The sequence below is a fragment of the Lolium perenne genome, chromosome 6, assembly GCF_019359855.2.
Source record: "Lolium perenne isolate Kyuss_39 chromosome 6, Kyuss_2.0, whole genome shotgun sequence".
Lineage (NCBI taxonomy): Eukaryota > Viridiplantae > Streptophyta > Magnoliopsida > Poales > Poaceae > Lolium > Lolium perenne.
In genome coordinates, this window is record NC_067249.2 from 113,516,324 (window position 1) to 113,660,502 (window position 144,179).

The following is a 144,179-nucleotide window of genomic DNA, read 5'->3' on the forward strand; positions in this document are numbered from 1 at the left end:
ATGAACACAACGACAAACTTGTCCAAAAAGTTCATGAAGATCTTATTCATGAGATTCATGAAATAAGCGGGGGCATTGGTCAGTCCAAACGACATGACGTTGTACTCATACAACCCATATCTGGTGGTAAAGGAAGTTTTTGGAATGTCGGTGGCTCGGATCTTCAGTTGATGGTATCCAGTTCGAAGATCTATCTTGGAGAAAACTCGGGATCCGGTGAGTTGGTCGAACAAGTCTTCGATCTTGGGTAAGGGGTATTTGTTTTTGATGGTGACATCGTTAAGCTTACGATAGTCCGTGCATAAACGATTTGCACCATCCTTCTTGTCTACAAACAAGACGGGGGATCTCCAGGGGGATGCACTTGGTCTAATCAAACCTTTGGCTAACATGTCATCTATTTGCTTCTTCAGCTCCACAAGCTCGGTTGCATTCATGATGTAGGCTCTCTGGGCTATGGGTCCAGTTCCGGGGATTAACTCGATGATAAACTCGATATCCCGATCCGGGGGCATACCGGGTAGATCATCCGGAAACACATCAGGGTAACGACAAACGACCCTGATTTGATCCAGAGTTGGCTTGGATACACTTTGGTTGCAGGTGAATTTTCTGGGTAGTTTTTCAGAGACGTGCTCAACTACAATACCGGTGCTGCTAGTCATGGTTATGGCTTTCTTGGCGCAGTCTATCAATCCATTGTGCTTGGACATCCAGTCCATTCCTAGGACAACTTCCAAACCTTTGGTTCCAAGTATGATTAGATTTGCAAAGAAATCTACGTCATGGATTTTGATTGGCACATTTTTGCAAAATTTTCTGGCTTTGGTGGTTGATCCGGGGATTTGGAATATCATAACATGCTTCAAACTGAGGGGTTGAATTTTACTGGTTGATGCAAAGTCTTCGGTGACAAAGGAATGAGATGCTCCGGAATCAAACAACACTCTGGCAGGGATGTGATTGATAGAAAACATACCCAGTACAACATCTAGTGCTTCCTGGGCTTCTTCGGCGTTCATGTGGTAGAGGCGGCCGTTGCGGTTGTTGGGGTTGTTGGGGGCGAACTTCTTGCCGGTGGAGACACGGCGTTGCTGCTGGGCAGGTGCAGCGGTGTTGCCGGCGAGCTTGGCAAGACGCTTGGGACACTCGTTGGAGTAGTGCCCCACTACACCACACTCATAACAAGTGATAGTGGTCTTGTCCTGCTTGTTCGCAACGGGGACGGCATTGCTTCCGGTTCTGGGAGCGGTGTTGGTGTTGGTGGTGTTGTTGTTAGGGGCTCGGGGTGGAGCGCGGTTGTAGTTGTTGTTGTTGTAGTAGTTGTTGTAGCCTCCTGGCTTGGAGTTTCCTCCACTCCGGTTCTGATAACCGGGGCGAGAGTTCTGCATCTGGGGTTTGTTGTTTCTCGGAGTGACACCTCCGCTTGAGCTAGGGCGAAACTTCTGGGGGTGGCTTGATCCACTCTGATTGGCCATGCGGCGCTTGCGGTTCTCATTGGCTTGGTTTAACTTGCCCTCCATCTGGATGGCAGAGTCAACAAGGGCTTCGAGGTCGGCGAAGGGGATGTTGACGAGGACAGTCTGCATCTCATCATGCAGTCCGTTCAGGAATCTCTCCTTCCTCTTTTCCACGGTGTCGGTCTCATCAGGGGCATACCTTGACAAAGTAAGAAACTTGTCGCGGTATTCAACCACTGTCATGCGACCTTGTTTCAGCTCACGGAATTCATCCCTCATCTTCTTGATAAGACCCGGGGGTACATGGTACTTGCTGAACTTGAGTTTGAAATCCTCCCAAGTCATGAATTGACCTCCGTTCATGGCACGGGTGCTTGTCCACCAAGCGCGGGCTGGTCCAGCGAGATAGTGAGTGGCGAATAGGACTTTCTCGTTGGCTTCCACTCCAGCTACCTCCAGATTGTTCTCCATAGTCTGGAGCCAATCGTCGGCGTCGAGGGGCTCCTCGGTCTTGCTAAACACCGGAGGTGATGTAGCCCCGGTCACCGACGTCGCTACACCAAGACCATCAAGTGCAGCCCCGCCTATCGTCGACGCTACACCATGGCCAAAGAGTTCCCCAAGTGGACCTTCAACCCTAACCCACACTACACGCGACAAGGTGAACTCCTTCCTCTCGATACTCGACCTCGTAGATACCTTGAATGGAATGCTACCTCATGTCGGCATGTTATTTGTCATTAGGTACAAGAGTCATCGAGGACCGGAGAGGAGGAACACCCATGGTGCAAGGAAGCGAGGGAAGGGAAGAGGAGCCATTCATCATGGTGCAAGGAAGAAGGAAGAAGAAGAAGGAAGAAGAAGAAGAATGAGAGAAGAAGGAAGAGGAAGAAGAGGCTGGAGGAAGAGGCCCAGCCGACCTGGTCCAGGACCCGGTCAGACCGGCCCCACGACCGGACGACCCGGTCCCAGGCCCGGTCAACCGGGCGCCCAACCGGGCGCAGCTCCATCGTACCGGAAGGAAACCGGAATCTTCACAGATTCCCGGTGTGCGCCCGGTCGACCGGACCCATGACCGGACAGCCCGGTCACAGGCCCGGTCAGACCGGACCCAAACCGGATCTGACGGGAATGACCCCCCAAACTGCCTTAACTTATCCATTCGCGTACCTGTTCGCCCTTGCTGGCCATGTGTGCCTATATAAGTAGCTTGGACCCCTCCTTTACCCCTTAGACAAGATGATAGCTTAAACATGAAGATGAGCTTTGTCTCCCTAGGGTTTCATCCCCTTTGTATCAAGGCTACCTATGTTGGATGATTGGATTTGGTGTGTGAGATTCTAGTGTTACCCACTCTCTCTCCCACTCCTAGATTCATCTCCCTCACCAATCTCTCCGCTCGGAATTCTACCGCGTGTCTCTTCCGGGTTGATTCTATTGGCGTGGTCCATCGAGCCACGGGGTAAGTATCGATTGTATCGGGTTGGTGTGCGTGCGTGAGTTCATCGTGTTCTTCGTGTTCATCGTGTTCTTCGCGTTCTCCCTCTCTCCCTCCTTTGGATTTCGGGTCAACCGCAAGATCGGGCCACACACGGGGTCTTAGACCTCATCAGGAGGGTTGGTGTTTTGGAAGTTCTTGAGCTTGGATCCGGGGTGGTCATGATTTCCATGGCCTTGGTTGGCGATGTTCTGCAAGGCGATGAGGTTGGCTTGGCGTTCGGCTCTTTCGGTTTCCCGGTCTGCAAGCATGGTTTGCAGAAGTTGCAGCATCGCGTCGTTGGTGCGATTCGGAGGGGCCATCTGAAGATGTAGAAGATTATGAGATAAGAGGGAACATTCTATGGTTCATTTTGGTTAAGTTTGAAAACAATTTGAAAACTTGTAATCTTTTCATGACGAACATAACATTCATTCATGCAACACATAGTACAAACTACACACATACTCCAATGGTTTTAAGAACCATTCTCCTGCTACGATACAAGGGACGGGATACAACTCACACCTACTATAAGTGAACTAGTGCAACTACTCCTCATCATCGACATCAATCGGGACGTAGTCGTCGGGTCCTGCCTCCAGGAACTCGTAGTCCTCCTCCTCGGTGTTCTCATCCTCCTCAAAGTCGTTGTCGTCGCTCAGGAAGGCGTCTCCTCCCTGAATGTCGATGCCTCCATCGTCATCCTCCAGCTGACGAATCTGATCCTCCTGGGCCTTGACAGTGGCCTCAAGTGACGCGATCCGGGCGCGAAGGCGACGAATCGTAGCGTCCTTCTTGGCACGCTGCTGGCGAAGGCTCCTGCGGTCGTTGTTGAGTAGCTTGATTGCCTCACCCTGCTCGGTGATGTGAGCATGGGTCTGGTTCGCGTAAGCGCGAGTGGCGTCGAGGTCGCTCTGAGTCTGGTAGAGCATGAAGTCCAGGTGCTCAGCATGGTGCCTCAACTCCGGGTGCGGCTGCAGCTCCATGGGCACTCCCGCGGCATCACGCCTCACAAGGTGGGCGTAGCGAGAGGCGAGGATGCTCACTACGTTCTGTCCACAGAGGCGCGCAAGTGCCTCCTGTAGGCCACGGGCGAGTCCGTCGAGCCAGTTGCTCTCGCGGAAGGAGAAGAGGATCCTCTCAGAAGTGGGAGGCTCCATCTTGCCCCTCAAGTCGGCAGTGATCACCCACTGCAACTCTCCTCCGGGCGTGTCGTCCAGCTGAACCCCGTGAAACTCGGGGTGTGGGCGTCCAAGGAAGTCTGAGAGGGCGTTGAGGTCGTGCTCGAAGATCAAGCTTCCTCCGTTCCCAAGCTGGTAAAACTTGGTGTTGATGGGTTCATTCAGCGCCATCTGAAAGAGAATTGGATGAGTAAGTTAGAGAGTGCAAAGTGTGGCAAAGTTTTAAGTTGATTCAAATAAGATAGACATGATTCGTCAAATTTTGGCAAAGTCTCAAAGACAAGAGTGTAGTAAATTTTCACAAATAGTTTCTTTCATTTGATTTCAAAGTTAAGATTTTCAGAACGCCCATTCTAACTAAGGTCTTCTAAGGTCAAACAATGGCTCTGATACCAACTTGTCAACACCCGGATTTTTAAGTCCGAATGCCTATTATGTCATACATCGCAATCCCAGGAATATTGTTGTGGCGAGGCATAATAGTTAAGTATCACAGTCATCATTCATTACAAACCATAAGTCTTACAAATTGGAATCACATGATCCATATTACACGAATAGTTGATCTATCGATCAATGAACAAACACAGGTTCATAGTTCAACATAGCGGACGCGTAAGATACAAGGACTCTCTGGTCCACAGGCCAACGCTTGACGTCGGAAGGTGCTTAGTTGTCGTAGGCATCCTGCTGGTCATCTATTTGGTCGTCTTCATACTCTGGCCATTTGAATAGCCAGGGACAAAGCCGTGAGTACATTGAGTACTCGCAAACTAATACTAATGTAAGTGCTAGACATTCTAGTATGGTTTGCTAAGCTCTAGTTTATTTGCATAAAGCTAGTTTTAGTTCACAAAGTTTGAGAAAAGCTTATTCAAGTGCTAACTAACTCAAGTGGGAACATTAGTGTCATTCCCACCATTCAAGTGGTGATTTCAATTCAATTCACCACAAGTCATTTCACCATCACCCTTTTCAACATCATTTTCAAAGATATGACATCGGAAACTGTATGGCCTTTCCAACCGTCCGTAACCGTGGACGCGGCTATTCGAATAGGTTTACACTGCGGAGGAGGTTGCACACTTGTGCCACAACATTTGATTTCATCCGTCGGGATTACCCGAATCATCGTAACACAGTACGCGGATCATCAACCATAACCTTTCACTTACAAATCCTAGTATGAGCACCTCTCCCCATGAGCTTGGCCTCCCGGTGAAGACCAATCAGCACAGGGAGCGCACAGGGCTTGGCCGTACAATTCACCTCAATTTCACATCATTTCTCAACAACGGAGGCAGCCTCAAGCGTAACCCCTATGACGTGTGTTCAGAGGGAACCCATACTAAGACGCATAAACTTCCAGTTAAGCCCTACCCATAATCAGGTATGGTGGGGGTACTTAAGAATTGGAAAGGTATCGCATTCAAACCAACGTCATTGTTTATCAAAAATCACCATCTTCTCTTATTCATATTCACCTTCAAAAAATCATTCAATGGAATGCATCTTCATTCCAAGGTTTCCAAAATCACTTCAAAATTCACATTGTTCCCATCTAGAGTAGTCAAGTTTTAATTCATTAGCACTAGCTCTATTCATGAGGGGTGCTAACTTGCTTTGCTTGGAGAAGACTAACTCACTACTCTAGTAATCAACTTGTACTTTGACCAAAGTTAACTATAAAAGTACTCATTTAGAAAACAAGTAACAACTTGTAAAGTAAAAACTTGGGATGGGTTCATATAAGAAAAGATAAGAAACATGGTGCCTTGCCCCAAGGGGCTTTGCACTTTGCAAGAATATTAGCTTGCCTTGGTAGTTCTCAAACTGTTCCTCCTCCTCCTCTTGGTAGCAACCTTCTTCTTCGGCGTACTCTCCGGTGCTACCGTCTAAATTTGAATACGAGTATAATTACTCACTAATTCAATGGCTATTCCATACATCACATATAACACACAAACTATTCTATGCACACAAAATAATCTACTTAGGTGCATGGGTTGTGGGGGTTAAATAGAATTCACTTCTTTGTATTTCATATGTAAATGATAGTTTCCGTAGGGTTCTTGAGAAATAATTTCCTCTCATTGAAGTCTTCTTAAGATTTAATTTCCCAAACAATCATGTATGAACTCATATTGACCTAAGTCAAATGTTCATCATCATCATTTGTGAAAAGGATTTAAATGAGGTAGATCACCTCATACTATTTAAATAACCCTACATTTGATTTAAATCTCAAGTAATTCATATAAGAGAGTTTGGGACCAGGGGTCCAAACATCCCATGAATTCATGTGAGACAAGTTTAAAGGAAGTATAAGACTTCACATAATTTGTTTTAATAGTTTTGGACAATATCAACTAGTTAAACTAGTCAAATGATCCATTCATTAAACTATGGCATGATCATACAAGGTGACCACACCATTTTATTGCATAAACAATTAGTGTAAGTCAAATGTGAGCTATTAGAGTTGGAATTAACTTAATATCTATTTTGGTTGATTTTTAAGAATTATTTGAATAGGGAAAAGTCCCTGTCTTGTTATTTTTATCACATTTATTCTACAAAGAATCTGACCATGGGGCCAGTGGCATTGGTTAGATAAAATTTCTCTAGCTTTCCAACCATATCAAGTTCACTAAATTTGGTTTAGACAATTTGAATCTATTGATTTTCAAAGTGGAGGCAGTATTGAAATTCATTTACAATTTATTAAACAGGATTTGAATAAAAAGGCCGGCGGGAAAGCTAGGTGGGCTCAAAGGGTTTAAACACGGCCCAAGGCCAGCCCAGCCACGGTCCAGTGCCGCGCGGGCTGCCTGACAGCGGGTCCCGCATGTCAGCGGCTTTTAAACGCCGAAGCGGTACCGATCAACGGGAGACGTTGGTTTAGAAGGGGATCGGAGGGCCGTGGTTCGTCGTCGTCTCCGACGAGAACCCGACGGTGCGGCGGCGGCAGTAGGGGGTCGGAGGGCTTACGGCGGCTCCAGCAAGGTATGGCAGTGTGCGCGAGGTAGATGTGGACGACGGCGGTTCTCCTGGTACCGGCGACAGCTCCTGGATCGGCTTCAATCGAATGGCGAGCTTTCGCGGCGTCCGGCGGCAGTGAGGTGGCGATTGGGTGGCTACGGCGGCGAATGTCGATGGTGGGGTGGCTCAGGCGGTCGAGTGAGAAGAGGGGAGGGTGCTGGTGTGCTCAAATCGATGAATGGAGCTCTCCTTTTATAGGCGAGTGAGTGACCGTGAGGGCTGCGGCGAGGTCGACATCGACGCGGCGATTCCGGCGAGCGGTTGGGCTAGGCGAGGATGCTGTCGGGTTCTCCTCTTCCAGGCGAAGCTAGGGGTGGCGCTGGCACGGTCGGGCGGCATTGGATGGCGTCGCATTGCGTCTGTGTCGGGCGGCGGCGTTCACGGGATTTTCTTCCTCGTCTCCGGCGGCGGCGGTCCAGGGTCTGGTTGTGAGCATGTCTGGCGTGGCTGAGGTGTCACGGCGGTGCGCTTGGTGAAGAAAGGGGGGCCAGGAGCTGCGCAGGGCGTCGAGGCGGCAGGTGGCCAGAGGGTGCCCGTGGCGCGCTCTCGTGCGACGTCCACGGCATGCTGGCCGATCCTGGGCGCGCGATCTCTGGCGAGGCTAGGGCATCTATGGCGACATGGCCGGTGCTAGGTGGTGTAGGAGTGTGCGGTGGCGACGTTTGGCAAGGTGGCCAGGGCAGAGGGAGAAGGGAGAGAGGGGGAGCTTGTCGGGGTGGCGACATGGCCGGCATGGCCATGTCCTAGCCTTTCCATGCTCTCCCCTTAGGTTTACTATGTGCCATTAATGGTGAGAGGGGGCAGGGGAACCATTTAGAGTAGGTTGGGGTAGATTAGGGTTGAGGTAGATCACTATTTAGAATAGTGTCAAATAGTTCCCTATTTGCAATTCATCAATTTTGTCCAAATTTGATTGAATTCAAATGGTTGACCAATTTGAAAAGGGTGTGTTTGGTTTGGTTCTAAATGACCAGAGGCAAAGAGAGGTGGTGGTGGAATTTAGAAAATCAAAATATTGCAAAGTTCACTAAGTGGGAGATTGTTCCACTTAATTAAAAGTTGCAACTTTGCATGAGCCTAGCACTTGATCCAAGATGAATTTGGCATGGTGATCTTCACCAAATTTGTTCACCTTGATGTTGACTTTGAAATGGTGCAAAGAGTTAGCAAGAATTGGTTTGGGAAAAATGAATGGCAAGGGCTCAAAGTGGTGATCAGACTATAAATTTCAGTTTTGACCATTATCATATGTGAGTGGGATTTGTGTTTGAAATTCATTTGAATTGTGAAACTTTGATTCCAAAAGTTGTAATAAGTGTTTAATAACATTATTCAACTAATGGTGAAGACCAAATAGGTCTAGGGTCAAAATTTATAAAAATGCCATAGGGCATATGTGGGGGTTTTTAGGGTTTTGCATTTTATGGATTTTCTTCCTTTTTGATTTATTTGGTTGGTGATATTCATATGATCACATTAGGGTTTTAGAGCATATCAAATACAAGTAAAAGCAATCATCATGGCATATCACTCAAATGCACAAGTCCTATGCATGGTACTATATGCAAATAGAAAAGTTTTTGTTGGTTTGAAATTTTGCTTTCTGGAATTCTCTAACTTTCTTTTTATTGAAATTTGGGGTGTTACAGACTTGGTCTGACCTTGGATTATAATCGCGCTAACCCCGAGGATATCTTTTTGGAAACACCCGCTAACACACCGTCTAGCAAGCAGAGAGAACAATAGCGTCAAGGCCAAGTTACATCACATGGTACATCCGCTCCTCATCAAGTGAAGCTCCTGAAGATACCTCAAGACTCAAGATTGGGTGTAGTTTACCCTCTCACTTCTTAACTAGTATAAGACAACACCAACCCTCCAGTTCAAGATTGTCTTCGACAACCTTTGTTGTTGCTTCATATGGATACCAACCAAGCGTTTTATCAACTTACTAACTTACCGTGCGACCTATGGTTTAGTAAACACCATGTTTACCTATTGAAGCCATGGTCTACACGTCTCCCTGAAGATTCTTCAACTGAATGCAGAAGATCGATGACTTCTTCAGAAGCCCTAGACAGAACCACAAGGCAAAAGCTCTGAGTTTTTTCAAAAACCCGTTGAAAAATCTTAAGGGTGAAAGTCGTCTTCCACTAAGTTAAGCTAACTCCAACAAGTTTGCAACAACCCTACTAAAGCACGGTTGGGATACACTAACTCTCCTTGAATCATGGACTCCAAACCCTGCTTGGAGTAGCCTACCTCTTCACGAAGCTTGCCCTCGGCAGAAAATCTACCTTGTCTATCAGAAGCTGAAGTTGCGACCCTCTCAACAACGGCACATCTACAGAAGAATGGAGTCTAACTTTCGTTAAACTTTACAACCCCTCTAGTTCTACACTCAGTAATCTTGGGACGAGATTATTTTAAGGGTGGAAGATCTGTAACACCCCAACTTTTGCAACCTTGATTAGTTGTCCTTATTGCAAAAATCAGGGGGAACAAAAACTTTTTCTTAGGACTAATTAGATGAATTGTCTTGATTTGATTGTTGAGTTTTGTCTTGAACTATCTCAAAGAACAACACCTCTAGTGGTAAAATTATCCTTGATTTCAAAACTTGGGATCATCTACCCCTTAGTACATCCTTCTCTCTTACCCTAGTCAAAAAAAAAAACCTAAGGCATCACAAATTTGGCTAAGTCCTAAATCTGTTTCAGGTTCCCTTTTTGGAACCCCTGGATTAAGCTACCCCTTGCCATCTAAGGAAAAGCACTTGGTCTTAGACCTACCTTATAATAAGCACTTCCCAACCATGTCCTTGCCTTGAACCGGATCACTCCTATAGCCCCTTAACCTTGATGGTTTTGAAACCAAAACAATAAGATGTTCTGGCAGACTTAAAATGTGCAAACTTTGGAAAATGATCTCTAAGCACCCACAACTTTTATTGGCAAACTCAATGCATGGATCTCATCTATGTCACACCCTCTACAACTTCCACGTCTTGCATGTCCCATTCTACCTTCACAATTCTTATTTTCACTTGATCTTCTACCCTATCCAGAGTTTTAGCTCTAGATCACTTCCTCCTCTTTTACCTTTTGTTTTTCCTTTTATCTAGTTTAATCTTCACAAAACCAAGTGTGGAGATGATTGATACATTGTCTAATGATCATCTACCCTTGAGATCTTTCCCCAAAATTTTATTCTTACTTTCTTTGAAAAAAAGACATTTCCAAAACCCTATTTAATTTCTCCTCTAGTTTCCCATCACCAATCCACTTCTAGTTTTATCAAACCTTTTCGAGTAAATTTCTCAAATAAAATAGGAAGTGTGAGTGGAATTTTAGACCACCTTGTTTTCCACCCAAAAATAATTATTCTCTTGTTTTATTTTGTTTTCACCCAAAATGCATGTCTTGCACTTTGCTTTACCAAATTCTCCCCCACCTACTTCACCCTCCTCTCTTTTATCTGTCACCATCAACCATGCCACAAACACTTCGTTTAATCAAAACATTTCCATCAAAATCCTTATTGTAGGACATCATCAACACCTCAACCACTTTTTGTTTACCTACTCATCACCATCATCTCCCTGATATAGTCTATGCCATTATGGTTATGGCCAAACAAAGTTTTGATCAAATGCTAGCATGATCCCTTTCCATCACATATATCCACCTCTCAAACTCTTTTCTAAAAACCATCAAAACCCAACCTAGTGTACCATCCTTGCATGGCAAGAAGTGAAGTGGCTGGCCATGCATGCATCTTGGCATGTGGTCAAATCTCTCCAAACTATCAAGATCATAGCCGTGCCACCTTCTCCTTTTGACACCATCACCCTCCCCACCACCTTATTCTTCCCTTATCTTGTGATGACATCTTCACCACCACCCCTCCCTTTTCTTCTTCCTTGTAGCCGGGCCATGGTACCTTTGCACCACCCCTTTCTCCCTTCACATGGACGGGCCATGGTGCACCAGCACAACCCACCCATGTTGCACCCTCCAGACCTCTGGCCCAACTCATGGACCCTACTAGGCTCCCCTCTCTCCCATCCCCAAGCCCAGCCATGAGTAGCCCAACCCTAGCAGCCCAAACTCTGGAATGCTAGCAATCAGAGAGGGAAAACGAACGTGAGCAGACACCAGGGAAGCATCCCGCTCGACCCCCTTCCACCCCGCGCACCCCTCCTCTCCTTCTGACGTCTCCAGCGTGATGTCACCTCGCCCCCACCCTTCTACGTCACCCCTGACGTCCGCCCTCAACAGCCATTGGCCATGAACGCCGCCCATGGCACACACCATTGCTCTGCCTTTGCCTATAAAAGGGCCTCTCCAACCACTCCCTCTCCTCACACCACTCCTCCCCTCCTCCTAGGACCCACCAAAGGGGCGCCGAGGCGCTCCTCTTCTCGGCTGCCCGCCTGGAAGGCCGCTCCGCCTCGATCACCATGGGTGGCCGGAAGGATGACGACGCCGCCGGCCATTCTCTCCCCTCCCTTTCCCTTCCAACTCCTTCCCCACGATCTGCCCGACCTCACCCACCTTTTTTCGCCGCCCAGGTCCGCCGGAGACCGCCGCCCTCGTCGTTTGTCCGGGAGCGCCGGCGGAAGAGAAGCCGACTGGAGGAGCTGCTGCCGGGCTGGGCGTGCCCCTGGACCACGCCGAGCCCTCCCCTGCACAGCCCCAGGGCGCCACCACTCGCCGGAGCCTTGTTGTCAACCAACGCCACCCGCCGGTGAGTCCCCGCCCGTCGCTGTTTCTTCGTCCGCTCGTGTATGCGTGCTCGAGGGGAGGAGGACGTCCCCCGTGTGATGCATGGGCCGACTGTGGCCTGTGCGGCCATGCAAATGGGCCCCGCCTCGGGCCCTCCCTCGCCCCTTTTATTTTTTCCTTTCTTTTTTCCCTCCCTCCACCTGGAAAACCACCTGGGCCGGCCCACTTCGCACCCCCTACGCGGCCCAGGAGTTTCCCGCCCGCTTTTGAAATTTTGAATTTGCTGTTTATTTGTTATTAAACCAGTGGTACTCTTTTGAGAATAAGTAAAGTTTTACTCACCCAAATCGAGTGAAACAAATTGCGTTAGAACCATATTTTCTTTAGCTTTCCAATGCCACCGGTCCCATATTTTTAAGATTTTTATAAGAGTTTTGGCATATGTATCTTTCTCTATGTATGATTCAGATTCAAATTAATTTCTAAATTTGAAAAATTAACCTTTTTGAGTGAATCCAATTTTATTAGCCTCGTTTTAGTACTGACCATATATAATAATTAGTGTTAAACCCTGTTCATAATTTTTGGTTACTATTTGTGCTAAGTGTGTGTCACATGAAATGTTGTACCAAAACTTTTGCTTACTTAAAATCCTTGACTACCTCTTCTTTTTAAAAAAGGTCAACCTATGTTTCCTACTTGCAAAACAAAACCCTCTGACACTTAAACCAAGTTTTAATTGTTTTGCTTAAGATTTCAAATGTTGGGGTATATGGTTTACTTTCTATTTTTGGTGTAGTTGTTTTAAAAATAAAAGAGAGAAATGATTTCTACCTCTTCAAAAATGTTTGAAAATAAAGGATGTATGTTTTTGAGGCCAAAGCATTGCACTATTATTCTTGATAGTGTTATCTACTAGGGGATGTTTAATCCATGCCTTGGTGATAACCATAGAGGCAATTGCTCATTTGTGAAGCTTTCATGCTTTTATCAAGTGAAATAAATGGGTTTTCTTTTGAAAAGTTTTTTGAAATAACTATAAGTCCTTAGTATGATAGCCCTTAGTTGAGTGGTTAGTTTCTGATTGTTGCATGTTTGTTTTATTGGTGCAATGTGTTGATTGTGTTTTTATTCTATTTTCCGGTGATAGATGCGAACAATTCCGGGGAAGAAGAAGAAGTGGTTCAGACGAGGATTTTCTTTATATTGTTGGAATTCTTATTTGATGGAGTGGAAGAAGTCCAGGGACAAATGAGCCAACCAAGGCAAGCCATCTTTTGATCTCTTGCTATTAATCCTTGTTGTTGTGTTCATTGTTCCATTATACTTGGTTCCTTGTATCTTGCTTTATGATTGGTCCTCTACTCTATGCATACTTACTCCCAAGTATGTTGAACCCCTTGTTGACGTTATGCACACTTACTCCCAAGAATGTTGAATCCCTTGTTGATGTTATGCATGCTTAACCTAATCATGTATGTCCCCTTATGTTCATCTTCTTAGTGGTATGATGATTAACATCATGACCCTTGTTGAATCCTCCTACTTTTGTTGTCCCTATACATGCTTACCCTTAAGCATGTATGACCCCCTTTTGACACCACAATCATCATATCCTTAGTGGTGTGATGGTTAGCATCATGCCCTTGTTGATAGCTCAGTTCTCCACAATAAAACCTTAGGTTGGGAAACCCCGATGTTTTATGTTTTGGAAAGACTTTGAAAAACTTTGGGAAGATGTTGACTTGCCCAAGTGTTGTTTCAAGAGAAAGGTCTTGATGTTTCGAAAAGTGATACATGGTTGGTTGTTGAAAAACAAAGGAAGTGTGGGTAAAATGCTTTTAAAAGAGCACTGCGTATAAGTGTTCGCCATACCAACTTTACTACCGCAACCACACTATCCAAAGTGGGCACGGGCTTAGTCCGTAGTTTGTTGAAATTGACTTGAGACACCTTCACAACTCTCTAGGAGGGTCACTATGACCTCTAACACCGGGTTGCGCTCTGAAGGTGGGAATACATTGCATTAACTTGCAGCCGGACGATTACTGAGGGTCTTCTGTCATGGTGCCGGAGATACGCTCAAAAGGAGGTATGCTGCCGGGGTTATCCTACCAAAAAAAAAGATGGAACACGGGTTGCTGAAATTTGCCCATCTGCGCCTAATATCGCCGCCGCGGCTCCGCTCCCGCTGCCGCTGCCATGCCTCGTCTCGCGTCGAGCTCGTGGTACTGCCGCGTCTCGGGCACGGGGTACCGCGGCGTCCGCGCGCGCCCCAAAGGTATGTATTACGCGGAGATACGTGACGGCGGCGAGCAAATCGGCCTCAGCACCTACGAGACCGCGCACGAGGCCGCGCGCGCGTACGACGCCGTGGCGTGGCGGCTCGGGCGCCCGCGATCGTCGATGAATTTCCATGACGTGTGGACGCGCCAGCAGGCCGAGGATCTCGCGCCGCCGCCGTACATCGTTAGACAGGAGGAACAGCGTCGCCGCGAGACGGAGCGCCGTTTGCGCATCGCAGAGCGGGACGAGCGCGCGGCGCGCGAGTGGGCGGCCCGCTTCCCCGAGGACGTTGCCGCCGAGAATGAGCACTTCCGCAGACGGAGGGCGGAGAAGGCGACGAGGCGGGCTGCGAAGAAGGAGGACCGTGCACGACGGAGGGTGGAGAAGGCGACGAAGCGGGCCTTCATCGAAGCGCAGCTCGCCGGTCCGACCACCATTGGCGAGGACGACCCCCATTGGATTGACCTCTTCTCGTCGGATCCGGTGTCGGGCACGACACTGGACTCGTCAGATGTCGAGTTATAGTTTAGTTTTATCGCACTACTTTGTAAAAATATGAACTACGGAGTATCTATCAAGCTAATTTTATCCTATTTTATGTCTATTTCTAGTCTTTGTTTGATCTTCCGTTTTACTGCACTCAATTTTTCATTATATTCTGTTTTTGGCGCTGCATTATAGCGCCTCTGAAAATACGTTGTTTCAGCCCTGAATTTGGCCGCCATAGTCTTCAGCTTCCGGTGAAGCTATTGCTGGCTCCATGCGCAGCATCAGCCCACAGCGCCAAAATATAGAGCCACTACTGGAGTTACTGTAATATGTTTGTCAGAAGGAGCTTACCTAATTAGTGAAAAAGATGTTTAGCGTGGGATTCGAAAAGAAGATCTTCATTTTTTTCCTAGCGATCCTAGTTCAGACTTTTGATTGTGTTGGCTAGTGCATGAAGCTTGACACCTGTATTATGTGATCCTGATTTGAGGATAAGAACACCTTTAGCTTGCATTGCTAATGGTGTCTACTGCAGCAGTGGCGTACCTTCAATGGAGACTGATGCAAGAGAGTTGGTACTGGTGAGCCTGCACCTGACATCATCGTGCCACCTGAAGTAGGTGTTGTATTGGGATTAGACTGATAAGCATAGCACCTTGCAAAGAACAAGATGCTGCTAGTGTTGGTTAACGTAATTTTACGCCAAAAGTCATGTAGGCTCAACATGTGTCGTACCTAGTTTGGATATTGTGTTGTTACCCTTTGGTGGTTTGGTGTTTGTCCAACAGAGAAAGCTACTCTTTTCCCGTGTAAGTGTTATTATGTGAACAAAAGTTGTATGTACATATATATCGGTTAGAGAACCAAGATTGCATATTCTTGCCTGGTTATAACACATAAGTCATAATAACAATTAAAGAGAAAAGGAACATTTGCCTTTGCAATGTGATTGTGCCAAGTAGATTATACAACCAACCACAAACATTACAGGTCAACAGCCAAACGCATGCGAAAGTCCTAAGGTAAGCTCCATAATACATGTTGAAACCAAAAGCCTAGAAACCATACGAAAGGTAGCTCCACATCACAGTTCCACGACAACAGCATACTGATCATAAAACATATATCAAGTCAGGACAGCTGCACCACTAGGTAAGCATCCATGGGGTCTGGCTCAAGAGCGAAGACTGTGTGAATGCTGCAAAATGTGGCTCTTGCTTCACCCCACCCATACATCTTATCATGGAACCTTACAAAATCAGCATGAATCATCTTGACATAAACATAGCTCCTCTCGCCATGCTGATGGGATTGAACAATGCGCCAGTTGCAGTGCTTCAGCTTGTCAAACAGTATGCAGGAGGTGACGAAGCATGTTGGCTGGTCTTTTGTAGTGACAATGGCTTGGGGTAGCTAGTCCTGTGAACCACCCAACTGGATCTTTAGAGCTTGAAGGACAGTCCGTGCCATATAAGCTACCGTTGTTGACTTCAGCTCAGGTTCAGGTGAATGACAGCTGACATCTTGTCCTAGAGATGCAGATCCTTCTTGATCAGATTCAGCGGAATCATCACCACTACTTACAGGTGCATCAGGTTCTACAGAAGGCACATCAGGTACATGCTCCAGTTCATAGGAGTCGGGTGGGACAACACCGTTTGCTGAAATCTCTACAATACCAGCTCCAGGTAGATCACCAGTCTCTACAGAGGGTAACACCAATATCCACTTCAGAGGATTCTCGTGGCACGACACCTTTCGCTAGAGGCTCTACCCTACTAGCTCCAGGTCCACCACCAGTTAGTATTGTGGGCATAGTCATGACAGGTTCTACCAATACAAAACCTCCTTCGGGTGGCATGACAACTTCGGGTGCAGGATCATCAGTAGCAACTCCAGCATCAGCACCAGTTAAATCGGTCTTGACAATAGGTAAACCGTTTTGCTCCAGTTCAGAGAATTCCTGTGGCACGACACCGTTCACTTGAGGCTCTACACTAGCAGCTCCAGCTGCACCACCAGTTTCTACAGCAGGGGGTAAACCCAATCCACGACCTTCTTCATGTGGCACGATGATGCCTGGTATAGGCTCATCAGTACCAGGTCCAGCTGCATCAGTCTCCATAGACAGTAAACAAGGTAGCGTCGGAGGTTTAAAAGACTGGCATGCCATTTCACCTTTGTCATCAGACAATATAGAGTTTTCTTCAACTCTATGTTTCTGCAATAATAAGAACATGAACATAAATTAGACCAGAGCATCTAGCCATCTAACAGGGGCAGCGGCAAAACAAGCGTCGGTCCATATGTTTACCTTGTCATCTGGGATATCAGAACACACAGATTTAGAAGTCATTTCACATAGCATCCACTTTTTCGTTCCTTCCCCTACGTCCATCTGGAATAAGTAATACTATTGATCACATAAAACTAATTAATCAAATATATGCATATGTTGAGAAGTTTGCACGGCAAATTGTGAATTTTGCTTTCATCACCTACAAATCGTCGTTCTATATATTTACCTTGTCATCTGGGATATCAGAAGTCACAGAATGAGAAGTCATTTCACTAAGTATCGGTTTTTTTGGCTCTTTCCCCTCCATCCATCTGCAATAAGAAGTACTATTGATCACATAAAGCCAATTCATTGAATATATGCATATGTTGAGAAGTTTGCACAACAAAATGTGGATTCTACTTCCAATCACCAAGTAATCTCGTGAGAAATGCATGATCAAGATATGTTTCTCCCTCTTGATCAACATCTGCATCTCCATTAAGACTAATCATCGTGCGATGGCGCTCTTCAGAAGAGCGCATACACTTCCAATCACCAGACATGCAAAAAATTGTTGATTCTAGTAATGCTTAATCAGCAGTGGCCATGGAATGACCACAAATCGACCAAGAAAAAAAAATCATCAGCCTACTGACCACCAGGCAAAACAAACTAGGCCCATACATGGCCTCACAAATCATCATCAAACATCGATCAAACTAGCAAGTTTGAACATGGATTCCTAATTCATTTTCTGATAAAGTGAGTATATTAATATCGAAAGATATTGATTACACTGAGCCTCTGCAACAATGCAATACCTTACTGGTAGTACGGATGCACATGGATTCCTAATACTCCCTCTGTTCGGTTTTAATTAGTCGACGCGAGGGAGAGAAGAAAATGAACTGTCGATGCTTTCAGCTAGAGTCAATTAAATACGAACAGAGGAAGTACGTAGTAATATTGACAAATATCCGGATCTAGTCTAAAAAAAAATTGGCATGTAAATCCTAGTAGTCTACTAAACTAGGATCAATTCCCTAGATTAGGGTTGAAAGCAGCGTCCGCGAATCGTCCAGCAAAGCAGAAAATTAGAGCAAATAGTTGTTGAGATTAGAGCAGATTTAAAACACCCGCACTGAAACTAGCTAGCCCGCTACCCACCCCGCTTGACACCCTTCCCTAGATGTGAATCTACACCAAATATTCAAACAAGGATGAGCAACCGCCAATAAAATTTTATCCGCATCATCATCTCTACCATACACAAGGGTATGGTGATTTCACATACAGCCATTGTTACCGCGGGACGGGGATGAGTGATGCGCCGCGGAGAAGGTGCCTCACGCCTCTGTCGCCGCCGCCGTTGAAGAAGAAGTCGAAGCCGCGCGATTGTGGTCCGTCACCGATATGGAGGTGGAGCTACTAGGGAAGAGGTGGAGGTGGAGGTGGAGAGGGAGTGATGGTTTTGTAACACCCCAAATTTCAAAACAAAGAGAAAATGAATATCCTTTTTCCAAAAATGTGAACCAACAAAAACTTTTCTTACATAGAGTGCTATGCATAGTGCTCATACCTAATAGTTGTGTTTTGCCATGATGAGTGTTAATATGCTTATGGGATAAACCCTAAAACCCTAAAGTGATCAAGTGAAGATCACAAATCAAATAAAATAAAAGAGAAAGAAATCAAATAAGAAAAATCCTAAACCCTAACCTTCTCAAAAATCATTGGGACCTTTTTTGAGAAACCTAAAATAAAGAAAAAGACATATGTGGGCATGTAGCCCTAATGTGTAAATTTTGAACTCTACCTTTCTTACTTTGCTAAATGGTGGTGAACCTTTGCAAAACTTACTAAACCCTAAACCTCATCCCTCTTGGCACCCATCTTTGGAAAACCAAAATAAAAAGAAAAGATCTTAATTAAGAAAAAGGCATATGCAAGCCTATGGCTACTTTTTGAAAATGATGAGCTTTGCTTTGTCTACCTTGAGTAGATGAATTGAAATACCTCAACACACTCAACAAAGCACTTACCAACCAATTCAAGTAAGAAACAAAATAAAATCAAACATATGCATAGAGGCATATGTGGCACTTAGCCAAATTATCAAATCTTGACCTAGGCACTTCCATTGCCTCAAAATGGTGTGAACCTTTCACCCAACTCAATATAACACCAAATAAACCTCACTCTTGTCAAAATGAAGCAAAGAAAAATAAAGGAATAAAGGTTAGAAAATCACAAAACCCTCACATATGGTTTATGCCATTTTTCTAAATCTTTGACCTAGACCATTTTCGTCTTCACCATTAGTTGTAATATGATACTAAGCACTTATTACAACTTTTGGAATCAAAGAAACACAATTCAAATCAATTTCAAACTCAAATCGTGAGCACATGTGATATTGGTCAAATCTGCCAATTTCAGTCTGGTCACTACTTTGAGCCCTTGCAATTCAATTTTTCCAAACTAAACTTTCTCAAATCTTTGCACCTCATCCAAGAGCACATCAAGGTGAACAACTTTGGTAAAGACCACCATGCCAAATTCACTTTGTATAAAATTCTATGCTCATGTAAAGTTGGAACTTTTTATTATGAGGAACAATCTCACACTTAGCAATTTTGCAATTCTTTGAATTTGGAAATTCCACCACCACACCTCATTCTCTCTGATCAAATACAACTCAACCAAATACCACTTTTCCAAATCTTGCAACCATTTGAACCCATTCAAATTTGGGCAAAAGTTGCAAATTACAAATGTGTATTAAATAGAAACACTATGCAAATAGTGATCTACACTAAGCTACTGCCCCAAATCACTCTCCCTTGGTCCCTTGCCCCCTCTCACCCTATCCCATGCACAGCAGCCCTAAGGGAGGAGGCCAAACCTACCCTAGCCAAGCCACGCCGACCCATGCCACCATGTCGCGCCACCTCCTCCTCCCCTCCTCTCTGGCCATGACCACCATGCCTATGAGCTCCATAGCACCACCCTACCTCGACTAGCCTCACCACTTGTCAAGAAGGACGATGCCACCGCCGGGAACGGACGCGTCCAGAGCTGCCCAAAGCATGCCATGGACGTCGCACCAGCACGCGCACGGGTAACCCAGAGCACGTGCTGCACCGACAGGCCACGCCTCCCCTGGACCCCCTGGCTGCACGACAAGCCTCGCCGCCGCGACACCAGCCCGCCAGACAAGCTCCTCTGCCCGCGCAAGCTCTGTCGCCAACGACCACCGCGCGTATTAATGTCTACGGGAGCTTCTATTCTTGTAGACAGTGTTGGGCCTCCAAGAGCAGAGGTTTGTAGAATAGCAGCAAGTTTCCCTTAAGTGGATCACCCAAGGTTTATCGATCTCTGGGAGGAAGAGGTCAAAGATATCCCTCTCAAGCAACCCTGCAACCACAAAGCAAGAAGTCTCTTGTGTCCCCAACACACCTAATAGGTGCACTAGTTCGGCGAAGAGATAGTGAAATACAGGTGGTATGAATAAATATGAGCAGTAGCAACAGCACCAGAAAAGTGCTTTGCTGTCCAGGACTGGCGTGTGGTTGATGGTGGTAATATTGCAGTAAGTAGAGATGCAGTAGAACAGTAAACAAGCAGCGATAGCAGTATTTGCGAACAAGGCCTAGGGATTATACTTTCACTAGTGGACACTCTCAACATTGATCACATAACAGAATAGATAAATGCTAGACTCTACACCCTCTTGTTGGATGATGAACACCACTAATTGCGTAGGATTACACGAACCCTCAATGCCGGAGTTAACAAGCTCCACAATATTCAATGTTCATATTTAAATAACCTTAGAGTGCATGATAGATCAACATAACCAAATAGATCACATCAATGCCATCATAGTAATAGTTAACTTCATAATCTACAAGAGATCACAATCATAAACTACGCCAAGTACTATATGATGCACACACTGCCACCTTTACACCATGCAGGAGGAATAGAGTACTTTAATAACATCACTAGAGTAGCACATAGATGAATAGTGATACAAAACTCATATGAATCTCAATCATGTAAGGCAGCTCATGAGATCATTGTATTGAAGTACATAGGAGTGAGATTAACCACATAGCTACCGGTACAGCCCCGAGCCTCGATGGAGAACTACTCCCTCCTCATGGGAGACAGCAGTGGTGATGAAGATGGCGGTGGCGTCGATGGAGAAGCATTCCGGGGGCACTTCCCCATCCCGGCGGCGTGCCGGAACAGAGACTCCTGTCCCCCAGATCTTGGCTTCGCGATGGCGGTGGCTCTGGAAGGTTTCTCGTACCGTGGCTTTTCCGTGTCGATGTTTTAGGTCAGGGACCTTTTTATAGGCGAAGAGGCGGAGTCGGAGGGGCGACGAGGCGATGACACAATAGGGGGGCGCGGCCCAGGCCCTTGCCGTGCCACCCTGTCATCTGGGGCCCCTGTGGCCCCCCTCTGGCGGCTCTCGGGTGTTCTGGATGCTTCCGGGGATTCTAAGATGCTGGGCGTTGATTTCGTCCAATTCCGAGAATATTTCCTTACTAGGATTTCTGAAACCAAAAACAGCAGAAAACATGAACTGGCACTTCGGCATCTCGTCAATAGGTTAGTTCCGGAAAACGCATAAATATGACATAAAGTATGCATAAAACATGTAGATATCATCAATAATGTGGCATGGAACATAATAAATTATCGATACGTCGGAGACGTATCAGCATCCCCAAGCTTAGTTTCTGCTCGTCCCGAGCAGGTAAACGATAACAAAGATAATTTCTGGAGTGACATGCCATCATAACCTTGATCATACTATTGTAAGCATATGCAATGAATGCAGCGATCAAAGCAATGGTAATGACATGAGTAAACAAATAAATCATATAGCAAAGACTTTTCATGAATAGTACTTGATGCGTGCAGTTGACACGTCCGTTGGGAACCCCAAGAGGAAGGTGTGATGCGCACAGCGGCAAGTTTCCCTCAGTAAGAAACCAAGGTTTAATCGAACCAGTAGGAGTCAAGAAGCACGTTGAAGGTTGATGGCGGCGGGATGTAGTGCGGCGCAACACCAGAGATTCCGGCGCCAACGTGGAACCTGCACAACACAACCAAAGTACTTTGCCCCAACGAAACAGTGAGGTTGTTAATCTCACCGGCTTGCTGTAACAAAGGATTAGATGTATAGTGTGGATGATGATTGTTTGCAGAAAACAGTAGAAACGATATTGCGATAGATTGTATTTCAGTATAGAGAATTGGACCGGGGTCCACAGTTCACTAGAGGTGTCTCTCCCATAAGATAAACAGCATGTTGGGTGAACAAATTACAGTTGGGCAATTGACAAATAAAGAGGGCATGACCATGCACATACATATTATGATGAGTATTGTGAGATTTAATTGGGCATTATGACAAAGTACATAGACCGCTATCCAGCATGCATCTATGCCTAAAAAGTCCACCTTCAGGTTATCATCCGAACCCCCTCCAGTATTAAGTTGCTAACAACAGACAATTGCATTAAGTATTGCGCGTAATGTAATCAATAACTACATCCTCGAACATAGCACCAATGTTTTATCCCTAGTGGCAACAGCACATCCATAATCTTAGAGATTTCTGTCACTTCCCCAGATTCACGGAGACATGAACCCACTATCGAGCATAAATACTCCCTCTTGGAGTTACAAGCATCTACTTGGCCAGAGCATCTACTAGTAACGGAGAGCATGCAAGATCATAAACAACACATAGACATAAATTGATAATCAACATAACATAGTATTCTCTATTCATCGGATCCCAACAAACGCAACATATAGAATTACAGATAGATGATCTTGATCATGTTAGGAAGCTCACAACACCCGACCATTAAGCACAATGAGGAGAAGACAACCATCTAGCTACTGCTATGGACCCATAGTCCGGGGGTGAACTACTCACTCATCACTCCGGAGGCGACCATGGCGGCGTAGAGTCCTCAGGGAGATGATTCCCCTCTCCGGCGTGGTGCCGGAGGCGATCTCTGAATCCCCGAGATGGGATTGGCGGCGGCGGCGACTCTCGAAGGTTTTCCGTATCGTGGCTCTCGGTGCGGGGGTTTCGCGACGGAGGCTTTAAGTAGGCAGAAGGGCAGGGTCGGGGGCCACACGAGGGCCCCACACCACAGGTCGGCGCGGCCAAGGGCCGGGCCGCGCCGCCCTAGGGTGTGGCCGCCTCGTGGCCCCACTTCGTCTCCTCTTCGGTCTTACGGAAGCTTCGTGGCAAAATAGGACCCCGGGCGTTGATTTCGTCCAATTCGAGAATATTTCGTTACTAGGATTTACGAAACCAAAAACAGCAGAAAAGCAAAGAATGGCTCTTCGGCATCTTGTTAATAGGTTAGTTCCAGAAAATGCACGAATATGACATAAAGTGTGCATAAAACATGTAGATATCATCAATAATGTGGCATGGAACATAAGAAATTATCGATACGTCGGAGACGTATCAGCATCCCCAAGCTTAGTTCTGCTCATCCCGAGCAGGTAAAACGATAACAAAGATAATTTCTGGAGTGACATGCCATCATAACCTTGATCATACTATTTGTAAAGCATATGTAGTGAATGCAGCGATCAAAACAATGTAAATGACATGAGTAAACAAGTGAATCATAAAGCAAAGACTTTTCATGAATAGTACTTCAAGACAAGCATCAATAAGTCTTGCATAAGAGTTAACTCATAAAGCAATAATTCAAAGTAAAGGCATTGAAGCAACACAAAGGAAGATTAAGTTTCAGCGGTTGCTTTCAACTTGCAACATGTATATCTCATGGATAATCGTCAACATAGAGTAATATAATAAGTGCAATATGCAAGTATGTAGGAATCAATGCACAGTTCACACAAGTGTTTGCTTCTTGAGGTGGAGAGAAATAGGTGAACTGACTCAACAATAAAAGTAAAAGAATGATCCTCCATAGAGGAAAGCATCGATTGCTATATTTGTGCTAGAGCTTTTATTTTGAAAACATGAAACAATTTTGTCAACGGTAGTAATAAACCATATGAGTTATGTAAATTATATCTTACAAGTTGCAAGCCTCATGCATAGTATACTAATAGTGCCCGCACCTTGTCCTAATTAGCTTGGACTACCGGATCATCGCAATACACATGTTTTAACCAAGTGTCACAATGGGGTACCTCCATGCCGCCTGTACAGAGGTCTAAGGAGAAAGCTCGCATTTTGGATTTCTCGCTATTGATTATTCTCAACTTAGACATCCATACCGGGACAACATGGACAACAGATAATGGACTCCTCTTTAATGCATAAGCATGTGGCAACAATTATTATTCTCATATGAGATTGAGGATATATGTCCAAAACTGAAACTTCCACCATGAATCATGGCTTTAGTTAGCGGCCCAATGTTCTTCTCTAACAATATGCATGCTTAACCATAGGGTGGTAGATCTCTCTTACTTCAGACAAGACGGACATGCATAGCAACTCACATGATATTCAACAAAGAATAGTTGATGGCGTCCCCAGAAACATGGTTATCGCACAACAAGCAACTTAATAAGAGATAAAGTGCATAAGTACATATTCAATACCACAATAGTTTTTAAGCTATTTGTCCCATGAGCTATATATTGCAAAAGCGAATGATGGAATTTTAAAGGTAGCACTCAAGCAATTTACTTTGGAATGGCGGAGAAATACCATGTAGTAGGTAGGTATGGTGGACACAAATGGCATAGTGGTTGGCTCAAGTATTTTGGATGCATGAGAGGTAATCCCTCTCGATACAAGGTTTAGGCTAGCAAGGTTATTTGAAACAAACACAAGGATGAACCGGTGCAGCAAGACTCACATAAAATACATATTGTAAACATTATAAGACTCTACACCGTCTTCCTTGTTGTTCAAAACTCAATACTAGAAATTATCTAGACCTTAGAGAAACCAAATATGCAAACCAAATTTTAGCATGCTCTATGTATTTCTTCATTAATGGGTGCAAAGTATATGATGCAAGAGCTTAAACATGAGCACAACAATTGCCAAGTATCACATTATCCAAGACATTATAGCAAATTACTACATGTATCATTTTCCAATTCCAACCATATAACAATTTAACGAAGAAGAAACTTCGCCATGAATATTATGAGTAAAGCCTAAGGACATACTTGTCCATATGCTACAGCGGAGCGTGTCTCTCTCCCACAAAGTAAATGCTAGGATCCATTTTATTCAAACAAAACAAAAACAAAAACAAACCGACGCTCCAAGCAAAGCGCATAAGATGTGATGGAATAAAAATATAGTTTCAGGGGAGGAACCTGATAATGTTGTCGATGAAGAAGGGGATGCCTTGGGCATCCCCAAGCTTAGACGCTTGAGTCTTCTTGATATATGCAGGGGTGAACCACCGGGGCATCCCCAAGCTTAGAGCTTTCACTCTCCTTGATCATATTGCATCATACTCCTCTCTTGATCCTTGAAAACTTCCTCCACACCAAACTTAGAACAATTCATTAGAGGGTTAGTGGACAATAAAAATTAACATGTTCAGAGGTGACACAATCATTCTTAACACTTCTGGACATTGCATAAAGCTACTGGATATTAATGGATCAAAGAAATTCATCCAACATAGCAAAAGAGGCAATGCGAAATAAAAGGCAGAATCTGTCAAAACAGAACAGTTCGTATTGACGAATTTTATCGGGGCACCAGACTTGCTCAAATGAAAATGCTCAAATTGAATGAAAGTTGCGTACATATCTGAGGATCACTCACGTAAATTGGCATAATTTTCTGAGTTACCTACAGAGAAAACAGCCCAGATTCGTGACAACAAAGAAATCTGTTTCTGCGCAGTAATCCAAATCTAGTATGAACTTTACTATCAACGACTTTACTTGGCACAATAAAACACTAAACTAAGATAAGGAGAGGTTGCTACAGTAGTAAACAACTTCCAAGACACAAAATAAAAACAAAGTACTGTAGTAAAAACATGGGTTGTCTCCCATAAGCGCTTTTCTTTAACGCCTTTCAGCTAGGCGCAGAAAGTGTGTATCAAGTATTATCAAGAGACGAAGTGTCAACATCATAATTTGTTCTAATAATAGAATCAAAAGGTAACTTCATTCTCTTTCTAGGGAAGTGTTCCATACATTTCTTGAGAGGAAATTGATATTTAATATTACCTTCCTTCATATCAATAGTAGCACCAACGGTTCGAAGAAAAGGTCTTCCCAATATAATGGGGCAAGATGCATTGCATTCAATATCCAAGACAACAAAATCAACGGGACAAGGTTATTGTTAACCATAATATGAACATTATCAACTCTCCCCAAAGGTTTCTTTTTAGCATTATCAGCGAGATTAACATCCAAATAACAATTTTTCAATGGTGGCAAGTCAAGCATATCATAGACTTTCTTAGGCATAACAGAAATACTTGCACCAAGATCACATAAAGCATTACAATCAAAATCATTGACCCTCATTTTAATGATGGGTTCCCAACCATCCTCTAGCTTTCTAGGAATAGAAGTTTCAAGTTTTAGTTTCTCTTCTCTAGCTTTTATGAGAGCATTTGTAATATGTTTTGTGAAAGCCAAGTTTACAGCGCTAGCGTTGGGACTCTTAGCAAGTTTTTGTAAGAACTTTATAACTTCAGAGATGTGGCAATCATCAAAATCTAAATCATTATGAGCTACAACAATGGGATCATCATCCCCAAGGTTGGAAAAAATTTCAGCAGTTTTATCACACGTAGTTTCAGCAGTTTTAGCAATTTCAGGAAATTTTGTACGCTTTGCACTAGGAGTAGAAACATTGCCAACACCAATTATGTTACCATTAATAGTAGGAGGTGCAGCAACATATGAAGAATCAATATTACTTGTGGTGGTAATAGTCCAAACTTTAGCTACATTTTTCTCTTTAGCTAGTTTTTCATTTTCTTCTCTATCCCACCTAGCACGCAATTCAGCCATTAATCTTATATTCTCATTAATTCTAACTTGGATGGCATTTGCTGTAGTAACAATTTTATTTTCAATATCCCTATTAGGCATAACTTTCGATTTCAAAAGATCAACATCAGAGGCAAGACTATCAACCTTAGAAGCGAGAATATCAATTTTATTGAGTTTTTCCTCAACAGATTTGTTAAAGGCAGTTTGTGTACTAATAAATTCTTTAAGCATAGCTTCAAGTCCAGGGGGTGTGTTCCTATTATTATTGTAAGAATTCCCATAAGAATTAGCATAACCGTTACCATTATTATAAGGATATGGCCTATAGTTATTACTAGAATTGTTCCGATAAGCATTGTTGTTGAAGTTATTATTTTTAATGAAGTTTACATCAACATGTTCTTCTTGTGCAACCAATGAAGCTAATGGAACATTATTAGGATCAATATTAGTCCTATCATTCACAAGCATAGACATAATAGCATCAATCTTATCACTCAAGGAAGAGGTTTCTTCGACAGAATTTACCTTCTTACCTTGTGGAGCTCTTTCCGTGTGCCATTCAGAGTAATTGATCATCATATTATCAAGAAGCTTTGTTGCTTCACCAAGAGTGATGGACATAAAGGTACCTCCAGCAGCTGAATCCAATAGGTTCCGCGAAGAAAAATTCAGTCCTGCATAAAAGGTTTGGATGATCATCCAAGTAGTCAGTCCATGGGTTGGGCAATTTTTAACCAAAGATTTCATTCTTTCCCAAGCTTGAGCAACATGTTCACTATCCAATTGTTTAAAATTCATTATGCTACTTCTCAAAGATATAATTTTAGCAGGGGGATAATATCTACCAATAAAAGCATCCTTGCATTTAGTCCATGAATCAATACTATTCTTAGGCAGAGATAGCAACCAATCTTTAGCTCTTCCTCATAATGAGAAAGGAAACAATTTCAATTTAATAATATCACCATCTACATCTTTATATTTTTGCATTTCACATAGTTCAACAAAATTATTAAGATGGGCAGCAGCATCGTCAGAACTAACACCAGAAAATTGCTCTCGCATAACAAGATTCAGTAAAGCAGGTTTAATTTCAAAGAATTCTGCTGTAGTAGCAGGTGGAGCAATAGGTGTGCATAAGAAATCATTATTATTTGTGGTTGTGAAGTCACACAACATAGTATTTTCAGGGGTGGCCATTTTAGCAGTAGTAAATAAAGCAAACTAGATAAAGTAAATGCAAGTAACTAATTTTTTTTTTGTGTTTTTGATATAGCAAACAAGATAACAAATAAAGTAAAACTAGCAACTAATTTTTTTGTATTTTGATTTAGTGCAGCAAACAAAGTAGTAAATAAAACTAAGCAAGACAAAAACAAAGTAAAGAGATTGGGATGTGGAGACTCCCCTTGCAGCGTGTCTTGATCTCCCCGGCAACGGCGCCAGAAATTTGCTTGATGCGTGCAGTTGACACGTCCGTTGGGAACCCCAAGAGGAAGGTGTGATGCGCACAGCGGCAAGTTTCCCTCAGTAAGAAACCAAGGTTTAATCGAACCAGTAGGAGTCAAGAAGCACGTTGAAGGTTGATGGCGGCGGGATGTAGTGCGGCGCAACACCAGAGATTCCGGCGCCAACGTGGAACCTGCACAACACAACCAAAGTACTTTGCCCCAACGAAACAGTGAGGTTGTCAATCTCACCGGCTTGCTGTAACAAAGGATTAGATGTATAGTGTGGATGATGATTGTTTGCAGAAAACAGTAGAACAATATTGCAGTAGATTGTATTTCAGTATAGAGAATTGGACCGGGGTCCACAGTTCACTAGAGGTGTCTCTCCCATAAGATAAACAGCATGTTGGGTGAACAAATTACAGTTGGGCAATTGACAAATAAAGAGGGCATGACCATGCACATACATATTATGATGAGTATTGTGAGATTTAATTGGGCATTACGACAAAGTACATAGACCGCTATCCAGCATGCATCTATGCCTAAAAAGTCCACCTTCAGGTTATCATCCGAACCCCCTCCAGTATTAAGTTGCTAACAACAGACAATTGCATTAAGTATTGCGCGTAATGTAATCAATAACTACATCCTCGAACATAGCTCCAATGTTTTATCCCTAGTGGCAACAGCACATCCATAATCTTAGAGATTTTTGTCACTTCCCCAGATTCACGGAGACATGAACCCACTATCGAGCATAAATACTCCCTCTTGGAGTTACAAGCATCTACTTGGCCAGAGCATCTACTAGTAACGGAGAGCATGCAAGATCATAAACAACACATAGACATAAATTGATAATCAACATAACATAGTATTCTCTATTCATCGGATCCCAACAAACGCAACATATAGAATTACAGATAGATGATCTTGATCATGTTAGGCAGCTCACAAGACCCGACAATTAAGCACAATGAGGAGAAGACAACCATCTAGCTACTGCTATGGACCCATAGTCCAGGGGTGAACTACTCACTCATCACTCCGGAGGCGACCATGGCGGCGTAGAGTCCTCCGGGAGATGATTCCCCTCTCCGGCAGGGTGCCGGAGGCGATCTCCTGAATCCCCCGAGATGGGATTGGCGGCGGCGGCGTCTCTGGAAGGTTTTCCGTATCGTGGCTCTCGGTACTGGGGGTTTCGCGACGGAGGCTTTAAGTAGGCGGAAGGGCAGGTCAGGGGGCCACACGAGGGCCCCACACCACAGGTCAGCGCGGCCAAGGGCCAGGCCGCGCCGCCCTAGGGTGTGGCCGCCTCGTGGCCCCACTTCGTCTCCTCTTCGGTCTTCTGGAAGCTTCGTGGCAAAATAGGACCCTGGGCGTTGATTTCGTCCAATTCCGAGAATATTTCGTTACTAGGATTTCTGAAACCAAAAACAGCAGAAAACAGCAACTGGCTCTTCGGCATCTTGTTAATAGGTTAGTTCCAGAAAATGCACGAATATGACATAAAGTGTGCATAAAACATGTAGATATCATCAATAATGTGGCATGGAACATAAGAAATTATCGATACGTCAGAGACGTATCAGTACTTCAAGACAAGCATCAATAAGTCTTGCATAAGAGTTAACTCATAAAGCAATAATTCATAGTAGAGGTATTGAAGCAACACAAAGGAAGATTAAGTTTCAGCGGTTGCTCTCAACTTGTAACATGTATATCTCATGGATAATTGTCAATGCAAAGTAATATAACAAGTGCAATATGCAAGTATGTAGGAATTAATGCACAGTTCACACAGGTGTTTGCTTCTTGAGATGGAGAGAAATAGGTGAACTGACTCAACAATAAAAACAAAAGAAAGGCCCTTCGCAGAGGGAAGCATTGATTGCTATATTTGTGCTAGAGCTTTGATTTTGAACACAAGAAACAATTTTGTCAACGGTAGTAATAAAGCATATGTGTTATGTAAATTATATCCTACAAGTTGCAAGCCTCATGCATAGTATACTAATAGTGCCCGCACCTTGTCCTAATTAGCTTGGATTACCGGGATTATCGCAATGCACATGTTTTAACCAAGTGTCACAAAGGGGTACCTCTATGCACTTTGTACAAAGGTCTAAGGAGAAAGCTCGCATTGGATTTCTCGCTTTTGATTATTCTCAACTTAGACATCCATACCGGGACAACATAGACAACAGATAATGGACTCCTCTTTAATGCATAAGCATGTAGCAACAGTTAATTTTCTCATATGAGATTGAGGATATATGTCCAAAACTGAAACTTCCACCATGATTCATGGCTTTAGTTAGCGGCCCAATGTTCTTCTCTAACAATATGCATGCTCTAACCATTAAATGAGTGGTAAATCGCCCTTACTTCAGACAAGACGGACATGCATAGCAACTCACATGATATTAAACAAAGAGTAGTTGATGGCGTCCCCAGGAACATGGTTATCGCACAACAAGCAACTTAATAAGAGATAAAGTGCATAAGTACATATTCAATACCACAATAGTTTTAAGCTATTTGTCCCATGAGCTATATATTGTAAAGGTAGAGGATAGAAATTTAAAGGTAGCACTCAAGCAATTTACTTTGGAATGGCGGAGAAATACCATGTAGTAGGTAGGTATGGTGGACACAAATGGCATAGTGGTTGGCTCAAGGATTTTGGATGCATGAAAAGTATTCCCTCTCGATACAAGGCTTAGGCTAGCAAGGTTATTTGAGACAAACACAAGGATGAACCGGTGCAGCAAAACTCACATAAAAGACATATTGTAAACATTATAAGACTCTACACCGTCTTCCTTGTTGTTCAAACCCTTACTAGAAAATATCTAGACTCTAGAGAAACCACTCATGCAAACCAAATTTTAACAAGCTCTATGTATTTCTTCACTAATAGGTGCAAAGTATATGATGCAAGAGCTTAAATATGAGCACAACAATTGCCAAGTATCAAGTTATTCAAGACATCATACCAATTACTACATGTAGCATTTTCCGTTTCCAACCATATAACAATTAACGAAGCAGTTTCAACCTTCGCCATGAAAATTAAGAGCTAAGAACACATGTGTTCATATGAACCAGCGGAGCGTGTCTCTCTCCCACACAATGAATGCTAGGATCCATTTTATTAAAAAAAACAAAAATGAAAACAAAAGCACACAGACGCTCCAAGTAAAGTACATAAGATGTGACCGAATAAAAATATAGTTTCAAGAGAAGGAACCTGATAATTTGTCGATGAAGAAGGGGATGCCTTGGGCATCCCCAAGCTTAGATTCTTGAGTCTTCTTGAAATATGCAGGGATGAACCACCGGGCATCCCCAAGCTTAGACTTTTCACTCTTCTTGATCGTAGTATATCATCCTCCTCTCTTGACCCTGGAAAACTTCCTCCACACCAAACTCAAAACAACTCATTAGAGGGTTAGTGCATAATCAAAATTCACATGTTCAGAGGTGACACAATCATTCTTAACACTTCTGGACATTGCCCAAAGCTACTAGAAGTCAATGGAACAAAGAAATCCATTCAACATAGCAAAAGAAGCAATGCGAAATAAAAGGCAGAATCTGTCAAAACAGAACAGTCCGTAAAGACAAATTTTATTGAGGCACCAGACTTGCTCAAATGAAAATTCTCAAATTGAATGAAAGTTGCGTACATATCTGAGGATCACTCACGTAAATTGGCATAATTTTCTGAGTTACCTACAGAGAATTAGGCCCAGATTCGTGACAGCAAGAAATCTGTTTCTGCGCAGTAATCCAAATCTAGTATGAACCTTACTATCAAAGACTTTACTTGGCACAACAATGCAACAAATCTAAGATAAGGAGAGGTTGCTACAGTAGTAACAACTTCCAAGACACAAATATAAAACAAAGTACTGTAGCAAAATAAACACATGGGTTATCTCCCAAGAAGTTCTTTCTTTTTAGCCATTAAGATGGGCTCAGCAATTTTAATGATGCACTTGCAAGAAATATTATTTGAAGCAAAAGAGAGCATCAAGAGGAAAATTCAAAACAAATTTGAGCCTAACATGCTTCCTATGAAAAGGAATCTTGTGAATAAACAAATTCATGAAGAGCAAAGTAACAAGCATAGGAAGATAGAACAAGTGTAGCTTCAAAAATTTCAGCACATAGAGAGGTGTTTTAGTAACATGAAAATTTATACAACCATATTTTCCTCTCTCATAATAACTTTCAGTAGTAACATGAGCAAACTCAATAATATAACTATCACATAAAGCATTCTTATCATGAGTCTCATGCATAAAATTATTACTCTCCACATAAGCATAATCAATTTTATTAGTTGTAGTGGGAGCAAATTCAACAAAGTAGCTATCATCAAATATAGGAGGAATATTGTAATCATAATCAAATTTACTCTCCATAGTAGGCGGCAACAAAAGACTACTATCATTATAATCATCATAAATAGGAGGCAAAGTATCATCAAAGTAAATTTCCTCCTCAATGCTTGGGGGACTAAAAATATCATGCTCACCACAACCAGCTTCCCCAAGCTTAGAATTTTCCATATCATTAGCAACAATGGTATTCAAAGTGTTCATACTAATATGTTCCATGGGTTTTTTAATTTTCGGATCAAACCATCCATGTCTTAACTCAGGAAAAAGAATAAGAAGCTCATTGTTGTCCATTATGCCTAACTAGTGTAAACAAGAAACAAAAAGATGCAATTGCAGGATCTAAAGGAAATAGCTTCGAGCACACACACAATGGCGCCAGAAAAGTACTGTTACCTGGAACCGGAGTATGAGTGCCTTTTACCTTTCCTCCCCGGCAACGGCGCCAGAAAAGTGCTTAATGTCTACGGGAGCTTCTATTCTTGTAGACAGTGTTGGGCCTCCAAGAGCAGAGGTTTGTAGAACAGCAGCAAGTTTCCCTTAAGTGGATCACCCAAGGTTTATCGATCTCAGGGAGGAAGAGGTCAAAGATATCCCTCTCAAGCAACCCTGCAACCACAAAGCAAGAAGTCTCTTGTGTCCCCAACACACCTAATAGGTGCACTAGTTCGGCGAAGAGATAGTGAAATACAGGTGGTATGAATAAATATGAGGAGTAGCAACAACACCAGAAAAGTGCTTTGCTGTCCAGGACTGGCGTGTGGTTGATGGTGGTAATATTGCAGTAAGTAGAGATGCAGTAGAACAGTAAACAAGCAGCGATAGCAGTATTTGCGAACAAGGCCTAGGGATTATACTTTCACTAGTGGACACTCTCAACATTGATCACATAACAGAATAGATAAATGCTAGACTCTACACCCTCTTGTTTGATGATGAACACCACTAATTGCGTAGGATTACACGAACCCACATTGCCGGAGTTAACAAGCTCCACAATATTCAATGTTCATATTTAAATAACCTTAGAGTGCATGATAGATCAACATAACCAAATAGATCACATCAATACCATCATAGTAATAGTTAACTTCATAATCTACAAGAGATCACAATCATAAACTACGCCAAGTACTACATGATGCACACACTGCCACCTTTACACCATGCAGGAGGAATAGAGTACTTTAATAACATCACTAGAGTAGCACATAGATGAATAGTGATACAAAACTCATATGAATCTCAATCATGTAAGGCAGCTCATGAGATCATTGTATTGAAGTACATAGGAGAGAGATTAACCACATAGCTACCGGTACAGCCCCGAGCCTCGATGGAGAACTACTCCCTCCTCATGGGAGACAGCAGCGGTGATGAAGATGGCGGTGGCGTCGATGGAGAAGCCTTCCGGGGGCACTTCCCCGTCCCGGCGGCGTGCCGGAACAGAGACTCCTGTCCCCCAGATCTTGGCTTCGCGATGGCGGCGGCTCTGGAAGGTTTCTCGTACCGTGGCTTTTCCGTGTCGATGTTTTAGGTCAGGGACCTTTTTATAGGCGAAGAGGCGGAGTCGGAGGGGCGACGAGGCGATGACACAATAGGGGGGCGCGGCCCAGGCCCAGGCCGCGCCACCCTGTCATCTGGGGCCCCTGTGCCCCCCCCCTCTGGCGGCTCTCGGGTGTTCTGGATGCTTCCGGGGATTCTAAGATGCTGGGCGTTGATTTCATCCAATTCCGAGAATATTTCCTTACTAGGATTTCTGAAACCAAAAATAGCAGAAAACAGGAACTGGCACTTCGGCATCTCGTCAATAGGTTAGTTCCGGAAAACGCATAAATATGACATAAAGTATGCATAAAACATGTAGATATCATCAATAATGTGGCATGGAACATAAGAAATTATCGATACGTCGGAGATGTATCACGTATATCCCGCAACCCTGCCGCCAGAACCTCGCCCTCTCGCGCGCGTATCAGGCCGTCCCCCACCTCGTACCCTTGCTTCCTGGCACCGCCTGGACCTCGCCTATCTCGTGCTGACGTCGCCGACCCACTTCCCTCACCGGAGCCACCGCTATGCTGTCGATCTGCCAGCTCCGCCACGGCCACCCTTCACCCTATAAAAGGAGGAGCTCCCGCACCGCATTCTTCACACCAACTAGTTCGCCTCACCTCTCTGATCCTCCTCGACCACCTCTCTCACTCAATTACTCACCAGAGCTGCCCAATTGATCGCCGGAGCCCGCGGAGGAGCTGAGATCGCCGCCGACAAATTCGAGCACCATCGGCGATGCCACCGGTACCAGGCGACTCCCCTTCGTCGACAACGTCGCCAAGCACCAGCGCCGCCCTTCGCCGGAGCTCCACTTGGCCGCCGACCCCCTACCTCCGCCGCTCCAGCACGCTCCTCCCCCCGACGGAGACGACGAACCCCAACCATAGGATCCCCCTCTAATCCTACGGCTCGCGATCAAGCTTACCGTTTCGGTGAGTGTGGCTCACTGACGGGTGGGTCCTGCTGTCAGCAGGCCTGCAGCGTTAGCTGGGCTGGCCCTTCTGGCGTTTAAACCTTTCGGCCCGTTTATTTCCCGCCAAGCCCATTAGCCCCTTTTCTATTTAAATTGATTCAGAGAAATTTAAATACTGGTCCTATCTTAGAAATTAAATAGTTTCAAATCTGCCCAACCAAATTAGATGACTTTTATGTTGTTGGAAAGCTAGAGAAAAGATCTATCCAACCCCACTGGTCCCACTTCAAAATCTTATGTAGAATTCATGTGACATAAATAACAAGGCAGGGACTTTTGTGATTTCAAATAAATCTTAAAAATCAACGAATTTTAATTTTGAAGTAATTCCAATTGCTATAATTCACAATTCACTTACACTAATTGTTTCTGCAATAAAATGGTGTGGTCACTTTGTATGATAATGTCCTAGTTTAATTAATGGACAATATGGCTAGATTATTTAGGTGATATTGTCCAAAACTATTATGCAAATTATATGAAGTGCTGCACTTCATTTAAATCTTGTCCCAAATACTTTCATATGAAGTATTGACCCCTGGTCAAATACTCTCAAATGAAATGCTTGGTGATTTTAAATCATAATAGGCATTAATAAATGGAATGAGGTACTCTACCTCATTTAAATCAATTCCTCAAATGATGATGAATGGTTGACTTATGTCAACATGATTTCATGTATAATTGTTTGAGGAAATTAAATCTTAAGAAGATTCAATGAGAGGAAATTATTTCTCAAGAACTATATGGAAACTATCATTTACATATGTAAGGAGAGAAATTATTTCTCTAACACTAAGTAAGAAACCCTAGACTAATTTTAAGTAGCAATGCTAAGTGATGATGCTAGATCATTTGGAGTGAGCCATTAAGGCTAATTAAGGCTACTTAAGTATTGTTTGGTGATTGTATCCTCGTATTCGTGTATAGACGCTAGTACCGGAGAATACCAGGAAGAGGAAGGATTCTACCCAGAAGAAGAAGAGAACTTTGACCAACTCAACAACCAAGGCAAGCTATACTCTTGCAAGCTAGACTATTGCAAGTTATAGTGTTGCAAGCTAATATTCTTGCAAAGTGCAAAGCCCCTTTTGGGGCAAGGCACCATTAGTCTTACCTTTTCTTACCATAATCCTACCCCATGTTTTTACCATACAAGTTTTACTTGTTGATTTTCAAGAGTTAATTTTATAGTTAACTTTGGTCAAAGTGAAAGAAGTATACTAGAGTAGTTAATTTAGTCTCAAGCTAGCCAAACAATATTAGCACCCCTCATGATTAGTGCTAGCGCTAAATACTAAAACTTGACTACTCTAGATGGGAACATGTGACTTTGAAATGAAATTTTGAAACCTTGGAATGATGAATCATTTCATTGAATGAATTTGGAAGGTGAATGTGAACAAGAGAAGATGGTGATTTTTGATAAAAATGATATTGGTTTGAATGCGATACCTTTCCAATATTGAGTACCCCCACAATACCTGATTATGAGTAGGGATTAACTGGAAGTTTATGTATCTTAGTATGAGTTCCCTCTGAACACACGTCATAGAGGTTATGCCGAGGTTGCCTCCATTGTTGAGAAATGATGTGAATTGAGGTGAATTGTATGGCCAAGCCCTGTGCAGTTCCCAGGTTGACAGTTGGTCTTCACTGGGAGGCCAAGTGTAACATCCCAATTTTCAAAATTTCAAATGCATGCATTGCATTCATAAGCATCATGGCATCTCTACATTTTAGGAAAAACCCAAACACGAATCTGAAACGCAAAATGCTATAAGTGGTATTAAATAGCCATAGAGGCAAACCTACTATGTTTTGAAATTTTAAAAACTATTTTTAAACCAAAAATGGTTCCATGATGTGGTACATCTTCCAAGGTTTCTAACAATATTTTATTTGCATTTTTCTGAATAGTTATGGATGCTCAAATGTATTTTTAAATAAGAGAAGAGGAAAAAAAAGAAGAAAAAAAAAGGAAAGAGAGGCCGACCCAACTGGGCCAACCAAATGGCCCAGCCGGCCAAGCCCACCCTCGCGCCCCGGCCCTCCCTCTCCTCCTTTCCCCTGGGCCGAGCCAGGCCTGCCCCGCGCGCCCCCACCACGCGGTCGTCTCCAACCTCCAGCCGCCCCACGATCTCCCGCACGCACACACGCACACGGAGACCATCCCGGCCACCCCTCCTCTCCCACTCGCTCCACCTCTCCCCGCGCTCCCCCACTCGGCCGAGCCCGCCCCTATAAAGCCCCCGGCCTCCTCTCTCTTTTCCCCCTCTTCTCCCTCTCAGCCACGCCCCCAGTCTGCCCAGATTGCTCGCCGGAGCACCGCCAACCGCGCCGCCTCCATCCGCCCGCCACGGCCGCCTCAGCCCGAATCCCTCCAAGCCGCTGCCGCCACCCCACGCGTCACCTCAAGCTGCACGCTGTCCACGATTCTGCCAAGCGAGGAGACGCCAGGAACGTCATCGCCGGCCGCCGTCCAAGCCACCACCGGCGAGCACCTCGCCGCCGGCCACATCACCGCCTGCGTCAGCGCCACGCGTCGCCACGCGTGCGTAGAGTGAGGGCCACTGGGTATTTCCCTTTTCCCTCTTTTTCTTCTTTCCAATTCCAGCCAACAGATCTCAACCGTCTGTGTTAAGAAGATCTAACGGCTAATAGAGCAGATCCGCGTGAAGGGGTACCGACGAATCACGTCGCGCCACATCACTGCCTCTATATTAAATAGATTCCCTGTTAATTTCAAATAGACCGAAAAACCTAGAAACTTCGGAAAATCATATCTAGAGTTCCACATGTTAGAATCCGACAAATTTTATATCTATGGAATCAGTGAAATGTATACAATATTATAGACACATTGCATGTCACTGTAGCACAACTTTTGTTACTGTTTTTGCAGAACCATCTAAATGGCTTACACATACATATAAAATGTTTCACACGTCCAAATCATGCAAATAAATACTTTCTAGAATCAGTGGAACATGTAGATTATTACAAAATATTTGCATGGACCTTTTGGTCAAACTTTAATGTGCAGAAATTGCAGAACCGTAAAAATAAGCATGTAGACTTCACAAAATGAAATGAAATGCTTTAAATGCTTTCGGCAAATTAAAATGTGGTCCATGTCATCATGCATATAGTGACAACCAGAAAATAAATAATGGAGTGCACTTGTGTAAATCTCATATGCATCTCATGTCTATGTTTGTGCATTTGTGTTGTGCATTGTGTTTATGGTGCTATGTATGTATGCTTGTAGATTGTGACTGTGACAGCTGCAACCTTTGTGATTGTGAAGATTGCAACTCCTCCCGTTGAAAAAGGCAAGTGACACACACCAAAAGTCCCAGTTTTAATTCTTGCACCGTAGTGTTTTTATAGTAGACATGTCTAGGGTTTATGCTTATGCTTGCTAGTAAATCCTAGTAGTTTAGCTACACCACTCCTAGACTCCCTTAGCCGCCATTAAATTTAGTTGTTACCTGCTATGTCATGGAAAAAGGTTTTGATAGAGGTTAAGGAAAAAACAACTAAGTTTAATGAATTACCTGGGTGAATGGTGGAGTTATGGAGAGGGTGGCTGTATCAGGGGGCAAGACCCTGGTGCTAGTGCACACTTGCGGAAAGTCACCCAGGCTTAAAGAGATTGTAGACAAATCTTGCTCATTAGCTTTTCGTACAACCACATGCTACTATGGCTCTGGCTTGACAAAGTATGTTGTATGAACCCGGATCCTAGGGGCCAGGTGGTGGTAGAGGGATACTGTAGGTGGAACGGGGCCCTTAGGGAATGGTTCGGGTGATTGCACACAGAAGGTCTCGGCCACGGTCTGCACCTGTCCTTTGGGAAAAATGTGCATCGAGGTAGAAGGATTGACCTGGCCATGTGGGTAAAGTTGTACAACCTCTCGAGAGTGTAAAAATCTAAGTACTTAGCCGTGTCCCCGGTTATGGACAACTTGAGCGAACTGACAAGTCCTTGTTCGAAGATCTCCTCATCCCAATTTCTTAAATAAAAACTGGTGGGTGAACAAGGGTAGGATGGTACATTGGGGCTTTACCAATGTTACTATTAATTGGTACATTGGGGATTTACCAATGTTACTATTAATTAGATTGAAAGAAAATGTTTTGATAAACAATATTGAAAAATTGGCTTTACGCAAAATGAATCTGAGCTCTACCTGCCAGATGTGCACGTAGGTGTAGGATGCCTTTTGAGTCCACAAAAGTGTCCTTGCCAATACTATTCCAAATGTATTGATTCCTCCGGGCTGCAACGTTTGATGTTGCAGGTATCCCTAGTTGCTGAAGAAGATGTTAGGATCACGAGTCTTTGCCCAACATGTCTGCCTGTGGCATCCGTGAAGGAAGAGGACTCCATGCTATTTGCTTTCCGCTTGATGTTGAACTCTGATTTATGTTTATGCTAGCTCTTGAGCTATGCAAGTTGTATCGAACTATTTTATTTTCGCTGGATCTTAGGTTGTAATGAAGACCTTTGCTACTTGGTATTTCATCTTAAACTGTGTGTGCTAGCAGTTCGATCCAGGGACTAGCACTAAAGCACAGGGACTTGCACTTTATTTAAAGTGAGGTCACTACAGATGGTATCAGAGCACTGTGTTGCCCATAGGTTCGTGACCCTAGGTTTTGATTAGAAATAGGAAGACCTTAGGATGAAATTCCCTCTTATCTATCTAATCCTTTCTCTATTGAAAAGAAATGTTTGCAAATTGGTTTTCTTGTATTCTCACCTATTTCATCTTCAAAACAAATCTTCATCCTTTAGACGTCCAATCTTTGAAGACCTCAAGGAAGTGGAAGAGAAACTTGAAGCACCCAAGATGGAAATAGAGTAGACCACCACTTTCTCTCCTTTATCAGACCAACGATATCTTAAAAACGCATTGATCGTATCAAATTGTGGTATGACCATACTAGTTGTTAGTGTTTAAAAATATCTGCTTGCATGATTTTGAGGATTGTTTATTTGATTGTGTTGTGTGAGGGTAGGAAATTTTATTTCTCCTTAGCTCTAGTCTAATTCTATTCTTACCTCTCAAACCCCACAGCATGCCGCCCCGCCGAGAGCCCGAGGTGCCAGCCTATGTTCAGCAGATGATGGAGGCACAGGCCCAGCTGATGCAAGTAGTGACTCAGACCATAGCCCAGCTGAACAACAACCTGCAGAACAACAACAACAATCCACCACCCCCGCCACCGCCACCTCCGCCACAGCAGGACCGTCTGACCAGGTTCCTGAGGTTGAACCCTCCCACATCCTCCAATTCTCCTGAGCCAATCGTAGCTGATGACTGGCTGCGTACAATTAACAAGAAATTGGACACCATTCAAGCACATGGGGAAGAGAAGGTGCGATTCGCCGCACATCAGCTTGAAGGACCCGCAGCTGAATGGTGGGACAACTACCAGATCACCTACCCTGACATCGCAGCCATCACTTGGGATCAGTTTCAGAATGCCTTCCGCACTGCTCATGTTGCTTCTGGAGTCATTGCTCTGAAGAGGCGCGAGTTTCGCGACTTGCGCCAGGGATCTCGCTCCCTGTCTGACTATGCTGAGCTCTTCAACAAGTTGGCTCGTTATGCACCTGAAGATGTGAACACTGATAGGAAGAGGCAGGAGGAATTCATGAGAGGCCTCAATGATGAGATATCCATCCAGCTTTGTGCTTCTAGGTACGCCAATTACCAGGAGTTGTATGACAGCGCAGTGGCAGTTGAGTCCAAGCACAACAGTATGGAGAACCGGAAGAGAAAGCACGGATATGACAAGTATGGATCAGGACCAGCTCACAAGATGCGGTCATATGGAGAAGGTAGTGGAAGTTCTGGCCATCACAAGTATGGTGGCAATGATGGTGTAAGCAAGCACCACCACAATGGTCACAAGAATCACCACCACAACAACTCTTGGAAGAGTAATGGCAACCATCATGGAAATGGCAATGGACACAACAACGGCAATGGCCACGATAACAACAATGGTCATCGCTTTGTGAAGAAGGACCTCAGCCAGGTGGAGTGCTTCAAGTGCAGGAAGATAGGACACTTTGCAAATGACTGCCCTGAGAAGAAGGCTGAGGAAGCAAGGAAGGTTGTGGATGCAGGCAAGCCGAACCCGTTCCAGAAGGGGCATGCCAACCATGTCAATGTTGAGGAGATCTATGATGAGCCGGACGCAGTGATCGGTACGTTCATGCTCAATTGCTTTTCAGCACTTGTTCTATTTGATACTAGTGCATCGCATTCTTTCATATCAAGAGCATTTGTGGTTAAGAATAATCTTCCCACTGAAACAACGGGATGCCCTCTTAGAGTAAGCTCTCCAGGGGGAGAGATGTTAGTAACTGATGGATGTAGAAATTTCACCCTGCAAATTGGAAAACATAAGTTCCCAGCCAACTTAGTAGTCCTACCATCCCAAGGTCTAGATGTAATCCTGGGCATGGATTGGATGACCACTTATGGAGGTGTAATAGATTGTGCAAAGAGATCAATTACACTCACAACCCCAGAAATGAAGAGGATTCGTTTCAATTCAACCTTTGAGCTTAAAGGTAGTAAGGTCAACTCTCTTAAGGGGGTTAGCATGGAGACGGTGCACGTTGTGAGAGAATACCCGGACGTGTTCCCAGAAGAGTTGCCAGGAATGCCACCGGATAGAGAAGTTGAGTTTCTCATTGAACTATTGCCTGGAACTGGACCAATAGCCAAGAGACCATACAAGATGGATGTGGAGGAATTGAAGGAGTTGAAGAAGCAGCTTAAGGAACAGTTGGAAAAAGGTTTCATCCGACCTAGTTCATCGTCATGGGGAGCCCCTGTTTTGTTTGTGATGAAGAAAGATTCTAGCAAGAGATTGGTAATGGATTATCGATCACTCAATGAAGTCACTATCAAGAACAAGTACCCATTGCCCAATATCAACGACCTGTTTGACCAACTGAAGGGAGCAAAAGTATTTTCCAAAATCGATCTTCGATCGGGTTATTTCCAAATGAAGATCAGAGAGCAAGACATACCTAAGACCGCATTCACTACTAGATACGGTCTGTATGAGTATACAGTTATGCCATTTGGTCTAACCAATGCTCCGGCATATTTTATGGCCATGATGAACAAAGTGTTCATGGAATATTTGGATAAGTTTGTAGTAGTATTCATCGATGATATATTGATATACTCAAAGGATGAAGCCGAACATGAGAGGCACTGGCGCCTAATCATGGAGAAGCTTAGAGAGCACAAGTTGTATGCCAAGTTCAGCAAGTGTGAGTTCTGGTTGGATAGGGTTGGATTCCTTGGACATATAGTTTCAGCAGAAGGAGTCGCAGTCGATCCGAGTAAAGTAGCAGCTGTGACCGAGTGGGAATCACCCAAGAATGCAGGAGAGATCCGGAGTTTCCTAGGACTCGCTGGATACTCCCGGAGATTTATTGAGAATTTCTCCAAGATTGCAAAGCCCATGACAGAACTGTTGAAGAAGGAGAGGAAATTCATCTGGACTGATGAGTGTGAAGCTATTTTCAAGAGTTGAAGCAACGCCTCGTAAGTGCACCGGTTCTATGTTTGCCGGATATCAATAAGGATTTCCAGGTGTACTGCGACGCCTCTCGTCAAGGACTTGGAGGTGTTCTAATGCAAGATGGAAAAGTAGTGTGCTATGCTTCGCGGCAACTTAAGAAGCATGAGAGAAACTACCCAACCCATGACTTAGAGCTAGCATCTGTTGTTCATACCCTGAAAGTGTGGAGACACTACTTGATGGGAAAGCATTGTGATGTGTTCACAGACCATAAAAGTCTGAAGTACATATTCACTCAGAAGGAGCTGAACATGAGGCAAAGAAGATGGTTGGAGTTAATAAAAGATTATGATATGAATTTGCAATACCACCCAGGGAAGGCTAACGTTGTAGCCGATGCGCTGAACCGTAAGAGCTATGTAAATGGCCTCACCGCTGGAGAATTACCCGAGGAACTGTGTGCACAGTTTAAGGACCTCAGACTAGAGGTTGTGCCCAAAGGTTATTTGGCATCACTTGAAGTTCAGCCACCACTAATGGACAGAATTAGAGAAGCTCAAAAGTTAGACAAAGAAATAGAGGAGATTAAGGTCAATATGAGCGAAGGCAAAGCAAAAGGATTTCATGCAGATGAACAAGGAACCCTATGGTTTGAGAAGCGCATCTGTGTACCCCAGGACCCAGAGCTTAGGAAGTTGATTTTCCAGGAAGCCCATGATTCACCATACTCCATTCATCCGAGTAACACCAAGATGTACATGGATGTGAAGGAAAGGTTCTGGTGGAGTAATCTGAAGAGAGACATCGCTGAGTATATTGCACTGTGTGATGTTTGTAGTAGAGTCAAGGCAGAACATCAGAAACCCGCAGGATTGTTGCAACCACTACCTGTACCAGAATGGAAGTGGGAGAATATTGGCATGGATTTTATCACCGGATTGCCAAACACTAGATCGGGATATGATTCCATTTGGGTCGTAGTTGACCGTCTGACTAAAGTGGCTCACTTCATCCCAGTGAAGACCACATATACTAGCGCCAAATTAGCCAAGTTATACATGAACAAAATCATATGTTTGCATGGAGTACCTAAGAGCATTGTGTCAGAGGTACCAGGTTTACATCTCACTTTTGGCGTCGAATACATGAGTCATTGGGAACTAGACTTGAGTTCAGCACGGCGTTTCACCCACAGGTGTGGACAGACTGAAAGAGTGAATCAAATCTTGGAGGATATGTTAAGAGCATGTGCATTGGACTATGGATCAAGTTGGGATGAAAATCTTCCTTATGCAGAGTTTTCATATAACAATAGCCACCAAACTAGTATTGGTATGGCACCCTTTGAGGCATTGTATGGAAGGAAGTGCACCACCCCATTGCTATGGAGTGGCGTAGGAGAAAGAAGTCTGTTTGGCCCAGACCTGATCAGGGATGCCAAAGTGAAGGTCAGACTGATCAGAGATAGATTGAAAATAGCTCAGTCTAGATAGAAGAGCTACGCTGACTCAAAGCGTAGGGAAGTGACCTATGAGATAGGTGATAGAGCATACCTAAGAGTCTCACCCCTACGTGGTGTGAAGAGATTTGGAGTCAAGGGAAAGTTAGCACCCCGCTTTGTAGGACCATTCAAGATCCTGGCTCGCAAAGGTGAAGTAGCATATGAGTTGGAACTGCCAGAATCCCTAGCTGCAGTCCATAGTGTGTTCCATGTAAGCCAATTGAAGAAGTGTCACCCAGAAATGGCAGAGACCCTGTTGAAAGATACAGTGCCACTTGAGGAAGTTTAGTTGGAGAGTGATCTCACATATGAAGAGAAGCCGATCAAGATACTGGAGACAGCAGAAAGAGTGACCCGTACGAAGACGATCAAATTTTGCAAGGTCCAGTGGAACCACCACACAGAGGAAGAAGCTACATGGGAACGAGAAGATGACCTCCGTGAAGAGCACCCACACCTATTTGCTAGCCACTCCGATTCTCGAGGGCGAGAATCATCTTAAGGGGGGTAGGTTTGTAACATCCCAATTTTCAAAATTTCAAATGCATGCATTGCATTCATAAGCATCATGGCATCTCTACATTTTAGGAAAAACCCAAACACGAATCTGAAACGCAAAATGCTATAAGTGGTATTAAATAGCCATAGAGGCAAACCTACTATGTTTTGAAATTTTAAAAACTATTTTTAAACCAAAAATGGTTCCATGATGTGGTACATCTGCCAAGGTTTCTAACAATATTTTATTTGCATTTTCTGAATAGTTATGGATGCTCAAATGTATTTTTAAATAAGAGAAGAGGAAAAAAAAAGAAGAAAAAAAAGGAAAGAGAGGCCGACCCAACTGGGCCAACCAAATGGCCCAGCCGGCCAAGCCCACCCGTGCGCCCCGGCCCTCCCTCTCCTCCTTTCCCCTGGGCCGAGGCAGGCCAGGCCGCCCCCAGGCCTGCCCCGCGTGCCCCCACCACGCGGTCGTCTCCAACCTCCAGCCGCCCCACGATCTCCCGCACGCACACACGCACACGGAGACCGTCCCGGCCACCCCTCCTCTCCCACTCGCCCCACCTCTCCCCGCGCTCCCCCACTCGGCCGAGCCCGCCCCTATAAAGCCCCCGGCCTCATCTCTCTTTTCCCCCTCTTCTCCCTCTCAGCCACGCCCCCAGGCTGCCCAGATTGCTCGCCGGAGCGCCGCCAACCGCGCCGCCTCCATCCGCCCGCCACGGCCGCCTCGGCCCGAATCCCTCCAAGCCGCTGCCGCCACCCCACGCGTCACCTCAAGCCGCACGCCGTCCACGATTCTGCCAAGCGAGGAGACGCCAGGAATGTCGTCGCCGCCCGCCGTCCAAATCATGCAAATAAATACTTTCACACGTCCAAATCATGCAAATAAATACTTTCTGGAATCAGTGGAACATGTAGATTATTACAAAATATTTGCATGGACCTTTTGTCAAACTTTAATGTGCAGAAATTGCAGAACCGTAAAAATAAGCATGTAGACTTCACAAAATGAAATGAAATGCTTTAAATGCTTTCGGCAAATTAAAATGTGGTCCATGTCATCATGCATATAGTGACAACCAGAAAATAAATAATGGAGTGCACTTGTGTAAATCTCATATGCATCTCATGTCTATGTTTGTGCATTTGTGTTGTGCATTGTGTTTATGGTGCTATGTATGTATGCTTGTAGATTGCGACTGTGACAGCTGCAACCTTTGTGATTGTGAAGATTGCAACTCCTCCCGTTGAAAAAGGCAAGTGACACACACCAAAAGTCCCAGTTTTAATTCTTGCACCGTAGTGTTTTTATAGTAGACATGTCTAGGGTTTATGCTTATGCTTGCTAGTAAATCCTAGTAGTTTAGCTACACCACTCCTAGACTCCCTTAGCCGCCATTAAATTTAGTTGTTACCTGCTATGCCATGGAAAAAGGTTTTGATAGAGGTTAAGGAAAAATAACTAAGTTTAATGAATTACCTGGGTGAATGGTGGAGTTATGGAGAGGGTGGCTGTATCAGGGGGCAAGACCCTGGTGCTAGTGCACACTTGCGGAAAGTCACCCAGGCTTAAAGAGATTGTAGACAAACCTTGCTCATTAGCTTTTCGTACAACCACATGCTACTATGGCTCTGGCTTGACAAAGTATGTTGTATGAACCCGGATCCTAGGGGCCAGGTGGTGGTAGAGGGATACTGTAGGTGGAATGGGACCCTTAGGGAATGGTTCGGGTGATTGCACACGGAAGGTCTCGGCCACGGTCTGCACCTGTCCTTTGGGCAAAATGTGCATCGAGGTAGAAGGATTGACCTGGCCATGTGGGTAAAGTTGTACAACCTCTCGAGAGTGTAAAAATCTAAGTACTTAGCCGTGTCCCCGGTTATGGACAACTTGAGCGAACTGACAAGTCCTTGTTCGAAGATCTCCTCATCCCAATTTCTTAAATAAAAACTGGTGGGTGAACAAGGGTAGGATGGTACATTGGGGCTTTACCAATGTTACTATTAATTGGTACATTGGGGATTTACCAATGTTACTATTAATTAGATTGAAAGAAAATGTTTTGATAAACGATAGGGAAAAATTGGCTTTACGCAAAATGAATCTGAGCTCTACCTGCCAGATGTGCACGTAGGTGTAGGATGCCTTTTGAGTCCACAAAAGTGTCCTTGCCAATACTATTCCAAATGTATTGATTCCTCCGGGCTGCAACGTTTGATGTTGCAGGTATCCCTAGTTGCTGAAGAAGATGTTAGGATCACGAGTCTTTGCCCAACATGTCTGCCTGTGGCATCCGTGAAGGAAGAGGACTCCATGCTATTTGCTTTCCGCTTGATGTTGAACTCTGATTTATGTTTATGCTAGCTCTTGAGCTATGCAAGTTGTATCGAACTATTTTATTTTCGCTGGATCTTAGGTTGCAATGAAGACCTTTGCTACTTGGTATTTCATCTTAAACTGTGTGTGCTAGCAGTTCGATCCAGGGACTAGCACTAAAGCACAGGGACTTGCACTTTATTTAAAGTGAGGTCACTACACCAAGCTCATGGGGAGAGGTGCTCATACTAGGATTTATAAGTGAAAGGTTATGGTTGATGATCCGCGTACTGTGTTACGATGATTCGGGGTAATCCCGACGGATGAAATGAAATGTTGTGGAACAAGTGTGCAACCTCTGCAGAGTGTCAATCTATTTGAATAGCCGTGTCCACGGATACGGACAATTGGAAAGGCCATACAGTTTCCGATGTCAAATTCTTGAAAATGATGTTGAAATGAAATGGGTGAAATGACTTGTGAAGTGGTGAATTGAATTGAAATCACCACTTGAATTGTGGGAATGACACTAATGTTCCCACTTGAGTTAGTCTAGCACATGAATAAGTCTTTTCTCAAATACTTGTGAACTAAAATTGGCTTTATGCAAAATAAACTCGAGCTTAGCACCCCTTTACCAGAATTGTTAGCACTTACTGACGTGGGCATAACCCTTCGGGTACTCAACATTGCCATACCCGGTGCAAACTATGAAGCTGGACCAACACAAGGACTCGACAAGCTGGATCTGCACGTGCCTCAACTTGGACTACAAGGAAAGAAGACTCCAATATGAATCCTACTAGGACTCTTGTAAACCCTAACTTGGCTGATATATAAAGCCAGGCAGCAGCACCCCTTGGGACACACAATCAGAAACATAATCATAGAGGCGACACGCCTAGAAACCGCAACCCGCGGATTAGAACTAGACTAGATCCAACAACTCCGCCTATGGCGGCCCCCTGTACCCATATATTCATATACTGGATTGCTAGCAGGACGTAGCGATCCCGGAACTTCCGTCGTCGCCTTTCTCTAAAACCCAAGCCCCTCATGGTGGGCATTGCCGAGGAACCGCCTCGTCAATTGGCGCCGTCTGTGGGAAGCGCGACGCTGGATTTTGTCATCCGGACGGGATCTTTTGTCTTGAACAAACTCGGTCAGATCGTATCTGGCGGATCATCGACACGAAACAACGCCGAATCTAGTTTCGAGAAGAAGAAAAAAAGGAGTCAGATGCGCGCTTGGAATCAACTTGTTTCGAGCGTTTGTGAAAAAGATCAGCTCAGACCTGCAAGATTTGCCGCGGCGCTGCCTTCTGGAGTTCTGGTCGATGACTCAAGTCAAAAGCGCGTGCATCAAGCGAAGCTCTGCGCATATATTCCTCGGTTGGGTCAATCACAGTAAAAAGACGTCAAGCCGCATGGGATAAGGAATTGGTCTGCCAAAAGGTCACATCAATCAGCACCATATGGTTTGAGCTGATGAGTTAGCATACAACCGGGTGTCAGCCTTCAAGAAAAGGAAACGAGACAAGTACGGATTGTGTATCAATCAAAACTAGCACATGCTAAAGGATCAATCAAGCAAGCTAGTACATCAGGGTCAGTCGATCGGACAGAGAAAAAAAAGCGATACGTCAATGTGCTACAGACCATTGCGTACCTCTGCGAATTGTTCAGCCAAAGCTCAACCAATCATGGGAGGCTGCACGAACCCGTCATTACGGAGCCGACAACTTCGATCGTTCGGGAAAACTATCAGGTGCTATTTTTCTAATTACGTAAAATTTATTTCGCCAAATAGTTTTTGGCTCGTACTATTATTTGTGCACAGTTTTTATGCTGTAATATGACTGCAGATCGGAACAAGCTTCGACTGCTTCACCGCGCACAGTCGCCACACTCGGGAGCTCGCTTGATACATCGCGGACCCGATATATTCGGGTGCTCGCCCCGTCAACTGCTATGCTCGGACGACCGTGCCCGCCATCGCGCACTCTTCTAACTTGGGGGCTCGCCTGCCGCGGACCCGGCATTACGGACCCGATATATTCGGATGCTCACCCGCCTCGGATCGGCCATATCGACTGCATTGTCTTCATCGACCACGTTTGTCTGGCGCCCGCCGGCATGAATTATCTTGGATGGCGGGATTATTTCGGCTGCGCCCGCCGGCATGAATTATCTTGGATGGCGCAATTATCTCGGCTGCGCCCGCCGCGTGAATTATCTTGGATGGCGCAATTATTTCGGCTGCGCCCGCCGCACGGACTATCTTTGGCCGTGCAACTATTTCGACTGCGCCTGCAGAACTAAGTGTTCCCCTTTCTTTCGCCACACCCGATGATTGGGGAGGCGCCATTACATCGTTACCTCCAGTACTCTCGATTACTCGGTGGATTTATTTTCCCCGAATCAGTGGATTTATTTTCTCCATCATCTATGATTACTCGATGGACTTATCTTCTTCGGCTCTGGATATATCTTCTCCCGATGCACTCTCGGGTTGGTGGATTCATCATCTGGAATATTCAATGGATATCATCGTATTTAATATCGACCTAATCCGATCCCATCGGGAGCGCTGGAATTACTCGGGGGCTCCTGGAATATCTTCGAACTATTGCAGTTACTCCCATCGGGAGCGCCGGTTCGCTGGAATTTAACAAGATATGAAGACTATTACTCCCATCGGGAGCGCCGGTTCGCTGGAACCTAAGAAGATATGAAGACTATTACTCCCATCGGGAGCGCCGGTTCGCTGGAACCTAAGAAGATTTGAAGACTATTACTCCCATCGGGAGCGCCGGTTCGCTGGAACCTAAGAAGATATGAAGACTATTACTCCCATCGGGAGCGCCGGTTCGCTGGAACCTAAGAAGATATGAAGACTCAAGTTTTGAAGAATTGCAGTAATTCGGGACACCCGAACTGCATCGTCAGGAACCTTGTTCGTATATTACAACGAACCTCGGGGCTCACAGTCCCTTGAAGATTTGACTGTGCTCACAGTCCCCTGGAGATTTGACTGGGCTCACGGTCCCTTGAAGATTTGACTGTGCTCACAGTCCCCTAAAGATTCGACTGGGCTCACGGTCCCTTGAAGATTTGACTGTGCTCACAGTCCCCTGAAGATTCGACTGGGCTCACGGTCCCTTGAAGATTTGACTATGCTCACGGTCCCCTGAAGATTATTTCGAAGACCTTGCTCTTTTCCTTTGCTATAGATGCCTCAAAGAGTGCCGCAAATAGCAAGGATCATGAAGCAACGGGTACCTTGCTCTTTTCCTTTGCTATAGATGCCTCAAAGAGTGCCGTAGATAGCAAGGATCATGAAACAACGGGGACCTTGCTCTTTTCCTCTGCTACAGATGCCTCTACGAGCGCCGTAAATAGCAAGAGTCTGGAAATAAAGCAACCCACATTCGATATTTTACTTATGGAAATATCAAAGAACAACGGGCTCATCGGCAGAGTTAGTGCTCCCGATACATTTGGGAGCTGCTGTCAAGGACATACATCGGTTGAAAGCAAAGTTGCACATACAACAGGTTTAGCAAGACCTGCAACATGAGCTGATCACTCAAATAATTTGCTGACCAACGAATACACATACGTCTAAACGGGCAATTAAGATTTGCCCCTTCAAAATTTGCCAACGGCATTAACACGGTAAAAGTACATATACATGTATCTACCGAACAAAAGGTCTCGACTACGCAATCCAAACACTTGGATGAAGTAGCCAAAATACCTATTTCGACTTTAGTTTATTCATGGTTGCAAGCATCAGTGCCCGGACTCGGGGGCTACTTCCATCGGGAGCGCTGGACGCGCACCCGATAAAAATCATCGGCTCCTCCTGGGCCATCATCTGAATCATCGGCTCCTCCTGGGCCATCATCCCAATCATCGGCTCCTCTGGGCAATCATCCAAACCATCGGTTCCTCAGGGCCATCATCTCAATCATCGGCTCCTCAGGGCCATCATCTCTATCATCGGCTCCTTAGGGCCATCATCTCAATCATCGGCTCCTCTGGGATATCATCTGAATCATCGACTCCTCTATCTATGGCATCATCAGAGTCATCGGCATCAAGTTCTCGGAACTTGAAAAAGTCTGCGGTGTTTGACTTAGCATTTTTTACACCCTATACATAACTATTTCATATTTATCTACAGGCTCGGGCGCTACTCCCATCGGGAGCGTTAGTCGTGCACCCGATAAAAAAATATGGCAACCTCGCCAACAAAGAAGAATAAAGTTGAAGACATCGGCATCAACAATCAAGATCTTCGAGTGGTACAACTTGAGTCTATGCGTGGCTGCAAGCACCCGCCCATAGACTCGGGGGCTACTCCCATCGGGAGCGCTTCGCGCACCCGACAGAAAGCAACTTCGACTCTACATCAAGCACAAGATTCAACAGATGATCAAGACATTCGGCGAAGACAACTTTAGTCCCTGCCCGAAGCTTCACTTCGGCCAGACACTCGGGGGCTACTGACGTGGGCATAACCCTTCGGGTACTCAACATTGCCATACTCGGTGCCAACTATGAAGCTGGACCAACACAAGGACTCGATAAGCTGGACCTGCACGCGCCTCAACTTGGACTACAAGGAAAGAAGACTCCAATATGAATCCTACTAGGACTCTTGTAAACCCTAGCTTGGTTGATATATAAAGCCAGGCAGGGGCACCCCTTGGGACACACAATCAGAAACATAATCATAGAGGCGACACGCCTAGAAACCGCAACCTGCGGATTAGAAGTAGACTAGATCCAACAACTCCGCCTATGGCGGCCCCCTGTACCCATATATTCATATACTGGATTGCTAACAGGACGTAGCGATCCTCCACTGCGGGGACGTGAACCTGGGTACGTCGTGTACCGCCTCGCTCCCGGAACTTCCGTCGTCGCCTTTCTCTAAAACCCAAGCCCCTCATGGTTGGCATTGCCGAGGAACCGCCTCGTCACTTACATTAGTTTTAGTTTGCGAGTACTTTAAAGTACTCACGGCTGTGTCCCTGGCTATTCAAATGGCCAGACTAGGAAGAAGAGCTGAACTACCAAGATTACGGCAACCAAGATGTCTACGACAACTAGGGAATCTTCTGACGTCAGACGTTGGCCTGTGGACTAGAGAGTCCCTTCTACTTTACGCTTTCGCTCTGAACTTTGTGTCCGTTGATCAATAGATCAACTATTCGTGTAATATTGGATCATGTGATCTCTATTTGTAAGACGACTATGGTATGTAATTAATGATGACTTATGATATTCAACTGTTATGTCTCGCAACAACAATATTCCTGGGATTGCGATGTATGGCATAACAGGCATCAGGACTTAAAAATCCGGGTGTTGACAAGTTGGTATCAGAGCCATTGTTTGACCTTAGGAGACCCTAGTTAGAATGGACGTCTGAAAAACTTAATTTCAAAACAAATGAAGTGAATATTTGTGAAAAACTTATTCTCACTCTTATCCTTGAGATCTTTTTCAAAATAAGACTCTCATGCTCTACTTTTTCCTTTGAGAACTACATAAAACTTTACACAATTGACCACTTCTTTAACTTACTCATCCTCATTGCTCACAGATGGAGTACAAATGGGAATTCTATCAGCTTGGTCACGGACGAAACCTGATGTTTGAGAAAGACTTGAAGCAACTAGTGGACTATCTAGGACGCCCGTATCCCGAGTTCTTCGGAACACCCCTCAACAATCACTCCGGAGGACCACTTCGGTGGGAAGTTTCTGCTGATCTACGAAGAAAGCTTGGAGCCCCGGTATGGGAAACCATATGGTTTTCTGTCACGGGAAACACTTGGAAGGAAGGACTAGTCAGAGCGATGCAAGAAGCCATTTCCCGTCTGTGTGGACAAAATGAGAACAAGATCAAGAATACTCGCTTCATCTACCACCCAAGACATGACCCCATGGGAAGACCGATGACCATGCCCCCGCACACGGAGATGAACCACTATGTAGCACACCTCGACTTCATGTTGTACAAGACCCGCAAGGAGTTGGACAACGCCCTCGCTTCTCGCTTAGCACATTACCTGTAAAGACGAACAATCCACCCCGAAGAGTAGTATCACTCCAGCACTTAAGTAGGTGTGAGTTGTATCAGGATCCCCTTGTATCGTAGAGAGAATGAATGGTTCTTCAAACCAACGGTGTGTTAGATTTGTAATGTATGATGTTTGGTATGAATGAAAAAAATGTTGATGGTTTTACCCCCTCAACACTACTCAAATTTTCAAGTTTTGAACTTCGTGAACTTTAATTCAAACAAACCGTCGAAATTTCCCCCTTATCTTATCATCTACTCCGATGTTCAGATGGCCCCACCAACCCGCAACGCCACCCAAGACGCCATGCTGCAGATCCTAGAGATGATGATGGCCGACCGAGAAGCCGAGAGAGCTGAACGCCAAGCCAACATTGCTGCACTGCAGCAGCTTGCTCAGAATAACAACGGCCATGGAAACCACGACCACCCTGGGTCAAAAGTGAAGAACTTTCAGAACACCAACCCACCTATCTTCAACAAGACCGAAGAGCCCCTCGATGCTGATGACTGGCTCCAGACAATGGAGAACAACCTGGAGGTGGCAGGAGTTGAAGCCACAGAGAAAGTACTATTCGCCACCCACTACCTGTCAGGACCTGCACGAGCCTGGTGGACCAGCACCCGCGCAATGAATGCGGGACAGATGATGACCTAGGAAGACTTCAAGCTGAAGTTTAGCAAGTACCATGTGCCCCAAGGACTGATCAAGATGATGAGAGACGAGTTCCGCGAACTCAAGCAAGGCAGAATGTCCGTGGTAGAATACCGCGACATATTCCTTACTCTGTCAAGGTACGCCCCGGACGAGACCGACACCAATGAGAAGCGGAAGGAAAGATTTCTGAATGGATTACATGACGAGATGCAGACTGTACTGGTCAACATTCCCTTTGCTGACCTAGAAGCCCTAGTGGACTCCGCCATCCAGATGGAGGGCAAGCTTCACCAAGCCAACGAGAATCGCAAACGCCGGATGATGAACCAGCATGGGTCCAGCAATACCCAGAAGTACCGCAACAACTCATCGGGAGGATTTACTCCAAAATAAAACAAGCCCACTGCTCAGAATTACCGCCCAAACTACACGAACAACCACAGAGGAACCCCGAAGCCCGGAGGCAACAACAACAACAACAATCACACCAGCAACAACAACCCCAACAACAACAACAACGGGAACAACAACAACAACAACAACAACAACAACAACACTGGCCCTAGGACTAGAAGCAACGCCATCCCCATCGCCAACAAGGACAAGGCCACCATCACTTGTTATGAGTGTGGAGTAGTTGGGCATTACTCCAATGAGTGCCCCAAGAGACTAGCCAAGATTGCCGCCAACACCGCTGCACCTGCTCAGAACCAACACCGCTTTGCCGCAAGAAAGAACCAGAACAACAACGGCCGCTTCTACAACATGACTACCACAGAAGCCCAAGAAGCACCCCAGGCCATGCCAAGTATGTTTCCCTGTTAAATCATATCGCCCAATCTCTCTTAGGAAGCTAACTTTTCTTAAAATCTCGGGACGAGATTTGTTTAAGGGGGAAGGGTTTGTAACACCCCAAATTTCAAAACAAAGAGAAAATGAATATCCTTTTTCCAAAAATGTGAACCAACAAAAACTTTTCTTACATAGAGTGCTATGCATAGTGCTCATACCTAATAGTTGTGTTTTGCCATGATGAGTGTTAATATGCTTATGGGATAAACCCTAAAACCCTAAAGTGATCAAGTGAAGATCACAAATCAAATAAAATAAAAGAGAAAGAAATCAAATAAGAAAAACCCTAACCTTCTCAAAAATCATTGGGATCTTTTTTGAGAAAACTAAAATAAAGAAAAAGACATATGTGGGCATGTAGCCCTAATGTGTAAATTTTGAACTCTACCTTTCTTACTTTGCTAAATGGTGGTGAACCATTGCAAAACTTACTAAATCCTAAACCTCATCCCTCTTGGCACCCATCTTTGGAAAACCAAAATAAAAAGAAAAGATCTTAATTAAGAAAAAGGCATATGCAAGCCTATGGCTACTTTTTGAAAATGATGAGCTTTGCTTTGTCTACCTTGAGTAGATGAATTGAATACCTCAACACACTCAACAAAGCACTTACCAACCAATTCAAGTAAGAAACAAAATAAAATCAAACATATGCATAGAGGCATATGTGGCACTTAGCCAAATTAACAAATCTTGACCTAGGCATTTCCATTGCCTCAAAATGGTGTGAACCTTTCACCCAACTCAATATAACACCAAATAAACCTCACTCTTGTCAAAATGAAGCAAAGAAAAATAAAGGAATAAAGGTTAGAAAATCACAAAACCCTCACATATGGTTTATGCCATTTTTCTAAATCTTTGACCTAGACCATTTTCGTCTTCACCATTACTTGTAATATGATACTAAGCACTTATTACAACTTTTGGAATCAAAGAAACCCAATTCAAATCAATTTCAAACTCAAATTGTGAGCACATGTGATATTGGTCAAATCTGCCAATTTCAGTCTGGTCACTACTTTGAGCCCTTGCAATTCAATTTTTCCAAACTAAACTTTCTCAAATCTTTGCACCTCATCCAAGAGCACATCAAGGTGAACAACTTTGGTAAAGACCACCATGCCAAATTCACTTTGTATAAAATTCTATGCTCATGTAAAGATGGAACTTTTTATTATGGGGAACAATCTCACACTTAGCAATTTTGCATTTCTTTGAATTTGGAAATTCCACCACCACACCTCATTCTCTCTGATCAAATACAACTCAACCAAATACCACTTTTCCAAATCTTGCAACCATTTGAACCCATTCAAATTTGGGCAAAAGTTGCAAATTACAAATGTGTATTAAATAGAAACACTATGCAAATAGTGATCTACACTAACCTACAGCCCCAAATCACTCTCCCTTGCTCCCTTGCCCCCTCTCACCCTATCCCATGCACATCAGCCCTAAGGGAGGAGGCCAAACCTACCCTAGCCAAGCCACGCCGGCCCATGCCACCATGTCGCGCCACCTCCTCCTTCCCTCCTCTCTGGCCATGACCACCATGCCTATGAGCTCCACAACACCACCCTACCTCGACTAGCCTCGCCACTTGTCAAGAAGGACGACGCCACCGCCGGGAACGGACGCGTCCAGAGCTACCCAAAGCATGCCATGGACGTCGCACCAGCACGCGCACGGGCAGCCCAGAGCACGTGCTACGCCGACAGGCCACACCTCCCCTGGACCCCCTGGCTGCACGACGAGCCTCGCCACCGCGACACCAGCCCGCCAGACAAGCTCCTCTGCCCGCGCAAGCTCTGTCGCCGACGACCACCTCGTACCCTAGCTTCCTGGCACCGCCTGGACCTCGCCTATCTCGTGCTGACGTTGCCGACCCACTTCCCTCGCCGGAGCCGCCGCTATGCTATCGATCTGCCAGCTCCTCCACGGCCACCCTTCACCCTATAAAAGGAGGAGCTCCCGCACCGCATTCTTCACACCAACCAGTTCGCCTCACCTCTCTGATCCTCCTCGACCACCTCTCTCACTCAATTACTCACCGGAGCCGCCCAATTGATCGCCGGAGCCCGCGGAGGAGCTGAGATCGCCGCCGACAAATTCGAGCACCATTGGCGACGCCACCGGTACCAGGCGACTCCCCTTCGTCGACAACGTCGCCAAGTACCAGCGCCGCCCTTCGCCGGAGCTCCACTTGGCCACCGACCCCCTACCTCCGCCGCTCCAGCACGCTCCTCCCCCCGACGGAGACGACGAACCCCAACCGTAGGATCCCCCTCTAATCCTACGGCTCGCGATCAAGCTTACCGTTTCGGTGAGTGTGGCTCACTGACGGGTGGGTCCTGCTGTCAGCAGGCCCGCAGCGTTAGCTGGGCTGGCCCTTCTGGCGTTTAAATCTTTCAGCCCGTTTATTTCCCGCCAAGCCCATTAGCCCCTTTTCTATTTAAATTGATTCAGAGAAATTTAAATACTGGTCCTATATTAGAAATTAAATACTTTCAAATCTACCCAACCAAATTAGATGAATTTTATGTTGTTGGAAAGCTAGAGAAAAGATCTATCCAACCCCACTGGTCCCACTTCAAAATCTTTTGTAGAATTAATGTGACATAAATAACAATGCAGGGACTTTTGTGATTTCAAATAAATCTTAAAAATCAACAAATTTGAATTTTGAAGTAATTCCAATTGCTATAATTCACAATTCACTTACACTAATTGTTTCTGCAATAAAATGGTGTGGTCACTTTGTATGATCATGTCCTAGTTTAATTAATGGACAATATGGCTAGTTTATTTAGGTGATATTGTCCAAAACTATTATGAAAATTATATGAAGTGCTGCACTTCATTTAAATCTTGTCTCAAATACTTCCATATGAAGTATTGACCCCCGGTAAAATACTCTCAAATGAAATGCTTGGTGATTTTAAATCATAATAGGCATTAATAAATGGAATGAGGTACTCTACCTCATTTAAATCAATTCCTCAAATTATGATGAATGGTTGACTTATGTCAACATGATTTCATGTATAATTGTTTGAGGAAATTAAATCTTAAGAAGACTCAATGAGAGGAAATTATTTCTCAAGAACTATATGGAAACTATCATTTACATATGTAAGGAGAGAAATTATTTCTCTAACACTAAGTAAGAAACCCTAGACTAATTTTAAGTAGCAATGCTAAGTGATGATGCTAGATTATTTGGAGTGAGCCATTAAGGCTAATTAAGGCTACTTAAGTATTGTTTGGTGATTGTATCCTCGTATTCGTGTATAGACGCTAGTACCGGAGAATATCAGGAAGAGGAAGGATTCTACCCAGAAGAAGAAGAGCACTTTGACCACCTCAACAACCAAGGCAAGCTATACTCTTGCAAGCTAGACTATTGCAAGTTATAGTGTTGCAAGCTAATATTCTTGCAAAGTGCAAAGCCCCTTTTGGGGCAAGGAACCATTAGTCTTACCTTTTCTTATCATAAGCCTACCCCAAGTTTTTACCATACAAGTTTTACTTGTTGATTTTCAAGAGTTACTTTTATAGTTAACTTTGGTCAAAGTGAAAGAAGTATACTAGAGTAGTTAATTTAGTCTCAAGCTAGCCAAGCAAATTAGCACCCCTCATGATTAGTGCTAGCGCTAAATACTAAAACTTGACTACTCTAGATGGGAACATGTGACTTTGAAATGAATTTTTGAAACCTTGGAATGATGAATCATTTCATTGAATGAATTTGGAAGGTGAATGTGAACAAGAGAAGATGGTGATTTTTGATAAAAATGATATTGGTTTGAATGCGATACCTTTCCAATATTGAGTACCCCCACAATACCTGATTATGGGTAGGGCTTAACTGGAAGTTTATGTATCTTAGTATGAGTTCCCTCTGAACACACGTCATAGGGGTTATGCCGAGGCTGCCTCCGTTGTTGAGAAATGATGTGAATTGAGGTGAATTGTACGGCCAAGTCCTGTTTCAGTTCCCAGGTTGACAGTTGGTCTTCACTGGGAGGCCAAGCTCATGGGGAGAGGTGCTCATACTAGGATTTATAAGTGAAAGGTTATGGTTGATGATCCGCGTACTATGTTACGATGATTCGAGGTAATCCCGACGGATGAAATCAAATGTTGTGGCACAAGTGTGCAACCTCTGCAGAGTGTCAATCTATTCGAATAGCCGTGTCCACGGATACGGACGATTGGAAAGGCCATACAGTTTCCGATGTCAAATTCTTGAAAATGATGTTGAAATGAAATGGGTGAAATGACTTGTGAAGTGGTGAATTGAATTGAAATCACCACTTGAATTGTGGGAATGACACTAATGTTCCCACTTGAGTTAGTCTAGCACATGAATAAGTCTTTTCTCAAATACTTGTGAACTAAAATTGGCTTTATGCAAAATAAACTCGAGCTTAGCACCCCTTTACTAGAATTGTTAGCACTTACATTAGTTTTAGTTTGCGAGTACTTTAAAGTACTCACGGTTGTGTCCCTGGCTATTCAAATGGCCAGACTATGAAGAAGAGTAGAACTACCAAGATGACGGAAACCAAGATGTCTACGACAACTAGGGAATCTTCTGACGTCAGACGTTGGCCTGTGGACTAGAGAGTCCCTTCTACTTTACGCTTCCGCTATGAACTTTGTGTCCGTTGATCAATAGATCAACTATTCGTGTAATATTGGATCATGTGATCTCTATTTGTAAGAAGACTATGGTATGTAATGAATGATGACTTATGATATTCAACTGTTATGTCTCGCAACAACAATATTCCTGGGATTGCGATGTATGGCATAACAGGCATCTGGACTTAAAAATCCGGGTGTTGACAGGTTTGTACTAGTGGCGGCCGGTGAGGTAGTTATAAATACAGCCTCTCTCTCTTTTTTGGCAAGGAATGCAGGTTCTCTTGGAAGGCAACGAGGCAACGCACTCCAGATTTCGTATATTACTATAATAATATGGCCGGAGAAATTTGGACGCATCTGTGTTGTCTTGTCAAATGAATCACCAGGATTTGCTTTTAGTACTCCAGATTTGGGCGACCCAAGGAAGTAGAGATAGTAATGTACGCCATCTAGCTGCACGCTATCAAATCAAATAAATGGTCATGCCATTTACTTTTAAGGTGGTGCAGCAGTTATTCTGACCAAAGAAACATGCACGTCCACTGATTATTTTGATAGTACTACTTGTAGTACTAATATTTCTGATGGGTATACATTTACCGTCCGCTAGCAAAGATTGTTTGGCACATTGTTCTTATGGCTTTCAACATCACACCCCTTAATAATATTATTAATCAATGTTTGGGCAATTAATTGAGTGTGTTAATAAAAAATTAAAACCCACAAATCCAACTGTACGATTTTAAGGGCCATATGAAGGACAAGGAATGATTTTAAATGCCATATGGAGTACCTCCAACCATGTGAAATATGCTTCTTTCATGCAGGTGATACCCATGGCTTCGCATTGGATCCGTAGGTTGTCCTACATACAGTCAACTATGAAGTACCACGATTTGGTTTTTGGGTGCAACCGGCTAGAGAATGATGCACGGGTTTGTACAGCCAGTACAATTCACATTAAGATTTTCTGATAGCATGTTGATGTGTATATGTAAGAATCATACACTAGAATGTCTTCTATGTTTAGATGGCTGATCTACGTTTATACTTTCTGTGAACCATGAGGTTAAGACCTTTGTACTGTAATAAAGATTGCTAAATAACAGTATATATATATGCCTCTAGGGACATTGAAACAGCCAAACAACCATGCATGTGTATAGACCGTATTTGATCAAATTACAAGAAGCACCTGGGTTCATGCAAATAGCATCAATTTATCACATAAGTACATTAGCTATAAATAGTTAAATAGGAGTCAAGACCAACTGAGCTAGCTAGTAGTATGATCCTACTATTACATAAATATCCCTAACTCTGATTGTCTTTGTTCTAGTCCAGCGCGTTGGTGTAGCTTGGGATGAACCAAAACCCCGTATGCCAGTTGGCCCCTGGACCGCTGCTTGAGAAAGAGATGCTTTGGTGGTCTTCGCCATTTAGACTGAAGCGGAAAACTTGATGATGTGATGTGTTAAACTGAAATCCAATGGCCTGAGGCGTGGTGTAGATGCAGTTTCTTCTTGTCAAATATCCTGGGGGAAATGTTGCACCACCCACTGGCATGAAAATCGGATAGTTCACCCCAAGGAACATAGAATAGTCTCCAAGATTAGTAACCCTTTCCCACGGGTTGGCTGGAAGTAACCGACTAGTGTCATTCGAGAATACAATGCAGGTATTCCCCGAATAGCTGTGAACAGCGCGACTGCAATGGACAGAAGGGGTACTATCATAATAATTTAGAGCACCGTCAGCGTCAATATCCATTACGCCACGTGCATAGACCAGGAGAAGTCTAGAACGATCTTGAGATCTTGCCAGCCACCACGTACGACTATTAGACTCAAAATCATAATCGCCATCAAATCCGGAAGGAATGGAGCAGGGAGCACTATAGGTCCTTGAAAAAGGAAAGAACACGTCACATGAAAATATATTTCATGATTTATCTACTAGTGATATTGATTTGATATTGTAGATGCCAATACTAGTACTTTATAAAATCATGGTCGAACATAAGATGGTTTGAAATATATTTCGAACATCTTGGTAAAACTTCATATGGATTTAAAACATGTTCCCCAAAATATTGGTCCAAATTTTAGATGGTTTGAATATAGTACTCCTTATTCTCTAGAACCGGGGGAATATAAACAAATGAATGTCTTTATCAATATTGCATGGCACCTTTATTGATTCTATTTCTACTCTACCTTAAATTTTCCAGGGAGTAATAATAAAGAAACTTAATTACTAGGGGGGCTTTTTCCTACGGAACAACATGCACATTAGACCATACTAGAATTCCTATAGATGTTAAATTCAATAAGTATATATGTCCATACCACAAGAGGGTTATGGCCGGTGTGCGCCTATGGAATTCCTTTAAGCCAAAAGATGCCAAGACAGTTCAACAAATAAGATGTGAAATGATATATAAGATACGTATATAAAAAAGATAGGGAGGAAATGTTACCAAATTGATTAGGATCCCATGCATAAACATTTCCAAGCTCAGTAACGGCGAACACAAGTCGGTTATGTATAATTGCATCGCAGTATCTGGCGTCGTTCTGAAACTGGTATTCAAGAATTATCCATGTACGAGGACATTCGCCATGGAGGTAGGCAATTGCAAAGTTGAAGATTGCGACAAGGGAGAAATCTTCATACCCCCCAGCAGTTGTAGGAACTTGGCAAATAGCTATCTTCTGCAGTTGAATAACATAACCCTGATACCCGAATATAAGTGGATTGCGTGTGGTTTCAAACTTCTTCCTCAAAGATGGAAGCTTAATCTTGCGATGAGTGTAGACATTGAGGAGGTTCCACTTGCATTCGGGGCCAACCATGGCGATCCAATCTCCATTGGCGCCTGCTAGCTCCTCATCCTTACCGTCTGGCATTAGGACATCATAGGAGAACCTGTCCAGCGGCACTAGTTTGCACTTGTTGTGCACCGGCAAATCCTCCTTGAACACCCATGGTTTATCTGCCAGGTCACAACAGAGAACACACGGAAGGCCAAATGGCTGAGAAGCAGGTAGAGTGGCACTGTATTTGGCTGACTGAAGAATACTTTTGGAGGAACCGACTAGGGACACGGCGGTGATGGCGTCGCACTGGCTGATGAGCACTTCAAGGGGGCCTTCCGTAAACACCTTGTGAAACAGCCCAGATCCACAGACCCTGCTCGATTTCGCCATCGTAATGAGGCAGGTGGTACAATGGGGTTGGGATTTTCTTGGGAGATTTACTGATTCGAACTTTGGGAGAGAGATGGCGATCAATGGCGGCAGGTGGGGGTTTGAGTTGGAGAACAGAGGCTCTCAAACTGGGCACTGTTGGATAGGATGCGAAAGCGCCATGGCAGAGACGCAGGCGCGTGCTATGGAAGCTGGGCGGAGTGGGGATAGACGACGAAGGTGAACCGAGACGCTCCTCCTCTTCTGCATATACTGCCTACTGCAGTTTCGAGGAGAGTGTGAATGTGTTCAAAAAAAGAGGAGAGTGTGAATGTGTTCAAAAAAAGAGGAGAGTGTGACTGTGACCCGACACCCGAGTAGGAGCAGACGGACTATAGGAGTAGTCCCATCATTACAGTCCATTAATCGTGCTTCCTACAATAAATAAGTGAAACGTCCCAGGCTTGTGTTGTCTAATCAAATCGATGGGCATGTCAGTATTATGGTGAACAAATAAAACAAATACACCAACCTTGTTCTTTTTGCAACGTACAACAACCTAGCAAGGCATCAATCTTCTCGCCATCAACTAGGACTCCGTGGCTCCGTCCCACCAAAGTTGTCTCAACTTTGTAAAAAAATACATCTATCCATCTAAATTTTAACAAAGGTGAGACACTTTTGGTGGGACCGAGGGTGATGTAGCCCTACCCAAGGTCGACACTACATCAAGACCGACAAGCCCTCCTCGTGGTCCATTGACACGAGCTCGATCCCAAGCCCTACATCAAGAGGTGAATTCGCTCCTCTCCACATATGCTTTTGATACCCCTTTGGATGGCTTGCTACTTCATGCCAATACGCTATGTTCAATCAGGTACATCGACCAAGACGAGAGCCATGGAGACCAAGCCAATGGAGAGAGAGCTGGTGTAACATCACAAATCTCAATAAAAAGAAAGTTAGAGAATTCCAGAGAGCAAAATTTCAAACCAACAAAAACTTTTTAAATTGCATATAGTACCCTGCATAGGACTTGTGCATTTGATTGATATGCCATGATGATTGTTATTAACTGTATGTGCTATACTCTAAAAACCTAAAGTGATCATATGAAGATCACCAACCAAATAAATCAAAGAGGAAGAAAATCCATTAAATGAAAAACCCTAAAAACCCTTACATATGCTCTATGGTATTTTTATAAATTTTGACCCTAGACCAATTTGGTCTTCACCATTAGTTGAATAATGTTACTAAACACTTATTACAACCTTTGGAATCAAAGAATCACAATTCAAATAAATTTCAAATGCAAAACTTGCTCACATATGATAATGGTCAAATCTGCCCATTTTAGTCTGATCACTACATTGAGCCATTACAATTCAATTTTCTCAAACTAAATCTTGCTAACTCTTTGCACCACTTCAAAGTCAACATCAAGGTGAACACTTTTTGTAAAGATCACCATGCCAAATTCTTTCTTGATCATTAGCTATGCTCATCCAAAGTTTCAACTTTTTAACATACCCAACAATCTCCCACTTATCAAATTTTGCAAAACTTTGAATTCAACAATTCCACCACCACCTCTCATCATCTCTGGTCATTTAGAACTCAACCAAACACACACAATTCAAATTGGTCAACCATGTGAATTAAATCAAAATTGGACAAAATTCACAAATTGCAAATATGGAACTATTTGACACTATTTGAAATAGTGATCTACCTCAACCCTTATCTATCCTAACCTAGTCTAAATGGTTCCCCTGCCCCCTCTAACCCATTCAATGCCAAATAGCAACCCTAGGAGAGGGCTAACAAGGCATGGACATGGCCATGCCGGCCATGTCGCCACCTTGCCGCACCACCTCCTCTCCCTTGCTTCTCTGCCCTGGCCACCGTGCCACAGCTCGCCACCGCACCTCCCTACACCTTCCTAGCACCGCCACTGTCGAGCTCAACGACGACCAACGCCGGAGGACGCGCGCCCAGAATGCGCCCAGATGCCGATCGTGTCACGCGTGTGCACGCCGTGGACACGCACTGGCCACGCGCCGCGCCACCACCTCGCGCTCGCCCTGGCCCCGCTTACTAGCCGTTGAGCAACGCCGTGCCACCTTGACGCCGCCAGACATCACCACGACTAGACCCTGGACCGCCGCCGCCGTAGACGGAGAAGAAGATCCCGTGAACGCCGCCGCCAGACATGGAAACAATGCGAGCTATTCCGACGTCGCCCGACCAAGCTGTCGCCACCGTTCGCTTCGCCTGGACAAGGAGAACGTTGCCACGCCCTCGCCTAGCTCGACCGCTCGCCGGAAACGCCGCGCCCTGGTCGACCACCTCACTGCCCCGCCACCCTCACTCGATTCTATAAATAGGGAGTTCCCTGGACAGAACCAAGCACACCACCTCGCTCTCCACCTCTCACTGCTTCTCAACCACCACTCCACCCATCGAATCCTCGCTGGAGCAAGGCCAATCGCAAGCTCGGAGCCGCGGAAGCCCTGCAGCAATCGCCGGCGATCCAGGCCACCTCGAGCTCCGCCACTGCTACCAGCCGCTTCGTCGTCGTCCACATCTACCTCGAGCACATTGCCAACCCTTGCTGGAGCCGCCGTAAGCCCTCCGACCCCCTAGGCTCGCCGCCAGAACGTCGGGTTCTCGTCGGAGACGACGATGAACCACGACCGTCGATCTGCCATCTAATCCAACGCATCTTATTCATCCATACCGCTTCGGGTTTTAAGACTCGCTGACATGCGGGACCCCCTGGTCAGGCAGCCCACGCGGGCACAGACGCGTAGTGGGCTGGCTTGGGCCGTTTGATTTGAATCTGGCCCAGTTAGTTTTCCCGCCGGCCTGTTTAATTCAAATTCTATTTAAACAATTCCAAACCAATTTCAATACTGCCCAAATTTTGAAATTCAATAGATTCAAATTGGCTAAACCAAATTCAATGAATTTTATGTTGTTGGAAAGCTAAGAAAAATATCTACACAATGCCACTGGTCCCATGCCAAGTTTTGTTGTAGAATTAATTTGATAAAAAGATGAAGGCATGGACTTTTCCATATTCAAATAATTATTAAAAATCAACCAAAATAGATATTAAGTTAATTCCAACTCTAATAGCTCACATTTGACTTACACTAATTGATTATGCAATAAAATGGTGTGGTCACTTTGCATGATCATGCCCTAGTTTAATTAATGGATAATATGGCTAGTTTAACTAGTTGATATTGTCCAAAACTATTAAGTAATTCATATGAAGTCTTATACTTCATTTAAATCTTGTCTCATACGAATTCATGGGATGTTTGGACCCCTGGCCCAAACTCTCTTATATGAATTACTTAGAGATTTAAATCATATGTAGTATTATTAAATGATATGAGGTGATCTACCTCATTTAAATCATCTTCTCAAGTGATGATGATGAACATTTGACTTAGGTCAATATAAGTTCATATAAGATTTCTTGAGAATTTAAATCTTAAGAAGATTTCAATGAGAGGAAATTATTTCTCAAGAACCCTATGGAAACTATCATTTACATATTAAATAAAAGGAAGTGAATTCTCCTCAAGCAACACAACCCATGCACCTTAATTAGATTATTTGTGTGCATAGAATAGTTTGTGTGTTTATATGTGATGCATGGAATAGCCATTGAATTAGTGAGTAATTATACTCGTATTCAAATTTAGACGCTAGCACCGGAGAGTACACCGAAGAAGAAGGTTGCTACCAGGAGGAGGAGGAGGAGAATTTTGAGAACTACCAAGGCAAGCTAATATTCTTGCAAAGTGCAAAGCCCCTTGGGGCAAGGCACCATGAATCTTACCTTTTCTTACATAAGCCTATCCCAAGTTTATACTTTACAAGTTTTACTTGTTGTTTTCCAAGAGTTACTTTTATAGTTAACTTTGGTCAAAGTAAAGGATGGTTACTAGAGTAGTGAAGTAGTCTCAATCAAGCAAAGCAAGATAGCACCCCTCATGATTTTGAGCTAGTGCTAATGAAATAAAACTTGACTACTCCAGATGGGAACAATGTGAATTGAAATGAATTTGAAACCTTGGAATGATGAAGCATTCCATTGAATGATTTTTGAAGGTGAATATGACCAAGAGAAGATGGTGATTTTTGATAAACATGATGTTGGTTTGAATGCGATACCTTTCCAATTAGTAAGTACCCCCACAATACCTGATTATGGGTAGGGCTTAACTGGAAGTTTATGCATCTTAGTATGGGTTCCCTCTGAACACACGTCATAGGGGTTACGCTTGAGGCTGCCTCCGTTGTTGAGAAATGATGTGAAATTGAGGTGAATTGTACGGCCAAGCCCTGTGCAGTTCCCAGGTTGACAGTTGGTCTTCACTGGGAGGCCAAGCTCATGGGGAGAGGTGCTCATACTAGGATCTGTAAGTGAAAGGTTATGGTTGATGATCCGCGTACGGTGTTACGATGATTCGGGGTAATCCCGACGGATGAAATCAAATGTTGTGGCACAAGTGTGCAACCTCTGCAGAGTGTAAACCTATTCGAATAGCCGCGTCCACGGTTACGGACGGTTGGAAAGGCCATACAGTTTCCGATGTCATCCTTTGAAATGATGTTGAGTTGAGATGGTGAAATGACTTGTGGTGTTGAATTGAAATCACCACTTGAATGGTGGGAATGACACTAAGGTTCCCACTTGAGTTAGTTAGCACTTGAATAAGCTTTTTCTCAAATACTTGTGAACTAAAATTGGCTTTATGCAAATAAAATAGAGCTTAGCAAACCTTACTAGAATGTCTAGCACTTACATTAGTATTAGTTTGCGAGTACTTGAAGTACTCACGGCTTTGTCCCTGGCTATTCAAATGGCCAGAGTATGAAGATGAACAAGGAGATGACCAACAGGACGCCTACGACAACTAGGAGTCTTCCGACGTCAAGCGTTGGCCTGTGGACTAGAGAGTCCTTGTATCTTACGCTTCCGCTATGAACTTGTGTTTGTTCATTGATCAATAGATCAACTATTCGTGTAATATGGATCATGTGATTCCAATTTGTAAGACTTATGGTTTGTAATGAATGATGACTGTGATACTTAACTATTATGCCTCGCAACAACAATATTCCTGGGATTGCGATGTATGACATAATAGGCATCCGGACTTAAAAATCCGGGTGTTGACAAGTTGGTATCAGAGCCATTGTTTGACCTTAGAAGACCTTAGTTAGAATGGGCGTTCTGAAAAACTTAACTTTGAAATCAAATGAAAGAAAATATTTGTGAAAATTTACTTACACTCTTGTCTTTGAGACTTTGCCAAAATTTGATGAATCATGTTCTATCTTATTTGAATCAACTTAAAAGTTTGCCACACTTTGCACTCTCTAACCTACTCATCCAATTCTCTTTCAGATGGAGCCGAATGAACCCATCAACACCAAGTTTTATCAGCTTGGGAACGGAGGGAGCTTGATCTTCGAGCACGACCTCAACGCCGTCTCTGACTTCCTTGGGCGCCCACACCCCGAGTTCCACGGGGTTCAGCTGGACGACACGCCCGGAGGAGAGTTGCAGTGGGTGATCACTGCCGACTTGAGGGGCAAGATGGAGCCTCCCACCTCGGAGAGGATCCTCTTCTCCTTCCGCGAGAGCAACTGGCTCGATGGACTCGCACGTGGCCTTCAGGAGGCACTTGCGCGCCTCTGTGGACAGAACATGGTGCGCATCCTCGCCTCTCGCTACGCGCATCTCGTGAGGCGTGATGCTATGGGAGTGCCCATGGAGCTGCAGCCGCACCCGGAGTTGAGGCACCACGCTGAGCACCTGGACTTCATGCTCTATCAGACTCAGAAGGACCTCGACGCCACTCGTGCTTACGCGAACCAGACCCATGCTCACATCATCGAGCAGGGTGAGGCGATCAAGCTACTCAACAACAACCGCAAGAGCCTTCGCCAGCAGCGCGCCAAGAAGGACGTTACGATTGTGTGCCTTCGCGCCAAGATCGCGTCACTTGAGGCCACTGCCAAGGCCCAGGAGGATCAGATTCATGAGCTGGAGGATGACGACGGAGGCATCGACCTTCAGGGAGGAGGATCCTTCCTGAGCGATGACGACGACTTTGAGGAGGACGAGAACACTGAGGAGGAGGACTACGAGTTCCTGGAGGCAGGACCTGACGACTACGTCCCGATCGATGTCGAGGATGAGGAGTAGTTGCACTAGTTTCACTTATGTAGGTGTGAGTTGTATCCCGTCCTTTGTATCGTAGCATGAGAATGGTTCTTAATACCATGGGAGTATGTGTGTTAGTTTGTACTATGTGTTGAATGAATGAATGTGATGTTGTCATGAAAAGATTACAAGTTTTCAAATGTTTTCAAACTTAACCAAAATGAACCATAGAATGTTCCCTCTTATCTCATGATCTTCTATATCTTCAGATGGCCCCTCCCAATTGCACCAACGACGCGATGATGCAACTTCTGCAAACCCTGCTTGCCGACAGGGAAACCGAAAGGGCTGAACGCCAAGCCAACATCGCCGCCTTGCAGAACATTGCCAATCAAGGCCCTGGAAATCATGACCACCCCGGATCCAAGCTCAAGAACTTCCAGAACACCAATCCCCCGGTGTTTAGCAAGACCGAGGAACCCCTCGACGCCGACGACTGGCTCCAGACTATGGAGAACAAACCTGGAAGTAGCCGGAGTGGAAGCCAACGAGAAAGTCTTGTTTGCAACCCACTATCTCGCTGGACCAGCCCGCGCTTGGTGGACGAGCACCCGTGCCATGAACGGAGGTCAGTTCATGACTTGGGAGGATTTCAAGCTAAAGTTCAGCAAGTACCATGTACCCCCGGGTCTTATCAAAAAGATGAGGGATGAGTTCCGTGAACTGAAACAAGGTCGCATGACGGTGGTTGAATACCGCGACAAGTTTCTTACACTGTCGAGGTACGCCCCTGATGAGACCGACACCGTTGAGAAGAGGAAGGAGAGATTCCTGAACGGACTGCATGATGAGATGCAGACTGTCCTCGTCAACATTCCCTTCGCCGACCTTGAAGCCCTTGTTGACTCCGCCATCCAGATGGAGGGCAAGCTGAACCAAGCCAATGAGAACCGCAAGCGCCGCATGGCGAATCAAAGTGGGTCTAGCCATACCCAGAAGTTTCGCACCAGCTCAAGCGGAGGTTTCACTCCAAGGAACAACAAACCCCCGATGCAGAACTCGCGCCCGGGTTATCAGAACCGGAGTGGAGGAAACTCCAAGCCAGGAGGCTACAACAACTACAACAACAATAACAACTACAACCGCGCTCCGCCCCGAGCCCCCAACAACAACAACAACAACACCAACACCGCTCCCAGAACCGGAAGCAACGCCGTCCCCGTTGCGAACAAGCAGGACAAGACCACCATCACTTGCTATGAGTGTGGTGTAGTGGGGCACTACTCCAACGAGTGTCCCAAGCGTCTTGCCAAGCTCGCCGGCAACACCGCTGCACCTGCTCAGCAGCAACGCCGTGTCTCCACCGGCAAGAAGTTCGCCGCCAACAACCCCAATAACCACAACGGCTGCCTCTACCACATGAACGCCTAAGAAGCCCAGGAAGCACCAGATGTTGTACTGGGTATGTTTTCTGTCAACCACATCCCTGCCAGAGTATTGTTTGATTCCGGAGCATCTCATTCTTTTGTCACCGAAGACTTTGCATCAACAAGTAAAATTCAACCCCTCAGTTTGAAGCATGTTATGATAGTTCAAATCCCCGGATCAACCACCAAAGCCAGAAAATTTTGCAAAAATGTACCAATCAAAATCCATGATGTAGATTTCTATGCCAATCTAATCATTCTGGGAACCAAAGGTTTGGAAGTCGTCCTAGGAATGGACTGGATGTCCAAGTACAATGGACTGATAGCCTGTGCCAAGAAAGCCATAACCATGACTAGCAGCAACGGCATCGTAGTAGAGCACGCCTCTGAAAAACTACCCAGAAAATTTACCTGCAACCAAAGTGTATCCAAGCCAACTCTGGATCAAATCAGGGTCGCTTGTCGCTACCCTGATGTGTTTCCGGATGATCTACCCGGTATGCCCCCGGATCGGGATATCGAGTTTATCATCGATTTAATCCCCGGAACTGGACCCATAGCCCAGAGAGCCTACAGCATGAACGCCACCGAGCTTGTGGAGCTGAAGAAGCAGATAGATGATATGTTGGCCAAAGGTCTGATTAGACCAAGTGCATCCCCCTTGAGATCTCCCGTCTTGTTTGTGGACAAGAAGGATGGTGCAAATCGTTTATGTACGGACTATCGTAAGCTTAACGATGTCACCATCAAAAACAAATACCCCCTACCCAAGATAGAAGATTTGTTTGATCAACTCACCGGAGCCAAAGTTTTCTCCAAGATCGACCTTAGAACTGGATACCATCAACTGAAAATCCGAGCCACCGACATTCCAAAAACTACCTTTACCACCAGATATGGGTTGTATGAGTACAACGTCATGTCGTTTGGACTGACCAATGCCCCCGCTTATTTCATGAATCTCATGAATAAGATCTTCATGAACTTTTTGGACAAGTTTGTTGTTGTCTTCATCGACGACATTCTCGTCTACTCCAAGTCCGAAGAGGAACATGAACAGTGGAAACTGTCTTAGAAACCCTTAGGCATCACCAGTTGTATGCCAAGTTCAGCAAGTGTGAGTTTTGGTTGGAAGAAGTTGGATTCCTGGGACACATCTTGTCTGCAGGAGGAATTGCCGAAGATCCTGCCAAAATCAAAACTGTTATGGAATGGCAAGCCCCAACCACCCAAACCAAGGTCCGCGCTTTTCTTGGATTAGCCGGATATTACCGGAGATTTGTAGAAGGTTTTTCGAGCATCGCTCGACCAATGACCCAACTTGATGTAGCCCCGGTCACCGACGTCGCTACACCAAGACCAACAAGTCCCCCAAGTGGACCGATGACACGAGCCCGAGTTAAAGCGCTACACGATAAGGTGAACTCTATCCTCGCTGCTCTTGACCTTGACACACCGTTGGACGGAATGCTACCTCATGCCGACACTCTATGTGTTATTAGGTACAAGGATCATCAAGGATACGAGGGAAAGGAGACACCATTCATCAAGGGAGAAGAAGCTAAAGCTTATGGACTAAAAGAAGAAGAAAGAAAGAAGGAAGAAGAAGAAAGGAAGAGAAAGGAACAAGAGAAAGAGAAGAGGAGGGTGGAGCCTCCAGGGAAAAGGAGGCCGGAGCCTCCAGGCCATGAGGGGCCGGAGCCTCCACCCTTGGCCGCGCGCGTGGAGGGAAGACCGGTAGTACCGGCCCCTCCTGGCCGGTACTACCGGCGGGCGCCGAGCGGAGCCTCCAAGGCTGCCCCGCGGGAAGGATGAGGAGGCCGGTACCACCGGCCAAGGTACCGGCTGGGGGTACCGCTCAGGGGTCCAAGTACCCTGGAAACTTTGGTTCGAAATGGACGTTTTTCCGGTACCTCCACCGGTACCTCCGCCCATTGGTACCGCCCGTGCGCGAATGTCTTCAAATCTGAACCGTCCATTCGCTATCTAGCAGTTGTAACTTATTTAGCCTTTGCCCAAATTACCCTTGACTCAGATCTGAGCTATTTGTATCCCCGTACTCCTCATTTGCTAGGGTTAGACATAGACTTGGATAATTCTTAGAGCTTAGCTCATATTGGGGATTATCTCCTGTGTTTCATCAAGGCTACTCTTGTTGAGATTAATAGTTGTGTGTGAGATTCTAGTTTAACCACTCTCTCTCCCGCACAAGTGTTCGTCTACAACACCGATCTCTCACACCGGGATTCAACCTCTTGGTCTCTCCTAGTGTGATTCTACCGGCGTGGTTTGTCGAGCCATGGGAGTGTAAATCGATTGTATCGGGTTTGGGTGCGTGTGTGTTCATCGTGTTCGTCTCGTTCTTCGTTCCTCCACTTTTCCCCTTTTGATTTTGGGTCGATTTCGCAAGATTGGGCCACAAATTGGGTCTTAGACCTCATCATATGGTATCAGCAGCTCAAGGTTACCGCGAATTTGACCCCCCACCCACCCAATTTCGTCTCTAAAAAATTTCCCAAAAAATCCCCAAAAAATAGCCCTAATTTGCCTTTTGACCGATCTGCGATTTTGTTGAGTTTTGAGTGGTTTTGGTCCATTGATTCGGTGTTATTAGTGTTGATCTACTACTTCCTCCACTTTCTATCCACAAACTTCATCGTTTCCTTCGTTTTGGGTTGATTTGGTTTGAGCTCCTCAAGAACAGGAGAGAGAAAAGGGAAGAACAGGCAACTTCACGTGTGGGGAAGAAGCAGGAGCGGTACCACTGAGCGGTACCTCCAGGCAGGGCACGGGTGGAGGCTCCAGCCTCCACTACCGCCCACCACTACCGCCCACCACCCAGCCGCCACCACCGCTCGCCTCCCCAAGCCGGCCACCACTCCCCTCCTCCCACCGCCGCCGACCAACACCACCACCCCCTCTCCACCACCGGCCAACACCGCCGTTCCCCCAAATCACCGGTAACCACCGCCGCGGCACCACCACCACCACCGCCACCACCAACGCCACCGCAAGACCACCGGCATACCACTACCACCACCGCCAAGCTAGTTTGACCCAACTTTTTCTCGCCTACCTTGTGTTTGCTTATTCGGTTTGAGTGCCTTTTGTGTAACACTAACCCGCAGCTCCGAAGCAAGCGACGACACTCTCGGCACCCCGAGCTTGCAAACGTACTCTTGATCCACCCACCATATTGCAAGTTGAGTGTTCATCACCGCCTACGCCCCATCTAGGTATAACTTGCAAATCCTTTTCCCTTTTGCGATCTAACCTCCCGAGCATTGCTTGACTAGTGTTGCGAGACATTGCACGTGGCCCCGTTGTGAGGTGTGTGTGTAGTGTGGAGTCAAGCTTTTAAGCAAAACTCGTGTGGCAAAGTAGCAAAGGCGAAGCTAAGCTAACATAGTGCGAGACAAAAGCCGCCAAAACACAAAAGAGCAAAAGAGTGCAAGTGCCACAAAATACAAACGAGTGTCAAGTGCCACCAAATACAAAGGAGGAAAGCTTTTAAGCAAAAGAGAGAAAAGAGAAGAGAGGCCGCGTGTAAATCTTGTTGTCTCTCCGTTGCAACCAAAGCTTTGTCTCTCATTGTGTTAGTGTGACACCGAGCACCCTTGTTAAGGGCTTCTTACATCTTTCCGCTCATTCCTTGGTCGCACTAACCCCTTTCATCTCGTGTGTGTGTTCCACATCTTTTTCCGTGTTTTAGTGATCATCGCTTTGACATTCGATATTTGGATTTTACCCACTCTTAACAACAAACTTGATTTCGGATTTCGTCTCTTGGCTTTCCACCATACTCACCTACCACCATATTTGCTAGCTTTTGCGTGTGTTTTTGTGTGTGTGCCCGATACAATTGGTTTCGCTCTCGGTTTGATTGATCACCTCGATACTATCACACAACGGTAAGATTGTGAGGTAGTCTCCTTCCACTAACATACACAACATAGTTCTTGTCTTGCCATCATGGATAGGAACGGAGATGAATCACGGGATGGAGAAGTACTCCGCAACACCGAGAGGTTGGCTACTCAACACAACCTATGGACACAACGCCAAGAGTTCAAGGAGCAACTAGCCCTCTTCGAGACGCGCATCGATGAGCAATACGATGAAGTGGCTCACAACTTCTCCGCCGTGAACCAAGACTTGGCTCTCCTTCGTGAAGCTACGGACAACTTGAATGGCCAAATGGCGGCCAATGATGCTAACATGGAGCGGCGCATGGATAGCCTCGAGCGCGCCATCACCAACTTGGGTCGTCATCGCTGACACCGCTCTACTTCATCATCATCAAGCTCGCCGCAAGATTACTACTCTCATGGTGGCCTTTCGTCCTCAAGCTCTTCTTCAAGGCATGAAGACCATCATCGACCTCATCGCCCACATGCTCGTCATGAAGACTCTCGCTCCAACTCTAGGCGCGGCGAAATACATCGCCATGCTCGTCCACATGAGCGTCCTCCACAAGACCAAGTCCTACAACAAGATCGTCACCAAGCGGATCGCCATGCCCACCATGGGCGTGACGACCAACCCCAAGACCAAGGTCCTCAAGTTCAACCTCGGCAAGATCTCCGACGCCATCCTCGCCATGACCAACGTGGAAGAGGAGACCCACAACATGATCAAGATGAAAGAGCCAACTATGAGCCTCGTCAACAACCTCGACAAGATCTTCAACAACACCATCGCCGTGAACCAAGTGAAGCTAGCGTCCATTATCAACGCCAACCCAATGCTATGGTTGGCCGGGGAAGACCTCCTTTCCCACCTCAAGCCGCAAGAGAGGAAGGCATCCGTCCTCGCCGAAGAAACTTGGAGGATGAAGAGAACATGTATGGCAAGCTCAAGTTCAACATGCCCAAGTTCAAAGGTGAAGACGACGCCGAAGCTTACCTCTCATGGGCACTCAAGGTGGACAAGATCTTCCGCATCCACAACTACTCCGGTGCCAAGAAAGTGGCTATGGCATCACTCGAGTTTGAAGACTACGCCAACACTTGGTGGGAGCAAGTCCTCACTCTCCGAGAAGAGAAGGGTGAACCTCCCATTGACACTTGGGAAGATATGAAGAAGGAGATGCATGCTCCTTTTGTCCCCGCACACTACATGACCGACCTCTTCAACAAGCTCCAAAAGTTGAAGCAAGGCACCAAGACCGTTGAGGAGTTCTACAAGGAGATGGAGCTCACTATGATGCGAGCCAACATCCAAGAATCCGAGGAGCAAACCATTGCTCGCTTCTTCAATGGCCTTACTTATCCTATCAAGAGGATTGTCGAGTTCCAACCCTACTCCAACATGGTTGAGTTAGTCCACCAAGCATCGAAGGCCGAGCGCCAAGTGATTGAGGACATCAAGTACTCCAAGGCCAAGTCCTATTTCTCCTCCAAGCTCGCTACATCGACTCCTCCTACTACATCAACTGCTTATGCTACAAGTGCCAAGGCCGACGCATCCTCTACACCTTCCAAGAAGACGACTATCCAAAGTCGAATGAAGCAAACGGTCTCCTCCACCGCCTCCTCTAAGGCATCCACGGGACCCTCTAGTGTCACTTGCTTCAAGTGTGGCACCCAAGGTCACAAGTCGTTTGAGTGCAAGAACACCAAGGTCATGATCACTATGGAGAATGGTGACATCGAGACTCTTGATGAGGATGAATATGAAGCCCTTGTGCAAGCCGCCGTGAAAAGTGAAGAAGCTTATGAGCAAGAAAGTGGAGAAGATCCTCTCTTATGTGAGCATGACCCAAGTCCCTCACTTGTGGTCACAAGGGTGCTAACCACACAACCTCATGATATGGAAGAACAACGGTGCAACATCTTCCAAACCCGTGCCGGAATTGGTGGCAAGTCTATCAAGGTCATCATCGATGGTGGAAGTTGCCACAACCTTGCGAGCACCGAGTTGTGTGAGAAGCTCCACCTCACTCTCCGCAAGCATCCTCACCCTTACCATATCCAATGGTTGAGTGATAAGGGCAACGTCAAGATACAACATACCGTCACCGTCAACTTCAAGATCGGCCCTTATGAGGACACCATCGAGTGTGACGTGGTACCCATGACGGTGTGCCACATGTTGCTTGGCCGCCCTTGGCAATATGACAAGAAGGCTATACATGATGGACTCTCCAACACTTACACCTTCAAGGTCAACGACAAAAAGTTCGAGTTGCGCCCGATGACTCCTAGCCAAATCATCGCGGATAATGCGAAGGCTTTAGCGAGGGCACAACTCCGCACCCACCATAGTGAGTTGAGAGGTGAGGGAGCGACCCACCAAATGGAGAGTGAGCGCCACAAGCCATATATGAGTGAGCGAACGAGCGTCCTCCTAGCCACCAAAAGCGAGTGGAGAGAAGTACAAGCAAACCCATCCACCATATTGCACTACGTGCTAATTTGCAAGGGACCGTCATCGGAAACTAACGACTTAACCAACATTCCTCCGTCTTTGTTGTCTCTTTTGCAGGAATTTCAAGACGTTTTCCCCGACGAGCTCCCTCATGGACTACCACCACTCCGCGGCATAGAACACCGCATCGACCTCATACCCGGCGCTCCGCTCCCAAACCGTGCCGCCTATCGCACCAACCCCGAAGAGACCAAGGAGATCAACCGTCAAATTCAAGATCTCCTCGCCAAAGGGTATGTCCGTGAAAGCCTTAGCCCTTGTGCGGTTCCCGTGATCCTCGTGCCTAAACCGGATGAGACGCAACGGATGTGTATGGATTGTCGCCCCATCAATGCCATTACCGTCCGTTACCGCCATCCCATTCCGCGTTTAGATGACATGCTTGATGAACTTAGTGGTGCCACGATTTTCTCTAAAGTCGATTTGCGTAGTGGTTACCATCAAATCCGCATGGCTATTGGTGACGAATGGAAAACGGCATTCAAGACCAAACTTGGTCTCTATGAATGGCTCGTTATGCCTTTCGGTCTTTCCAATGCACCATCTACTTTCATGCGCCTCATGAATCACATCTTGCGTCCTCTCATTGGCAAGAGCGTGGTTGTCTACTTCGATGATATTCTTATTTATAGCAAAAACCTCGAGGACCATGTGCAACATGTGAGAGAGGTCTTGTGCATCTTGCGCAATGAAAAGCTTTATGCTAACCTCCCCAAATGCACCTTTGCTCAAAACAAATTGGTTTTTCTTGGTTTTGTGGTTTCCGCTAATGGGATTGAAGTTGATTCTTCCAAGGTGGAGGCCATCCATAATTGGCCTACCCCTACAAATGTTGGCCAAGTCCGAAGCTTCCATGGACTTGCCGGGTTTTATCGCCGCTTTGTGAAAGACTTTAGCACCATCGCTTGCCCTTTGAATGAGCTTACCAAGAAGAATGTTCCGTTTGTTTGGGGCAAGGCCCAACAAAATGCTTTTGATGAGTTGAAGAAACGCCTTACCGAAGCTCCCCTCCTTGTTCTTCCAAATTTTGCAAAAACTTTTGAGATTGAGTGTGATGCAAGTGGGCTTGGTATTGGCGGCGTTCTTATGCAAGAGGGCAAACCCGTGGCATATTATAGTGAGAAGTTGGATGGCGCACGCCTCAACTATCCTATATATGACAAGGAGCTCTACGCTTTGGTTCGTGTTCTTGAAGTTTGGCAACATTACCTTTGGCCAAAAGAGTTTATCATTCATTCCGACCATGAGTCCTTGAAATATTTGAAGAGCCAACACAACTTGAACAAACGACATGCAAAATGGGTCGAGTTCATTGAGTCCTTCCCATATGTAATCAAATACAAGAAGGGCAAGGACAATGTTGTGGCGGATGCTCTTTCCCGCAAAAACACCCTTTTGCTAACTCGTTTGGATTTTCATGTTTTGGGACTTGAAGAGATCAAAGAACTCTATCCTTCCGATTCTTTCTTTGCTCCCATTTTTGAGAAGTGCTCCGTTGAGCGAGGAGTGGATGATTTCTATTTGCATGATGGCTATTTGTTCAAAGCTAACAAGATTTGCATTCCCGAGTCTTCGCTTCGAAAATTGCTTTTGCAAGAGTCTCATGGAGGAGGTCTTATGGGCCACTTTGGCCGTGACAAGACATATGCCATGCTCTCAACCCACTACTATTGGCCAAAGATGAAGCGAGATGTGGAGCGCCTTTGCCGTCGGTGCACAACATGCTTACAAGCTAAGTCTACCTCCAACCCTTATGGTCTTTACATGCCATTGCCTATTCCTTATGCACCATGGACCGATATTAGCATGGATTTCGTTCTAGGCTTGCCTCGCACTAAGCATGGTCATGATTCCATATTTGTTGTAGTGGATAGATTCTCTAAGATGGCTCATTTCATACCTTGCCATAAGAGCGACGATGCTTCACACATTGCTTCATTGTTTTTCAGTGGAAATCGTTCGCCTACATGGAGTACCACAAAGCATTGTGTCGGATCGAGACGTCAAGTTCATGAGTTATCTTTGGAAGTCGCTCATGGCGAAGTTTGGAGTCAAGCTCTTGTTCTCATCATCATCGCACCCGCAAACGGACGGCCAAACGGAAGTGGTCAATCGAAGCCTCTCCACCCTCCTACGCATCCTCGTGAAGAAGAACTTGAAGTCATGGGAGGAGTGCCTTCCCCACGCGGAGTTCGCCTACAACCGCGCCAAGCACAAGACTACGTCAAGGAGCCCCTTCATGGTCGTCTATGGCTTCGAACCTTACACGGCACTCGACATACTTCCGCTTCCCCTCCACGAGCGCAGCAACATGGACTTCGACAAGCGCACCGCCGCCGTCAAGAAACTACATGAAGAGACAAGGGCAACCATACAAGAACATGTCCTTCGTCAAGCCAACCGCATCAACGCCAAGAAGAAGGCAAGGATATTCGAAGAAGGAGACCTCGTTTGGATCCACCTCCGGAAGGAACGGTTCCCTCATGAGCACAACTCCAAGCTCAAGCCAAGAGGAGATGGCCCCTTCAAAGTCCTCAAACGCATCAACGACAACGCTTACGTCATCGACATACCGACATCCAAGTACTTGGTGAGCAACACGTTCAACGTCTCGGACTTGTCACCCTATCATGGAGATGAGGAGATGCAAGAGTCGAGGACGACTCTTTCCCAAGGGGGGGAGATGATGTAGCCCCGGTCACCGACGTCGCTACACCAAGACCAACAAGTCCCCCAAGTGGACCGATGACACGAGCCCGAGTTAAAGCGCTACACGATAAGGTGAACTCTATCCTCGCTGCTCTTGACCTTGACACACCGTTGGACGGAATGCTACCTCATGCCGACACTCTATGTGTTATTAGGTACAAGGATCATCAAGGATACGAGGGAGAGGAGACACCATTCATCAAGGGAGAAGAAGCTAAAGCTTATGGACTAAAAGAAGAAGAAAGAAAGAAGGAAGAAGAAGAAAGGAAGAGAAAGGAACAAGAGAAAGAGAAGAGGAGGGTGGAGCCTCCAGGGAAAAGGAGGCCGGAGCCTCCAGGCCATGAGGGGCCGGAGCCTCCACCCTTGGCCGCGCGCGTGGAGGGAAGACCGGTAGTACCGGCCCCTCTTGGCCGGTACTACCGGCGGGCGCCGAGCGGAGCCTCCAAGGCTGCCCCACGGGAAGGATGAGGAGGCCGGTACCACCGGCCAAGGTACCGGCCGGGGGTACCGCTCAGGGGTCCAAGTACCCTGGAAACTTTGGTTCGAAATGGACGTTTTTCCGGTACCTCCACCGGTACCTCCGCCCATTGGTACCGCCCGTGCGCGAATGTCTTCAAATCTGAACCGTCCATTCGCTATCTAGCAGTTGTAACTTATTTAGCCTTTGCCCAAATTACCCTTGACTCAGATCTGAGCTATTTGTATCCCCGTACTCCTCATTTGCTAGGGTTAGACATAGACTTGGATAATTCTTAGAGCTTAGCTCATATTGGGGATTATCTCCTGTGTTTCATCAAGGCTACTCTTGTTGAGATTAATAGTTGTGTGTGAGATTCTAGTTTAACCACTCTCTCTCCCGCACAAGTGTTCGTCTACAACACCGATCTCTCACACCGGGATTCAACCTCTTGGTCTCTCCTAGTGTGATTCTACCGGCGTGGTTTGTCGAGCCATGGGAGTGTAAATCGATTGTATCGGGTTTGGGTGCGTGTGTGTTCATCGTGTTCGTCTCGTTCTTCGTTCCTCCACTTTTCCCCTTTTGATTTTGGGTCGATTTCGCAAGATTGGGCCACAAATTGGGTCTTAGACCTCATCACAACTACTGAAGAAGGACAGGAAGTTTGAGTGGACCGACAAATGTGAAGAGAGCTTTCAATAGCTCAAGAGTAGACTGACAACAGCCCACATCCTGATCATGCCAGATATCGCAAAGCCCTTTGACGTATATTGCGATGCCTCCAAGACTGGTCTTGGATGTGTGCTTATGCAAGAAGGCAAGGTTGTATCCTACCTTTCAAGACAGCTAAAGCAGCATGAACAGAACTACCCAACCCATGACCTCGAGCTTGAAGCTGTGGTCTTAGCCTTGAAAGTTTGGCGTCATTACCTCATGGGTAATCGATGCGAAATCTACTCTGACCACAAAAGCCTCAAATATATATTCACCCAGAAGGAGCTGAACATGAGACAACGCCGATGGATCGAATTGATCAAGGATTACGACATGGAGATTCACTACCACCCCGGAAAGGCCAATGTGGTAGCGGATGCTTTCAGCCGACTGCCGTGTCAGTTGAACTCCATGCTCGCAACCGAACAGCCCAGCTTGCATCAAGAGTTTGAGCAGTTCAGATTTGAACTTGTTAGTGAAGGATTCCTAGCCAGCATAGAACTGCAACCCACCTTGGTTAGCCAAATCAAGGAAGCCCAGAAGGACAACGCTAGCATTGACGGAATCAAGAAGCAGATAGCCGCAGGAAAAGCCCCCGGATTCAGCGTAGACGAAGCCAGAGTTCTTTGGTACAAAGAACGTTTCTGCGTACCATCGAACTCAGACTTGAAACAATTCATTCTGCAAGAAGCCCATGACACCCTTTATTCAATCCACCCCGGAGGTACCAAGATGTATCAAGACTTGAGGGAGCAATTCTGGTGGCACGGAATGAAGAGAGAAATCGGTAGCTACATCGCCAAGTGTGACATCTGTCAGAGAGTCAAGGCAGAACATCAACGACCAGTCGGACTGTTGCAACCCCTACAGATTCCGGAATGGAAATGGGACTCCGTAGGAATGGACTTTACCACCGGACTGCCAAATCCAGCAAAGGCAATGATTCCATATGGGTAGTTGTCGATAGATTGACCAAAGTCGCCCATTTCTTCGCCGTAAAGACCACTTACCAAGGCCCAAAGTTAGCTGAACTATACATCTCCAGAATAGTCACCCTGCACGGAACCCCGAAATCGATAGTGTCAGATAGAGGATCACAGTTTACCTCAAGATTCTGGCAGAAAGTGCATGAAGGACTAGGAACCCGTCTGAATTTCAGCACCGCCTATCACCCTCAGACCGACGGACAGACTGAGAGAGTAAACCAGGTACTGGAGGACATGCTGAGAGCATGTGTACTAGAATATGGATCCAAGTGGGAAGACTGCCTACCTTACGCAGAATTCTCTAACAACAGCTACCAAGCTAGCCTACAGATGGCCCCCTTTGAAGCCCTGTACGGAAGAAAGTGCCGTACCCCCTGAACTGGTCAGAAGTCGGAGAAAGCCAAGTGTTTGGCCCAGATGTTCTTCGTGAAGCCGAAGAGAAAGTACACAAGATCCGAGAGTACCTCAAGACGGCGCAATCCAGACAGAAGAGCTACGCCGACAAGAGACGTCGGGAGATGACCTTCGAGATCGGAGACTTTGTCTATCTCAAGGTATCCCCCTTGAAAGGAATGCAGAGATTCCAGCTAAAAGGAAAGCTCGCACCCCGATATATTGAACCTTTCAAAGTCCTCAGCCGCCGAGGTGAAGTATCTTATCAACTGGAGTTGCCCGAAGAAATGTCGGCTGTGCACGACGTGTTTCACATCTCACTCCTCCGGAAGTGCCTTGAAGTCCCGGAGAAGACCGAAGTGTTCGAGAACATCGATCACCGATCGGTAGATATCTACAAGGACTTGACATACCGCGAAGTGCCGATCCGCATCCTGGAAGAAGCTTACCGAACCACCCGCACCCGAAGCATCAAGTTTCTGAATATACAATGGAGCAATCATACCGAGGATGAAGCCACAAGGGAACGCGAAGACTTCATGAAGGAGTACCCAGATCTCTTTAGTACCTAACTTTCTTTTCGATCTCGGGACGAGATCTTTTGTAAGGGGGAAGGGTTTGTAACATCCCAAATCTCAATAAAAAGAAAGTTAGAGAATTCCAGAGAGCAAAATTTCAAACCAACAAAAACTTTTTAAATTGCATATAGTACCCTGCATAGGACTTGTGCATTTGATTGATATGCCATGATGATTGTTATTACCTGTATGTGCTATACTCTAAAAACCTAAAGTGATCATATGAAGATCACCAACCAAATAAATCAAAGAGGAAGAAAATCCATTAAATGAAAAACCCTAAAAACCCTCACATATGCTCTATGACATTTTTATAAATTTTGACCCTAGACCAATTTGGTCTTCACCATTGGTTGAATAATGTTACTAAACACTTATTACAACCTTTGGAATCAAAGAATCACAATTCAAATAAATTTCAAATGCAAAACTTGCTCACATATGATAATGGTCAAATCTGCCCATTTTAGTCTGATCACTACTTTGAGCCATTACAATTCAATTTTCTCAAACTAAATCTTGCTAACTCTTTGCACCACTTCAAAGTCAACATCAAGGTGAACACTTTTTGTAAAGATCACCATGCCAAATTCTTTCTTGATCATTAGCTATGCTCATCCAAAGTTTCAATTTTTTAACATACCCAACAATCTCCCACTTATCAAATTTTGCAAAACTTTGAATTCAACAATTCCACCACCACCTCTCATCATCTCTGGTCATTTAGAACTCGACCAAACACACACAACTCAAATTGGTCAACCATGTGAATTAAATCAAAATTGGACAAAATTCACAAATTGCAAATATGGAACTATTTGACACTATTTGAAATACTGATCTACCTCAACCCTAATCTATCCTAACCTAGTCTAAATGGTTCCCCTGCCCCCTCTAACCCATTCAATGCCAAATAGCAACCCTAGGAGAGGGCTAACAAGGCATGGACATGGCCATGCCGGCCATGTCGCCACCTTGCCGCAGCACCTCCTCTCCCCTTGCTTCTCTGCCCTGGCCACCGTGCCACAGCTCGCCACCGCACCTCCCTACACCTTCCTAGCACCGCCACTGTCGAGCTCAATGATGACCAACGCCGGAGGACGCGCGCCAGAACGCGCCCAGATGTCGATCGTGTCGCGCGTGTGCACGCCGTGGACACGCACTGGCCACGCGCCGCGCCACCACCTCGCGCTCGCCCTGGCCCCGCTTACTAGCCGTTGAGCAACGCCGTGCCACCTTGACGCCGCCAGACATCACCACGACCAGACCCTGGACCGCCACCGCCGTAGACGGAGAAGAAGATCCCGTGAACGCCGCCGCCAGACATGGAAACAATGCGAGCTATTCCGACATCGCCCGACCACGCTGTCGCCACCGTTCGCTTCGCCTGGACAAGGAGAACGTTGCCATGCCCTCGCCTAGCTCGATCGCTCGCCGGAAACGCCGCGCCCTGGTCGACCACCTCACTGCCCCGCCACCCTCACTCGATTCTATAAATAGGGAGTTCCCTGGATAGAACCAAGCACACCACCTCGCTCTCCACCTCTCACTGCTTCTCAACCACCACTCCACCCATCGAACCCTCACCGGAGCAAGGCCAATCGCAAGCTCGGAGCCGCGGAAGCCCTGCAGCAAGCGCCGGTGATCCAGGCCACCTCGAGCTCCGCCACTGCTACCAGCCGCTTCGCCGTCGTCCACATCTACCTCGAGCACATTGCCAACCCTTGCTGGAGCCGCCGTAAGCCCTCCGACCCCCTAGCCTCGCCGCCAGCACGTCGGGTTCTCGTCGGAGACGACGATGAACCACGACCGTCGATCTGCCATCTAATCCAACGCATCTTATTCATCCATACCGCTTCGGGTTTTAAGACTCGCTGACATGCGGGACCCCCTGGTCAGGCAGCCCACGCGGGCACAGACGCGTAGTGGGCTGGCTTGGGCCGTTTGATTTGAATCTGGCCCAGTTAGTTTTCCCGCCGGCCTGTTTAATTCAAATTCTATTTAAACAATTCCAAACCAATTTCAATACTGCCCAAATTTTGAAATTCAATAGATTCAAATTGGCTAAACCAAATTAAATGAATTTTATGTTGTTGGAAAGCTAAGAAAAATATCTACACAATGCCACTGGTCACATGCCAAGTTTTGTTGTAGAATTAATTTGATAAAAAGATGAAGGCAGGGACTTTTCCATATTCAAATAATTATTAAAAATCAACCAAAATAGATATTAAGTTAATTCCAACTCTAATAGCTCAAATTTGACTTACACTAATTGATTATGCAATAAAATGGTGTGGTCACTTTGCATGATCATGCCCTAGTTTAATTAATGGATAATATGGCTAGTTTAACTAGTTGATATTGTCTAAAACTATTAAGTAATTCATATGAAGTCTTATACTTCATTTAAATCTTGTCTCATATGAATTCATGGGATGTTTGGACCCCTGGCCCAAACTCTCTTATATGAATTACTTAGAGATTTAAATCATATGTAGTATTATTAAATGATATGAGGTGATCTACCTCATTTAAATCATCTTCTCAAGTGATGATGATGAACATTTGACTTAGGTCAATATAAGTTCATATAAGATTGCTTGAGAAATTAAATCTTATGAAGATTTCAATGAGAGGAAATTATTTCTCAAGAACCCTATGGAAACTATCATTTACATATTAAATAAAAGGAAGTGAATTCTCCTCAAGCAACACAACCCATGCACCTTAATTAGATTATTTGTGTGCATAGAATAGTTTGTGTGTTTATATGTGATGCATGGAATAGCCATTGAATTAGTGAGTAATTATACTCGTATTCAAATTTAGACGCTAGCACCGGAGAGTACACCGAAGAAGAAGGTTGCTACCAGGAGGAGGAGGAGGAGAATTTTGAGAACTACCAAGGCAAGCTAATATTCTTGCAAAGTGCAAAGCCCCTTGGGGCAAGGCACCATGAATCTTACCTTTTCTTACATAAGCCTATCCCAAGTTTATACTTTACAAGTTTTACTTGTTGTTTTCCAAGAGTTACTTTTATAGTTAACTTTGGTCAAAGTAAAGGATGGTTACTAGAGTAGTGAAGTAGTCTCAATCAAGCAAAGCAAGATAGCACCCCTCACGATTTGGAGCTAGTGCTAATGAAATAAAACTTGACTACTCTAGATGGGAACAATGTGAATTGAAATGAATTTGAAACCTTGGAATGATGAAGCATTCCATTGAATGATTTTTGAAGGTGAATATGACCAAGAGAAGATGGTGATTTTTGATAAACATGATGTTGGTTTGAATGCGATACCTTTCCAATTAGTAAGTACCCCCACAATACCTGATTATGGGTAGGGCTTAACTGGAAGTTTATGCATCTTAGTATGGGTTCCCTCTGAACACACGTCATAGGGGTTACGCTTGAGGCTGCCTCCGTTGTTGAGAAATGATGTGAAATTGAGGTGAATTGTACGGCCAAGCCCTGTGCAGTTCCCAGGTTGACAGTTGGTCTTCACTGGGAGGCCAAGCTCATGGGGAGAGGTGCTCATACTAGGATCTATAAGTGAAAGGTTATGGTTGATGATCCGCGTACGGTGTTACGATGATTCGGGGTAATCCCGACGGATGAAATCAAATGTTGTGGCACAAGTGTGCAACCTCTGCAGAGTGTAAACCTATTCGAATAGCCGCGTCCACGGTTACGGACGGTTGGAAAGGCCATACAGTTTCCGATGTCATCCTTTGAAAATGATGTTGAATTGAGATGGTGAAATGACTTGTGGTGAATTGAATTGAAATCACCACTTGAATGGTGGGAATGACACTAATGTTCCCACTTGAGTTAGTTAGCACTTGAATAAGCTTTTTCTCAAATACTTGTGAACTAAAATTGGCTTTATGCAAATAAACTAGAGCTTAGCAAACCTTACTAGAATGTCTAGCACTTACATTAGTATTAGTTTGCGAGTACTTGAAGTACTCACGGCTTTGTCCCTGGCTATTCAAATGGCCAGAGTATGAAGATGAACAAGGAGATGACCAACAGGACGCCTACGACAACTAGGAGTCTTCCGACGTCAAGCGTTGGCCTGTGGACTAGAGAGTCCTTGTATCTTACGCTTCCGCTATGAACTTGTGTTTGTTCGTTGATCAATAGATCAACTATTCGTGTAATATGGATCATGTGATTCCAATTTGTAAGACTTATGGTTTGTAATGAATGATGACTATGATACTTAACTATTATGCATCGCAACAACAATATTCCTGGGACTTAAAAATCCGGACTTAAAAATCCGGGTGTTGATAGCTGGAAATGATGAAGATGGAGCTACAGCGCCCAGGCCGGAACTTCCGCCCCCCAGGACCGGAACTTCCGGCCAGATGCCCTCAAGATGCCTTCCAGCGCCCTGGAAAAAGGATCTAGCCGGAACTTCCGCCTCAGAGGACCGGAACTTCCGCCCGCCGGAACTTCCGCCCAAGTTCCGAAAGTCCATCAAAACCATACTGGATGTTACTGCGAGACAATGGCCGAATTCCGGAACAAGGCCGGAACTTGGCCGGAACTTCCGCCCCGACCGGAACTTCCGGCCACAAGACCGGAACTTCCGCCCATGACCGAAACTTCCGCCCAGAACGACCGAAACTTCCGCCCCATCGAACTTCAGCGAGACAGCACTTTTCAGCGTGTAACTTACCTCTTCGCCCCCACCTATAAATAGCCTTGTTGGCTCAGATCTGAGATTAGACTTGATGTGAAATTAAACCTGAGCTTAGCTCACCCTTGTGGGAACCCTACATAGATCTTTGATCTTGTACCCACCCGAGCTCCTTATCGACTCGTGAAGATCTCTTTGGTGACTTGTAACATCCCAAATTTCAATAAAATAAAGTTAGAAGAATTCCAGAGAGCAAAATTTCAAACCAACAAAAACTTTTTAAATTGCATATAGTGCCATGCATAGGACTTGTGCATTTGATTGATATGCCATGATGATTGTTATTATGTGTATATGATAAACCCTAAAACCCTAATGTGATCATGAGAAGATCACAAACCAAATAAACCAAAAAGAGAAAGAAATCAAATAAATGCAAAACCCTAAAAACCCTCACATATGCTCTATGGCATTTTTATAAATTTTGACCCTAGACCAATTTGGTCTTCACCATTAGTTGAATAATGTTACTAAACACTTATTACAACTTTTGGAATCAAAGAATCACAATTCAAATGATTTTCAAATGCAAAACTTGCTCACATATGATAATGGTCAAAACTGACAATTATAGTCTGATCACTACTTTGAGCCATTGCAATTCAATTTTTTTAACTAAATCTTGCTAACTCTTTGCACCACTTCCAAGTCAACATCAAGGTGAACACTTTTTGTAAAGATCACCATGCCAAATTCTTTCTTGATCACTAGCTATGCTAAATCAAGGTTGCAACTTTTTAACATATGCAACAATCTCCCACTTATAATTTTTTGCAAAACTTTGAATTCAACAATTCCACCACCACCTCTCATCATCTCTGGTCATTTAGAACTCAACCAAACACACACATTTCAAATTGGGCAACCATTTGAATTAAACCAAATTTGGACAAATATCAAAAATGGCATCTATGGAACTATTTGACACTATTTGAAATAGTGATCTACCTAGCTCTAATCTACCCCAAACCTACTCTAAATGGTTCCCCTGTCCCCTCTCTCACTTAATACCACATAGTAACCTAGGGAGGCAAACCCTAGCATGCATGACATGGCCATGCCGGCCATGTCGAGCCACCCCTCTCCCCCTCACTCTCCACCTCTGGCCCTGGTGTCCAACCGCTCCACCTCACCCTTCTACCTCGCCTAGCAATGGCCTTGTCGCCGTAGGCGCCGTGAGCTCACCGGAGACAGCGCGCCCAGAACGCGCCAGCATGCCGCTCGCGTCGCGACCATGCGCGCCATGGACGCACACTGGATACGCGCCGACCCACGCCCTCGCGCTCGCCCTGGACCCCCTATGAACGAGTTGAGTGCCTGCTTGCCACCGCGACGCCGCCAGACACGCGCCCAGCACCAACCCGTGACCGCCGGCGCCGGAGACAACGACACGATCCCATGAACGCCGCGGCAGTCGTGGAAGCAATGCGACCAATCCAGGCGCCGCCCGACCAAGCTGTCACCACCGTTAGCTTCGCCAGGAACCGCAGAATAGCGCCACGCCCTCGCCTAGCTCGCTAGCTCACTGGAGATGCCGCGAGCATGTCGACCACCTCACTGCCCGCAGCACCCTCTCGCGCCTATAAATACCGAGCTCCCTGGACAGAACCAAGCACACCATCACGATCACCACTCACCACCGCTTCGCCCAGCACCATTAGCCACGTCAATCGTCGCCGGAGCAAGGCCAATCGGAAGCTCACCGCCGCGGAAGCTCTGCAGCAATTGCCGGCGATCCCGACCACCTCAGGCGACGCCACTGCTACCAGGAGGCTCGCCGTCGTCCACAACTTCGTCGAGCATACTGCCAACCCTCGCTGGAGCCGCCGTAAGCTCTCCGACCCCCTACCTGAGCAGCCGGCGAACTCCCTCTCTCGCCGGCCAGACGATGAACCTGAGCTGTTAGATCCTGATCTAATCCTACGCTCCACGTTGAAACATACCGCTTCGGCGTTTAAACGTCGCTGACAGGTGGAGCCCCCTTGTCAGGCAGCCCACGCGGGCACAGACGCGTGGTGGGCTGGCCTTGGGCCGTTTTAAACCCTTTTAGCCCATCTAGCTTTCCCGTCGGCCCTTTTAATTCAAACTCGATTTAAACAATTCCAAATAATTTCAATACTGCCCAAACTTTGAAATTAAATAGATTCAAATTGGCTTAACCAAATTCAATGAATTTTATGTTGTTGGAAAGCTAATGAAAATATATACACAATGCCACTGGTCCCATGACCAGATTAGTTGTAGAATTAATTTGGCAAAAAGAAGAAGGCAGGGACTTTTCCCTATTCAAAAAATTATTAAAAATCAACCAAAATAGATATTAAGTTGATTCCAACTCTAATAGCTCACATTTGACTTACACTAATTGATTATGCAATAAAATGGTGTGGTCACTTTGCATGATCATGCCCTAGTTTAATTAATGGACAATATGGCTAGTTTATGTAGTTGATATTGTCCAAAACTATTAAGTAATTCATATGAAGTCTTATACTTCATTTAAACTTTGTCTCAAATGAATTCATGTGATGTTTGGACCCCTGGTCCAAACTCTCTTATATGAATTACTTAGAGATTTAAATCATATGTAGTATTATTAAATAGTATGAGGTGGTCTACCTCATTTAAATCATTTCCTCAAATGATAATGATGAATGTTTGACTTAGGTCAATATAAGTTCATATATGATTGTTTGAGAAATTAAATCTTAAGAAGATTTCAATGAGAGGAAATTATTTCTCAAGAACCCTATGGAAACTATCATTTACATATTAAATAAAAAGAAGTAAATCCTCCTCAAGCAACACAACCCATGCACTCTAATTAGATTATTTGGGTGCATAGAATAGTTTGTGTGTTTATATGTGATACATGGAATAGCCATTGAATTAGTGAGTAATTATACTCGTATTCAAATTTAGACGCTAGCACCGGAGAGTACACCGAAGAAGAAGGTTGCTACCAAGAGGAGGAGGAGGAGAATTTTGAGAACTACCAAGGCAAGCTAATATTCTTGCAAAGTGCAAAGCCCCTTGGGGCAAGGCACCATGAATCTTACCTTTTCTTACATAAGCCTATCCCAAGTTTTATACATTACTTGTTTTTACTTGTGTTCTCAATAAGTTGCTTTTATAGTTAACTTTGGTCAAAGTAAGGAAGTTTACTAGAGAAGTAAAGTTAGTCCCCATCAAGCAAAGCAAGATAGCACCCCTCATGATTTAGAGCTAGTGCTAATGAATAAAACTTGACTACTCTAGATGGGAACAATGTGACTTGAAATGAATTTGAAACCTTGGAATGATGATGCATTCCATTGAGTGATTTTTGAAGGTGAATATGACAAAGAGAAGATGGTGATTTTTGATAAACATGATGTTGGTTTGAATGCGATACCTTTCCAATTAGTAAGTACCCCCACAATACCTGATTATGGGTAGGGCTTAACTGGAAGTTTATGCACCTTAGTATGGGTTCCCTCTGAATACACGTCATAGGGGTTATGCTTGAGGCTGCCTCCGTTGTTGAGAAATGATGTGAAATTGAGGTGAATTGTACGGCCAAGCCCTGTGCAGTTCCCAGGTTGACAGTTGGTCTTCACTGGGAGGCCAAGCTCATGGGGAGAGGTGCTCATACTAGGGTTTGTAAGTAAAAGGTTATGGTTGATGATCCGCGTACTATGTTACGATGATTCGGGGTAATCCCGACGGATGAAATCAAATGTTGTGGCACAAGTGTGCAACCTCTGCAGAGTGTAAATCTATTCGAATAGCCGCGTCCACGGTTACGGACGGTTGGAAAGGCCATACAGTTTCCGATGTCATATCTTTGAAAATGATGTTGAATTGAGATGGTGAAATGAATTGTGGTGAATTGAATTGAAATCACCACTTGAATGGTGGGAATGACACTAATGTTCCCACTTGAGTTAGTTAGTCCTTGAATAAGCTTTTCTCAAATACTTGTGAACTAAAATCGGCTTTATGCAAATAAACTAGAGCTTAGCAAACCTTACTAGAATGCCTAGCACTTACATTAGTATTAGTTTGCGAGTACTTGAAGTACTCACGACTTTGTCCCTGGCTATTCAAATGGCCAGAGTATGAAGATGAACAAGGAGATGACCAGCAGGACGCCTACGACAACTAGGAGTCTTCCGACGTCAAGCGTTGGCCTGTGGACTAGAGAGTCCTTGTATCTTACGCTTTCGCTATGAACTTGTGTTGGTTCGTTGATCGATAGATCAACTATTCGTGTAATATGGATCATGTGATTCCAATTTGTAAGACTTATGGTTTGTAATGAATGATAACTGTGATACTTAACTATTATGCCTCACAACAACAATATTCCTGGGATTGCGATGACATAATAGGCATCCGGAGTTAAAAATCCGGGTGTTGACAAGTTGGTATCAGAGCCATTGTTTGACCTTAGAAGACCTTAGTTAGAATGGGCGTTCTGAAAAACTTAACTTTGAAAAAACAAATGAAGAGAATATTTGTGAAAATTTACTTACACTCTTGTCTTTGAGACTTTGCCAAAATTTGATGAATCATGTTCTATCTTATTTGAATCTACTTAAAATTTTGCCACCCCTTTACACTCTCTAACTTACTCATCCAATTCTCTTTCAGATGGAGCCGAATGAACCCATCAACACCAAGTTTTACCAGCTTGGGAACGGAGGGAGCTTGATCTTCGAGCACGACCTCAACGCCGTCTCTGACTTCCTTGGGCGCCCACACCCCGAGTTCCACGGGGTTCAGTTGGACGACACGCCCGGAGGAGAGTTGCAGTGGGTGATCACTGCCGACTTGAGGGGCAAGATGGAGCCTCCCACCTCGGAGAGGATCCTCTTCTCCTTCCGCGAGAGCAACTGGCTCGACGGACTCGCACGTGGCCTTCAGGAGGCACTTGCGCGCCTCTGTGGACAGAACGTGGTGCGCATCCTCGCATCGCGCTACGCGCATCTCATGAGGCGTGATGCCATGGGAGTGCCCATGGAGCTGCAGCCGCACCCGGAGTTGAGGCACCATGCTGAGCACCTGGACTTCATGCTCTACCAGACTCAGAAGGACCTCGACGCCACTCGCGCTTACGCGAACCAGACCCATGCTCACATCATCGAGCAGGGTGAGGCGATCAAGCTACTCAACAACGATCGCAAGAGCCTTCGCCAGCAGCGTGCCAAGAAGGACGCTACGATTGTGCGCCTTCGCGCCAAGATAGCATCACTTGAGGCCACTGTCAAGGCCCAGGAGGATCAGATTCGTGAGCTGGAGGATGACGACGGAGGCATCGACCTTCAGGGAGGAGGAGCCTTCCTGAGTGACGACGACGACTTTGAGGAGGACGAGTTCACCGAGGAGGAGGACTACGAGTTCCTGGAGGCAGGACCTGACGACTACGTCCCGATCGATGTCGAGGATGAGGAGTAGTTGCACTAGTTTCACTTATGTAGGTGTGAGTTGTATCCCGTCCTTTGTATCGTAGCATGAGAATGGTTCTTAAAACCATTGGAGTATGTGTGTGTTAGTTTGTACTATGTGTTGAATGAATGAATGAATGTTATGTTTGTCATGAAAAGATTACAAGTTTTCAAATGTTTTCAAACTTAACCAAAATGAACCATAGAATGTTCCCTCTCATCTCATGATCTTCTATATCTTCATATGGCCCCTCCCAATCGCACCAACGACGCGATGATGCAACTGCTGCAAACCTTGCTTGCCGACAGGGAGACCGAAAGAGCTGAACGTCAAGCCAACATCGCCGCCTTGCAGAACATTGCCACCCTGGATCTAAGCTCAAGAAATTCCAGAACACCAACCCTCCGGTGTTTAGCAAGACCGAGGAACCCCTCGATGCCGACGACTGGCTCCAGACTATGGAGAACAACCTGGAAGTAGCCGGAGTGGAAGCCAACGAGAAAGTCTTGTTTGCCACCCACTATCTCGCTGGACCAGCCCGCGCTTGGTGGACAAGCACCCGTGCCATGAACGGAGGTCAGTTCATGACTTGGGAGGATTTCAAGCTAAAGTTCAGCAAGTACCATGTACCCCCGGGTCTTATCAAAAAGATGAGGGATGAGTTCCGTGAACTGAAACAAGGTCGCATGACGGTGGTTGAATACCGCGACAAGTTTCTTACACTGTCGAGGTATGCCCCTGATGAGACCGACACCGTTGAGAAGAGGAAGGAGAGATTCCTGAACGGACTGCATGATGAGATGCAGACTGTCCTCGTCAACATCCCCTTCGCCGACCTTGAAGCCCTTGTTGACCCCGCCATCCAGATGGAGGGCAAGCTGAACCAAGCCAATGAGAACCGCAAGCGCCGCATGGCGAATCAAAGTGGGTCTAGCCATACCCAGAAGTATCGCCCTAGCTCAAGCGGAGGTTTCACTCCGAGAAACAACAAGCCACCGATGCAGAACTCGCGCCCCGGTTATCAGAACCGGAGTGGAGGAAACTCCAAGCCAGGAGGCTACAACAACAACAACTACAACAACAACTACAACCGCGCTCCGCCCCGAGCCCCCAACAACAACAACAACAACAACACCAACACCGCTCCCAGAACTGGAAGCAACGCCGTCCCCGTTGCGAACAAGCAGGACAAGACCACCATCACTTGCTATGAGTGTGGTGTAGTGGGGCACTACTCCAACGAGTGTCCCAAGCGTCTCGCCAAGCTCGCCGGCAACACCGCTGCACCTGCTCAGCAGCAACGCCGTGTCTCCACCGGCAAGAAGTTCGCCCCCAACAACCCCAATAACCGCTACGGCCGCCTCTACCACATGAACGCCGAAGAAGCCCAGGAAGCACCAGATGTTGTACTGGGTATGTTTTCTGTCAACCACATCCCTGCCAGAGTGTTGTTTGATTCCGGAGCATCTCATTCCTTTGTCACCGAAGACTTTGCATCAACAAGTAAAATTCAACCCCTCAGTTTGAAGCATGTTATGATAGTTCAAATTCCCGGATCAACCACCAAAGCCAGAAAATTTTGCAAAAATGTACCAATCAAAATCCATGATGTAGATTTCTATGCCAATCTAATCATACTGGGAACCAAAGGTTTGGAAGTCGTACTAGGAATGGACTGGATGTCCAAGCACAATGGATTGATAGACTGTGCGAAGAAAGCCATAACCATGACTAGCAGCACCGGCATCGTAGTAGAGCATGTCTCTGAAAAACTACCCAAAAAATTCACCTGCAACCAAAGTGTATCCAAGCCAACTCTGGATCAAATCAGGGTCATTTGTCGCTACCGTGATGTGTTTCCGGATGATCTACCCGGTATGCCCCCGGATCGGGATATCAAGTTCATCATCGAGTTAATCCCCGGAACTGGACCCATCGCCCAGAGAGCCTACAGCATGAACACAACCGAGCTTGTGGAGCTGAAGAAACAGATAGATGATATGTTGGCCAAAGGTCTGATTAGACCGAGTGCATCCCCCTGGAGATCCCCCGTCTTGTTTGTGGACAAGAAGGATGGTGCAAATCGTTTATGTACGGACTATCGTAAGCTTAACGATGTCACCATCAAAAACAAATACCCCCTACCCAAGATAGAAGACTTGTTTGATCAACTCACCGGAACCAAAGTTTTCTCCAAGATCGACCTTAGAACTGGATACCATCAGCTGAAGATCCGAGCCACCGACATTCCAAAAACTGCCTTTACCACCAGATATGGGTTGTATGAGTACAACGTCATGTCTTCTGGACTGACCAATGCCCCCGCTTATTTCATGAATTTCATGAATAAGATGTTCATGAACTTTTTGGACAAGTTTGTCGTTGTCTTCATCGACGACATTCTCGTCTACTCCAAGTCCGAAGAGGAACATGAACAGCATTTGGAGACCGTCCTAGAAACCCTTAGGCATCACAAGCTGTATGCCAAGTTCAGCAAGTGTGAGTTTTGGCTGGAAGAAGTTGGATTCCTGGGACACATCTTGTCTGCAGGAGGAATTGCCGTAGGTCCCGCCAAGATCAAGACCGTTATGGAATGGCAAGCCCCAACCACACAAACCGAGGTCCGCGCTTTTCTTGGATTAGCCGGATATTACCGCAGATTTGTAGAAGGTTTTTCGAGCATCGCTCGACCAATGAACCAATTATTGAAGAAGGACAGAAAGTTCGAGTGGACCGATAAATGTGAAGAAAGCTTTCAACAGCTCAAGAGTAGACTGACCATAGCCCCAATCCTGATCATGCCAGGTATCGCAAAGCCCTTTGACGTATATTGCGACGCCTCCAAGACTGGTCTTGGATGTGTGCTTATGCAAGAAGGCAAGGTTGTATCCTACCTTTCAAGACAGCTAAAGCAACATGAACAAAACTACCCAACCCATGACCTCGAGCTTGCAGCCGTGGTCTTAGCCTTGAAAGTTTGGCGTCATTACCTCATGGGTAATCGATGCGAGATCTACTCCGACCACAAGAGCCTCAAATACATATTCACCCAGAAGGAGCTGAACATGAGACAACGCTGATGGATCGAATTGATCAAAGATTACGACATGGAGATTCACTACCACCCCGGCAAGGCCAATGTGGTAGCGGATGCTTTGAGTCGACTGCCGTGTCAGTTGAACTCCATGCTCGCAACCGAACAGCCCAGCTTACATCAAGAGTTTGAACAGTTCAGACTAGAACTTGTTAGTGAAGGATTCCTAGCCAGCATAGAACTGCAACCCACCTTGGTTAGCCAGATCAAGGAAGCCCAGAAGGACAACGCTAGCATTGAAGGAATTAAGAAACAGATAGCCGCAGGAAAAGCCCCCGGATTCACCGTAGACGAAGCCGGAGTTCTTTGGTACAAAGAACGTCTCTGCGTACCATCGGACTCAGACTTGAAACAAGTCATTCTACAAGAAGCCCATGACACCCTTTATTCAATCCACCCCGGAGGTACCAAGATGTACCAAGACCTGAAGGAGCAATTCTGGTGGCACGGAATGAAAAGAGAGATCGGCAGCTACATCGCCAAGTGTGACATCTGTTAGAGAGTCAAGGCAGAACATCAACGACCCGCTGGACTGTTGCAACCACTGCAGATTCCAGAATGGAAATGGGACTCCGTAGGAATGGACTTTATCACCGGACTGCCCAAATCCAGCAAAGGCAATGATTCCATATGGGTAGTTGTCGATAGATTGACCAAAGTCGCCCATTTCATCGCCGTCAAAACCACTTACCAAGGCCCAAAGTTAGCTGAACTATACATCTCCAGAATAGTCGCCCTGCACGGAACCCCGAAATCGATAGTGTCAGATACAGGATCACAGTTCACCTCAAGATTCTGGCAGAAAGTGCATGAAGGACTAGGAACCCGTCTGAATTTCAGCACCGCCTATCACCCTCAAACCGACGGACAGACTGAGAGAGTCAACCTGATACTGGAGGACATGCTGAGAGCATGTGTACTGGAATACGGATCCAAGTGGGAAGACTGCTTACCTTACGCAGAATTCTCTTACAACAACAACTACCAAGCTAGCCTACAGATGGCCCCCTTTGAAGCCTTGTACGGAAGGAAATGCCGTACCCCCCTGAACTGGTCGGAAGTCGGAGAAAGCCAAGTTTTCGGCCCAGACTTTCTTCGTGAAGCCGAAGAGAAAGTGCACAAGATTCGAGAGTACCTCAAGACGGCGCAATCAAGACAGAAGAGCTACGCCGACAAGAGACGTCGGGAGATGACCTTCGAGATCGGAGACTTCGTCTATCTCAAGGTATCCCCTTGAAAGGAATGCAGAGATTCCAGCTGAAAGGAAAGCTCGCACCCCGATATGTCAGACCTTTCAAAGTCCTCAGCCGCCGAGGTGAAGTATCTTATCAACTGGAGTTGCCCGAAGAAATGTCGGCTGTGCACGACGTGTTTCATATCTCACTCCTCAGGAAATGCCTTGAAGTCCCTGAGAAGACCGAAGTGTTCAAGAACATCGATCACCGATCAGTGGATATCAGCAAGGACTTGACTTACCGCGAAGTGCCGATTCGCACCCTGGAGGAAGCTTACCGAACCACCCGCACCCGAAGCATCAAGTTTCTGAAGATACAATGGAGCAATCATACCGAGGATGAAGCCACATGGGAACGCGAAGACTTCATGAAGAAGGAGTACCCAGATCTCTTTAGTACCTAACTTTCTTTTCGATCTCGGGTCGAGATCTTTTGTAACATCCCAAATTTCAATAAAAGAAAGTTAGAAGAATTTCAGAGAGCAAAATTTTAAACCAACAAAAACTTTTTAAATTGCATATAGTGCCATGCATAGGACTTGTGCATTTGATTGATATGCCATGATGATTGTTATTATGTGTATATGATAAACCCTAAAACCCTAATGTGATCATGAGAAGATCACCAACCAAATAAACCAAAAAGAGAAAGAAATCAAATAAATGCAAAACCCTAAAAACCCTCACATATGCTCTATGGCATTTTTATAAATTTTGACCCTAGACCAATTTGGTCTTCACCATTAGTTGAATAATGTTACTAAACACTTATTACAACTTTTGGAATCAAAGAATCGCAATTCAAATGATTGTCAAATGCAAAACTTGCTCACATATGATAATGGTCAAAACTGACAATTATAGTCTGATCACTACTTTGAGCCATTGCAATTCAATTTTTTAAAACTAAATCTTGCTAACTATTTGCACCACTTCCAAGTCAACATCAAGGTGAACACTTTTTGTAAAGATCACCATGCCAAATTCTTTCTTGATCACTAGCTATGCTCAATCAAGGTTGCAACTTTTTAACATATGCAACAATCTCCCACTTATCAATTTTTGCAAAACTTTGAATTCAACAATTCCACCACCACCTCTCATCATCTCTGGTCATTTAGAACTCAACCAAACACACACATTTCAAATTGGGCAACCATTTGAATTAAACCAAATTTGGACAAAAATCAAAAATGGCATCTATGGAACTATTTGACACTATTTGAAATAGTGATCTACCTAGCTCTAATCTACCCCAAACCTACTCTAAATGGTTCCCCTGTCCCCTCTCTCACTTAATACCACATAGTAACCTAGGGAGGAAAACCCTAGCATGCATGACATGGCCATGCCGGCCATGTCGAGCCACCCCTCTCCCCCTCACTCTCCACCTCTGGCCCTGGTGTCCAACCGCTCCACCTCACCCTTCTACCTCGCCTAGCAATGGCCTTGTCGCCGTAGACGCGTGAGCTCGCCGGAGACAGCGCGCCCAGAACGCGCCAACATGACGCTCGCGTCGCGACCATGCGCGCCATGGACGCACACTGGACACGCGCCGACCCACGCCCTCGCGCTCGCCCTGGACCCCCTATGAACGAGTTGAGTGCCTGCTTGCCACCGCGACGCCGCCAGACACGCGCCCAGCACCAACCCGTGACCGCCGGCGCCGGAGACAACGACACGATCCCGTGAATGCCGCGGCAGTCGTGGAATCAATGCGACCAATCCAGGCGCCGCCCGACCAAGCTGTCGCCACCGTTAGCTTCGCCAGGAACCGCAGAACAGCGCCACGCCCTCGCCTAGCTCGCTAGCTCGCCGGAGACGCCGCGAGCATGTCGACCACCTCACTGCCCCGCAGCACCCTCTCGCGCCTATAAATACCGAGCTCCCTGGACAGAACCAAGCACACCATCAGGATCACCACTCACCACCGCTTCGCCCAGCACCATTAGCCACCTCAATCATCGCCGGAGCAAGGCCAATCGGAACCTCACCGCCGCGGAAGCTCTGCAGCAATCGTCGGCGATCCCGACCACCTCAGGCGACGCCACTGCTACCAGGAGGCTCGCCGTCGTCCACAACTTCGTCGAGCATACTGCCAACCCTCGCTGGAGCCGCCGTAAGCTCTCCGACCCCCTACCTGAGCCACCGGCGAACTCCCTCTCTCGCCGGCGAGATGATGAACCTGAGCCGTTAGATCCTGATCTAATCCTACGCTCCACGTTGAAACATACCGCTTCGGCGTTTAAACGTCGCTGACAGGTGGAGCCCCCTTGTCAGGCAGCCCACGCGGGCACAGACGCGTGGTGGGCCGGCCTTGGGCCGTTTTAAAACCTTTTAGCCCATCTAGCTTTCCCGCCGGCCCTTTTAATTCAAACTTGATTTAAACAATTCCAAATAATTTCAATACTGCCCAAACTTTGAAATTAAATAGATTCAAATTGGCTTAACCAAATTCAATGAATTTTATGTTGTTGGAAAGCTAATGAAAATATCTACACAATGCCACTAGTCCCATGACCAGCCGAAGCTTCCTTTGACTGTGATTGGTCCCTTAGGTCCAGGCATCCTCCACAACAGGTATGTATAATGTGGTACCGCCATGAATCTAGCATATGCTGGTCGTCCCAACAGAGCGTGATACTGCGACGGAAAATCCACAACTTCAAACTCCAGCTTCTCGATTCTATAATTCTCTCGGGTTCCAAACTGAACATCGAGATTAATCTTCCCCAGTGGATAACTTGGTTTCTCCGGTGTGATACCGTGGAACCTCGTGTCTGTTGGCTTCAGATTTGCTAGGGATATGTTCATCTTCCTCAATGTATCTGCATACATAAGGTTTAAGCTGCTGCCGCCATCTATGAACACGCGAGAGACATAAAATCCCGCAATGACTACTGGTAGGATAAGTGCTGACTACCCTGGTCGAGGAACTTGCTGTGGGTGATCTGCTATGGTGAAGCCAATGTCTTGCCCTGACCAATTAAGATACTCGACTGTTGGTGGAGGCATTTTTTCTGCCATGAACACCTGTCGCGAGATTACTTTCTGAGTTCTATTGGATGGCCTTCCCTTCTGAATCATCAAGACCGCACCGTTAGAATTAGGATCAACATAAGGTGGTGGCGCAGGTGCTGCCGCTATTCTGAGCTGATGTCGATTTTCGTCCGTAATCACGGGAGGAGGTGGCAAGTGAATCTCGCTCCTGGGCTCTCGAGGATTTCTCTGTGCTGCCCGAGCGTTAGCATGCTCTGCCCACCTTAACATTGCCTGGAAATTGCGACAATCTTTCTGCAGATGTCCTGACTATCTTTTCCCGTTACTGTCGAGGAAAAAGTGCATCTGACACGGCCCATTCATCATCTCTTCAGGAGACACGAAAGGCCTCAGGAACCTTGGCCCGCTATTTTGCCTATTGTTTCGAGAGTCATCTCTATTGTCGCCTCGCTGCTCATTGCTTCTCTGATAATCATCTCTGTTGTTTCCTCCGGTGTTTGCTCGGAAGCCTGCCGAAATTTGTCCTGGAGCATCATAGCTCGGGTGCTGCCGGGGAAATCGTCGCCTCGGTTGATAATTTCGACCGCGGTCTTCTTCTGGCGACCTGTGCCGTTTTTTGTGAACAGCATCTTCTCCATCTGCCCATCTGTTTGCTATTTCCATTAACGCGGATACTGTCTTTGGGTTGGTCCTCCCCAAGTCGTCGACAAAATCTCCACGCCTGATGATGTAGCCCCGGTCACCGACGTCGCTACACCAAGACCATCAAGTGCAGCCCCGCCTATCGTCGACGCTACACCATGGCCAAAGAGTCCCCCAAGTGGACCTTCAACCCTAACCCACGCTACACGCGACAAGGTGAACTCCTTCCTCTCGATACTCGACCTCGTAGATACCTTGAATGGAATGCTACCTCATGTCGACATGTTATATGTCATTAGGTACAAGAGTCATCGAGGACCGGAGAGGAGGAACACCCATGGTGCAAGGAAGCGAGGGAAGGGAAGAGGAGCCATTCATCATGGTGGAAGAAGAAGGGAAGACCGAAGAGAAGAAGGAGAAGCGCTCCAGCCGCCAGCCACGACAAGGCCGGCACTGCCGCCCCCACCTGGCCGGCACTGCCGGTGGGCACACCCCGGCACTGCCGCTTTCGACGCCGGCACCGCCGCCCAACTCTTGAAGACGCCACGGAGACCAGGCCGGCACCGCCGCCCCATCTTCCAGCATCGCCGGCCCCACCGGCATCGCCGCTCAAACACGCGGCAAGATCGGCCCCCTCGAAGTCAACTTCATCCCAACCGTCTATTTATCATCTATGGTCACCACTCCTTTATTGTAATGCCCCTTTTACCCCTGGACGGATCTGGGCCTATATATACCTCTCTCCCCACCTCATTTAGGTTTAGACAAGATGATAGCTTAAACATGGATATGAGCTTTGTCTCCCTAGGGTTTCATCCCTCTGTAATCAAGGCAACCCTTGTTGTTGATCTAGATCTGTGAGTGAGATTCTAGTGCGAGCACTCTCTCTCCCTCTCCGATCTCCTTCTCCAACACCGGTCTCTCTCCTCGGAATTCTACCGCGGTCTCTTCCGTAGGAGATTCTATCGGCGTGGTCCATCGAGCCACGGGGGTAAGTAATCGGTTGTATCGGGTAGGTGTGCGTGCGTGAGTTCCTCGTGTTCTTCGTGTTCATCGTGTTCTTCGCGCTCTCCCTCTCCTCCCCCTTTGGATTTCGGGTCAACCGCGAGATCGGGCCACACGGGGTCTTAGACCTCATCATATGGTATCAGCAGCCTTTGGTTTCCGCGGATTTGACCCTCCACCCACCCAATTTCGTTTCTAGAAAATTTTCCCAAAAAATAGCCCTAATTTGCCTTTGGTCGATCTGTGATTTTGTTGCGTTTTGAGTGGTTTTGATCCATGGATTTGATGTTCCTTTGGTAGATCTACATCTCCACCAAATTTCACCGTCAAATTCCTTGTATTTCGCTCAGAATCGACGGATTTTTGGCTCAATTTCCGCTCAGTTCATCCCCAGTTCTTCCAGTTCGTGGCCGACCGGCACTGCCGGTCCTTGACCAGCGGCACTGCCGTGCTCCCGCACTGCCGGTGCCTGGTCAGCGGCACTGCCGCCCGCCCACATCGCCGCGCGGCCACCAGCTCCCTCCACGCCTGGATTCATCCTACCGCCGCTCGCCTTCCGCCTCGCACGGGCAAAGCACACCAAGCGCCCTGCAGCGCCGCCCCACCACCAGCTTCCGCCGCGCCGCAGACCGCCACCAAGCGCCTCGCCACCAGCGCCGCCGCCCGCCAGCCCAGGCCCAAGGCGCCACACCACCACCGCCACACCACCGCGCGCGCTTCGCAGCTTTCCGCTCGCAACCGCTGCGCCCGGGCGCGCTTCGCCCAGCTCGATCGCCACCAACAGCGCAAAGACCCGGCAGGTTCCGCCCAGATCGCCTCACTCCGCCCCTGGCTCCTTGCTCACGCGCGCAGCTATAGCACCACCGGCAGTGCCGCCAAGACAACACCGGCAGTGCCGTGCTGCACACCCCGGCAGTGCCGCCAGATGCACCCCGGCAGTGCCGGCCCTGTACAGTTTTAGTTTCGCTCCATTCTGACTCACATTTTTGCCCCAAATTTTGACAACTTTCCGGCGCCCGTTTGACTCCAAACTTTCACAGTTATCCCTTTTCATAGTGACTCTAATTTTGACACCATTTCCCAAATTTTTGGACTCCGATTTTTTGACACCTTCGATCGCTCGTCGTGACCCAAATTTTCGGGCATTGACTTATTTTGCTCGGTTTCCGTTTCGGAGTGCAAGGTTTGTCTATCAAGCTTCCGCGCCTACATCAACACCGCGGCGACACCTTCGGCACCCCGGACTCCGGCGCAACTACGACACCATCGTCGCCATAACCGCAAGTTGTGTGTTCCGACACCGCCTAACATTGTCATCTAGGTATAACTTGCTCCCTCCCAACCTTGTAACCCCTCTTCCTTTTGCGACCTATCCTATCGAGCATTGCTTATCAAGTGTTGCGAGACATTGCACGTGGCCCCGATTGTGAGGTGTGTGTGTCGTGTGGAGTAAAGCTTCTAAGCAAAAACTCGTGTGGCAAGATAGCAAAAGCGAGCTAACGCTAACATAGTGCGAGAAAAAGCCGCCAAAACACAAAAAGAGCAAAAGAGTGCAAGTGCCACCATACATATACAAAAGAGTGTCTAGTGCCACCAAATACAAAAGAGAAAAAGCTTTTAAGCAAAAGAGAGAAAAGAGAAGAGAGGCCGCGTGTGAATCTTGTTGTCTCTCAAGTTGCAACCAAAGCTTTGATCTCTTCTTGTGTTAGTGTGACACCGAGCACCCTTGTTTAAGGGGTTCTTACACTTTTCCGCTCAATCCTTGGTCGCACTAACCCCGTTCATCTCGTGTGTGCGTTCCATATCCTTTCCGTGTTTATAGTGATCACCATTTGGACATTTGATTTTTGGAGCTTACCCACTCTTAACAACAAACTTGATTTCAGATTTTGACTTTTGGCTTTCCACCATCCTAACCTACCACCATATTTGCTAGCTTTTGCGTGTGTTTTTGTGTGAGTGCCCGATACAATTGATTTTGACCTCGGCTTGTTGGATCGCCCCGATCTTATCACACCACGGTAAGGGTGCGAGGTAGTGTTCTTCCACTAACATACACCATATAGATACCATCGTGCTAACATGTATAGCGACGGAGACGACACGGAGGAGTACATGGAGTACTTCGAGGAGGATGCCTCCTCAAGCACCGCGGATGTGGAGGAACATGTGGAGCTCGACACCGACTCTAGCTCCACAAGCATCATCGGCATGTCCGACATCGAGGAGCTCAACAACGACCATGGCTCCCCAAGCATCACCGACATGACCGACATCGAGGAGCTCTACATCGACAATGGCTCCTCATGCATGGACGACATGGTGGAGGACCACCCCGAGGACGACATCGACGAGCTCTACATCGACACTAGCTCACTACTCATGGACGACATGGTGGAGCAACGCCACGACTTCGACATCGACACCATGGCGGAGCCTCACCTAGTCTCCACACGGAGCAAAGACGATGCGCCCTCGTATCCATACTTGGCCAAGGGAGCTACATATGAAGATGGAGGACCTCCACGATGGCACCATATGGATCATCAAGAGCGTGCCCATCATGAGCGTCATCGACACACTTCTCCGAGCTCCACAAGGCGCCACCATGAGAGTGCTTATGCACAAGATCATCGACATCAAGGACATCATATGGAGCTTCAAGAGCGTCCCCAACATGATCGTCATCGACACGCTTCTCCAAGCTCCACAAGGCGCCGCAAGCAACATGCCACGTCGCATGAGCCATCATCTAGGCATGGCAAGGACCGTCATCGACTCACACCATCTCATGATAGTCGTCGACCACTACAACCTCATGGTCTTCATCGACACACGTCACCACATGATCTTCGCCGCCACAAGCCACCTCATGATCGCCATCGACCAACATCCTCTAAGGATCATCGACGACACTCCTCAAGACATGGCGATGACGCACGAAGACGTGAGCCTCGACATGAAGGCGACAAACACCATGATAGGGTGCCTACCACTCCAAGGATGGCAAGTGCACATCGCGCATACCTTCCTCATGAGGCGACTTCTACCTCTTGCGCCACCACCACAATGGCCCCTACCTCGTCACATGCCTATGGACTCCGATGCTACAAGTGCAAGCAACAAGGCCACCCTCCACGGGAATGTCCCAATCTCCTATGTGAGGTGTGCAAGGCAAAGGGTCACGTGGCATGGCAATGCACAACGCCAAGCGCCAAGAAGCTCTACTTCGACGAGCTCAATGCACAAGTCTCCAAGATGCCTATCGCGCCCACACTTCAAGATGAAGATCGCCAAGGTCAACTCAAGGTTGATATGGATCCGAGCCTAGCTCTCTACTACACCACGACGCCACCGCTTGAGGATGACTTGGGAGGCGATGGAGTTGAGCATGGTGAGCATGGGATTCTCCCTTCACCTACGGAGGCGCATGGAGTTGAGATGGTTGAGCATGGGAATTTCCCTTCAACCAAGGAGGCGCATGGAGATGAGAAAGTCGAACCTACTCCCCTATGCTTCATTGATGAGTTGGTACCAATCCCATGTGAGGATGAGAGCCACTTAGCCCACTTGAGTAAGAGTGATAGTGAGTTGAGTGACTTCCACCCCATATGCGAGTTTGAGTGCTTCCATTTGGAGGACATGAGTGATACACAAAGTGAGATGAGAGAGGTAGATGATAGGTCCATGGAGGACATCGAATTTGCTAACACATTAACCTCTCCCTCGTTTGTGTCTTCTTATGTTGCACTAGGTTCCACGGAGGACGAGTTCCCGCTCATGGAGACGATGTACATGGTGCATGAAGATGATGATATCTCACCATGCTTGCTCCAAGATGGACATGTCGACCACATGGATCCTCCTACTTCCACAACACCTACCTCAAATGAGTCGGCCTACAAAGGTAACAACATAGGTGTTGATGATGCCATGATCCCACTAGTGGACATGATGACTTATGAGTGCATGCATGATCTCGATGATCCATTTGCTACTTCACATGCTACTTTCACTTTCCCATGTGATGCTTTGCTTGATAACATTGTTGATCATGTGGAAGTGAGTTCTTGTGATACCATGACCATGCCATGCTATGAGAGCTTCAATTTTTCCACCATTGCTTGCAATATGTCGACCACTTGCTCTTTACCATGTATTGCTTGTAATGATAATGACAATGATGCTATTAGCTTCCGCATGCTTTGCCCAAAATGTTTGCACTACTCCATGATCGTTGCATCCAAGATAGTGAACAATTTCCCTTTATTATGCTTGGTATGCAAACATGCTTATTTCATTGTCCATGAGATGGCCCCCATAGCCTTCTCCACTTTTGATGATCATGAGTTCCCACATGCCACACATGCACCTTCATGCCGTTTGCACTATCGCCATGCATTTCATACTATCTTGCTTGACACTAATGGTGATGTGCACAAGTCTTGGAACATCATGATGGATGATGTGTTCCTTTACCATGCACACACGCTTTTTTTTTCTATCTATTGTGTGTATAGGTACCCGAATGACAACTTCCACCGCTACGGAGCATGAGCTCACAAAACGCGCAATTGAGAGCTACCCCAACAAGGACCTAACCCGCGGGAATCACACCAAAGGGTATGTTCCCACAAGCCTTCGCCCTCATGTGTTTCCGACTTGCCTTGTCGAGTTTCCGGTTTGGTCCAACTCCTCGTCGCCCCTTTTGCCTCTTATGCAACTTATCTTGAAACATCTTGTTGGCACAATGATTGTTGTATGCCTTGATGTTATCATCATACACTCCGAGAATCTCAAGGACCATGTCATACATGTGAGAGACACCTTATGCATCTTGTGCCACATGTCACACAAAAAGTTGCTCTTCTTTGGATTTCTCATTTCATCTTTGGCATTTGCAATGGATTCTTTCACACTTGAGGACACCCATACTCGGCTCAAGCCAACAATACTCTCCCAAGTTCGAAGTCTCCATCGCTTTGCCATTGCACATAACAATTTTGCCACAAATTTTGCCGCCGACACTTGCCTTTTGTTTGTTCCACTTGTTTGGGACAATGCTACACCACACATTTTTTACACATTACAACTCTTACATGCACAAATTTTTGCCCTTCCAAATTTTGGATACATCGACACACTTTGGTTTCCCATTTTTGCCAAATGCCTCTTGGAGAAACGACTTGATGCTTCGTATTGGATTGAGAGCCTCTTGTGCGCCGATCACGAAATTGGCATCCACGAGCTTTCCATTTGCAACTCGTTTTTCCCCAAGTTCTTCTTCGACCGCGACTTTATCCCTCTACCACAACATGGGCGAGTCATCATGGACTACACCGTCGGTGAGAAAGAACAAGAGTCGAGGACGACTCTTCCCCAAGGGGGGGGAGATGATGTAGCCCCGGTCACCGACGTCGCTACACCAAGACCATCAAGTGCAGCCCCGCCTATCGTCGACGCTACACCATGGCCAAAGAGTCCCCCAAGTGGACCTTCAACCCTAACCCACGCTACACGCGACAAGGTGAACTCCTTCCTCTCGATACTCGACCTCGTAGATACCTTGAATGGAATGCTACCTCATGTCGACATGTTATATGTCATTAGGTACAAGAGTCATCGAGGACCGGAGAGGAGGAACACCCATGGTGCAAGGAAGCGAGGGAAGGGAAGAGGAGCCATTCATCATGGTGGAAGAAGAAGGGAAGACCGAAGAGAAGAAGGAGAAGCGCTCCAGCCGCCAGCCACGACAAGGCCGGCACTGCCGCCCCCACCTGGCCGGCACTGCCGGTGGGCACACCCCGGCACTGCCGCCCCCCTGACGCCGGCACTGCCGGCCCAACCTGCTGAAGACGCCACGGAGACCAGGCCGGCACTGCCGCCCCATCTTCCCCGGCACTGCCGGCCCCACCGGCATCGCCGCTTCAAACACGCCGGCACTGCCGGCCCCCTCGAAGTCAACTTCATCCCAACCGTCTATTTATCATCTATGGTCACCACTCCTTTATTGTAATGCCCCTTTTACCCCTGGACGGATCTGGGCCTATATATACCTCTCTCCCCACCTCATTTAGGTTTAGACAAGATGATAGCTTAAACATGGATATGAGCTTTGTCTCCCTAGGGTTTCATCCCTCTGTAATCAAGGCAACCCTTGTTGTTGATCTAGATCTGTGAGTGAGATTCTAGTGCGAGCACTCTCTCTCCCTCTCCGATCTCCTTCTCCAACACCGGTCTCTCTCCTCGGAATTCTACCGCGGTCTCTTCCGTAGGAGATTCTATCGGCGTGGTCCATCGAGCCACGGGGGTAAGTAATCGGTTGTATCGGGTAGGTGTGCGTGCGTGAGTTCCTCGTGTTCTTCGTGTTCATCGTGTTCTTCGCGCTCTCCCTCTCCTCCCCCTTTGGATTTCGGGTCAACCGCGAGATCGGGCCACACACGGGGTCTTAGACCTCATCACCTTTGTAGGCCGACTCATTTGAGGTAGGTGTTGTGGAAGTAGGAGGATCCATGTGGTCGACATGTCCATCTTGGAGCAAGCATGGTGAGATATCATCATCTTCATGCACCATGTACATCGTCTCCATGAGCGGGAACTCGTCCTCCGTGGAACCTAGTGCAACATAAGAAGACACAAACGAGGGAGAGGTTAATGTGTTAGCAAATTCGATGTCCTCCATGGACCTATCATCTACCTCTCTCATCTCACTTTGTGTATCACTCATGTCCTCCAAATGGAAGCACTCAAACTCGCATATGGGGTGGAAGTCACTCAACTCACTATCACTCTTACTCAAGTGGGCTAAGTGGCTCTCATCCTCACATGGGATTGGTACCAACTCATCAATGAAGCATAGGGGAGTAGGTTCGACTTTCTCATCTCCATGCGCCTCCTTGGTTGAAGGGAAATTCCCATGCTCAACCATCTCAACTCCATGCGCCTCCGTAGGTGAAGGGAGAATCCCATGCTCACCATGCTCAACTCCATCGCCTCCCAAGTCATCCTCAAGCGGTGGCGTCGTGGTGTAGTAGAGAGCTAGGCTCGGATCCATATCAACCTTGAGTTGACCTTGGCGATCTTCATCTTGAAGTGTGGGCGCGATAGGCATCTTGGAGACTTGTGCATTGAGCTCGTCGAAGTAGAGCTTCTTGGCGCTTGGCGTTGTGCATTGCCATGCCACGTGACCCTTTGCCTTGCACACCTCACATAGGAGATTGGGACATTCCCGTGGAGGGTGGCCTTGTTGCTTGCACTTGTAGCATCGGAGTCCATAGGCATGTGACGAGGTAGGGGCCATTGTGGTGGTGGCGCAAGAGGTAGAAGTCGCCTCATGAGGAAGGTATGCGCGATGTGCACTTGCCATCCTTGGAGTGGTAGGCACCCTATCATGGTGTTTGTCGCCTTCATGTCGAGGCTCACGTCTTCGTGCGTCATCGCCATGTCTTGAGGAGTGTCGTCGATGATCCTTAGAGGATGTTGGTCGATGGCGATCATGAGGTGGCTTGTGGCGGCGAAGATCATGTGGTGACGTGTGTCGATGAAGACCATGAGGTTGTAGTGGTCGACGACTATCATGAGATGGTGTGAGTCGATGACGGTCCTTGCCATGCCTAGATGATGGCTCATGCGACGTGGCATGTTGCTTGCGGCGCCTTGTGGAGCTTGGAGAAGCGTGTCGATGACGATCATGTTGGGGACGCTCTTGAAGCTCCATATGATGTCCTTGATGTCGATGATCTTGTGCATAAGCACTCTCATGGTGGCGCCTTGTGGAGCTCGGAGAAGTGTGTCGATGACGCTCATGATGGGCACGCTCTTGATGATCCATATGGTGCCATCGTGGAGGTCCTCCATCTTCATATGTAGCTCCCTTGGCCAAGTATGGATACGAGGGCGCATCGTCTTTGCTCCGTGTGGAGACTAGGTGAGGCTCCGCCATGGTGTCGATGTCGAAGTCGTGGCGTTGCTCCACCATGTCGTCCATGAGTAGTGAGCTAGTGTCGATGTAGAGCTCGTCGATGTCGTCCTCGGGGTGGTCCTCCACCATGTCGTCCATGCATGAGGAGCCATTGTCGATGTAGAGCTCCTCGATGTCGGTCATGTCGGTGATGCTTGGGGAGCCATGGTCGTTGTTGAGCTCCTCGATGTCGGACATGCCGATGATGCTTGTGGAGCTAGAGTCGGTGTCGAGCTCCACATGTTCCTCCACATCCGCGGTGCTTGAGGAGGCATCCTCCTCGAAGTACTCCATGTACTCCTCCGTGTCGTCTCCGTCGCTATACATGTTAGCACGATGGTATCTATATGGTGTATGTTAGTGGAAGAACACTACCTCGCACCCTTACCGTGGTGTGATAAGATCGGGGCGATCCAACAAGCCGAGGTCAAAATCAATTGTATCGGGCACTCACACAAAAACACACGCAAAAGCTAGCAAATATGGTGGTAGGTTAGGATGGTGGAAAGCCAAAAGTCAAAATCTGAAATCAAGTTTGTTGTTAAGAGTGGGTAAGCTCCAAAAATCAAATGTCCAAATGGTGATCACTATAAACACGGAAAGGATATGGAACGCACACACGAGATGAACGGGGTTAGTGCGACCAAGGATTGAGCGGAAAAGTGTAAGAACCCCTTAAACAAGGGTGCTCGGTGTCACACTAACACAAGAAGAGATCAAAGCTTTGGTTGCAACTTGAGAGACAACAAGATTCACACGCGGCCTCTCTTCTCTTTTCTCTCTTTTGCTTAAAAGCTTTTTCTCTTTTGTATTTGGTGGCACTAGACACTCTTTTGTATATGTATGGTGGCACTTGCACTCTTTTGCTCTTTTTGTGTTTTGGCGGCTTTTTCTCGCACTATGTTAGCGTTAGCTCGCTTTTGCTATCTTGCCACACGAGTTTTTGCTTAGAAGCTTTACTCCACACGACACACACACCTCACAATCGGGGCCACGTGCAATGTCTCGCAACACTTGATAAGCAATGCTCGATAGGATAGGTCGCAAAAGGAAGAGGGGTTACAAGGTTGGGAGGGAGCAAGTTATACCTAGATGACAATGTTAGGCGGTGTCGGAACACACAACTTGCGGTTATGGCGACGATGGTGTCGTAGTTGCGCCGGAGTCCGGGGTGCCGAAGGTGTCGCCGCGGTGTTGATGTAGGCGCGGAAGCTTGATAGACAAACCTTGCACTCCGAAACGGAAACCGAGCAAAATAAGTCAATGCCCGAAAATTTGGGTCACGACGAGCGATCGAAGGTGTCAAAAAATCGGAGTCCAAAAATTTGGGAAATGGTGTCAAAATTAGAGTCACTATGAAAAGGGATAACTGTGAAAGTTTGGAGTCAAACGGGCGCCGGAAAGTTGTCAAAATTTGGGGCAAAAATGTGAGTCAGAATGGAGCGAAGCGAAATCGTACAGGGCCGGCACTGCCGGGGTGCATCTGGCGGCACTGCCGGGGTGTGCAGCACGGCACTGCCGGTGTTGTCTTGGCGGCACTGCCGGTGGTGCTATAGCTGCGCGCGTGAGCAAGGAGCCAGGGGCGGAGTGAGGCAGTCCTGGGCGGAACCTGCTGGTGCTGCGCGCTGGTGGCGATCGAGCTGGGCGGGGCGCGCCTGGGCGCAGGCGGTTGCGGGCGGAAGCTGCAGGGCGCGCGCGGTGGTGTGGCGGTGGTGGTGTGGCGCCTTGGGCCTGGGCTGGCGGGCGAGCGGCGCTGGTGGCGGAGGCGCTTGGTGGCGGTCTGGCGCGGCGGAAGCTGGTGGTGGGGCGGCGCTGCAGGGGCGCTTGGTGTGCTGCCTGCTGTGCGGGCGGAAGGCGAGCGGCGGTAGGATGAATCCAGGGCGTGGAGGGAGCTGGTGGCCGCGCGGCGATGTGGGCGGGCGGCAGTGCCGCTGACCAGGCACCGGCAGTGCCGGGAGCACGGCAGTGCCGCTGGTCAAGGACCGGCAGTGCCGGTCGGCCACGAACTGGAAGAACTGGGGATGAACTGAGCGGAAATTGAGCCAAAAATCCGTCGATTCTGAGCGAAATACAAGGAATTTGACGGTGAAATTTGGTGGAGATGTAGATCTACCAAAGGAACATCAAATCCATGGATCAAAACCACTCAAAACGCAACAAAATCACAGATCGACCAAAGGCAAATTAGGGCTATTTTTTGGGAAAATTTTCTAGAAACGAAATTGGGTGGGTGGAGGGTCAAATCCGCGGAAACCAAAGGCTGCTGATACCATATCTATTATAATGCTTTGCTTAACGCTAATGGTGATGTGCAAAAGAAATGGACCATCATGATGGATGATGTGTTCATATACCATGCACACACGTTCTTTGCTTTGCCTATTGTGTGTGTAGGTACAAGAATGCCAATGTCAACCTCGATTGAGCATGAGTTGACAAAGAGAGCTCTTGAGAGCATAATACAAGTAAGTAGAAGATCAAACCCGGCTCTAATACCTTTCCCATGCTTTGCATTGAACATGCCGAACAATTTCTCTTTCTTATGGTTCTTTTGCAAGCATGATGATATGATTCTTATCGTTGGTGTTGCCACAAATATGAGGACCAAGTTCTCTTTCCGATGGTTTGTGTGGACACATGTTGATGATACTTTGGACACTCTCCCTTATGTGTTTTTGCCAAATTCTCCTCTTATTGCTTCAAGGATGTTGAACAATTTCTCTTTCCGATGCCTTGAGTGCAATAATGCACATGAGTTTCTACATGAGATGGACATCATAGTCGTCTCACAATTTGGAGATTTTGTGTTTCCGCATTTGGAAGATGTCCATATGGAGTTCTTACACATTGACCTTGCATATGCGTTATTCTTGATATATTTGTGTTGTGCTAACGGTGTTGTGAACATGAATGGACATGTCGTTGATGATATGCTCCTCTATCACGCACACATATACTTTGCTCGGTCTTTGTTGTGTGAAGGTACACGCGACTTGTGGATGAGCGTTAATGAATGGGTTCAACCCCACACATCTACTACACAAGATCTCTCGATGAGAGCACACCGGCATCTTGCTAAGGTGACCTCCTTCTACTTGAGCTCTCTTCCTAAATCCATTGAACCTTGGCTACGCTTTGATTGCTCCTTTGCTTTTCTGGTGCTATTGATAGGGCTCTTGACAAGTGAAGGGACATTCAAGCGTTGGTGTCATCTACCTCCTCTACACATTCATGAAGACTCATCGTCGAGGGCGACTCTTTTTCAAGTGGGGGGAGATGATGCAGCCCGACCTTCGGTCGTATCCGCATCATGGTCATCATCAAGAACTATGCTCAGGTCCGACGTCACGGAAGCATGGAAGAGGAGACGGAAGAAGGAGACGCGTCTAGGAAGGCCGGCACTACCGCCACGGAGTGGCCGACACTGCCACCCTGCTCGACGCCGGAGGAAGACGGCACTGTCGCCATGCCTACGCCGACACTGCCGTCCCCACTATGAAGCTCATAATATAAACCATCCCACTATGCTCTTTGTATGCCTAAACTACCCCTCCTTAGTAGCTCCCTATATATAGGCTCCCACCTCCCCCTTCATTAGGTTAGGAATGAACTTGAGAGAACCTAGGCTCATGCCTCCACCATCCCCTTGGCATTAGGGAAACCCCCTCCTTAGATTATCCAAATCTATTGTACAAGGCACTCCTTATATGATTAGTCTCTCACACTTGTGATTCTACCACCGGTCTCTCACTCGTGTGATTCCACCGATCGTATACCGATCTTCCTCTCGGGGATTCTACCGTGTGTCTCTCCCTTGAGAGATTCTATCGGGATAGTGGTTCGGGCTATCGGGAGTAAACCGAATTGTATCGGGTTGGTGTGTGTTTGCGTGTGTTCATCGTGTTCATCGCCGTGTTCTTCGTGTTCTTCCTCTCCCCCGTCTTTCCCTCGGTCAATTCGTGAGATCGGGCAACCCACGTGGCCTTAGGCCGCATCACCTGATTCCTGCGACAAACGCATCTATCGCTCTCTCGTCAGATATATTTTCTGCCGAGTTTTTGATGATGTTCCACCTTTGGATATATTTTCTCATTGGCTCGTCTGGCTTTTGTCGGCACGCTCTCAACTCCTCTAATGACGCAGGTTTCTTGCACGTGGACCGGAAGTTCTTGACGAACACGTCCTCGAAGCTTTCCCAGCTGTCGATAGATCCTGAAGGAAGTTTCTTTATCCAAGATCGTGCGGCTCCACTCAAATGCACCTGGATGCTTTGCATAGCTGTTGCTCTGGTTCCTCCTGTGAGCTTCACCGTCTCGAGATAATCAACTAGCCAATCCTCTGGATCTTGAAGGCCGTCGAATTTTTTGAAATTATCAGGTAACTTGAATCCCAAAGGGACTTGAGTTTTCCGCACTCTCCTCGTGAAGCATGGCAAGCCACACATATCCTCGTCGTTTAACTCTGGGGACTGCCGATGTTCCCTTCTGCTTTGTCGCGCTCTGTCGACCCTTGCTTGTGCTACCGTGTCCCTTGCTCCACTTGGTCCTTCGGGAGCTGCTGCTGCTGCCGCAGGTCGTGGACTATTTTGCCTTGCCGTACCTTCGGGAGGTGTTGATACAAACGCCGTCCCCATGGCTCCAACTCCTGCTATCGTCATGTTGTACAGTGTTTCCCTTGGATCTCCTGGAGGTGGTTTAGATGCGAGGATAAAAGCTTGCGTCGCCATATACCCAGCCTCTGGTGTCTTAGGGATGATGTTTCCTCTTGTGTCTATCGACATAAAAGACATGTCGAGGTTTTGGACCAAGTGCTCTCTTTCTCCTTCGGGTACGTGTTTTAACCTCGATCTTGCTCTATTCCGAGCCTCCCTGTGGCTATCACCCGAAGTTCTAGATTGTCGACTCAGCTCTGCCCTTCGCCTGCTTGATGCAGAGGCTGCCTCCTTTCTTCTGTTTAGCTCAGCTGTCTGTTTTTCCAATTCCCTTGCAGCTCGTGCGAGCCTATATTGATATGCTTGTAATTCTTCTGGTGTGGCTATGGTAGCCATTGGCTCTGAGCCATCCATAGCCCTTGCAGCTCTATCCCATGCTGCTTGCGGGAGTCGAACTCTGTCTCGCGGCTGTGGCCCGATATATTTATTGCCTAGGCCTCGTCGCAAATCAGAGGGATCAACGTATGGATTTCCCAAATCGTCGAAAGCCTCAGATGTTTCCTCCTGATCATGACTTGGCTCTCCGATGACATAAATCTGATGATATTTTGTTTTCAGATCTATGCTGGGTTTGGTGACACCATCATGAGGATTGGTGAAGTGATGAGGTCTAAGACCCCGTGTGTGGCCCGATCTCGCGGATTGACTTCGAAACCAAGGGGAGAGATGGGAGAACGCGAGGAACACGAAGAACACGACGAACACGAGGAACTCCGAGACTCACGCACGCACACCAACCCGATACACCCGATGCTTACCTCTGTGGCTCGATGGACCACGCCAATAGAATCTCCGAGGAAGAGGCCGTGGCAGAATTCCCGGAGAGAGATTGGGGTTGGAGAGGAAGAGCTTGGTGAGGGAGAGAGAGTAACTTGTACTAGAATCTCACTCAACAAGATCAAAGTCAACAACCAAGGTGCCTTGATTACAGAGGGATGATACCCTAGGGAGACATAGCTCAAACCCTAATCTAAGCCAAATCTTGTCTAAAGAGGTAAGGGGGCGACCGGGGTGCTTATATAGGCATACAAGGCAGCTCGGGTCGAACGGGTACAAGTTGGTGGGTCAAACCCGTGAAATCCGGTCCAGGGGCCGGTCCGACCGGGTCTGGGACCGGGCCATCCGGTCCAAACCGGATTCTGGGCCGGCCGGTGACCGGGCGAGGCTCCCGAAGCCCCGGGACTGCGTCCGGATGGCACAAGCGGAGATTCCGGTCGAAACCGGCCAGGCCGGTCAGGGGCCCGGTCAGACCGGCCCTGGGGCCGGGTGGGCCGGCCTGTGGCCCGGTTGACCCGCCCTGGGACCGGCCGGCCTTCCTCCTCTCGCCTCTTCTTCCTCTTCCTTCCTTCTTCCTTCCTTCTTCTTCTTCTTCCTTCTTCCTTGCACCATGGGAGTTCCTCCTCTCCGTGTCGTTGCCTAATCGACGGTACCTCGGAGGAGGGATCCTCACGAGGGGGAGAAGAAGTAGGGGCCATAGGGCGGAGTGCACACGGTACGGTGGTACGCGAGTTACCCAGCTTCGGAACACCTGCACGATGACAGGGCCTACTGCTGCTTGTCTGGAATTATCTGGGCGCTTTCGCGTTGTTACAATGAGTTGTGGTTGTGCCCCTAGGGCTCCCGGGATCCGGCTTATAAAGGCGCACGGATCTAGGGTTTACATGGAGAGTCCTAGCCGGATTACAGATAGCCTAGCTACGGTACAATATCTTGCCGTGCACGCCACGGATCCGCCTTCCATACTCGTCGTCCTGGATCCGGGTCCCTCATGGGCCTCCATGGATCCGGGTCACTCCTACGTCGGTACGGATCCGGCCCGCCGATCTGGGCTGGACTTCTTCCTTCATGATCAACCAAAGAATCGGGCCGCCCGATGGGCCACATGCCTCATCACCGTCTGTGGGCCACCCGGGCTTGCCGGATCTAGGCACTGTCGATGGTACACCCATGAAGTATACCCACAACAGTAGCCCCCAGAGTTCTCCGAGTTTCGCCTGCAGTTTCCGCCATGCTTGCTCCTTAGGTTTCCGGCATCGTCGGCAACGCGGAGAAACTTGAAGAGCTCCAACTTTGCATTTTCTTCTTTTTCCAACTTACAGCCGGAAAATGCTCTCATCCTGCGGGACTTCATCCATCGACGTTCCAAATAACATTTCCGGGTTACTCCCTGCTCGCGAACGAGAGCCAACTTATCTTCACGCAATTACCCGGAATCTTAAAAGACTCAAACGGTTCCGCCAATTCTGACGCCATTTTCGCGCGATTCACGCGGTAACTTATCTCTAGCCATTTTTACCGCTAGGGTTTGGGACACGTGTCACGCATCCAACGGCGCGACGCTTGCGTTCCGACCACATGATGCGGAACACGAATCTTATCCCCTCAGCCTATAAATATCAGCCGTCGACCCCTTTACCCCTCATTCACCCCCTTCTCACCTCTCTTCCGAGCGCCGCCCGTGAACCTCTTCTCCGCCGCGCCGGAACCCGCCGGAAAGCTGCCGGAGCATCGCCGGAGCGAGCCCTCCGCCGCAGTGTTCTTCGTGTTCTTAACTCCGGCGAACCTACTGCGCGAAAAACTCGCCGCCGGCAACTCCGACCACCACACGCGCCATTACGGTAAACCCCCGAACTCAAACTTCGCGTCGTAGTTGGTAGGGATGAACCTGGGGAAGACGAAGTGGGATCCGACTAAGGAAAGTTTCCGCCAACCTTTTTCTTCAGATGTCTTCAACCACTCCGCCTCCAAGCTCGGAACCGATCATGGCGACGCCAATCTCCTCCGCCCCTCCTCCCTTTGTTCCCATCAGGTTAGATCCTTCAAAGGATTCCGGCAAGGAGACTGAGGGGACCTCCGCGCACCCGGAAAAAACCTCCGGGGCGGGCCAGTCGGAGCAGCAAACAGAAGAAGCTGCCAAGAAGTCAAAAGCTCGGAAGCGCGACTCCGAAGCTAAGGGGAAGTGGTGGCCCTGCACCACCACCGAGATGGAATTAAAGAATCTCGAGTCGGAAGGCTTCCTGCAACCCGGAAGCTGGAGGTCAGTTCCGAATGAACCAGCTCCGGCTCCAAGGGACGACGAGATGGTGCTGACGAAGGCACTAGTGGAGCGCGGATTTTCGTTTCCGCCTTCGGATTTCTTCCGGGAGATTCTGAAGACATACGGACTCCAACCCCACAACATATCTCCGAACAGCGTGCTCGCCATCAGCAACCACGTCGCTCTCTGCGAAGGCCACCTCCGGGTAACCCCAGAGCTTTCTCTCTTCCAATACTACTTTTCTGTGAAGAAGGAGAAGATCCGCCAAACTTCCGAGTTGGCGACTTGCGGATCTGTCACCTTCATCATCCGCCCGGGCCGCGTCTACCCCCCGACCGACCGCAACGAATCCGCGAGGTACTGGTCTGGGGGTTTCTTCTATCTGAAGGACGCCTCCGACCCCGCAAGCGACAAGAAGCTACCACCTTTCAAGAACTGCCCCGCCACCGAGCTTCCGTCATGGACGCACTGCCCCCACTTCTCCGACTCGCCTCAGCTGACCCGCGCTGTCAGGCGGATCTGCAAGCTTACGGAGGAGGGGCTGACGGGAAAAGACCTAACCCTCTCCTGGTTCACGAAGCGGATCTAGCCGCTGCAACATCGGGACCGCCTGATGTTTGAATACACAGGGCGCGACGATCCGATGCGCGCCACCAAGGATAATCTCTCCGCCGACGCCATTGACAAGAGGATCCGGGTCCTCATCAAAATCCCACGTGAACTCCACGTTCACGTATGCAACAAAGACATCCACACGGAGGGATCCGGAACTGCGGTACGTCATCTTGACTTTGGTTTATCGCTTTTCTTCAAACTTTTGGCTAAGTGTAACTTTGAACTAGCTCGAGGCGCTTGAGGAAAATCAACTCGGAACTCTCCTCCGAGTCCCATCCACCGGCCACGCGGATCCGGAAGCCACGTCAGAGGCGGAAGCTCCTGAAGCTCCACGTCTCGCGAAGAGGAAGAAGCCAGCCCCTTCCAGCCCTCACGCGAAACGCCCCCGCGAAACGCTCAGCATCGCGGCTACCCGGAAAGCTGAGGCGGAAAAGAAGCGCCTCGCGCTGATTAATACCAGCAACAAGGGGCAGCCTGCCATCCAGCACTTTTTCAAGCCTTTCGGGTAAGCGTCTTCTTCCGAGACCCAAGTTCTGGTTTAACACTCGCTCTTATATTTGTATGTTTTCCTGAAGTTCCGGAAGCCAGCCTCCCAAGGCCCCAAGGGTCCTTAAGAAGAAGGCCAAACCATCTCCGGCTTCCTTCCCTATCACTCCTGAGGTGGAAGTTCCGCCTAAAGCTTCATCTGCCAGCAAGCCGGATCCGAAGGACATCATTGACCTTGATGACCTTCTGGAAGACCCTGCCCACCATGGCGACTCCGCCCAGAGGACCTCCTCACCCACTCCTCCACCAGATCAACCAAGTTCCGCTTTCGCGGGACCTACTGAGGAAGAGCAAGAGCAAAAGGTCAAGCTCCTCCAAGTTACCAATGCGACCCGAGTCAGCCTCGAGCCAACTCCATCCCTCCAAAAACTTTCCCTCGCCGAGCGTCACACGGAAGTTTCCGCCATGCTGAATAAGGTATGGGGGAAGCCGAAAGAGGAGGTGAGTTATCTCGCGGAACTGGAGGACAGCCTGAAGGAATTTTTCGCCAAGCACAAGGAAGTGCGGCAGGTAATACTAGCCCCCAAGCATTGGGTGATATATTTCCGTGTAACATGTATTAGCCGATGCTTTCTCCAAATGTACTGTTAGGCGGAAATTTGAAATGTTTATCCAAGCCTTTGAAATCTTCGCCAGCCCCCCCAGATTTTAATATCCGACTAACTCTCTGCTGCCTCTTAGTCCACGCGGAAACTGCACGAAGATTTGCGCATTCACGTGCTGGAGCAAATCAAGGAGATCGAGGGACTGCGCGAACAAGCGGAAAATAGCCGAAAGGCTATCCAGCTGCTTGAGACCCGACTTCAAGGTACGAGATCCGGATCTTTACTTTTTTTTTTGTGCTGACAGTTGTTCAGGGTGCATAACATGTTCAATTCTGCTTTCAGAAGAAACTGCCAAGCATTCCTCGCTTGATGAACTATCCGCCAAGGTCAAGGTGCTTGAGGCGGAGAACGAGTCCCTCCAAAACTTCATGAAAGAATCTTCAAGCAAAGAGACTGAGGCGAGGAAGGAGCTCTCCGAGAAGCATGCCCGTGAGAAGGCGGAACTGATCGACAAGCTGGAGAAAAGCCAAGGCCGTGTGCTCTCCATAATTGCCAAGAACAAAGCCCTAGAAGCGGAGGCGGAAGCCATTGACAAGCTTATCTTTCGTAAGCATTTTTCCGCGTCGTTGCTCCGACCACCTTGCATGTTTTCTCTGACGGAACTGAACCTCTCTCTTTCACAGCAAGCCTCGGCTTTGAGTGGACAAAGGACTCAAACCTGACGAGGACGGAGGCGTACGATGAAGCGCGGATCTCAATTGATGCGCTGTTTGGAGCCTGTCGCGGAATCGCCACGGCTCTGTCGCTGAAGAAGGCCAAAACCACAGTCATCGACACGATGACCAAACTCATGCGACAGGTGCCGGAGTTCATCAAGGACTGGCAGAAGTCTTCAGCACGCGGAGCCGCCTCCTTAGTCTTGGCCACCTGCAAGGCTTTCTTCCCCTCACTCAACCTGGCGCAAGTTGCACGCGGAGCCCCCGAGAGTTCCGACATGAGCGCCCTCCTCGCGGAAGCGAAGGCTATGAAGAGCTGTTTGTCGAGGCGAGTGGATCACTCGTTACGGTACAACAAGCACAATCTGCCCGAAGGTTTTTCCGATGCAGAGGAGGAAGCAAAGCAGCTGCAGTATTATGGGGAAGGATCCGGGTCCAGCAGCGAGTACTCCGGAGAAAACTGCGGAGACGACTACGAAGCCGGATGCGGCGCGGCAGCGACGACGGCTCCAGCTACCGACAATGCGAAGAGGAGGACTCCGAGTAGAGTTCCTGTTTGAAACAATGAAACAAGTTGCATCATTTTGGCCCCAGCGAGGGTTTGTAATAAGACTTTAAATTCTTAAGTAGCTAGGAACGAAACGATTATGCATGGGGCGGAAACACTTATCCTGCTATCCGTTAAGTATTATGTGCATGTTTCGTTTTATGTCGAAAAGCAAGTGCTGACTTCGTTATTTTCCGGCTTGCCCGCTTGACCTTCCACGAGCCGGAAAACCTTAGCCGGAAACGCTCGCCAGCGGCGACGAAGCCCAATGGCAGTCCGTCCATAACCGCGGAAACAAGCCCCCAGGCATAGGTGCCGGAAATCGCTACTAGGAATCCACGAGTTCGCAACAGATAACAACTTAATCAGAAAACTTAAGCTTACGTCCTAAAGGACGATTTTGAAAATCACAACTTTCATACACGCCTAGGCGGAAATATCCAGCTCTGCGGTTTTAGTCGGAAAAAACATACACGATCTAAAATGAACAAGTAAAGGAGGTAAAAGACTCAAAGAGTGAACCAGAAGCTTTATTTCATTGATCATGTATAACTATTACAGAGTTTAGAACTCGGAAAAAATATATGCTAAGTGTAGAAAGGACGTAGCTGTGCGATATTCCAAGGGCGATCTGTTTCATCGTAGATGTCATCCGGATCCTCACGCTTGCGTTTCCGGTGCCAGTTAGCAGGTCTATCCCTTAGCTCGCGGAAATCAACAAGGTAATACGACCCGTTATGAAGCACTTTGCTAACGACGAAGGGTCCTTCCCATGGAGATTGCAGCTTATGGTCTTTCACCGTCGAAGGCGGAGGACCAGGTCTCCTGCCATGAAGGAGCGTTTCCGAACTCGACGACTGTGATAACGTCGGAGCTTTTGCTGGTAGATGGCGGATCTCTGGTCAGCTAAGTTCCGAGCTTCCTCGATCAGGTCCACAGATAGCTGTCTGGCCTCGTCAGCTGTTTCTTCATTGTAGGCGGAAACTCGCGGTGAATCGTGGATGATGTCGGAGGGAAGCACGGCTTCGGATCCGTATACCAGGAAAAAAGGGGTAAACCCTGTTGATCTGTTAGGGGTAGTTCGTAAACTCCACAGAACAGCTTCCAACTCATCAGCCCAAGCTCCAGCTGCTCGTCGCAGCGGTCCTTCAAGGCGTGGTTTAATTCCTGATAATATTAGGCCGTTAGCCCTTTCAACCTGACCATTGGACTGTGGATGAGCCACAGATGCGAGGTCCAGTCGTATCCCCATTGTTTCACAATAATCCCTCAATTCTCCTTGAGCGAAGTTCGTGCCATTATCTGTGATTATGCTGTGTGGGATGCCAAATCTCATCACGAGGCTGCAGACGAATTTTAGTGCCGTAGCACCGTCGGCTTTTCTCACTGGCTTGGCCTCGATCCATTTGCTGAACTTGTCAACAGCGACCAGGAGGTACTCAAAACCGCCAGGAGATGATCTTTTTAACTTACCAACCATATCGAGCCCCCAGACCGCAAATGGCCAGGTGATAGGTATGGTCTTCAGCTCTTGGGCTGGAGCGTTTGGTTGAGTAGCGTAGTACTGACAACCGCGGCAGGTCTTGACTATTTTATCAGCGTCTTCTTTAGCTGTAAGCCAATAGAAACCCAACCGAAAAGCTTTTGCAACGAGTGATCTGGGAGCGGCGTGATGCCCGCAATCCCCTGCGTGGATCTCTCTGAGGATTTCAATGCCATCTTGGTTGGAGACGCATTTAAGAAATACCCCTGCTGCACTTCGTTTGTAGAGCTGACCATCAACTATTGTGTAGGTTCTTGCTCGTCTGACGATCTGTCGTGCGAGGACCTCGTCCTCTGGCAACTTCTGATCGATGAGGTAGTCCAGGAAAGGTTGGGTCCAAGCCGGAATGATAGCCATCACTTCCCTAGCCGGAGACACCGCCACCTCTGGGTTTTCCGGGTTAGCGCCCTTAACTGAGGGTATCCGGAGATGCTCCAGGAAAATGCCAGGCGGAATTGGTTTCCTGCCGGATCCGAGCTTGGATAGCATGTCTGCCGCTGTGTTATCGTCTCTCCTGACGTATTTGACTTCGTATCCGAGGAAGCTCTTGGCGATCTCGTCAACTTCGTCTCTGTAGGCCGCCATGACGGAATTTCTGGCGTTTCAGGTTCCGGCTACTTGCTGTGCCACCAGGTCGGAATCTCCACAGCATATGATGTGCTTGATCCCCATTTCCTTAGCGATGCGCAGACCGTGTAGTAGAGCCTCATATTCCGCCATGTTGTTAGTAGCTTCGAAGTGGATCTGCAGAACATACTGCAGTTCTTCTCCGGTAGGGGATTTCAGGGTGACTCCGGCTCCTGAGCCTTGATGCTGCTTGGATCCATCGAAGTGCATAACCCATGTCTCTGGTTCCGGCTCCAGACTTGCATCCGGAGCTTCTGTCCAATCTGCAACAAAATCTGCCAGAACCTGGGATTTTACCGCAGTCCTTGGCTTGTAAGCGATGTCGAAGGCAGATAATTCGATGCCCCATTTAGCCGTACGTCCTGTTGCGTCAGCGTTGTTGAGAATTGTTGACAGCGGAGCCTTGCTCACGACTGTTACTGGATGCTCTTGGAAATAATGCCTCAGCTTCCGGCTGCCTAGGAACACGCCATAAGCTAGCTTCTGAAAGTGAGGATATCTCTGTTTTGATTCCGTCAGCACCTCGCTAATGTAGTAGATAGGTCTCTGGACGTCATACTCATGACCTTCTTCCTTTCGCTCCACCACAATGACAAGGATGACGACCTTGTTGGTAGCTGCCAGATAAAGGAGCATTGGCTCTGACTCTGCTGGAGCTGCCAAGATAGGTGGGGAGGTGAGTATTTCCTTCAACCCTCGAAGAGCTGCATCAGCTGCGTCGTCCCAGACAAATTTGTCTGTTTTCTTCAGCAGCTTGTACAGAGGTAGTGCCTTCTCGCCAAGACGGCTAACAAACCTACTGATTGCTGCGACACAACCAGTTAGTCGTTGCACATCTTTGAGACAAGTTGGCCTTTTGATACACAGGATTGCCTTGATCTTTTCCGGGTTAACCTCAATGCCTCTGTGAGAGACTATGAAGCCAAGGAGTTTTCCTACCGGGCACGCCAAAAACGCACTTCAGCGGATTTAACATCATCTTGTACCTGCGGAGGTTGTCGAAGGTTTCTGTGAGGTCACTGATCAAGTCGGATCCTTTCCGGGTCATGACCGCGATGTCGTCGACGTAAGCGTGCACGTTCCGGCCGATTTGGTCCTTCAGGCACCGCTGCATCGTACGTTGGTAGGTAGCACCTGCATTTTTCAAACCAAAGGGCATAGTAACATAGCAGTAAGTACCGAACGGGGTAATGAATGAAGTCGCCTTTTGGTCGGATTCCTTCATCCGGATCTGATGATACCCGGAATACGCATCAAGAAAACACAGAAGTTCCGCCCCCGCCGTCGAATCAATGACTTGGTCAATGCGCGGCAAGGGGAACGGATCCTTCGGGCAATGCTTGTTCAAGCCAGAGTAATCGATGCACATTCTTAGTATTTCAGTGTTCTTTTTGGGTACAAGGACGGGATTCGCGACCCAATCGGTGTGGATAACTTCTATTACAAAACCTGCTTCTAGTAACTTTGCTAGTTCCATTCCTATGGCGCGGCGCTTCTTATCTCCAAAGCGTCGCATAGCTTGCTTCACTGGTTTGGCCCCCGGATTTATGTTGAGGTAGTGCTCGGCGAGTTCCCTAGGTACTCCGGACATGTCAGAAGGTTGCCATGCGAAGATATCCATGTTAGCGCGGAGGAACTCGACGAGCGCGCTTTCCTATTTGGGGTCCATGTTGGCTCCGACTGAAACCTGCTTGGAAGAGTCACCTGGAATGAGGTCATGCTTCTTGGTTTCTATCGTGGGCTTGAAGGAGGTTTTCTGCTCGGAGATCTGCTTCTTGGTGGTCTGCATCTCAGTCGGATCCACCGCGGCTCTGTAGCCTTTCAGCTCTTCTCCGGATATCACAGACTCTGCGAAGGCGGCTTCGCCTAACTCGCACTCATGAGCCTTTTTGTAGTCTCCGGATACGGTAATCATACCTTTAGGACCCGGAATCTTGAGCTTGTTGTAGATGTAGCACGCTCTTGCGTGGAACTTGTGGTAGGTGGGCCGGCCGAAGATGACGTGGTAGGAGCTCTTGAAGGGCACAACTTCAAACGTGATCTTCTCTTCGCGGAAATTATGAACATCGCCAAAAGCCACGGGAAGTGTGATGCTGCCGAGGGAGTTTGCCTTCTTACCCGGAACCACACCATGAAACTCGGTGGTGCTATGTTTGAGCTGTTCCTTGGTGAGGTTCATCCGCTCTAGAGTCTCCAGGTACATGATGTTCAAGCTGGCTCCGCCATCCATGAGGCACTTGGAGAAGTCATACCCGTCTATGCGGGGACTTACAACCAAGGCGTAGCATTCCTTTGGCACAATTGCGGGATGATCCTTCCGATCAAATGTGCACGGAATTTCCGACCACTGACGTATCGCGGCACGGCCGGAACTATGGCGTTCAGGATCCGGGTAGCTGACTTGGAGGCGCGCACTGTTGGGGTTCCGAGGAAAGTGTGGTAAGCCCCCACGCTCTTTTTGTCGAATGGATTGGATTTACCTGCGGCTCCTGCCTTGGGATCCGGCGAGTTATCATCCTCATCCATCGCCTCGGAACTATCGTCCTCCTTGTCTTTGTTCTTGCCCTTGCCACCTTTTCCGCGAGGGCGGTGCTTCCGGGCGCGCTTGTATCCGGCCTCCGGGTCGTTCTTTAGATCATTGACCCACTTGCAGTTGCGGTTAGTATGAGTGGACTTCCCTGTAACCGGATCCAGATGGGCTGTGCAGGGCATGTCTCTCGTACTCCTCATAGGTTTGCGGTGCGCGGGATCCGGCAGCGGTGACCTCGGAGGTATGCCGCCGACCCTCGCCGGCTCCGCTTCCGCGTCCGCGTCCTCTTCCGCCTCCTGGACCTCCGCGTTGAAACGCCATGGCGACCATCTCGGATCCGCCACTCTTACTGGTCATCGTGGTTCTTGCGCTTATGGCTGCTGCCGCCGCCGTTGTCACGGTTCTTCTTTTGTTGGTGCAGGGGGATTCTTGTAGCTGCGAGATCACCGCTGCGTCGTCATCGGCGGCAGTGTGATCGCTAGCGATGGTGATCATGTCATCCAACGTCAATTTATTTGCATTGACCAAGCAAGTTAGCTTGTGTCGCAGCAATCCTCCTCGCTGCAAGCCCCCAATGAAGGCGTGCATTGCTGTGCGGTTGTCGACGTTCTCGCACTCGCTTTCGCATGCCAACCATCGGGTGAGGAAGTTCCTCGATGTTTCGCCCTTCTTACGGATGCATGCCTGCAGGTCGCTTGTTGTGGCAGGTCTCTTGTAGGTGCCCTGAAGTGTTTCTCAAAAGCGTTCTTCAGGTCGAACCAGAAAAGATGGAATTCTTCTCAAGGTCGCCGAGCCGAGATCCGGGCTGGACCTACAAGGTACAACTGAAGCATGCGGCAGGCGATGTTAGGGGTTCCTCCGGCAAAGGTTACAGCATTATAGTAATCCTCAATCCAGGTATCCGGCCTTTCGGTGCCATCGTAATGCTTCAGATTTCCGGGTAGCTTGAGGTTCATCCTTGGCTTTGGTTCCTCTCGAATCATCCTGCCAAAGCACTTCGGACCAATGTAGTCGGTTCTGTACTCGTTAAGGCGGTCCCGTGCGTCGCGCGAGCCGTGGCGAGGAGACTTTGAGCGAGAGCGAGATCTCCGGCCATTGCCTCCGCCTCCACCTCCGCCGCCACCGCTAGGTGGTGGTGAGGGAGACCTGCGAGGTGGGCGGTCTGACTTCTTGCTTCCGCCATCGGAATCTCCTCGGCCTTCCTGGTGCTGACTCCGGCTCCTGTGGCTGCCTTCGCCTTGGCGCTGGCTGCCCTGGTCGTTCCGGCGAGGCTCCGGGTCACGGCTCCGACGAGGCTCTGGGTCCCGGCTCCTGCGAGGTTCTGGGTCGCGGCTCCTGCGAGGTTCTGGGTCGCGGCTCTGCGAGGTTACGGATCGCGGTTCCGGCGAGTCTCTGGTCCGCGGTCGTCATTCCGACTCCTCCTGTGCTCTGGCTCATGAACATTGTTCTGATTCCGGCGAGGTTCCGGCGAGCGCTCCTCGTTTCTGTTTCTTGCAGCACGTTGTCGCGGATAACAAGCGCACCATGCCCTATGGGCCTGGTGTTTCCGGCTGGACTACGGCGGCGAGGGGGTCGCGGGTAACCGTTGGGTGGAGGTGAGGGGTTGCGGTATTTGTCTCTTCCGGAGTACATCGCGTCCTTTCCCTTCCTTGGATCCGATGGAGGCGTCTGTGACGGAACGGGGATCGGATTTGGGTGCTCCCTGGCCCTTCTTCTGCGCTCCGAGGATCCGGTGTGCGATTCGTCGTCCTTCTGCGCGGTAAATACACAGTTATCCGGATTAGATTCCAACCTGCGCGAAGTATCTGCCTTGCTCTGCTGCTGCATTGCTGAAGCGACAAGTGTGCGGAGATAGTTGATGTCAACTTCTTCGTCCTTCTTCTTCAGCAATTCCGCTGCTTTCTGCATGTTGTCCTTTGGAGTTTCCAGTGGCTGGTGATCTGCGGGCGTGTTGAAGGGTATTCTGCGAGGCGGAATTGCTTCTCTAACAATTCGATCGGCCTCCGCCTGCGCATAGGTCATCTTTACCTCCCACTCAGCCCTCATGTTCTTGACCAGCTCGAGTGTGGCAGTAATCTCGCGGTCCTGTCTCTCGAAGTTTTCCGTCCAGGCTGCATGATCTGCCCTTCCTATCCTTAACGCAGCTTCGGTATCGGCGAGCCTCTTGGCTGTGGCCAGCATTTCCTTTCTGGCGGTCTCTAGGGCCTCCAGATCTGCGGCGTCGCCCGGGGTTATAGGTGTGTTAAGAACTGCTCGCGCGGCCACCTCCTCTGCTGACAAGATTTCCTCCGAGGGAGAATCCCTTTGGGGTCGCACCCGAGACATTGGAGATCCTTGATGGGATGGTTGGGGGTCAGATTGGCTGACTTGGTCTCCAGATCCAGTTTGTCCCAGCGCTGCTACCATTGCGAGAACCTGCTTAGGCTGGGCGGAGTCGACCTCGGGCTGATCACTGTATCCGTATTCCCTTATCTTGCGAACGAAGTCATCAGATTCCGTAGAGGGAGTATCTCCGGAAATTGGGCTCAGGTTGCCCAAAATCGACTCTTCAACCGGAGTCTCGCTCTCTCCGACAAGCTCAGCCTGATCCGGATCCGCGTTGTGTTCCGGTGCCTCTTCCTGCTCAGGACCAGCTCCGTCTTCTTGAGGGGCGGTTCCGGCGGTATGGGCCAAGAAGTGTACGAAGTGGCACCTCTGCTTTTCTAACACCTGGGAGACCCAGGCGGATCTGCATTGGTCTTCCACCTTTGTTTCCTGCTCAGGGGCGGATTGGGTGGGCTTTGAAATTTCCAGATCCGAGGCGGAATCTTCCTTGGGAAGCTCCTGCGTCTCAGATCGGATCTTCGCGACAGCGTCCAGCTCTGCGGCGGTCGCGTCTGCGTTACTTACCAGCGGGTTTCCGTCGGAATCGACGGTTTCCCCGATGAAGATGTGTATGCCGCCAATTGGGACGATGGAGAGCTTGACGGGGTTTGTTCTAGCCGGAATCCAGCACTCATCCGGAGGGACGATCGGCAGATTTCCGGCGTAAAGGACGCGCCCCACAGCGATGGTGTCGTCGTAGCTTCCCATGGCGGAACCCTCCCGGTTCCGGCCTCCAGACGCCACAGGCCCCACGGTGGGCGCCAACTGTCGTTGCCTAATCGACGATACCTCGGAGGAGGGATCCTCACGAGGGGGAGAAGAAGTAGGGGCCATAGGGCGGAGTGCACACGGGACGGTGGTACGCGAGTTACCCAGCTTCGGAACACCTGCACGATGACAGGGCCTACTGCTGCTTGTCTGGAATTATCTGGGCGCTTTCGCGTTGTTACAATGAGTTGTGGTTGTGCCCCTAGGGCTCCCGGGATCCGGCTTATAAAGGCGCACGGATCTAGGGTTTACATGGAGAGTCCTAGCCGGATTACAGATAGCCTAGCTACGGTACAATATCTTGCCGTGCACGCCACGGATCCGCCTTCCATACTCGTCGTCCTGGATCCGGGTCCCTCATGGGCCTCCATGGATCCGGGTCACTCCTACGTCGGTACGGATCCGGCCTGCTGATCCTGGGCTGGACTTCTTCCTTCATGATCAACAGCAACTGGGCCGCCCGATGGGCCACATGCCTCATCACCGTCTGTGGGCCACCCGGGCTTGCTGGATCTAGGCACTGTCGATGGTACACCCATGAAGTATACCCACAACACTCCGGTTCCTCGATGATTCTTGTACCTAATGATATGTAGCACACCGATATGAGGTAGCATTCCATCCAAGGTATGGACGAGGTCGGGTGTCGAGAGGAAGGAGTTCACCTTGACATATATGGCGGGGGTTTGTGTTGTTGGTCCACTTGGGGGACTCCTTGGCCATGATGTGGCGTCGACGATAGGCGGGGCTACATCATATATGGTGGGGGTTGGTGTTGTTGGTCCACTTGGGGGACTTGTTGGTCTTGGTGTAGCGACGTCGGTGACCGGGGCTACATCATCTCCCCCCCCTTGGGGAAGAGTCGTCCTCGACTCTTGTTCCTCCTCATATAAGATGTAGTCCATGACGATTGTCCCATGTCGTGTTGGGGAGTCGCGGTCGAAGAAGAACTTGGAGAAAAACCACTTGCGAAGGGAAAACTCCAAGAGGCAATTGGCAAAATTGGGAACCAAAATAGTGTGGGTGTATCCAACATGTGGAAGGTCAAAAGTTTGTGCATGTAAGAGTTGTATGGTGTGAAGAATGTGTGTTGTGGCCTTGTCCCAAGCAAATGGAACAAACAAAAGGCAAGTATCGGCGGCAAAATTTGGGGCAAAATTGTTATGTGCAATGGCAAAACGATGGAGACTTCGAGCTTGGAAGAGTATGGTTGGCGTGAGCCAAGTATGAGCCTCCTCAAGTGTGAAAGAATCCATTGCAAATGCCAAAGATGAACAGAAAAATCCAAAGAAGAGCAACTTTTTGTATGACATGTGGCACAAGATGCATAAGGTGTCTCTCACATGTATTACATGGTCCTTGAGATTCTCGAAGTGTATGATGAAAACATCAAGACATACAACAATCATTGTGCCAACAAGATGTGTCAAGATACGTTGCATAAGAGGCAAAAGAGGTGACAAGGAGTTGGACCAAACCGGAAACTCGACAAGGCAAGCCGGAAACACACGAGGGCGAAAGCGTTTGGGAACATACCCTTTGGCGTGAATCCCATGGGTCGGGTCATGTATCTCGTCCTTGTTGGGGTAGCTCTCAATTGCGCGTTTCGTGAGCTCATGCTCCGTAGCGGTGGAAGTTGTCATTCGGGTACCTATACACACAATAGAGAGAACAAAAAGCGTGTGTGCATGGTAAAGGAACACATCATCCATCATGATGTTCCAAGACTTGTGCACATCACCATTAGTGTCAATCAAGATAGTATGAAATGCATGGCGATGGTGCATATGGCAAGAAGTTGCATTCATGGCATGTGGTAACTCATGATCATCAAAAAGTGAGAAGGCTATGGGGGCCATCTCGTGGACAATGAAATAAGCATTCTTGCATACCAAGCATAAGAAAGAGCAATTGTTCACAATCTTGGATGCAAGGATCATGGAATTGTGCAAACATTTTGGGCAAAGCATGTTCAACATGTTATCATTGTTGTCGACAACCCTATGTAAAGAGCAAGTGTTCATCAAGGGTGTCACAACACAAGCATGATCATAATCATTATCATTGCAAGCAAGCGGGGAAAATGTGAAGCTCTCATAGCATGGCATGGTCATGGTATCACAAGCAATCAATTTCACATGATCAACAATGTTATCAAGCAAAGCATCACATGGGAAAGTGAAAGTACCATGTGAAGTAGCAAATGGATCATCGAGAACATGCATGCACTCATAAGTCATCATGTCCACTAGTGGGATCATGGCATCATCAACACCTATGTTGTTACCTTTGTAGGCCGACTCATTTGAGTTAGGTGTTGTGGAAGTAGGAGGATCCATGTGGTCGACATGTCCATCTTGGAGCAAGCATGGTGAGATATCATCATCTTCATGCACCATGTACATCGTCTCCATGAGCGGGAACTCGTCCTCCGTGGAACCTAGTGCAACATAAGAAGACACAAACGAGGGAGAGGTTAATGTGTTAGCAAAAGCGATGTCCTCCATGGACCTATCATCTACCTCTCGCAACTCACTTTGTGTATCACTCATGTCCTCCAAACGGAAGCACTCAAACTCACATATGGGGTGGAAGTCACTCAACTCACTATCACTCTCACTCAAGTGGGCTAAGTGGCTCTCATGCTCACATGGGATTGGTACCAACTCATCAATCAAGCATATAGGAGTAGGCTCGACTTTCTCATCTCCATGCGCCTCCTTGATTGAAGGGAAATTCCCATGCTCAACCATCTCAACTCCATGCGCCTCCATAGGTGATGGGAGAATCCCATGGTCACCATGCTCAACTCCATCACCTCCCAAGTCATCCTCAAGCGGTGGCGCCATGGTGTTTATGAGAGCTAGGCTCGGCTCAACTTCGCCCTTGAGTTCACCTTGGCGATCTTCATCTTGAAGTGTTGGCGCAATAGGCATCTTGGGGACTTGTGCTTGTAGCTTGTCGAAGTAGAGCGTCTTGGCACTTAGCGTTGTGCATTGCCATGCCACGTGACCCTTGGCCTTGCACACCTCACATAGGAGATTGGGACATTCCCGTGGAGGGTGGCCTTATTGCTTGCACTTGTAGCATCGGAGTCCATAGGCACGTGACGATGTAGAGGCCATTGTGGTGGTGGCACAAGAGGTGGAAGTCGCCTTATGAGGAAGGTATGCTCGATGTGCACTTGCCATCCTTGGAGTGGTAGGCGCCCTATCATGGTGTTTGTCGCCTTCATGTCGAGGCTCTCGTCTTCGTGCATCATCACCATGGCTTGAGTGGTGTCGTCGAAGACTCGTGGAAGATGTTGGTCGATGGCGATCATGAAGTGGCTTGTGGCGGCTAAGCTCATGTGGTGACGTATGTCGATGACGGTCCTTGCCATGCCGAGATGATGGCTCATGCGACTTGGCATGTTGCTTGCGGCGCCTTGTGGAGCTTGGAGAAGAGTGTCGATGACGCTCATGATGGGGACGCTCTTGATGCTCCATATGGTGTACTTGAAGTCGACGATCTTGTGCATAAGCACTCTCATGGTGGCGCCTTGTGGAGCTCGAAGAAGTGTGTCGATGACGCTCATGATGGGGACGCTCTTGATGATCCATATGATGGTGCCATCGTGGAGGTCTTCTATCTTCATATGTAGCTCCATTGGTGATGTATGTGTACTTGGGAGCATCGTCTTTGCTTATCGTGGAGCGTAGGTGAGGCTCCGCCATGGTGTCGATGTCGTATGCGTGGCATTGCTCCACCATGTCGTCGATGCTTGACGAGCCATTGTCGATGTAGAGCTCGTCGATGTCGTCCTCAAGGTGGTGCTCCACCATGTCGTCCATGCTTGAGGAGCCATTGTCGATGTAGAGCTCCTCGATGTCGGTCATGTCGGTGATGCTCGCGGAGCCATAGTCGGTGTCGAGCTCCACATGTTCCTCCACATCCGCGGTGCTTGAAGAGGTATCCTCCTCGAAGTGCTCCGTGTACTCCTCCGTATATTCTTCGTCGCTATACATGTTAGCATGACAATATCTATATGGTGTATGTTAGTGGAAGGAGACTACCTCGCACTCTTACCAAGGTAAGATAGTATTGGGGCAATCAACCAAGCCAAAAGCAAGCTCAAGTGTATCGGGGACACGCAAAAGCACACGCAAAAGCTAGCAAATATGGTGTTAGGTGAGTATGGTGGAAAGCCAAAAGACGAAATCCAAGATCAAGTATGTTGTCAAGAGTGGGTGAAATCCAAAGATTCAAATGTCAAAGCGATGATCACTATAAACACGGAAAGGATATGGAACGCACACACGAGATGAACGGGGTTAGTGCGACCAAGGAATGAGCGGAAAAGTGTATGAAGCCCTTAAGCAAGGGTGCTCGGTGTCACACTAACACAAGAAGAGATCAAAGCTTTGGTTGCAACGGAGAGACAACAAGATTTACACGCGGCCTCTCTTCTCTTTTCTCTCTTTTGCTTAAAAGCTTTTTCTCTTTTGTATATGGTGGCACTTGCACTCTTTTGTATCTATGGTGGCACTTTTTACACTTTTGTATGTATGATGGCACTTGCACTCTTTTTTGTGCTTTTCTTTCTTTTTCACGCTCTATGTTAGCGTTAGCTCACTTTTGCTATTTTGCCACACGAGTTTTGCTTAGAAGCTTGACTCCACACTACACACACACCTCACAATCGGGGCCACGTGCAATGTCTCGCAACACTAGATAAGCAATGCTCGATAGGATAGATCGCAAAAGAAAAGGGGTTACAAGGTGGGGTGCAAGTTATACCTAGATGTTAGGCGGTGTCGGAACACACAACTTGCGATGAAGGCGGTGATGTCAAGAGTACGGTTGCAAGTTCGGGGTGCCGAGGATGTCGTCGCTTGCTTCTTAGCTGCGGGTTAGTTGCACAAACAAGGCACTCAAACCGGAACAAGCAAACACAAGTTAGCGGAAGAAGTCGGGTCAATATAGCTTGGCGGTGGTGGCGGTGGTATGCCGGTGGTGGTGGTGTCGATGCTCTTGCGGATGCGGCGGTGTTTGTTGGGGCCGCGGTGGTGTTTGCCGGTGGTTGGGGATGATGGCGGTGCTTGCCGGTGGAGGAGAGGAGTGGCGGTGGTCGGCGGTGGAGGTGGAGGGGTGACGCCCGGTCCAGGGGCCGGTTGGGCCGGACTTGGGGCCGGCCTGGCCGGTCACACGGCCAGTCGACCGTGTTCTGGGCTGGCCCGGCCGGTCTGCAGCCCGGTTGACCGGATTTCTCAACCGGGACGCAGTTTCTCTCTCCTGTTCTTCACGAAAATCGACCAAATTGACCAAATCGGAGGGGAAACGATGGAATTGGGGGCTAAAAGTTGGGGAGATAGTAGATCAAGCACTCCAACACCAAATCCATGGACCAAAACCACTCAAAACGCAACCAAATCACAGATCGGTCCAAAGGCAAATTTGGGCTGTTTTTTTTGGGGATTTTTTTTTTTGGAAAAATTTTAGGAACGAAATCGGGTGGGTGGGAGGTCAAATCCGCGGTAACCAAGAGCTGCTGATACCATATGATGAGGTCTAAGACCCCGTGTGTGGCCCGATCTCGCGGATTGACTTCGAAACCAAGGGGAGAGATGGGAGAACGCGAGGAACACGAAGAACACGACGAACACGAGGAACTCCGAGACTCACGCACGCACACCAACCCGATACACCCGATGCTTACCTCCGTGGCTCGATGGACCACGCCAATAGAATCTCCGAGGAAGAGGCCGTGGCAGAATTCCCGGAGAGAGATTGGGGTTGGAGAGGAAGAGCTTGGTGAGGGAGAGAGAGTAACTTGTACTAGAATCTCACTCAACAAGATCAAAGTCAACAACCAAGGTGCCTTGATTACAGAGGGATGATACCCTAGGGAGACATAGCTCAAACCCTAATCTAAGCCAAATCTTGTCTAAAGAGGTAAGGGGGCGACCGGGGTGCTTATATAGGCATACAAGGCAGCTCGGGTCGAACGGGTACAAGTTGGTGGGTCAAACCCGTGAAATCCGGTCCAGGGGCCGGTCCGACCGGGTCTGGGACCGGGCCATCCGGTCCAAACCGGATTCTGGGCCGGCCGGTGACCGGGCGAGGCTGCCGAAGCCCCGGGACTGCGTCCGGATGGCACAAGCGGAGATTCCGGTCGAAACCGGCCAGGCCGGTTAGGGGCCCGGTTAGACCGGCCCTGGGGCCGGGTGGGCTGGCCTGTGGCCCGGTTGACCGGCCCTAGGACCGGCCGGCCTTCCTCCTCTCGCCTCTTCTTCCTCTTCCTTCCTTCTTCCTTCCTTCTTCTTCTTCTTCCTTCTTCCTTGCACCATGGGAGTTCCTCCTCTCCGGTTCCTCGATGATTCTTGTACCTAATGATATGTAGCACACCGATATGAGGTAGCATTCCATCCAAGGTATGGACGAGGTCGGGTGTCGAGAGGAAGGAGTTCACCTTGACATATATGGCGGGGGTTTGTGTTGTTGGTCCACTTGGGGGACTCCTTGGCCATGATGTGGCGTCGACGATAGGCGGGGCTACATCATATATGGTGGGGGTTGGTGTTGTTGGTCCACTTGGGGGACTTGTTGGTCTTGGTGTAGCGACGTCGGTGACCGGGGCTACATCATGAAGACCTTGCCCACTGTAGTAGATTTGTCGATGAAGTTGTAGCTGTCGACACTGCTTGAGCCATCGCTTATATATGAGTCCGCAGATGACTCAAACGACATGTCGCTGAAGATCTTGGCGAGTTTTTCTCTTGCCCTGGTGCTGATGAAGCGTGACGTCGAAGTTTCTTCTTCTCCTGATTCGGTTGACGATGTATAGCTTGAAAAATCGGAATCGACCGCCGACGATCCCGACGAAATCGGAATTTTGACACGATACGATCCTTCTTTCTCGACGCGAAAGTGAAACCTTCCGAACGTCATCTCCATAGGCTCCTCCAGATACGCATATGCATCCAAATGGGAGGGCGGGTGAGGAACAAAATCGACAGGACCAGTAGTGATTTGTTTACCTCGATCCATTGCGTTGCTTGCGGTTGATGATGTCGACGATCTTGAACGTGCCATCGATATCAGATCCTTGACGCCTCTAGTTCCCACAGACGGCGCCAATTGACAAGGTATTAACTTGTCAATGCCTACGGGTTGTAGACTAGGGTTTAGTTGGAAGTAGAGGGCAAGTAGATCTCGAAGGTTTCAGCCGAAAAGTACTCGACGATTATAAAACTAGGGTTTGAGAAACAATGATTCGATGATTTCTGCGTCCCTCGACTCCCCCTTATATAGGAGACGGAGCCGAGGGATTCGTGTCGTACAAGTTACAGAGTCCGGGAAGGTTTCTAACTCATCCCGCAAGATTACAAATAACACTTCCTACTACAACTCTAGCTTTCCTTAATAATATCTTGGGCTTCCGAATCTTCTTATTCTTCGGGTAGTGGGCCTTCAGTAAACCCCAGGTACTATCTTCGGCAGGCCCATTTGGGATGCCTATGTCAGTCATCATCGATGGTGGAAGTTGCCATAACCTTGCAAGCACCGAATTGTGTGAGAAGCTCAACCTCACTCTCCGCAAGCATCCTCACCCTTACCATATCCAATGGTTGAGTGACCAGGGCAACGTCAAGATACAACATACCGTCACCGTCACCTTCAAGATTGGACCTTATGAGGACACTATTGAGTGTGACGTGGTACCCATGACGGTGTGACACATGTTGCTTGGCCGTCCGTGGCAATTTGACAAGAAGGCTATACATGATGGACACTCCAATGCATACACCTTCAAGGTCAAGGACAAGAAGTTCGAGTTACGCCCGATGACTCCTAGCCAAATCATCGCGGACAATGCGAAGGCTTTAGCGAGGGCACAACTCCGCACCCACCATAGTGAGATGAGAGGAGAGGGAGCGACTCACCACAAAGATAGTGAGCGCCACAAGCCATATATGAGTGAGACAAAGAGTGTCCTACTAGCCACCAAGAGTGACTGGAGAGAGGTCCAAGAGAACCCATCCACCATATTGCACTACGTGCTCATTTGCAAGGGACCATCGTCGGCGACTAACGACTTAACCAACATTCCTTCGTCTTTGTTGTATCTTTTGAAGGAGTTTCAAGACGTCTTCCCCGACGAGCTCCCTCATGGACTTCCACCACTTCGAGGCATAGAACACCGCATCGACCTCATACCCGGAGCTCCGCTTCCAAACCGTGCCGCCTACCGCACCAACCCCGAAGACACAAAGGAGATCCAACGCCAAATTCAAGATCTCCTCGCCAAAGGGTACATTCGCGAAAGCCTTAGTCCTTGTGCGGTTCCCGTGATTCTTGTGCCTAAACCGGATGAGACGCAACGAATGTGTATGGATTATCGCCCCATCAATGCCATTACCATTCGTTACCGCCATCCCATTCCGCGTTTAGATGACATGCTTGATGAGTTAAGTGGTGCCACGATTTTCTCTAAAATTGATTTGCGTAGTGGCTACCACCAAATTCGCATGGCCATTGGTGATGAATGGAAAACGGCATTCAAGACCAAGCTTGGTCTCTATGAATGGCTTTTTATGCCTTTTGGTCTCTCCAATGCTCCATCCACTTTTATGCGTCTTATGAATCACATCTTGCGTCCTCTCATTGGCAAGAGTGTGGTTGTCTATTTTGATATTCTCATTTATAGCAAAAATCTCGAGGAATATGTACAACATGTGAGAGAGGTCTTATGCATCTTGAGTCTTGAGAAGCTTTATGCCAACCTCCCCAAGTGCACCTTTGCTCAACAAAAATTGGTTTTCCTTGGATTTGTGATTTCCGCTAATGGGATTGTAGTTGATTCTTCCAAGGTGGAGGCCATCCACAATTGGCCTACTCCTACAAATGTTGGTCAAGTCCGAAGTTTTCATGGACTTGCCGGTTTCTACCGCCGCTTTGTGAAAGATTTTAGCACCATTGCTTGCCCTTTGAATGAGCTTACCAAAAAGAATGTTCCGTTTGTTTGGGGCAAGGCCCAACAAAATGCTTTTGATGAGTTGAAGAAACGCCTTACCGAATCTCCCCTTCTTGTGCTTCCAAACTTTGCAAAAACTTTTGAGATTGAGTGTGATGCGAGTGGACTTGGTATTGGTGGCGTTCTTATGCAAGAGGGCAAACTCGTGGCATATTATAGTGAGAAGTTGGATGGCGCACGCCTCAACTATCCTATTTATGAAAAGGAGCTCTATGCTTTGGTTCGTGTTCTTGAAGTTTGGCAACACTATCTTTGTCCAAAAGAGTTTATTGTTCATTCCGACCACGAGTCCTTGAAATATTTGAAAAGCCAACACAACTTGAACAAACGACATGCAAAGTGGGTTGAGTTCATTGAGTCCTTCCCATATGTAATCAAATACAAGAAGGGAAAGGACAATATTGTGGCGGGTGCTCTTTCCCGCAAAAATACCCTTTTGCTTACTCGCTTGGATTTTCATGTTTTCGGACTTGAAGAGATCAAAGAACTATATCCTTCCGATTCTTTCTTTGCACCGATATTTGAGAAGTGTTCCGTTGAACGAGGAGTGGATGATTTCTATTTGCATGATGGCTACTTGTTTAAAGCTAACAAGATTTGCATTCCCGAGTCTTCTCTTCGAAAGTTGCTTTTGCAAGAGTCACATGGAGGTGGTCTTATGGGACACTTTGGACGTGACAAGACACTCGCGATGTTATCCACTCATTACTATTGGCCAAAGATGAAGCGGGATGTGGAGCGCCTATGCAACCGTTGCACTACATGCCTTCAAGCTAAGTCCACCACCAACCCTTATGGTCTTTACACACCATTGCCTATTCCATATGCACCGTGGACCGATATTAGCATGGATTTCATCTTAGGATTGCCTCGCACCAAGCATGGTCATGATTCCATATTTGTGGTAGTGGGTAGATTCTCTAAGATGGCTCATTTCATACCTTGCCATAAGAGCGATGATGCTTCACACATTGCTTCATTGTTTTTCAGGGAAATTGTTCGCCTACACGGAATACCGGCAAGCATTGTGTCGGATCGAGACGTCAAGTTCATGAGCTATCTATGGAAGTCGCTCATGGAAAAGTTTGGAGTGAAGCTCTTGTTCTCATCATCCTCCCACCCGCAAACGGACGGACAAACGGAAGTGGTCAATCGAAGCCTCTCCACTCTCCTACGCATTCTAGTGCAGAAAAACTTGAAGTCATGGGAAGAGTGCCTCCCGCACGCGGAGTTCGCCTACAACCGAGCCTAGCACAAGACAACATCACAGAGCCCCTTCATGATCGTCTATGGCTTCGAACCTTCCACTGCACTCGACATACTACCACTCCCCCTTCATGAGAGGACGAACATGAACTTCGACAAGCGCACCGCCGCCATGAAGAAACTACATGAAGACACAAGAGCGACCATACAAGAACATGTGCTTCGTCAAGCCAACCGCCTCAACGCCAAGAAGAAGGAAAGAATATTTCAAGAAGGAGACCTCATTTGGATCCACCTTTGGAAGGAAAGATTCCCTCATGAGCGCAACTCCAAGCTCAAGCCAAGAGGAGATGGCCCCTTCAAGGTCCTCAAGCGCATCAACAACAACGCCTACGTCATCGACATCCCGACCTCCAAGTACTTGGTGAGCAACACATTCAACGTCTCGGACTTGTCACCCTATCATGGAGATGAGGAGGAGCACGAGTCGAGGACGACTCTTTTCCAAGGGGGGAGATGATGTAGTCCCTCTCACCGACGACGCTACACCAAGACCAACAAGTCCCCCAAGTGGACCAATGACGCGAGCTCGAGTTAAAGCTCTACATGATGAGGTGAACTCGCTCCTCACCACCCTTGATCTCGGTACCCCTTCGGATGGAATGCTACCTCATGCCGATGTGCTATGTGTCATTAGGTACAAGGCGCATCAAGACCCCGGAGAGGAGGACACGCCATGGTCAAGGGAAGGAGAGGAGCAGCGGGACATGGAGATGATCATGAAGCTGGACCCGACGTCGCTCGAAGCATTCAAAGGAAGAGAAGAATGTCGGCCGGCCAAGGACCCGGTCGGACCGGCCCCACAACCGGACCATCCGGTCCCAGGCCCGGTCAACCGGGCGCCCAACCGGATTTCCCTGCATCGTACCGGGAAGCAACCGGACGGAAACTTGCGAGGTTTCCGGTTGGCGCCCAGTCGACCGGCCCCAGGACCGGACCACCCGGTCCCAGGCCCGGTCTGACCGGCCCCAAACCGGATCCGACGGGAATGACTCACCAAACTGCCTAAGTTATCCACTTGCGTACCTTTTCGCCTTGCTGGCCCTGTATGCCTATATAATTAGCCTGGACCCCTCCTTTACCCCTTAGACTTGAATTGAGCTTAAACACTACTTTGAGCTTTGTCTCCCTAGGGTTAGCATCCCTTTGTAATCAAGGCATCCTTGTTGTTGATTTGGATATTGTTGAGTGAGATTCTAGTACAAGCTACTCTCTCTCCCTCACCAATCTCTTCTTCTCCAACACCAATCTCTCACCGGGAATTCTGCCGCGTGCCTCTTCCGGGTGATTCTATTGGCGTGGTCCATCGAGCCACGGGGGTAATTATCGGGTGTATCGGGTTGGTGTGCATGCGTGAGTACCGGCGTTCTTCGTGTTCTTCATGTTCCTCGCGTTCTCCCACCTTTTCCCCTTGGATTTTGGGTCAAATCGCGAGATTGGGCCAATCCCTAGATCTCAGATCTCATCACATTCAATTTGAGCATTTTCATCTCAGCAAGTTAAGTGCCCCAGAAAAATTCGTCGTTACGGATTGTTCTGTTTTGACAGATTCTGCCTTTTATTTCGCATTGCCTATTTTGCTATGTTTGATGGATTTCTTTGATCCATTAACTTTCAGTAGCCTTGTGCAATGTCCAGAAATGTTAAGAATGATTATGTCACCTCTGAACATGTAAATTTTTTATTATGCACTAACCCTCTAATGAGTTTATTTTGAGTTTGGTGTGGAGGAAGTTTTCAAGGATCAAGAGAGGAGGATGATACAATATGATCAAGGAGAGTGAAAACTCTAATCTTGGGGATGCCCCCGTGGTTCATCCCTGCATATTTCAAGAAGACTCAAGCATCTAAGCTTGGGGATGCCCAAGGCATCCCCTTCTTCATCGACAAACTATCAGGTCACCTCTAGTGAAACTATATTTTTATTCCGTCACATCTTATGTTCTTTACTTGGAGCGTCTGTTTGTTTCTTTTTGTTTGAATAAAATCGGATCCTAGCATTCATTGTGTGGGAGAGAGACACGCTCCGCTGTTGCATATGAACACATGTGTTCTTAGCTTTACCTTTAATGTTCATGGCGAAGGTTGAAACTGCTTCGTTAATTGTTATATGGTTGGAAACGTAATATGCTACATGTGGTAATTGGTATAATGTCTTGAATAATTTGATACTTGGCAATTGTTGTGCATAAATAGATCATGTTTAAGCTCTTGCATCATGTGCTTTGCACCTATTAATGAAGAAATACATAGAGCTTGTTGACATTTGGTTTGCATGATTGGTCTCTCTAGAGTCTAGATATTTTCTGGTGAGGGTTTGAACAACAAGGAAGACAGTGTAGAGTCTTATAATGCTTGCAATATGTTCTTATGTAAGTTTTGCTGTACCGGTTCATACTTGTGTTTGCTTCAAACAACCTTGCTAGCCTAAGCCTTGTACTGAGAGGGAATACTTATCGTGCATCCAAAATCCTTGAGCCAAAAACCATGCCATTTGTGTCCACCATACCTACCTACTACATGGTATTTCTCCGCCATTCCAAAGAAAATTACTTGAGTGCTACCTTTAAAATTCCATTCTTTGTCTTTGCAATATATAGCTCATGGGAAAATAGCTTAAAAACTATTGTGCTATTGAATATGTACTTATGTATCTTATTTCTTATAAGTTGCTTGTTGAGCGGTAACCATGTTCCTGGGGACGCCATCAACTATTTCACCTTTGTTGAATATCATGTGAGTTGCTATGCATGTTCGTCTTGTCTGAAGTAAGGGTTATTTATCATGATCAAATGGTTTGAGTATGCATATTGTTAGAGAAGAACATTGGGCCGCTAACTAAAGCCATGAACCATGGTGGAAGTTTCAGTTTGGACACTAATCCTCAATCTCTTATGAGAATCTTATTTGTTGTTGAATGCGTATGCATTAAAGAGGAGTCCATTATATGTTGTCTATGTTGTCCCGGTATGGATGTCTAAGTTGAGAATAATCAAAAGCGAGAAATCCAATGCGAACTTTCTCCTTAGACCTTTGTACAGGCGGCATAGAGGTACCCCTTTGTGACACTTTGTTAAAACATATGTTATGCAATGATAATCCATGTAAATCCAAGCTAATTAGGACAAGGTGCGGGCACTATTGGTAATCTATGCATGAGGCTTGCAACTTATAGGATGTCTTATACATAACACATATGCTTTATTACTACCGTTGACAAAATTGTTTCTATGTTTTCAAAATAAAAGCTCTAGCACAAATATAGTAATCCATGCTTCCCTCTGCGAAGGGCCTTTCTTCTACTTTTATGTTGAGTCAGTTTACCTACTTCCTTCCATCTTAGAAGCAAACACTTGTTTCAACTGTGTGCATTGATTCCTACATATTTGCTTATTTGCATTCATCATATTACTTTGTGTTGACAATTATCCATGAGATATACATGTTGAAGTTGAAAGCAACCGCTGAAACTTATATCTTCCTTTGTGTTGCTTCAAAACTTTCCACTATGAATCTATTGCTTTATGAGTTAACTCTTATGCAAGTCTTATTGATGCTTGTCTTGAAAGTACTATTCATGAAAAGTCTTTGCTATATGATTCAGTTGTTTATTCATTGTCTTTACCATTTGATGAGGTCTAAGACCCCGTGTGTGGCCCGATCTCGCGGATTGACTTCGAAACCAAGGGTGGAGATGGGAGAACGCGAGGAACACGAGGAACACGAAGAACACCGGTACTCACGCACGCACACCAACCCGATACACCCGATACTTACCCCCGTGGCTCGATGGACCACGCCAATAGAATCACCCGGAAGAGGCACGCGGCAGAATTCCCGGTGAGAGATTGGTGTTGGAGAAGAAGAGATTGGTGAGGGAGAGAGAGTAGCTTGTACTAGAATCTCACTCAACAATATCCAAATCAACAACAAGGATGGCCTTGATTACAGAGGGATGATACCCAAGGGAGACTAAGCTCAAAGGTAGGTTTGAGTTCAAAACAAGTCTAAAGAGCTAATGAGGGGTCCCAACTACTTATATAGGCACACATGGCCAGCAAGGGCGAACAGGTACGCGAATGGATAAGTTAAGGCAGTTTGGTGGGGCATTCCCGTCAGGTCCGGTTTGGGTCCGGTCTGACCGGGCCTGTGACCGGGCTGTCCGGTCATGGGTCCGGTCTGACCGGGCCTGTGACCGGGCTGTCCGGTCATGGGTCCGGTCGACCGGGCGCAAACTGGGAAACTGGGAAGTTTCCGGTCCTGGGTCCGGTCGTCGTGCGGTACGAGGGAGCTGGCCCGGTTGGCGCCCGGTTGACCGGGCCTATGACCGGGGCGTCCGGTTGTAGGTCCGGTCTGACCGGGTCCTGGACCGGCCAGCGTCCGTCTCTTCCTTGGAGCGCTTCGTGTGACGTCGGCTTCGGCTTCATGATCATCTCCATGTCCAGTTGCTTCTCTCCCTCCCTTGACCTTGGCTTGTCCTCCTCTCCGGGGTCTTGATGCGCCTTGTACCTAATGACACATAGCACGTCGGCATGAGGTAGCAATCCATCCAAAGGGGTACCAAGATCAAGGGTGGTGAGGAGCGAGTTCACCTCATCATGTAGAGCTTTGACTCGGGCTCGTGTCATCGGTCCACTTGGGGGACTTGTTGGTCTTGGTGTAGCGACGTCGGTGACCGAGGCTACATCATCTCCCCCCCCTTGGGAAAGAGTCGTCCTCGACTCTTGCACCTCCTCATCTCCATGATAGGGTGACAAGTTCGAGACGTTGAACGTGTTGCTCACCAAGTACTTTGATGTCGGTATGTCGATGACGTAAGCGTTGTTGTTGATGCGTTTGAGGACCTTGAAGGGGCCATCTCCTCTTGGCTTGAGCTTGGAGTTGCGCTCATGAGGGAACCTTTCCTTCCGGAGGTGGATCCAAACGAGGTCTCCTTCTTGAAATATCCTTTCCTTCTTCTTGGCGTTGATGCGGTTTGCTTGACGAAGCACATGTTCTTGTATGGTCGCTCTTGTTTCTTCATGTAGTTTCTTGACGGCGGCGGTGCGCTTGTCGAAGTCCATGTTGATGCGCTCGTGGAGGGGTAGTGGAAGTATGTCGAGTGCCGTGTAAGGTTCGAAGCCATAGACGACCATGAAGAGGCTCCTTGATGTAGTCTTGTGCTTGGCGCGGTTGTAGGCGAACTCCGCGTGGGGAAGGCACTCCTCCCATGACTTCAAGTTCTTCTTCACGAGGACACGTAGGAGGGTGGAGAGGCTTCGATTGACCACTTCCGTTTGGCCGTCCGTTTGCGGGTGCGAGGATGATGAGAATAGGAGCTTCACTCCAAACTTTGCCATGAGCGACTTCCAAAGATAACTCATGAATTTGACATCTCGATCCGACACAATGCTTTGCGGAACTCCATGTAAGCGAACAATTTCCCTGAAAAACAATGAAGCAATGTGTGAAGCGTCGTCGCTCTTATGGCAAGGTATGAAATGAGCCATCTTAGAGAATCTATCCACTACCACGAATATAGAATCATGACCATGCTTAGTGCGAGGCAAGCCTAGAACGAAATCCATGCTAATATCGGTCCATGGTGCATAAGGAATAGGCAATGGGGTGTAAAGACCATAAGGGTTGGAGGTAGACTTAGCTTGTAAGCATGTTGTGCACCGACGACAAAGGCGCTCCACATCTCGCTTCATCTTTGGCC

The 144,179-nt window shown here is 47.3% G+C and overlaps 1 protein-coding gene across 1 annotated transcript; it reads left to right on the forward strand.

The window, feature by feature from the left end:
- Positions 1-40,441: 40,441 nt before the first annotated feature.
- Positions 40,442-102,648, forward strand: LOC127326081 (uncharacterized). Its single transcript, XM_071822253.1, has 3 exons — positions 40,442-42,662; positions 43,292-43,691; positions 101,988-102,648. The coding sequence occupies exons 1-3, from the start codon at positions 40,442-40,444 to the stop codon at positions 102,646-102,648; spliced, it is 3,282 nt and encodes a 1,093-aa protein (XP_071678354.1).
- Positions 102,649-144,179: the final 41,531 nt, after the last annotated feature.

Excerpts from the sequence above, each read along its gene's own strand:
- LOC127326081 (XM_071822253.1), top strand. The coding sequence starts at position 40,442 with ATGCCGCCCCGCCGAGAGCCCGAGGTGCCAGCCTATGTTCAGCAGATG. Across the intron at positions 42,663-43,291 it reads GTATGCCAAGTTCAGCAAGT|GGAAGGCTAACGTTGTAGCC; the intron begins GTGAGTTCTGGT and ends AATACCACCCAG. Across the intron at positions 43,692-101,987 it reads TACATGGATGTGAAGGAAAG|ATCTACATCTCCACCAAATT; the intron begins GTTCTGGTGGAG and ends TTCCTTTGGTAG.